Raw genomic sequence first — 144,179 nt, forward strand, 5'->3', positions numbered from 1 at the left:
GGTCCCCAATGGTACACAAAACAGGTCATAATACTGTTGCAGAAACAACGAAAAAAGAATGCCAAATTTAAACGAATGCAAAACCCCAAAGATCGGTGAACTTTAATTTAGTGTGGACTTCAATGTGACATGTGTATAATAGTTTCCACAACGAAACTTTGTCTCGAAATCTGGCAGAAAATCCAAAGAGACTCTGGTGTTATGCTGCTGCTGCTGAACTCATCACAGAGTCATACGAGCAGTCAGTCATATTATTTGCTAAAGTAGAGAGCAGTGAAACGATTAAAGTAATTTTGTTATCGTTTACAAATGATGTGCTATTTCTTGTTAGTTAGATCAAATAGCCTATGGTTAGATATAAATATTATACGAAAGCCATTTCGGCACAGGATTATCAGTCTTATTATTTAACCCTTTTGCCAACACGATGAATAAATGAACGCAAGAGGCCAAAGAAGTGTGCAGTCTAATCATCAGAGCTTAAGCAAGTCCACTTCTTGCAGCATAGATTTACGAAAGGATTGAATTCAGTTAGCTCACGACCTTTCATTGCGCACATCAGTTCGCCAGTAATCATTGCACTGAGTAGACCAGCTGCCGAAGTATTTATTAAACACAAAAGTGTGAAGACTATCTTTGACGTTAATTTGTTTGATATGAAAATGGGTGTATGTGGCTAATAAGTTGACAGGGGGTGATTTGTTGGGTTTTAGATTTGTTTACGTTCAGGAAAGACGTCAAAATTTGTGATTTAAAATGACTTGTAGGTAGCTACTGATTAATACAAAAGGTCAGCAATAGCAGCTAGCACATGCCATTCGTTCAATGGCGTGGTTTAAAGATTTAGCTGGAAAAGCTGAAGACCTATTGAATCAAATAGATCAAAATGCTGCGGTTGCTTTCCAAAATGAAAAGAAAGAGAAGATGAACTCGCCATCTCCAACGTGGGAGTCATTTCAGTCTGGGTACAAACAACTTCAATTAGTCCATGTCAACGTTACCATTGTGAAATATGTCAATTTGTAATTGAATTTTTTTCAGCAGTTTGAGTTGTGAACTGGCAGAAACAAAGGATTCATATCAGGAAACCGATGCACTTGCAATCGTTGTTGACTCCGGTTCCACGACTTCAGAACAGATTCTTACCACAGAACCATATGAAAATGGATTTGAGGTATATCAGTGTGTAATAAATCTCAGTAACTATTATCTCCATTCCAGTGTCCAAAGTAATCGATAAAAAAATGTAGCTACGCGATAAGTGGGACGTAAAAAGCACAATTTGAACAGTTTGAATGACCAGAGTACTCTTGTTTTTAAGAACTGTGAAATTGTGGCTCCAGTGATATTACCATACAGCAAATGAATCCCCCACCCATAGCCGAATCATATGCTGCGATGGCAAGATACCATACTTGTAATTGAAATGTCATCACTTAAAGTCCCACTCTGGACCCCCAGATTTATGTTTTACAAGATTTCCGTAAACTGGTTAAGGTGAGTTCTGGGATGATTCCTTTGAAAGGGCAAGACTGGTTTCCTTCCGTATCCTTTCCCAATCTGATCTTTAGCTCTATCTCAAAAGACCTTTTTGTTGGTGGGAGTTTAAACACTGGCCTTCCACCCCCCCCCCCATATGAAACTTTCATTTTCCCACAGCATAGCATGGAAACGATTTATTTGCCTGTAGATTAATGGACAAGTCATTACTATTGATTACTGCCTGGACTGTAATCACTGCAGCTGGGCAACAGTGGTTGAAGTATAGAAGTGTGTGGGATAGGTAACAGTTGATTCAGTAACCTATTTTTATGTAGAATATCTCTTGCATTTATCAGTTTCTATTCATGGTGATTTTTATTATTGTACATTATTTCTATACAATCACCTATTGTGCACTGCGTATGCTATATTTTTCATAGGTTACTAGAAAAACATAAGTGAAAGGGGTCAATGTTATCCCATGACTTGGGGTTACATTGACCCTTCAATTTTTTTTGTATGTAAACACATGCACAGTGGTCCAAGGATAAATAGTAGTGCAGTGCAGTATGAGTATGGCCCTGCAAAGGGATCTCAATGATCTCCATTGAAAACTGAATATATTGTAAAATGTTAAGATAGATATTGGTGAGAAACACATTTCTATGAATATGATTATCAATCCTTTATTTGAAACACACTACAAAAACTTCTATTGACTAAATGCATTAAACTTATTAATTACTAAAATCCTCCCTGGAAATTTATACAGAATTCTGTGCTCATCAGCCTGTAGCTCCAGTGGAGGCAGCTTCCCAATTACATCACAGAATGGGACAGTGAATACACTGATGAGCCAAAACATTATGACCACTTGCGTAATAGCGTATTTGTCTGCGTTTGGAATGAAATACATATGTCTATGCACAGTGCGTGTAATTTGCATAATTAATGGGCCGCTAATTTGCATGCATGCTGATGGCCTTTGATAGTGATCCAGATGGGCTCCATAGGATTTACATCAGGTGAATTTGATTGCTGAGACGACGACTTGAGTTCATTATAATGCTCCTCAGGCCACTGTAGCATGGCTCTGGCTCCAAGAGACAGACAGTTATACTGCTGAAAGATGACATCGCCATTGGGGAAGACATCAAGCATGTAGGGATGTGGGTGGTTCACAGCTGTCAGTGTCTCTTCGATTACTATCACAGGTCCCATGCAAGTACAGGAAAATGTCTCCCATAGCATAATACTGCTCCCACCAGCCTGCATTCATGGCACACTACACGTTTTCAGCTGACGTCCACCTCAATGAGGGCATTTGTAGAGACAAGCAGTGACCTAGTATAGCAAAAATGTGATTCACCTGAAGAACCAACACATTTCCATTGATCGATGGTTGAATGACGATGGTCCTGTGGCCGCGCATTCATAATTGACTATGTTGTTGAATCAACATGTGAACACGTAGACGTAGTTTGCTGTGGAGCGAACAATGTACTTGTGCATACACCAGCACCGTGCTCTTTTGGCAGGTGTGCCACAGATCACCATCTGTCCTGCTTTACAAGCCTTCAAACCCACATTCTGTGAAGAGTTGTGGACATCCAACCATTTAGAACCTAGTGGTAGTTTCACTGTCGTCCTAACTCTTTCTGTAGATGCTCATGAGAGTAGCACGTGAACATTCAACCAGCTTCACTGTTTTCGAGGTACTCGTTCAGTCTCTTCATACTAATAATCTGGTCTTTGTGAAAGTCGCTTATCTCAGTGAATTTCCCCCAATTTGCAGCCCGTATCTTCACTAGGGTGCTCCCCCATCTGTGTCTGCTCCACTTACGTACTTTTGTTACTGTATCATGTGCCCGCAACACCACCAGGCAGTGTCCAATGTCACAGTGGCCAGTGGTCATAATGTCTTGGCATCCGATCCCACGCGTCGGCTTTGACCCGTGACGTAAGGGTGTTGTCGTGTGTGACTTCATGACGGCGCAGAGTTTGGTTTGAGTGTGGCTGTCTCCAGTTCTGTTTTATTTTATTTACTCTTCTGATCTGTTCGTCCTATCTCGTGAGATTTTTTTTTTAAATTTAAAAACACTTATTACTTATTTTAATTACCTGTTTCCTCCAATTTCTGTTTTAGTTTATTAAATTTATCTTTCTGATCTGTTCGTTCTATCCCGTGAGATTTTTTTTTTTTTTTAAAGACAAAAAACACTAATCAGCTACTGAAGTATCTTTATCTTCTATGGGTTGCAGGGGTTACGACCCCTGGGGAGGTGGGTGGGTATTCATGCACGGCTGTCTTCACTTACACGTGGTAGCTACACAAGGCGTCTAAATTTGTTTATATTTCTTTTGCCCCCCACCCAAAACACCCCATTTCCTGCGCTTGTCCCGTTAGTGTCATCAAGCTTCTTGTGGAAAGTGTGTGTGTTTGTTTTTGTTTCCGCCATATTTGTGACGTCATGGGTCAAAGCAGACGGGCGGGATCGGACGCTTCCGTATTTCCGTCTTGGCTTATCAGTGTATTTCTTGTGGACTAACTGTAGTTTTCATTGAGGCAGTAGAGTTACGCCCCATAACTTCAAATAACTTTTCCCTTGTTGTGACTTTTAGAATTACACAAATATAGTGAAAAGTTTGCTTCCTCCTTTTACCCCCATCTACTTTCACCATAGCAAAGTCAGTTGGAGAAAGATCTTGAAACTCACACTTAATGAGCAGAAAATCTTTGGCAGCAGGATTGTCTGAAGGATCAAAATCACTTTCATCAGTTCCCAGAGTCTCTGGCTATTTCATTACACCAAGGTCATCTTCTGATGAAGAATCGTCACACTTTTGGAAGAGAGATTTCGTGGCCACTGAGAGTCATTCACTTGCTGCGAATGACTTAGAACAACCAGGCTGAGGATCATTTGTACTTGCAGACAATTTGAATCTTTTATGCAGTGCAGACACATTTTCATTTGATGATCCTTTGAAAAATTTTGGACCAATGTTCAATGCATGGTCAGCTAAAACAGCTTTACCAGGGCTTGTATTAATTTTCTTTCTTTTTGTATTTGAAAGCGCTATTGGTTTTTTTCTTTTCACGTAGAGACTGTAAATAAGAAATCAGAGGTTCAGCTAGAGCTTCATTTTTCTCTTCTGTATCCTATTCATGTTGGAGTTTAGAGGGTACAGTTTCTTTTTTGAGTGGAAATATGCCATGTGCCTTGAACACATTTTGGAGATTCGTCTTAAACATACCTTCTAGGGTATTTATGAGGTCATTAAGAAGGGTTGCATTGCATTTGTTACAGCTGAGAATTGTGGATTGCTATTTTTTAAAATTGGTTAGTATTTTCCTCCAGTGAGTATTCAAAGAATGAAACAACCTGTAAGCAAAGGTTGTGTTAAATGAGTTGTGTTGGCTGGGATACACAGAAATTTTGTCATGTCATTTCCTTCACATAGCTGAAGAACTTCACTTGTGAAATGTGAACTTAGGTTGTCTCCTATCATTATCTTTGTTCAAGGCAGCCTCGTAGCATGAGGAAGCAGCTCTTTTTCAAAGCAATCTGTAAATATTACATTGTCGAAGCAACCATGTTGAGTTCTGTTATAGTGTGTTCTGTCTCTGCAGCACCATTCGTTGCAACAGGGTGCACCCTTTGGTCCTCCCAGAGTCCAAGTATCATATAAATTTTCACTTTTATAAACAACATAAACTGGAAACAAAACACCAGAAGCAGACCCTCACATCATAATAGTTATGGATTTATTTATTTATCCATCCATAGACGATGCAAATTGTATGGGTGTTGTCAGCATATTAATGCATAAAATACAGACACGGAGATACCTAAATGTACACAATTACAAATATAAACAATTACATACATTTTTTGCCTTACTGAGTTACCCATTTGGACACTGTATTTAACTATTCTATTGAACATATTGTATGATGCCTCTTAATTTCAGTAATTAATCATTAGCATAATTGTCAACAAAACTTACTCATCATTTTAGGTAATCCTTTATGGTATAAAAACACTTTTCTGACAAATAGTGCTTTTAGGGTATTCCTGAAAGCATGTATTTCACTATAGTCTTTGTTCCCTTGTGATAGTTTATTGTATAGTTTAATTCCATTGTATAGCACACTGTTTTGGGTTTTTGTTTTGTTTTTTTCTATTTAGATGTAACTGGCTGTTGGATATGTGGTTCCATGTTTGTGTAGAGATCTTTTCATTGGGTACTGATCAATGTTTCTTTTAATGTGGAACACTGTTTGCAAAATGTACTCACATAGAACAATAAAGATTCCCATAGATTTAAAGAACTCAGTGCAGTGATTTCTCTTGCTACTTTTTGTAATTCACACAGCCCTTTTTTGTAGCTTAAAGACTGTTTGTCTGTTCTGCTCATTTGTTCCCCAGAACATTATCCCATTACTCATCACAGAATGAACATACGCAAAATACGTTGTTCTGGTACATGAACTACTACACACAGAATTTATTATTTTAAATGCAAAGCATGTTGAAGCTATTTGTTTCCCTAGGACAGTAACATGTTCAGTCCATTTTAGTTATGTGTCAACAAGCACCCCTAGAAATCTTGTTTGTGATACACGTTCTGTGAGCTCATCTTCCACTTTTTAAAAGTTGAGTTTAGGTTTTCTGCATATGTGGAAACTAACACTGTGTTTTACATTTAAAGTTCATTTGTCTACTCATCTGCATAAATATGAGTATCTTCAGCTTTGTCCTTTTGTATAATTGGTGATGTTTCACTGATTAGAATGTTACTGTCATCAGCAAACAATACTGCTACACCATGTTTGACACTTGGGGGGAAATAGGGTCAACGGAAGCATCCGATTCCACCCGTCGTGTTTGACCCATGACATAAGGCTGTTGTGGTGTGTGATGTCACTGTGGCGCGACATTTAGTTTGTGCGTTTCGCGTGTTTGTAGGTATCATGTTGATGCGGTCGGTGGTGCTCTCTGGTGGTGTGTTTGGGGGTTTCATGTTAGGTGATGTGGGTTTAGTTTGCACTTGCGGTGTGTTTGTAGGTGGCGTTTTCCTGGGGTCTGTGGTGCTCTCTGGTGGTGTTTGTGGGTTGCGTGTTGTGTGTAGTATTGGGTTCATTTGACTGGTAGACGTTGACTGTTTTTGTCATGGTGCTGATTGTGTGTGTGGAATATTTTGCAGTGAGTTGATGGTGTAGCTTTTTTATGCGTAAGTTACTGTAGTGTCATTTTCGGTTAGCCATGTGTGAATTTTTTATATTAATGTTGTTATGTCTCTGTTAGGTATGGATATGACCCAGAAGATTAATAGTTTTCAGTTATGGAGGCTTATGGGTGACATTCCCTTGCTGCTTATAAATTTCCTGCAACTTTTCGGTCTTTTGGCTGAATTCATGTGGTGTTCGTTGTGTGGAGAACCTATGAGGCTTACCAAAGTTGCGGCATCTCGGACCAGGGACTGCTATATATGGAGATGTTGGAAGGATAACGTATAGTGCTCAATACGTCAAGGTTCCTGGTTCGAGAAATCTAGGTTGGGCATGCCTGAGATTGTGTTGATGAGTTATCATCTGTGCACATGAGGTGGGTGTGAGTGAGCGAACAGTGCTTGACTGGTATTCTTTTTGTCGTGAAGTTTGTTCTGAATATATTAATTACAGGGGTAAGTTGGGTGGGCCTGGGATAGTTGTAGAGGTAGCTGATTGTGTGCTTTTACCAGGCCTGAATCCAAACTGTTCTTTACACAAAAGACTGTACTTTGTTAGATACCCCATGAGCCTAATTTTCATTAAGGTCTCCATTGCTTTTGAAAGTGATGACAGTAAAGAGATGGGCCTATAATTTTCTATATATTTGGGGTCGTCATTCTTATGTAGGGGCAGAACCTTTGTATGCTTTAGTGCCTCTGGGAAGCAACCTGTGGTGAATCATTCATTTATGGTGTGCACTAAAGGGTCTTTGCACTGCCTATACAGCATTTCAGCAAGCACACAGGCACTTGATTTGTACCTGCTGAGATTTTATCTCTTAAGTTCTGGACAACATTGCTTATTTCCTATGAAGTGGTGAGTCGCAACATCATTGTGTAGAACATGTTCAGTGTTTGTACATTTATTGTGGTACCATTGTGCTGTAATTGGATGTTCACCTGTTTTGTCTTTTTTATTATTTCTTTGTGTTTGGTGACATTCCAGGCTGCTTTTATTTTGTTTCCTGCCTTTTCTGAAATTTTATCATTTTGAGACCTTTTTGCTGTTAATAAAATTTTTCTGCATATATTTTTGAAATTCGGGGTCATTTTGGTTTTTTTTTTATGCTGCTGAGATATTTGAATGCTACAGAGGATTTTTTTATCCTGCTGGTCACCCATTTACTTTAGTTTTGTGCTTTAGTGACTTGTAGTACTTTTGGAAATACATTTTCGAAACTGAATTTAAATTATGATAGAAACTTTGAAAACTTCCTATCTGTACTAGTCTCCGTGTACATTTTTTCCCATGTTCCATTGTTCACTTGCTTGATAAATTCAACCCTTTTTTGCTTAGAGAAGACCCTTCTATACATGAATATTTTAGTTTTGTATTTAACAGCTATGTTTAATTTTGAGAGCTTACTGGAATGGTGTGAAAGGCACAGGTTACTTATAACAACATCACAATTTTCTTTCTCCAAATCAGTCAGTATTAGGTCAGTGATTTATGCTGAATGCTTAGTTAACCTTGTGGCTGTGTTAATCAATGGAGATATTCTATAGCTGTACATAATGTTCAGAAATGTGTTGCAGAATCCATCTGGGTTTAATGTGTTGATGTTGAAGTCCCCCACAAATGATAATTTTACCCCAAGGCTTAGTAACTCGGATTAACTTTGTTATGAATGTATCTATGTCACCACTGAGAGAATACATAGTATTGTTATTCTTTGGCCGTAAATCACTAAATTGCAGGATGTCCTTCCATCTGAACTGGCAGAAACTGGAAGACTTCAAGGTGCCAATGTTTCCGGGCACTGCCACTAAAATTAATAATAATAATACTTGGATTAGGCATTTTCATTAGATATTTAAGCATATGTCGTGTATGTCTCAGTTTTACTGCCATAGATTCAAGGTATAAAGTATTTCTGTAGTGGGTAAACTATGTGATCGAGATGATGATCACACATTTGTTTCACAAGCTGTAGCCCCCACCACATGTGTCGTGCATTAATGCTAGTAAATTTTTTTTTTTTTAAGAAAAGGGACGTTGTGTAATCAGTATTTTGGTCATATGAAATAGTGATAAAAGTAATGATCTTTTAAAAATAACATATTTTCATGATTGAAACACAACTGAATCTTTCCCATTTTTGCATACACCAATGTTCTGTTATGCAAACAAATTAGCTATCAGTAGTCTGCAGTTCCACTTCTAGCTGTTGCACTTTATTTCTTATGGACTGGATAGTTTGGTGGATAATTGAAAACACAGAGCAGCTTTACCATGGAGACTTCTCATTTCTCTTGTCTTTGGTTAAAAAATTCATTTGGATGATGATGAGCTATAGTTTTCTTGTCATTCATTTCAATATCCACTGTTGTTTCTGATGACTCCTCACATTTTTTGCGTGTTTTGCTGCAACTGCAGATGGTTCTGTCACTTCTACCTTCTTTTGAGGTGTTTTTTGTTGTTCCTGTTGGGTCTGGTGATGGCGTTGTGACTGTGGGTTTGGTTTTGAAGATTTTAAGGTGTTTTTTTAAATCAGGTTTGCCAGATATTCTTTTCCCAAGCCCTTCAAGTGTAGTCCGTGTTGTGTGCGGAATCTATGCCCTATATTACTCACGTCAGTGGATTTAACATTTTTAATATGTTTGCACATTTTACCAAACTGATTATTGGCAATTTGTATCTCTTTATTAACACACGACTGCCTCATAAGATCGCGGTGATGTGGAATATTCACAATTATAACATTTAAATGTGTGAGACTTTTCAGACACTAAGATCGCACGTAGCACTCACTGTTTTGTTTTTGTTTTTGTATACGTCGTTAGAGCCCCCAAAGGTATGACAGTCTTTATCGTGTAGACTTTTTTGCATCAGTAGATGCAATCATATTTTTATTTCATCATGTGGGGCTCCCAGGGTTCCTGCAACCCACGAGTGTATGTTAGTTTTTTTTCTCTTATTTTATTTGCAAGATCACAACCATGGCTGTTTGAAAGCACAAACAGTTAGCTATCGGATTGCACAGCCTGGAAGTAGTTTTGTGTCATTTCACTAAACACTTCAGCCCAAGCGAGGTGGTGCTGTGGCTAACACACTGGATTCACATTCAGGACGACGGCTGTTCAAATTCAAGTCCGGCACCCCGATTTAGGTTTTCCACCATTTCCCTAAATCGCTTCAGGCTTCTTCCCTAATCTGAGCTTTTGCTCCATCTCTAATGACCTCCAGAATGAGATTTTTCGCTCTGTCTCAGAATGTGAGCTGATATGAAACTTCCTGGCAGATTAAAACTGTGTGCCAGACCAAGACTCGAACTCAGGACCTTTGCCTTTTGCGGGCAAGTGCTCTACCATCTGAGCTACCCAAGCCCCGTCCTCACTGCTTCACTTCTGCCAGTACCTCGTCTCCTACCTTCCAAACTTGCCCGCGAAAGGCAAAAGTCTCGAGTTCGTGTCTCGGTCCGGCACACAATTTTAATCTGTCAGGAAGTTTCTAATGACCTTGTTGTTGATAGGACAAACACTAATCTCCTCCTCCGTGAACACTTCAGCCCAACTTTGGGTCGGTAGAGTCTCACTGTCCACTTTCACGCTGGTTTGTTATTTGCCAGTGTCAATAAATTTTCTTCTCCTGCTTCATGCACATTGTCCTTTCCCTCTTCATCTCATTCATGAGAACTGCATAGGTCTGCACTTCTACAGTTGTTGTAGAAAGTACTCGAAATAAGTTTCAAGTGCAAAAATTATGTTACTGTCACAGTTTTTTTGATTTAACACATTTTTCTTGCTGTTGTTGCATGTCACGTTTGCTCACTTTTCCATAACGGTTGCACTATCTTATGTAAATTTCAATGTATTCAGTTCACATTTCTCAAGCTGTAATTTCGTGGTATCTGTTTTGAAAGTACTGACAATAAACTGTAAACTGGTTGTGTGTTCATTCAGTTTGCTAATTTCGTCCTTACAGTTTTCGCACGGGTTCTTTATAACAGCAAAATTAGTGTTCTCTCTCTCTCTCTCTCTCTCTCTCTCTCTCTGTCTATCTGTCTGTCTTTTTCTTTTTTTTTATTTTAAAAAAGATACATTCTTAACTTTTACCCTTGCTGCTTGATGATTTCATATTACTGACAACACAGTCAGGATATGTAACTCCACAGCGAATTCTTCCCAGTTCATCTCATAGATTAGATTCATCATAATTAAATACATTACAGACTGGTATATCTTTGGAAGTTGTTTCCAAATTGAAATATTTCATAAGTTGATCTTTTGTCACTTGTGCCTTGCTGCGACTAAGATTGATTGCAATCCATGATGTGAGGATAATCTTATTTCATTTGATAAATGTATGGGCCAGATCATCACTTGTATAGTTATTCTGGAATCATCTTTCATTGTGTCCAACTAAGTCTAGGAATGTTGTTGTTATAACTGTAATAAGCAATGGAATCCCCCAATTAGCTCTAGTGGCAATAGAATTTGCTGGTATAGATTCCTCTTCTGATGTTAGTACACTTCGATTTCCTACCTTAATTGGTCCATTGTTCCTTAAGTGGTTTCTCACTGCCTTTCTTTTTTTTATCTAGTCTCTTGGCAGCCCGATTTATTGTTTCTTGGCTATTTTTAATTAACAAGATCACTTCTTCGAGTTTTTCCATAACCACATTTAGGTACAGTCTTGCACCTGAAGACCTTTATTAAGTTCAGTGCAGTTCAATTCTTAATTCAGTTATGGCTGTACTTTATCTATTCAGACTGACACTTTATTCTTTAATGTCATTGTCTAATAAAATTGTAGCCTATTGTGTCTATTCATTACAGTTAAAACACCAGTCTCAATCTAAAACTTGTGCAATAAACAGAACACTTGTAACAACAGAGACTGACCAAGACTAACTAAGAATTTAAATTCATTTTTACCCCAATCTTAATTTGTAAATGATGATTATAAATTACACTTTTGTTTTGTGCTATATTTGGGCAAATACATGTGGATTGAAGGAAATTCACTGATAATATTTAGGGGGTCAGTGCTACCCTTTTTTAAATAACTGTGAATTTTTAATTGTTAAAATTGTTTGTACTGTTTACAAGGTCAGTTAGCTTCATTAAAATGTGTGAATCTGAACATATAAGAACCTGATAATGATTGAATTAACCATTTCTTCTGGGCCAAGAAAATTTTACCGAACTGAATTTATAAGCAGAAATGTAGGGCTCACTTAAAAATTTTTTAAACTATAATGTGTTTTGAATTTTATTTTAAAGTGCATGAATTCAAATCAACAAATACCATTGTATTATAGTATAATTTTTATTTTCAAGAAGATATAGAAGTTTATCCAGATATGGAAAGAAAAGGGTAAATTGACCCAAGGGTCAGTGTTACCACCTGGGGGTCAGAATCATCCCAGTGACAATAACTCCATTGTCAATAAAGAAGGGAGATTATGGTTTAACACACAGTCAGCAACTAGGTCATCAGTGATGGAGCTCTCTTGTCAGTTAAAATGTTATCCAGAATATTTGTCTTGTTACTAAATTTACCATCAGCGCATAATACCTAAAGGAGAGTTAGCAGCTATTAATTTGTATAAATTTTTACTAATTCTGTTTGATATTTATTGGTATCACTGAAGTGATGAGCCTGATCCAGCAGTATATGACAACAGTTGCAGGAAAAATTAAGACGTGGGTCCCAAGTAAAAAGTATTGTGAAACCAAATGTAATTCTTGTCCAGGTCATAAGGACATTAAGGCATTAATGATGAAAACCAGGTACTGGTAGTTGGGAGCAGTTAACAGCCTGCCAAGTATGTGAGGTATAGTATCAGAAGTGACCTGGTCACACCAGGAGCAGCAATTGTGCACACAAATTTTGAGTCTTGTTCAGGCTCTTCAGCAGGATGTATGAAGCTGTACAGCAAGTTAACTGGGAACCAAGAGAATTGCTGCAGGCTTCGGGGAGAATTCATGATATATCTAGCTCAGTTGATGCTGTTTTGAGGTGGGAATACACGAAGAATGGCCTCTACCTTATTGGCTGGAGGGAAACAGGTTAGCGAATTTGTTAGCTGAGAGGATAAGTTGGCTCACAATCACACATGACAAAATTTCTCTCATAACTGATGCATTGGGGTTCCTTTTTTTTATGTTAGAGCGTTTCATTCAGACAGATAGAATGGAATATAATAAAATACTACAGGAACAGAGAAGTTCCAATGTCTATTTAATATCAAGCACCAAAATGCTAGAGGCTTAAAAAACCAAGTTAATGATCTTATTACTTAACATTGTGAACTAGAAAGTGGAAATTTAGTTGATTTACTTTACCTGCGTGAGTACCATGTAAGAACAGGAATAGGCATGTTAAATGTTGAAGATTATAAATTACCAGCTTCCTATTGCAGAAGCAATATGGAGGCAGGAGTTGTCATATATGTGAAAAGTTCAAAACTAAAAATGTAGGTAGCTTTTCAACAGAATTCCACATGGAAGCAGGTGTATGTGAAGTCATCATGCCTTACAAGAGGGTAAAGATTATTACACTTCACAGATCTCCACTGGGAATGTTTCAGAAATTCATAGAAAAATTAGATATTCCCATTATATCACCTGTTTGACAAAAGGAGACAAATAATAATTTATTGTGATTTCATTATTAACTTTTTGAAAGAGTCTGAACAAAACATGATGTAAAAATTTTACTTAACACTTAGCCCAACTTCATTTGTAAAGGTTACCACTAAAATTGTGCATGACAGTAGCACAGTATTCTCCTAGATAAACTGAAGTGGTATGGAATTGAGGATAGAGTCAACCAATGGATAATGTCATATCTAACCAAAGAATGCAGAAAGTTGTACTTAGTAATTCAACCAGTATAATAAGGGGAGATTCCTCTGAGAGAAATCATGTACGGTGTTCCCCAAGGCTCAGTCTTGGGTCTGCTGTTGTTCCTCATGTGTAAATGATCTTCCATCTAATATAAAACAAGCAAAACTAGTTCTTTTTGCAGATGACACTAGCATTATAATAAATACAAACATAAATACAGCAACAGAATAAATAGCAGACAATGTTCTTAAAAGTGGTTTTCTGCAAATGGTCTTGCTCTCAATTTTAAAGACACAACATATTCTGTTCTACACATCTAGAGGTACTACACAAGTGATAAGTCTAACAAATGGTGAGAAAATGATGAATAAGGCGGAAACTTCAAATATCTTTGGTGCCCTTACTGATCAACATTTAAAATGGATAAAGTACCTTTTGGAACTCCTGAAACAACATAGTTCAGCCATATTTGCACTTAGAATCATTGCATATCTTGGGGAGAGACAGAGTGATAAGTTATCATATTTTGCATATCTTCTGTCAGTAATGTCATATGGAATAATGTCCTGGGGTAACACATATTTAAGAAAGAAAGTTTTCATTGCCCAAAAATGTTCTGTAAGAATAAGATGTGGTGCTGACCCAATGGCCGTACTGTAAACATCTGTTTAAGGAGTTGGGCATTCTGACTACTGCTTCACATTAAGTTTATTCCCTCATGAAGTTAGTTGTAAATAATCCCCTGCAGTTCAAAAGGAGCAGTGATGTACATAATTACAATACCAGAAGGAAAAGTGGCATTCTTACTCAATGTTAAGGTTGTCTTTACACGTAAAGTGGTGCACAATGGTGCAATTAATATTTTGGGTCAGTTCTTCCTTGACAGCTCCTCCCATTCTGTAGAAAAATTTCTATTATTGTGAGTGTAAAAGGTGGTGGGTAGGATTTACTAAATCATATCTGTAGATTTAATAACAATAATAGTAATTATAATTATTATAAATATTCAGCATTTAGCCATATTTATAAATTAATTTGCAATGTCAATGTAAAATTACTCATGATTATGATTTATCATGTAAATGATCCATGGAACATGAAACTAACACCCTAATAGACATTTTTTGTATGTGAAGACACAGTCAAAGTTAGTGTTCATTCAACCACTTGTAAATGGATTATCAGATCATGAAGGACCAATTAGCCATAACAGGCAATGTGATGAGCCTGAATCATTTGTTAACCAGGAATATCATTAGAATAGTTATTGAGCTCACAACAGACACATTTAGAAGGAATCTGCAAAGCATCATTTTGGGTCAGCTATATGATGCAGAAGGCACGTATTGTTAAATTAAATACAGTCTAAGTTAATTTTTTTTGAGCCTTCAGCAGCTGTTTCTCAGTGAAAACTGTGAACTATGTTACCAATAGTGTATCAAAGAAACCATAGATAACAAACTGCAGTAAAATACATGTAGGAAAGAGAGAACTGTACGAAATGTTTAAGATAAGCATATCTGTACACTCTCTCTCTCTCTCTCTCTCTCCCTCTCTCTCTCTCTCTCCCTCTCTCTCTCTCTCTCTCCCTCTCTCTCTCCCTCTCTCTCTCCCTCTCTCTCTCTCTCTCTCTCTCTCTCTCTGTCTCTCTCTCTCTCTCTCTCTCTCTCTCCCCCATGTAAAAGAGGCATTTTTTTAATTGAGAAGAGTTATAAGAAAATCAAAATGCTTGTGTGTCATGTTAGTGATTAACAGGTTTGGAAATAAAATCAAAACAGTGTGAAGTGTAGTTAGAAAGTGAAGAGGAATCTAGCAGGGAACAAGATAATCTAAAAATTAACAATAATAACTAATGATACATGCCATCAAACATGTAGCAAACCTCTTTAACCTGCCAGTGGTCACTGCTAAAAATGTTACAATAGGTTGTGTGGATGATAATTGTCATCCATTGGGTTTTTCAATGTTATATGTTTACACAGTCTATTTTTATTAAAATGTATTATGCCATAATATGTGTTTAAAAACAAATTACACCTTAAAGTAGCTTTCAATTATGAAACATAAAGTATGCAAACTTAGTAAACCATTGCAGTATATTTTGTAAAGGTAAATTAGACAATATACAAGTTGAATCTGATAACACTAATAAACAGTCACTAAACTCTTAAACAGTTATCTGAGCATACCCAATTTACACACTTTTAGCAGGACCTTCTGGTAATTTTATTTTTTGCTCGGCCACACGTGGCACCTTCACCTTGAATCTACAGCACCTTGAACCTACAGGCCAGTATTCAGGATGACTGGATTTAGATACTTCCGTATTGACTAAAACAACATCTGTCTTCCTAATTTTGACTGGCACCAAAGGATTTTCAACTTGTTTCTGTATTTGCTGTGAAATCAGCTCCCAGCAAAATGATTTTGTAGAATCATCTCATTTGACTGTTGTATAGCCGTTATTCACTGAGTATATGCAGTGTGTTTATCCCAGACAAGTTCAGAAGATCAAAGAAAATAATGGCATGCCATCTCCTGTTCCTTGCCACTGAATAGTTTGCACAAAGCTGGTCCCACTACATCAATGCCAACTTTTGCCTAATTGTAAAAAGTGGCTATTACAGGTTTTCTTTTATCTCAAGAAGACGCACTGACTGAACCCTCATTGTCTATTGAATATATCTACATCTATTTGATTACTCTGCACCACAGTTAAGTGCCTGCCACTGCCTTTCAAACTATTTCTCTACTGTTCCACTCTCAAACAACATGCGAGAAAAACAAACAATTAAATCTTTCTCTGTGATTTCTGATTTCTCTTATTTTATTATGATCATCATTTTTACCTATGTATTTGGATGCCAACAGAATATTTTTGCAGTCAGAGGAGAAAGTTGATGATAGAAATTTCACAAGAAGATCCTGCCACAATGAGAAACACATTTGTTTATATTATTGCCACCCTAATTCATGTATAACTTCTGTGGGACACTCTCCCCTATTTCGTGATAATAGAAAATGAGCTGCCCTTCTTTGAACTTTTTCAATGTCCTCCGTCAGTACCATCAGATGCGGACTCAATACGGCACAGCAATACTCCTGAAGAGGGCAAACAAACATAGTGTAAGCAGTCTCTTTAGTAGACCTGTTGCACTTTCTAAATGTTGTGCCAATAAATCACAGCCTTTGGTTTGCTTTCCTCAAAATGTTGTCTCTGTGATTGTTCCAATTTAGGTTATTCATAATTCGAATCCCTAAGTATTTAGTTGAATTTACAGCCTCTAGATTTGTGTGAATCATCATGTAATTGAAATTTAGCAGATTTCCTTTAGTACCCATGTAGATAACTTCACACTTTTCATTATTTAGAGTCGATTACCACTTTTTGCACCACATAAATATCTTGTGTAAATCATTTTGCAATTGATTTTAATCATCTGATGACTTTACAAGACAGTAAATGCCAGTGTCATCTGCGGACAAACTAAGTGAGCTGCCCAATATTGTCTCCTGTTTCATTTATGTAGCTCAGGAACAGCAGAGGGCCTATAACAATTCCTTGGGGAACACCAGATATTACTCTGTTTTACTGGGTGACGTTCCATCAATTACTATGAACTGTGACCTTTCTGACAGGAACTCATGAATCTGGTCACACAATTGAGGCAATTTGGTTAGAAGACACTTGTGAGGAATGATGTTGAAAACCTGGAAATATAAAAATATGGAAATAATTTGACATCCTCTTATGATAGCACTATTTACTTTCTCGGAATAGAGAGCTGGTTATGTTTCACAAGGACAATATTTTCTGAATCCGTGCTGACTATTTGTCAGTAAATCATGTTCATAATGTTCAAACAGAGTGTACGTTCCAAAATCTTATTGCAAATTGCGTTTGTGATATGGGTCTGTAATTCAGAATTACTCATATCTCCTTCCTTGGGTATTGGTGTGACTTGTGCAGTTTTCCAGTGTTTAGGTATGGATCTTTCGACCAGCAAGTGGTGGTATATGGTTGCTAAGTACAGAGCTTATTTTATCAGCTTACTCTGAAAGGAACCTGACTGATATAAAATCTGGACAGGAGGCCTTGCTTTTATTAAGTGATATAAGCTACTTTGCTACTCTAAGGATATCTATTTGTAACCCAACATAAGTAATTTTTTTTTTTTTTTTTTAAGTGATGCTTCCAGCAGAGGAATGCTGTAAAAACCAATTATCACTAGTAATGTTCCTATTAGAACTATAAATTGGTCTGGCAAGGCGAAGGACATCACTTCCAGCATTGCTGACTAAATAAGGCCCTGGTTCCTGTTTTCCACAATAAACTTCTAAATTCATCATGTTCATTATTCTACAATCTACAAGTGCGAATATCTTTATACCATATTTGATATTGTTATTATAATTACTGTCATTACTGCTGTAAGAACCATCAAGAAATATCATTCCTGATCAAATGCGATAAAAAACCTGTAATGGGATTAGAACACCCAGTCAAATCTATGTTTGCTCAATGCTAAATAGCAGGCTTGTGTTCCACACCCTTTGGAGTTGTCTTACACTGCTCTAGTACTTGTCCTGCTACAACGGCAAAAACCAATAAGGAAAATGATTCCAGTCAGAGTGCTAATTTCAGTTTCATCTGTGAAACAACCATCCTTGTCTTTGGAGAAATTATTCTTCATTTATGTCAGAGCTCACTGCATTCGAACATGGGCAAATTGTTGTTGCTCGTATGGTGGGTGCTCCTGTAAATAAGATAGCTGCAGTGTTTGGTGTTTCAAGGTGCACTGTCTTGAAGATTTATACTGCATACAAGGAAGGTGGAAAAACGTCGTTCACAAAGTCAGAATGCAGATGAAAGTGCCTATTGAGTGATCGTGACAGACTGTCGTTGAAGAGAGAAAAAATAAGAGGATTAAAGCTGCAAAAGTCACAGCAGAAATGAATGTCGCACTCAAAACCCCGTTAATACCAAGACAAGATGAAGGAAGCACCATAAACAGGAAATTGCAGGGCAAGCTGGAATTCCAAAACAACTATCAGTGAGGAATGTGCATGTAACAGGAAAGTATGGTGCCTTAACCATAAAACATGGATTGTGGAGCAATGGAAGAATGTTGTTTGGTCAAATGAATTTTGTTTCACATGGTTTCCAGCTTCTTGCCGAGGTTATGTCCCAAAGTGAAACATGGCGGGGGTTCAGTAATAATTTGGGCACCCATATCGTGGTATTCCATGGTTAATCTACTAGATTACATTACTGCCCAGGGGAATGTGACCATTGTGGCTGATCAGGCCCATCCCATCGTACAACGTTTGTTTCCCAATGGTGATGCGGTGTCCCAAGCTGACAGAGCTCCTATTTTCACAGCTTACACAGTACACGACTGGTTTTGTGAGCATGAGGATGAACTGTTGCATCTCTCGTGGCCACCGCAGCTACCAGATCTCAATATTATTGACTCGTCGTGGAAAGAAGGGTGCGTGATCACTATCCACTGCCATAATCATTTCCTTAATTTGTCACTATTTTGCAGGAAGAATGGTATAAGATACTCTTGAAAACCATACAGGACCAGTATTTATCCTTCTCAGACAACTGAAAGCTGTTTTGAATGCCAGTGATTTTCCTACACGATATTAGGCATGGTAATGTGTTGTGTAGTTCCTGTATACGACCATATTTTTAATGCATCAATTTAACAAGGTGTCTCTCTAGACATAACTAATGTGTGTTGTTAGATCACTCTTTAAGAAATATAGGCATACTGATATTAATTACTACTAATTGGTTTCACTATTAAGCTCCTTCTCAAAAATTTTGAGAAAGTTAATATGTGTAACAACGGTTTTGCATGTCTAAAAGTATATATTTGGAATTGTTCACAATTTGTATTCCATAAAGGCCTCTTTACTGAGTATACCATCTACGACTTCATTGCCCATCTGTGTCAGAATGACAAGATGGTTCGTAACAAGATTTTTTTTATGGGGTATCTAAGGCATTTGACTGTGCAAGTCGCAGCATTCATTTGGAGAAATTTAATGTTTATGGCTTTAAATGTACAATGGTTTTTGTGATTCACTTCACATTTAACTGGTAGGAAGCAAAAGCTAATGCAGCTGTTATGATGAATTAATCAATTATTTTACCATTTCAAACCTGAATCTTTTCTGTATGAAGGAAATTTTTTCTTTATGCTGTAATGCTCTTAGGTGATTTTTTTTATGACTTTAGATGCAAGATTTATACAAAAATATGTATCCATTTTCAGAATGATGGTTTTTACACTTGACTTCTTTTTATTTACCAAAGTAACTAATTTTGAAATATTCACTGTTGTAATAAATTAACTGATCATTCACTGTAACACATAATAATAATAATAATAATAATAATAATAATATTCAGTTATACAGTGGACTACAACCAACCAACCAATCACTTTCGTGTATTCTGGCGCTCACAAGTTGCTGTGTGCTGCTAGATTGACTTGTTGATATGTTTTGATAGTGATGCCCAACAGTTGGCAGCACTTGTGTGTGACGTTAAGATTGAACACTCTTAATTGAGTATATGAAGTTTCCAGTGGGGAAAAATATTTCTGTTGCAGCTAAGACACATTAAAAGATAATGTTGTACAAAGCCTTTTAACTATGCAGACCTTTTCCTAATGGTCCATAAATTAGAAAGTGCTTTGAAATGATTCAGATTGTATTTAACATAGAGAGAGAAAAATAAGGATTAGAGTTTCACGTCCCATCAACGACGAGGTCGTTAGAGATGGAGCATAAACTCTTATTGTGAACATATGGGGAAGGAAATTGGCCATGCACTTTTGAAAGAACCAACCCAGTATTTGCCTTAGGAGATTTAGGGAAATCACAGTGAACCTAAATCTGGATGGCCGGATAGGTATTTGAACTACCATTGTCCCAAATGCAACTCCGGTGTGCTAATGACTGCACCAGCTCGCTCGGTAACAGAGAGAAGGCAACGGGTGTTTGTAGTGTCAAGTACCACCTATTGTTTCTCAGACTGGAACATTATTTCAGGGACACCAACAAGGCTTTGCGCACCTCCCCCCTCCTCCCCCCCCCCCCCACCCCCCCACCCTCCCTGCACACACACACACACACACACACACACACCTCTGAATAAAACTTTGCAGACTGACATATCTGTACTCATTGAGAGTAAGACAACAGAACAAATTCTCCAAAAAGCCACTGGCACCCCAAACAGCTTAGAACATTGGTTTTATCTAAATGGGTTAAAATCAAACATGACAAAGATGTAGTTAACACAGTTTAAAGCTAAACAGTCAAAATCAAATGACTTCTAAAGTATCCTTAAAACTCAAGAATGTAAGGAAGCAGGCTTCTGTCAATTTCCTGGGGATATCTGTTGGAAAATTATCGTAGTCTTCTCTTGTACATTTTGGCAAAGAAGCTAAATATTCTTGGCTTTGACATTATAATGCTGTGCTATGAAAGTTACATGGACACTAGAAAAATGATCAAGCTACTCTTAATCTGTTGTAAAATATGGAATAATCTCTTGGGAGAACACAAGACATGTAAATAGGATATTTAAACATAACAATACAGAATTACGAAGGGCATTCAAAGTAATGCACCACATTTTTTTTTCTGAAAGCAGGTTGGTTTTATTCAGGATTCCAGTACATCATATTATTCCCCACTGTTTTGGCTACAAAATGCTGTTTTTTAACATAATCTCCATTCAGTGTGATGGCCCTCTGCCACCTTACTGGGAGGGCCTATATTGCATGGTACCATTCTACTGGTTGACGTCAGAGCCATTGTCTTGCTGAATCAATAACATAAACATTATCCATATACTGCTTCACATAGAGTGCATTCTTCATTGAGCCAAAACAGATGGGAATCGGAAGGTGCGAGGTCTGTACTGGCATGGGGTTTGAGGAAGAACAGTCCAGTGAAGTTTTGTGAGCTCCTCTCAGGTGCACAGATTTGGGTGACGCCTTGCATTTTCATGGAGAAGGAGAAGTGCATTTGCAATTTTCTGGTGACAAACACACTGAAGCCGTTTATTCAATTTTCGGAGGAGTTTCTGATTGCACCATGAGGGGGGACATCAAACAGTGTAACACCTTCAGAGTCCCAGAAGAGTGTTTCCATGGCTTTACCAGCTAATGAAACTATAATGGTTGAAGTGGGAATATTCCACTATATCACACAACACATTTCACATATTATCAACCAAAATGGCCTGAGAAAAAAAACATTACATTTCTTATTGAATGCCCCTTGTATTTATAGGAAACCATTTCCAACTTATGTATGTAGTACTAGGAACAGAGAAAATTTCATGTTGCTAGCTCATGGATTAAAGCTTTATTCCCAGCAGCATTCCCAGGCTGCCCATGGCTATGAAAATTTATAATAAATTAAAAGGTAAAAACATTTTCATATGCAACCAGGTTAATCGGAAAGAAAATTATATTGTATCCTTATGTATAAATATTGTTATTCAGTCACAGGATTTTTAAATACTGATTATAAAGTAATAAACATGTACTGATGGTTGTAAATTATGAGGGATTTAGGTTTTATGACACTTGTGTGTGTCTGAATGATATTATATATATTACAAGATCACCAGTATGTTAAATCAGTGATTTATGTAACTAAGTGATGAGATATTTAAATTTTGATTCTGATGTACCTTTGAATGGGCACAAATTACGACGAGTGCCCTACAGGGCTCAGTTCTGGACCTCTCTTGTCCTTGCTATATATTAATGACCTACCATTTTATGCTGATAAAGCAAATCTTTGTTGATGAACCAATCAACATAATCAAGCTCAACGGAGCTGCATCAACAAAATGAGAGAGAAATGAAGTATTCAGAAGTATTATTGATTAGTCCTCAGTAAAGGGTCTGTAACTTAGAAAAAACACAGTTCATTCGATTTTGTACATGTGAGATATATCACCGTTAATAACAATAGAGCGTGGGGGAAATGAAATATATAAAACACATTGATCAAAATTCCTAGGTGTGCATATTGGTCAGAATTGGCATTGGAAATAACATTTTATAGATTTTCTTCAAACACTCAAGTTCAGCAACAGTTTCTTTATGTGTAATTGCTGATTTAGTTGATGAAACTATTGGAAAATTAGTTTACGGTGCAGTTTCCATTAACTGGCATCACACAGAATAATTTTATGGGGCAATTGCACACATGAAGTATTCATTACACAGAAAAGTCCTGTAAGGATAACATATCCTAAAATTTCATGTAGGTAACTGTCTGAAAAACTGGCATACTAACAATTTCATGTATGCAACTGTTTGAAAAATTTGGCATCCTAACAAAGCTTCACAATAAATTTGATCCTGTATGAAATTTGTTGTGAAGAATCAGATTCGGTTTGAATATAATAGTAGCATTCATCAATATTTCACTTTGAACAAAAATAGCTTGCACTGTCCAGAACTTAACCTTAGTCTTGTACAGAAAGGAACAAGGTAAGTAGACATGAAAATATTGGATTACCACCTCCCTTGTAAGTTAAAGATGCTAGCAGATAATGAGAGTTTTTTAAAAAAATTGAAATAATTATTTGTCGAATCCTACTCTATAGATGAATTTCTGAGTAAATAGTATGTATAAACAAACAAAAAAACATTTATTTTAATGACCAATGTGCAGTGTGTAGCCATATTTTCACAAAGAAAATGTTTTTAATTTGATGTTCCACATCTTGATGAATTGTTGTGAATGTGCCCTTTGGAACCTGTAAAAAACTAAACTGAAATGAAAAGTTTTGAAGTTGTGAAAGGAAAATAACACAAAACCTAGTCGGACAGATCTAAAATTTATGGGTAATTAACCACAGCCAGGATACTTTTTGTTTGCTGTTCTCATTGTTGTTTTGTTATTTTTTAGGTGCCCAATGTGCCAGAAATTATTACTGTTGCAACAAATGATGCATTAGAATATTCCACATCAGTAAGAAACATTGATAAAGAAATGTTTGATGATGCCATTAGTGTGAAGAAGGTACCAACTGATCTACCCCAAGATGAACAGAATGATCAGTTAACTGAAGCGCTTGTGACAACAATGCACATATGGCAGCAGGCTGAAACCGAAAAGACTGAAAGTGAAAAACATGAAAATAGTTCTGCTAAATCCAAATCATCATTAATGGCAGATCATGCTATTTCTATGAGAGAACTGCAAAATGCAAAGACGGATAACGAACTTTTGCAACGAAGACTGACAGCTGTTGAGACAGGTGAGAATAGCTACTGAATCCTTTTTTCTCTTGCCCATGTATTATCAATTGCCGGGAGAGCTATAGTAATGACTTATTTTTCTTTTTAAAATTCCCATTGAGTGCATATCAGTGTTGTGGCAGGAGTATACATGAAGTTGACAGTTATTGTACAGTTTTGTCATGCCCATAGGCACCACCTACTAGACATATTCAAAATTCACAGTGCAAAACTGTGTGTGATGCTTGTGGCTGTGGAAGAGAGAATTCATGATGGGAAAGAGTTTTCTCATCTGTTCAGATTCCCCATAACTACCCATAAAACAACCCAAATTTTAATTAGAGGAGAGAAAGATTTAGATCATTCCCTTCTCTTTTTAGAAAGGTACAGGAATTAAGTAGCATTCTACTGCATACTGGTGCACTTGAGAATCCAGAGGAATGAAGAAACTGACATAGTGACAAAGGAAACTTTCAAGGGACACCATATGAAAAATGTGTTGTCTGCTTTAGGGGAGGGTTTTAGTGTGGTATTCATGACATTCTGACATGGGTGCAGTAAATGAAAAAATGTGAACTATGGAGACATTATTACCTAATGCGTCCAAACAGGATCAATGCGCTGTTATTATTTTCTTGGCTGCCGAAGGACAAACACTGGTAGATATCCACAGGAGAATGAAAAATGTGTGTAGGGCAGCATTTATGTCAAAAACCAGCATTGTGCATGATGCGCCAAGTTCTGTGCTGGTTGGTATTCAACACAACACACCGTCAATCTGGGAGATCAGCCTCATCTATTACGGACAAGAACAGGCAGCCAGTTGACGATGCAATCAGGGTGGACCAGCACATAACCATTTTTGAGCTAGCAAAGTATCTTGACATCAGTTTTGGTAGTGTGCATAACATTACCTGGCAGGAGCTAGGCTTCACATTATTTGGTAGGAGTTAATCTACCAAAAAGTTAACAGCGAGTGGGTTCCTGCATGTAAAATGAGAACAAAGAGCGAAGTGAATGGCTGTTTACCTGAAGTATCTGGCGTGCTTCAATGTTGAAGGCAACATGTTTCTTGAGCGCATTATTGCAGGCAATGAAAGCTGGTTACACCACTAGGAAGTGGAGCCAGAAACATTGCTGGTGCAATGCTGTCACCTATTGTCCCCTTCTCCTCAGACATGAAAGAGCCAGCCTTATGCTGGAAAGGTGATGCTCACGCTGTTCTTTATCAGGGTGCATTGGTTATTGATTTTGAGGAATTTGGTGTTTCCATCTGTAGGGAAGAGCACTGTGCAATGCTGGAGAAATTATGGCATGCAATTAAGGCAAAATGTCCAGGAAAACTGCAAAAAGGGGCGCTGCTGCCTCATGATAACGCACATCCCCACAGCACAAATGTTGTAATGCTCAGTTGGGAGACACTCAAACACCTGCTTTGTAGTCCTGATCTCTCCCCACACGATTATCATGCCTTCGGTCTCCTAAAGAAGGGTTAGAATTGTCGATGATGTCTATCAGATGAGGATGTGCAACAGGCAGTTACAGACTTCACACAGCGGGACATGATGTATTATCGTCACCCTGGTTCACCGGTGAGATGATCGCCTTAGTGCACATGAAAATTTTACCTGACAGGCGTATCAACTCAGGATTGTATAGCCTTCAAACAGGAACTTCTTGATCGCTTCTTATATATCACATTTAGCTGCATTGTGTGCAATTCTACAGCAGTGACCAGTTGGCACCTCCATATGGATACATTAAAGCAGTATGAATAGTAATAGTTCATTGTGGGTACTATTGACTGATGTAACCAATAGGAGAGTATTAAAGAATTGTTTAAAAAGTTATTCCAATTGTTTTCTTCTTTAGTGTTTGTATTTTAGAGTAGCATGTCATCTCTGTGCAGGAGATTTTCATTTTATATGATTTGTTTACTTTTTCTTTATATACCAGAACTTTTGTAACATTACATTGCAGAATATTGTTTTGAATCACCTTAAGAATGATACAGAGAGATCAATATTGGATTTAAGACAAGTACCGCAACAGGGAGGTCAGGCCATAGAGAATATTGTACTGTGACTGTGGCTTGATACTCTTTCAAGGTATATAATCACAGGTTAGGCAAGGCAACGAGTCCTAACAGGTGTATTTGCTTTTCATAATATGACAACATGCTATACTGCTGGCTGCTTGACTATCACTGAGCACAGCAGGGTAAAATGTGTTCTACTCACACTAGCAGCTTGCGTGTTGTTTGACTGAGCCTTTCCCAAGGGGCGACTGATTTTTACTGTGGCAATGCTCTAAAGCTACATGACTTGTCAATCAACAAACACTTTTAATAATAATATTAATGGTCAGATGACAAGAAATACTACTGATTTGTAATGAAAAAGAATCTAAAGTCTTTGTTTTGGGTACATGGAATTGTTGAATGACTTGTGACAGAGGTTGTAAAAATAATTTTCGGACAACTCTGTTCAGTATATAAAATTAAGAACAGAAAACATTCTACATACCTGTCCAAATTATCATAATGTGCTAGCAACAAAAAGTCATGTCACATGTATTACTGTTTTGTACAAGAACATGCACAAATCACAGATGGCACTTGAACAAAAATCTTTCTCATAGTGCCCTTGGTATTTCATGGTGATTTCCATAAGCAGATCTTTGTGTAAAGCAGGCATTGGCACTTCGGTTATTAGACACTGTCAGAAAGTGTTGACATTTCACTTTGTGCTTTTTGTGCCATATGTCAAATTTTTGTGTTTAGTCTATCTGTATTCATTTTATCAGGCTTATGCCATATAGAGTGACACTAATTTCAAAATTAGTATGTTAGATGATTACTGTCGTATTCAAAAATTCATTAACATTTATGAGCTGCATAATCCACTCTTCAGTGGTGGGACTATAGTAAGAGTGATTTTTACTGTCAAATACGTACAGCATTCAATGGCACACTGGACTCGCATTCGGGAGGACGACGGTTCAATCCCGTCTGCGGCCATCCTGATTTAGGTTTTCCGTGATTTCCCTAAATCGCTTCAGGCGAATGCCGAGATGGTTCCTTTGAAAGGGTATGGCCGATTTCCTTCCCTAACCCGAGCTTGCGCTCCGTCTCTAATGACCTCGTTGTCGACGGGACGTTAAACACTAACCACCACCATTCAATGGCTTGTGAATGCGCACATCATTCTCAGTTGTTTGATTATTCCAGACTAAGATACAGTTGCTGAAATGGTAAACATTTTAGTATATGAGAAGGTGTTAGCTGTAAGAGTTTGATATATGGGCCACACAATTGCCAGTATTTCACAGGCATTAAACATTTCATATGTGATGAGGACCATCAACAATTAGCAAGAATTTTGAAGAGAACCAGAAAAAACTATGGGCTTAATATAAAATTAGAATGTAATGCAGGATCAACTATAGATGCACCTCACAGGAACTTGAGATGTGCCTGACAGACGTATTAGTTATTGATTATCTTTGATAGAATACGGCAGCACAAGACTCAATAGTGCCTGTGTTAAGCCTACATCATAGTAAGTAATGCCTTGCCTGGGCTTGTGAAGTTTATTGGACTGTAACTAATTGGAAATATGACTTCGTCAGAAGAGTTGTTTTTACTAAAAAGATTCAATGGTTAAAGCAATGGAAGGATAGACTTTAAATTTGTCAGACTATCTGTCATGTCCTGACACAGGTGGGAGAGGGAAAAAGGGGTTGCTGGTCAGTCTGCGCTCCCGTGTGGTACAGAGCAGAAGGCAGAAGAACAGTTCACAGTGAAGGCATTTGATTGTTTGCTTCTATCTGAGCCAACACTGGTACAGGCATTTACTAGAAATGCAGGTGGTGAGACTCGGTAGGGAACTCGTTGTGGAGACTCTTGGACAAACAGGGTTTTGAAATAGTTTTTTTATTCCAGACAGCACTAACTAATACACTGGAGGCTAGTTCTAGGGTTAGAAAAAGCATGAATAACACTGTTACAACAGAAGCCAGTGCAAAAGTCCCAGGAGTGGATGCTAACCACATTAGCAAACACTAGCAGCATCTTAAGGCAACAACTTAGTTGCAAAACAAAACATACTGAAAGTGATACTGTTCACTGAGGCACTCAAAGGGAGAGGGGGAGAGAGAGAGAGAGAGAGAGAGAGAGAGAGAGAGAGAGAGAGCAGACTTACGCAGAGCTGGACCAAGGCTGACGTCGACGGACGTGGATTCGGCACCCAGATCGTCTGACTGAGAACTCTGCCAAAATGCAGAATCTAGGGGTTTAGGGGTTTTGAAGAGTCACATGGGGGCACTGTTTTTCCCACTTAAAGCTAGCCAGCCAATCCCGTAGGTCTCTAGCAGGTGCCTGCCAATCATGGTTTAGTTAGGTCCCTTCTACTGCTCCTAAAGTGGGGATGTTAATGCAGTTGCACTAACTATGTCCTTATTTGGTATCAACATTGTTCAGCTGAAAGCTAAACGTAACTGCTCTGTCAAATAAAGCTTGCAACATTATTGTTATACGTCATTTAACCCTGCCCCTCAGGCTCCCCAGAGTAGGGTCTGCTAGGTCAACAGTTTTTGGGATTTTCGCTCTCTTTCTAACCCTTGTGAGTCTACTGACATTGCTGTTCTCATGGCTGGTATTAAGCTGGCTTTATACACTAGTACGTGCCTGGTGGTTACAAAGTTCTATGGTGACAACCTACTACAGCGTCTAGACGACATATGAAGTTATATGTTAATTCCTTGAAGAGTAACTAACGCCCTGGGACAGCATCTGGGGGCATCTGCATTTTTGCAAGGCTCTCCCCTTACTGTTTACTTCATGTAACAATACCTCTCCTAGTTTCGTCTGCCCTCAGCATTGTCTCTGCTTCCACGCCTTGGAACGCCTGTCCTTCTTTCTCACAGCTTCAAGATAACTACCCCAAAGACATGTCAAGTTGTAGACAGGCACAATTAAGACACTCGTATAGAGCTTTCAGCCACAGCCTTCATCAGTAAAACCGCGCACATACACACACGCACGCACGCACGCGCGCGCGCCAGCTCCAGCGTTCCAGCCTGAGATGCTGGAGTTGGCAGTCGTGTGTGCACTTGCTTTTGTGTGTGTGTGTGTGTGTGTGTGTGTGTGTGTGTGTGTGTGTGTGTGTGTGACAAATGGCCAAAAGCTATATGTGAGTGTCTTCTAATTTTACCTGTCTGCAAGTTGACGTGTCATCTTAACAGTAAGTAGCAATCTATCTTTACCTACATTGTTGATACTCCTGCATGGAGTTTCCATTGTTGCATTATTACTTAAGATTAATATTGGAATCATTCCTTCGGAGTGGCCACAGCTGATTTCCTACTCCTTCCTTGCCCAGTCTGAGCTTGTGCTGTCTCTGTTGACCTTGTTGTTTGTGCAGTGTTGAACTTTACTGTTACTTCATTCTTCTTTGAGATGTATTGATCTTATGGTGAAACTCATTTATGACACAGTTCATATAAACTAGATGTAAAGTGACAGTTCTTACGAATATGAATTTGTAACTGCTTCTGCAAAATTTGTAAAATATTATATTGAGAAAGGTTGATTCAACTTAAAACAGCTCATCTCCTATCAGTGTAAGATGGCCAACATTTAGTGGAAATTAACTTCTGATGTAATATGTTCAACATAATTAAAAACTGTATTGAAGAAAATTGTGAGATCTGTTGTAATCACTTCTAGACAAAGGAAGGAGGGGAGGCATGCTTGCCTACCTCAGAGATAATTTCCATTGCTCCTGTTAATTTCCATCTCTAATTATCTCATTGCCAATGGGGTGTTGAACCTTAATCTCTCTACCTTCCACCTTGATCCTGTTAATTGTGCAGGGGCTCAGCATTTGTGAGATTCCTTGGCAGCTGTTGCTTTATTATATTGACCATATATTTTTATAAATTTTCTTGCTGACAATGAACATAACCTTACTTGCTATAAGTCAACCTACAATGCCTCAAGTGCTTGCTGTGTGTGTTAGAAAATAGAAATTTCAGGTTATTTATTGGTATGTACCCATAATCAAATGTACCCATAATCAAAGCAAGCCTATTAGCTTCCTTACAGAAATTTCTGCGGCTCCATTGATTATCAGTGTGTCTACATGTCCAAATAGCAAACGTGGATTTCAGTTCCTTCCATCCATATCATGTTCCATATGCCTGGTGATAATGCAGAGCAAGCTAGTTCAGTTTATCTTTCTCTCATTGAACTCTTGTTTCCTATTAAAAAAAAAAAAAAAAAAAAAAAAAAAAAAAAACAGATGTTTTTACTATTTGCATGTATTGAGACAGTTTTCTTTACGCCCGTCTGTGGGCACCACTTTGCAGGGAAGATGCATGAAACTGGTTATCTGAAGCCAGGACCACCAGACTTTTTCTGTGTTATAGAAGTTGGTCTTTGTCTGAGAGTGGTTACTAGCTTCTCCTGGGCAAACACTCTGTGATGTGCTTTCCTTTTGAAAATGTTTGTCTGCATTGTTGGCATGTATACGATATGCAGATAGGAGGGTGCTCATCATCTTAGCATTCTGCCTCGGGGGTGGTGCTAAATAATGGAACACATAAAGGAGCCCAGTCTTTGTTGACCAAGTTTGAACTTGGAAAACACAGGATTCCTGAACTAGTGCTGGTCAGGTGCACCTGCCATCTATTACCCTAAACCTTGAGCACACTTCAGCAATAACTGGTAGGCATGAAAGTGGAGTTTCATGTCTCCCAGAAAATGGGGATCTTGGTTAAAGAGAGGGTCTCAACCTTAGGTATTCATAAAGTGATTTAGCGTACTTCGGGAATCTTTAAATTAGAATAGTGACTTAAGGGTGCAACATTGACTTCAGAAATGTCTGTGAGGGCATGCTGAAAAGTAGTGCCACTGAATTTTTTATTCTGTTAACAATGTTGGTCAAGGTATTACAAGTCATGTATATTACTAGGTTGACTTTCCCACTTAGCTGATGCAAGTTGCAACCCTTTGCCACTAGAGAGCTTTGAATTGTAGCGGGTAACATGGCAGCATGTAATGTGACTATGTCGATGTGTGAGAAACTGAAAGCACACATTTGAAGAGTTCCTCCACACATGGAGCAACCCTCTCCTTCAGCATGGCAATGTGAGGCCATGCACAAGCACTGTGACACCTGCAGCAATCTGATGCCTTGGGTTCACTGTCATTGATCATCCTCCATAAAGTCCCAACTGGGCCCCATCTGATTGTCATCCATTTCCGAAACACAAAGAACACCTTCGATGGCTTCACTTTGATAGTGATAAAGTTGTGCTGACAGAGGTGAGGTTGTGGTTGTGGTAACAAAGTCAAACATTCCACAGTGATGGTATCAGCAAACTGATAGCTCGTTAGGAGAAATGTGTTTGTCGCCAGGGTGACTATGTTGGGAAATAAATACATAGAAATGAAAATAAGGATGTAGAATGTTCATAAAGTGTTTTTATTTAAAAAGCTTAAGAGTTTTCACAAAAAAATTCAGAGGCATTACTTTCCAGCATGCCCTCGTATATCTCTGCAAGCCACACAACTACAGAAGGCAAAATTGCTCGGTGAATAACCAATACCTACAGAGCTTCACTGAATTTCATTAAGAGTGCAGTATCTTGCAGAGACCAATGGGAATGGATGTTATTGAGTATAAAGGTGAGTAGGAACAAGAAGATTGTGTTTATTGATGTAAGGAACACAATGAAGATAGTAAATGCTGATAGGTAAATAATGTAGAAGTGAAGAAGACAACTCACCAAATAATGTGTAGCTACATCATGCCAACTGAACACTAAAGTGTCAGGACTGTAGTTTGTCATGTAGACTGGAATGAGGGACTGTATCAGGTATGGTGGATAAAGGGAGAAAGAGGTGGAAGTGGAGGAGGAGTTGGGAGAGGGTAGCTGATGGCTTGGAAGGAGGCAGTAGGTGGTTTGCAGAATTGGAATGTGGAAAGGAGAGGCGGCAGCAGGTGCATGGCATAGGAATGCAACATTTGGGCACCAGAGCCGGTGAGTTCGTGCGGCCCATGATGGCCATTATGGGGAAAGGGTGACGGGATAGGGGAGGAAACTTGGGGGCAGAGGGTGCGGGTGCAGTGGTTTAGCGGAGACTGAGGCTGAGAAGATTATGGGAGTTAAGAAAAGCTGGGGGGGGGGGGGGGGAGAAATCCACAGGGCACGGCTTCTGAAGCAATCATTGGACTCTAGCACAACATAGCACTCAGCAGTGTGTTCTGTCACAGGGTGATCAACTCTGCTCTCGGCCACAGTCTGATGATAGCCAAGAGCAGAGTTGAGCACTCAGTGGCAGAACACGCTGCCAAGCTCAACATGCTCAAAGTTGGTGGCTGCTTCAAAACCTGTGTCATCTGGATTCTTACCCCCAGCACTAGAATTTCTGAACTATGCAGAAAGTAGTTCTTGCAACACATCCTTGGCTATCACAATTCTCTCGGCCTCAATCACTGTTGACCCTCTTCACCCGCATCCCCTGCCCCCCCCCCCCCCCCCCCCCCCAGTATCCACTTCTCTGATCTATCCCTCTCTCCTAATCCAGTACTGCATGTCATCGTCATATTGTGCTGCACTAGTTCACCAGCTCCAGTGTCCGTATGTTACTTTCCTATCCCGTACAACTGCCTTTCCATTTTGCTTTCCTATTCCGCACACCTGCTACCTTGCTGTGAGCTGTCAACTACCCTTCCCTAACCCCTCCTCCTGCTTTTGCATGTTGTACTCTATATGAAGAAGATTTCTTGTTGCGTATTTTCTTTCCTCAACATTATACATTTCTATTTTTATGCTTCTGTATTTCAATTTCAAGTGATTTCTACACCTTTCATCCACTTCTCACATCACTAATGTGATCATCTAGTTGTAACTCTCCATCATTACCTGACTGAATTAATGCATTCAGTATAGAGACATTTTTTAACTTACTTGGTGTTTTTTGTTTTATATGTGCTGCATTACTGTGTCCACATTATGATTTTTTTTCTAAGTTTTTCAGAATGATCTATCTCTTATCCTCTTACTTCACTACTTGTCTTGCTGTTCTGTAGTCTTTATTCATTAACTTTGTTTTAAATGAATTGAGTCTCAAATTTCCTTCATCTGGCTATTTGTTCCACAGTCGATATGGTCACAATTTCATTGGAAGATGTGCACACCTTGGTTGTGGAATAATATTGAAGGCTGTGGCTGTGGTTTCTCTCCTTGATGGCTGCTGCCTTTTTAAATTTTTACCGTCAATGTCATTCTGTTTTACTGACTGTCCAGTCACATTAATGTGTAATGGCTGTCAAAAGCGTGCATAACCACCTTTTGCAGTACAGACTGCTGTGAGATGTGCAGGAAGAGTGTCAGTGAAGTTGTAGTGTCCTGTGGTTGGCAGGGAAAAACTAACAGTCAATTTGAACACACTTTATTATAATTAAAGAAAAATACCTTCTTGGCACACACTAAGTGTTAAATGCAAGAACAAATAGAAAAAACCTCACAACTCTTGTGGTGGCAAATCAGATAAGGAAACAAGACAGTGGAAGAAAATACTGACCAAAATCTACTGTACAAAATACAATGTGCTACTACAATGCTACAGTGAGTGAATACAATGCTAGGGCCTGTCGTAAGTATTGGCTGGAGCTGTTCCTAGCAGTTGGTAAACACTGTCGGTCTGATGGTTTAGGCGTGCTTATAAAGCCAGGTCGGCAGAGTGCTACATGAGTCTTACGAGTTCCTATTGGTGGAACACTGTCACATGTTGTCTGGCAAAGTAGTTCCATGTTTATTTGGAAAGTTTGTTATTGTTTCCGTCTGCTGGCGATGTTTCTCCCTGCACTCCTGAAAGGAGGTTGGCAACCCATCTTGTGTGTCAGTTGTGCGGGTCCTCTAACAGTAAGGGGCCACTACAACATTCCTCCCCCTGGGGAAAAAATGCACAGCACCACAAATGTCCATAGGAGTAGGGGTGTCCTGGTTGACATCCATGGGTTCGTGGCTGCCAGGGCCGGGGCGGCGATAACGCATCACAGGCAGCTGGTGGTAGAGACAGCGACTGAGGCGAAGGCGGAAGTGGAGGTTCCATCACAGGGTGGTTGGCGATAGGCACTGGCAGCCTCCCCCCCACCACCCCCCACCCCACCCCACCCCCCACCCCCCCGCCCCGGGCGTCGTGGTCCACCAGACAGAGCTGGTTGAGTTGCTGGCGGGCGGTGGAACTGTTGGCCCACCGGAGAGATGCCATCGCCTGGCTGCAGAGCTCGGTGATGACAGCAGGCACCCAACACGCCCATGGATGAAAGAAGGTCCACGCCTAGACCGTGTGCCCGATGCGAAAGGGGTGCGTCGGCAAGTGGGAGGGTGAGAAGCCTCGGGAACGAGGACAGATAAGGGAGAGCAGAAAGGTCGACCATGAAGTATCTCTGCTGAAATTTCACCGGCATGGGGGTGGCGCGGTATGTAGCCAAAAAAAGCACTGCCTCCTCTAGCGAGTGATGGCTCAGCAGCTTATTGGGCTGGGTCTTGGACGTCCACATGAAACGTTCCACCTGGTCGTTTGATGCAGGGTGAAATGGGGTGATATGGATGAGGGAAATTCCATTGAAAGTACAGAATTGCTTAAACTTTGTTGAAGTAAACTGTGGATCGTTATTTGTAACAATCGTTTTGGGGAGGCCCTCGACAGCAAAGAGGCACTGAAGAATTTTGATAGTCTCAGCAGAAGTGGTGTTCATCATGCGGGAGACATAAGGGTATCCCGACCGACCCAGAGTCGATAAATATGAGCCACTGGGAACCATGAAACGGCCCTGTGAAATCCAAATGGAGATGTTCCTATGGAGCAGCTGCATCCAGCCACGAAAAATACTAGCACGGGGATGCTGCCTGACATGTTTGGCATGTGGTGCTGACTGACATGAGGGGGGTCAATGTCTTTATCCAAACCGTGCCAATAAAGGTATCAGCGGGCCAACTGGTTAGTGAGGACTATGCCCCAATGGCCTCTGTGGAGGAGGTCGAGGACACAGCGGCGCAACGCATGCTGTATGACCACCTGGGTAACGTCGGAATCACTATGAAAAAGGATGATGCCACTGCGGAAAAAGAGCATGTGCTCATGATCCCAAGAATGCTGGACCTTTGCATCATGGAAACTATGACGGCTGGTTGGCCAACCTGCAGCAGTTTGGCAGCAGAGAACTTTGTAGTTTCTGATCCTGAGTGGTGGCCCACCAGACTGCATCAGCATCCAATGGAAGCGCATCCAGAGCTATGTCCATGCCCAGTTCCACATGGAAACAAACCAAGGGGCAGGTGTCAAACTCGTGCTCTGCCACGGTAGGCAGCCGGGGCAGAAAATCGGCGTTTGTGTGCTGTTTAGAGATGCGGTAGACAATATCAAAGTTGAACATCACCAGGAAGAACGCAAAATGCTGGAGGTGGCGTGCTGTATGGGTGGGCACAGCAGCACCCAGGTGAAACAAAGAAACCAAAGGTTTGTGGTCAGTCTGCAGCGTGAAATGATGACCATACACGAAATCGTATAATTTTGTCAGGGCGAAAACCAGTGTCAAAGCTTCCTTTCTAGTTTGACTATATTTGGTTTGAGCATTGCTCAGTTTTTTGGATTCGAAAGCCACGAGCCTTTCAATGCCATCAGCCACTTGGGAGAAGACTGCAGCCAGGCCGTAGTCCAAGGCATCGGCAGCGACGATGAGAGGCAAGGAAGGATTGTAAGCGGCCAGACTAAAAGGGTGGAAGAAAGCTGACTTTAGATGTGTGAAAGCCTGCTCACACGCTGTGTCCCAAACCCAACGCGTACCCTTGCGCAATAACCCAGTCAGGGGCACCAAAATCTTGGCAGCGTGGAATATAAAACACTGATAATAGTTGATTTGACCAAGGACAGATTGCAGTTGCTTCACGTTGATGGGAGGAGGCAGGTTTTGAATCACCTTGACATACTCCTTAGAGGCGTATAGGCCATGAGCATCTATCATGAACCCGAGATAGCTGACCTCCCACGCCAAAAAGTCACACTTTTCTTTCTGGCAATGCAGGTTAGCCTTGGAAAAAACCTGAAACAGCTGATCCAGCTTGTCCGTGAGGTCCACTGCAGCCGTGCCACTGACTATGACATTGTCTAGATAATTGGCCACCCGGGAACAGGGTTTGTGAGGCATTCCAAATGTTGGAAAATGGCGGGGGTGCCGGTAAAGTCCACACGGAGTATTGATGACTAGGATATGCTGCAGTTTCTTGTCCAGTGGCAACAGCAAATAAGCATTGTGCAAACCAATTTTGGCGAAAATGGTAGAGCCCGCAAGATGTGTGAGTACATCATCCACTGATGGAACAGGATAGGCGTCAGTGACGGACTGAGAATTGACTGTGACCTTAAAATAGCCACTGATGCATAAAGCACTGTTCGACTACTCAACTACCATGATAGGCATCGCCTAGTGACTGTGCGCAATGGGAGAAAGGATGCCTTCATTTTGTCAGTGGCGAAGTTCCACTTGGAGCCTGTCTCAGAGAGCAAAGGGGACTGGGTGGGCCTTAAAAAAATGAGGAACAGCAGAGGGAAGAAGCTGAACATGCACGGTGAAACCCTTCGCCAGTGGTGTGGAGGATAAGAAGAGCATTTCATATTTGCTGAGCAACAGGGCAAGGAGGGTATCCGATGAGGGAATCGACACCGCCTGTACCACATCCTTAACTGATAAACCCTTACAACCAAAACTGTCCACACCCAGAAGGTTAGTAGCGCCAGGGGATCCAACCACCGAAACTGAGCAGTGAAGGAACAACTGTTGTAAGAGATTTGTGTGGAAAAAATGCCATCGACTGATATAGAGTGATTACTGAAACTGCGCAAGGTGCGAGTGTATGGGGATAATGCCGGTGAGCCCAAATGTTGGTATGTGGCACCATCCCCAATAGAAATGGATGATGCCGTGTCAATTTGGAAGACAACCGGAATATGTGCAACCTCCAAGGTAAGGAGAAAACGGGCACCTGATTGGGGAATGATGGAGAATACTTGCCCATCAATGGAATGCGAGGCTTCCAGGTCCAGAGATGATGATTCGTGATGAACCTGTGCATCCGCAGGAAGTGTGGCATCTATGTGATGTGTCTGCGAAGCCTGACACACCACGGCAATATGGCCCACTGGGCTGCAAGCCGTACATCTTGCTCGCCGGTGAGGGCAATCCAACCATTGGTGAGTCTGGAAACAGTTCGGATAGGATGAAAGCCAGGTGAAAGACTTCCTCTCACGGAGTGGACCAATGGATCGACGAGGCTTCCACTCAGCGCTAGACAACTGGTGACCTGCGTAAGCAGCTGAATCAAGACGTGGTGGTCATAGCTGGTGAGGCTGTTGAAACACACGAATGATCGGCAGACAGGTGTCGAGGGATGAGTCCTGTAACTTCAAAATATCAGCCCGAAGACCCTTGTTTGGTGTGTGAAACGCCACCATATCACGAATCAACAATGAGGCATAAGGCGACTTGCAGGCAACGTTGGCGCACTAGAATTTACAATCGCCAGAGAGACCCTGGAGCATCGTAATCCATTCCTGATAAATCTTACCTGGTGACTTTCAACAAGAAAATAAAATATGATGGGCAGAGGTGACATGTATTTGGGCATCTGGGTACTCAAAAAGGCAGCCCTTGATGTGAGTAAATGAGATATCTCGAGGGGACTGCTAGGGGTTCAATTGTTGAACTAAACGATGCACTTGTGGACCGACTGTTGCTCAGAAAAGCTCGACTTTGATTTTCATCATGGATCCCATGTGCCAGTAAATGTTGTTCCAAGCATTTGAGATAATTTGACCATGGTTAGACAGACCTATCGAAAGCCGGAAACACCAGTGGAGCCACATGCAAAGTGTTCAATTTACCTGCGATGGAATCAACTCCATGAGCTACCTCTTGCAACTCTGACAAGTGAGAGTGAATTTCTGAATGTGTGAGCGTTGGCTGAATCTGCTGTAGAGTTTCCACCAAGGACTGAAGAAGCTCTTCGGAGGAGACCATTCCGTTTGAAAATGAAAGTTTTTTCCTCGTTGCCAATAACTGTAGTATACTGCAGTCGGCATGAAAGGACTAACAGTCTATTTAAATGTACTTCATTGTAATTAAAGAAAAACACCTTGGCATACACTAAGTGTTAAACACATGAAAAAACAGGAAAAACCCCACAACTCTTGTGGTGGCAAACCAGGCAAGGAAAAAAAAAACAATGGAAGAAAATACTGACCAAAATCTAATCTAAAAAATACAGTGTATTACTACAGTGAGTGAATATGATGCTAGGGCCAGTGTAAGTACTGGCTGGAGATGTTCCTAGTGGTTGGTAAACACTGCCGGTCTGACAGTCTAGGCGTGCTTATAAAGCCAGGTCGGCAGAGTGCTACATGAGCCGTATGAGTTCCTATTGGTGGAACACTGTCACATGTTGTCTCGTGAAGTAGTTCCATGTTTATTTGGAAAGTCTGTTATTGTTTCTGTTCGCTGACGATGTTCCTTTCCGCGCTCCTGAAAGGAGGGCCCTCTAGCAATAACGGGCCGCTACGAAAGAGGTTCTGTAAGGTATTGACAGGGAGACTGGAGCCGTGTCGACTCCAGTGCTGTTGTCATCTGGGCTAGATTTCTTGAATGAGGATCTGTGGTGTGAATAACCTAACAGAGGTGTCCCACAGATTCTCAATTGGGTATACACATCTGGAGTTTAATGGCAAGGGAGTATGCTAAATTCGTCCAAGTGCTCTTTGGGCCACACATGTACATTTCGAGCTGTGTGACACATTGCATTGTCCTGCTGGTAGATACCATCATGCAGAGGTTAAAAAAAAATTGTGTGTAAGGGTGGACATGGTCTCCAAGGATACATGAATTTGTTGCGTTGATCTGTTAGGCCTTCCAGAATGGTGAGATCAACCGAGGGAATGCCACAAAAACGTTCCTCAGACTGTAACATTCCCTCTTCAACCTGGACCCTTCCAACAGTTGTTGCAGGGTGTTTGTTTTCAGTCTGTCCAGTTGCAGAATTGACATGCAAATTCCAGCCTTCATTGCTGATGGATAGGAGCCAGTGTGGGTTCATGAACCAGGCACCTGCTGTGAGGCCCATACGCAGCAACAGTTGTTGAGGAAACTCTGAGGGTAGCCCTTGGTTGATATGGGCTGTCAGTTGCTCAACAGTTGCAAGTCTATTTGCCTGTACACACCTCCGCAGCCATTGTTCACCCCAGTCATCTGCGGCCCATAGTGCACCACAGTGGCCTCAGTTCCAGTTTTGGATAGTGCCGTTTTGCCATGCTTGGTATACTTTAACTGTGGCAGCACATGAACAGTTTAAAACTTAGCCCTTTCAGAAATGCTTCCACCCTTGGCTCGAAAGCCAGTGATCGTGCCCTTCTGGACATCGGATAAATTACTCTGTTTCTGCAATATCATAATGACTGCATTGTTTTCCCTCATTCCCTGACTTGCTTTATATATCTGAGAGTGGTTATTGCACATTGACATCGAACATAGGTGGTGGTCACATTAATGTGACTGGACTGTGTATTTTCATTCATGAACACAATTAGTGCTTTTATTGTCACCCACTTTATAAGAAAAGCATTGTTGATAAATTATTCTGTTGGATCTGTCCCACTTAAAAATTAATTGTATTCTTTCAACAGAAATGTACCTTTGGATAACTCTTTATGTTGTGAAGTGACATTATGAAAACAAATACTTAATATTCTGTCAAAACTAATATTCTGTCAAAACAATTCCTGTGACATTTGAGAGTTAAATTCTTTTTTCAGTTATGAATTGGAGTGCTTTTTCATTATGCGCACTGGAGCTATATTTAACAAAACAGAACTTGAGATATAGTTTATTTATCTGCACAGTTCCTCAGTAGTAAAAGATCATCCTACTGCTGGAGCCAGATGTGAAGTAATTACAATTTTTGTTCATTTCTGGATCGTGGTGGAGAACTTATTTTTAGTTAGTTACATAATGTCATTGTAAACAACTCATAATTGCTTGGGAAAAAATTGAATTTTGTCACATGTGATAGTTCATATATAGATGTTTTTTAAGTACAGTAGTCATTGGTTTCTTTATTGGCTGTTTATATACTGATATTAAAGTTCACTTTTTTAATTTTTGCTCCATTTTTATTGCTGTAGATTTTATATAATAAATGACCTTTACTTTCTGATACTTAAACGGTTTATTCTGTATGAACCTAGATTGTAATGAGTACAAAGACAGAGTTGCGTATCTTCAGCAACAATGGAACACTATGACAAAAATGCAGACTCACTTGAGAGATGTTAATGAAAAGATGAGTTTTCTTGAAGAAATCCTTAAAAATACTCACGACATTGACTGGTAAGAATACTATCCTTCTTAATTTATATAAAAAAAACCATGAGAAATCTCCTGTTGTTATATTAAATACTCTGATATGGATGACTCTTTTTTTTCTCTTCCTAGGCATCACATCCAGGACAGTGACACAAAAAATGGTGTCACCGGAACAAATAAAACTGTTCAATTGCTTGAGGAGTTCATGCAAATTAAAAATGAGGACAAGGGGCCTAAGGAGGATCAGAAACTTGTGAAACAGCTGTAAGAGCACCCTATTTCATTTCATAATTTGGTAACAAAAATGTAAGAGTCCAACATTAATATACTCGTGAATGACTATTTTACAACGCACTGATTCCCCAAAAACATTGTCATATTTAGTGTTGATAGTGTTGTTGTTGTTGTTGCGGTCCTCAGTCCTGAGACTGGTTTGATGCAGCTCTGAGAGCATTATTTGGCTTTTCCTTTATGCAATATAGAAGCAAAGAAAGACAGGTAAACTACGAGTATGTAAGAAAAAGACATGTGGAATGGTAATGATTGTATGAGCATGTGAAGAGAGTGAATAATAACTGCAGAAAACTGTGAGAAAGATAAGAAAGTTAATAATGTAGGAGAATCTTCCCATTATTTAAGAAAATTATCTATATATATGTGTGGTATTGTGAGTAAAATACAAACGGCTTATAGAGTGATAGAAATGTCTGTTTTTAGTCATATTGTCATACAGCAATAACATAAATTTTTATTGTATGTGCACTGTTTCAGATAGAACAAATATTCAGTAATATAACAACTAATACTGTAGCTCATTTTAAAAGTGAAGTGATTTTATCGAATATTCTCTTGACTTTCATTTCTGAATAATGTGAAGGACTATTCCTATTTTGTTTTTAAATATGAATTGGTAATGTTGTTTATATCAAGTGATAGGAGAAAGAAGATGTAAAATCGGGAGGAACGCGTATTTTGGATTTTCTGGCATTGCAGTTTCCCTAAACAGCCTCATGCAGCTTTCAGTGTTATCCATTAGCTCATATATATTTTTTGTGAGCAGTAAGAGTCCTATAACATTCCACTGGGTACATATGAAGCTTGTGTGTTTCACATCTTATGCTTTCTCATCATTAATAACAGCAGGTTTTGCTAAGTATGTTAAGAAGTCTTTTGTTCCATCACAAAACTGGTCCAGAATTCCATAAGCTTGTATGTACCCCAAGACAAACAGAGCAAGTAGAACTGAACACAATCACAGGCTTCCCATCAGATCACATTGTGTTTTGTCTGTTTAGCAATACTAGTTGACATGATTATATATTATCATTTATTTCAATATCAGTCCAGTATTCAGTTATAATAAAAGAAGAAACCACAGTACACTACTCTCATTGAAACAGTTTAGGAAAATGGAATTCAATATTTTGCTCTTCTGTGCTATTTTCTGCTTTGCTGAATGATTCAGTAAATACCATTCGTCCATTTACTGACTTTATGAAAGACCAAAACTTCTTAGGTTTTTGTCATATCGGCAGACAAAATTGTACTCAAGAATTCATTGAACACATCTTGCATTGCTCTTATTACACTCAGTCTGTCTTCATTTGGTGGATATTTAGTAGAGGTGTACCCTAAGAAGAGGAAGAGGTCAGTCTTTTTTTTCCCCCCCTTTGTTTTTTTTTCTTTTTTCCATGGCGATCATGACATGATTATAAGTGTCATTTGAATGTTACAAGAATTTTCCCAGTGGGTCTTGGCTGTGAAACAATAATTTTAAATGTGTACAGCCATCTGATGACATGTCAGTTCAAAACCAGTAAAGCTGCTGTTTGTTCTCAAAAAATTGCATTATTAACAGTGGCTTTTTTGTACTTTATTGTAAGAATTAATGTGTAAAAGCATCTTGGTTTTAAAAGAGCTGTGCATATAACAAAATGTGTGGAATTAGTCTGAAAGAGCCTTGCTGTGACTGTTGCTAAAAGTATTTCCCATAGTACCATAGGCCTAAATAGGTTGATGGCTTTAAATTCATGCACTTTGGACAACAAGTTGACAGTCCTTGATGGGACTATGCATGAAGAGCTAATTAATTTTTGAATGTCTGCTAGGTTATTGTACATACACGTAACATTGTAAACACATTTTGAAAGTCAACTGAAATATAAATGACATTTTCCCCAAATTATAGCTGTATAGCTTTCTTCTCCTCCCCCCCCCCCCTCCCATCATCCTCCCCCCCTCCCCACTCCCCTGCACCCCCATAGGCTTTGCACCACATTCATACACACTTTATCTATACACGTGAAAAGTCTGTGTTAACCAGAATAGCCGTTCGAGTAGTATACTGCAGTATGTATACAATATTTTTAACACTGTCAACAGTATAGCAAATTAAGAATGTACCTTAAGATTTGAACCAAATTTTCATATTTAAAGGCTGAAAGAAGAGAGGTACACAAGGAGAAACTGTGGTAAAAGTGGAGAGGTGGTGTAATAAAAGATCATCACCCAATAACTTTACAATAATTGTCGTAGAGGAACAAAACAAAGTGTTGTGTAGAAGTTTAGATTGGAATTCCGGTGTTGCTTACTGGCACGATTACCACAAAACATCCAATAAAGAATGCATTAATTTTCTGTGTACCCATGCACTTATCAGTATTATTGAATTTAACATGCTGTTTACTAGAGCATTGTGTTTGTAGGTACTTAATAATTGTTTCACTTCACCTAAAGGTAAATCTCTTTACTGATCAGTAGAACAAGAAGATAAATAAATACTATCACATACACTATAATCTTCCTGCTGGTTACTTCTTGCATTGCACATCAGACAACTGCACACACACGCCAGTAATAATTGTTCTGCAACAGGTGGTGGTCTTCTTTCTGCTGGAGAGGGTTGGTCATTCGCGACATTGCCAATGGGTAGGTCAGGAGTGACTTATGAGCTGAGATCCCTACACCACCACCACCACCACCACCACCACCACCACCACCACTGCCATAAGACAAAAAGTACCAACTTGAACTATGAAATGACTACTGGATTGAAACAGAACCACATTTTTCATCCATAACAAGTTTCCATTGTGGCTGGATGCTGGTAGTTGTCTAGTGTTGCAAGGGGACTGCTGCATGTAGGTGGATGGAGGCCAATCAGTTTCCAACTGAGTGTCACTGCTCTGAATGACATTGCAATGCTGGCATATGTAGCCTAAGGTGTGTTCTGCATCCTGTGGTGGACTGTATTCCAGTGGCATTTTGTGTACTTAAGTAAGGTGCTTTGCATCAGTTAGTGGACACTACTGTATCTAACTCTTTAATGTAGAGAGGGAATACACTGTCTTTTTGTTTCATAAGTGTGTAAGGGCTCTTATTGCAGGGCAGCTGCAATGATCTATGCAGTGGGCTTTGTCGTTGTTAGGTCTTTGAAAACAAAGGTAGAGAGTTTTCTGCATCATGTTGTTCCACTTGGTCACATAGCCCCCATTTGCCTCCGAAAGCACCACAAGGAAATTTTTGCTAGAGTGTGAGAGGGGGCCTGGGTATGGTTTGAAAAACTCTACTGATAGATGCAGAGGTTCTCCATACAGCAGCTCTGCAGGAGAGGCCTGCAGGTTGTCATCTAATGTACTGTGCAGTCCCAGCAGCAATACTGGTAGTGTATCAGTCCACAACACCATTATATGACACCTTGTAGCAGCATTCAAGAAATGGTGTAAGCACTCCATAGTGCTCTTTCTGGATGTATGATATGGTGAATTCCTTGTCCTGTGTATCCTGTGCAGCTAGGCTATTGCAAGTAATTTTTCTGCCTCCCACTGCCTACTCTGGTTAGAACTAATTTGCTGGAAGCACTTTAAATGTGAAATCAAACAGCAAATGAACAAGCGCAATTTGTGTTACCAGTATTACCTCTGGCCACCTGGTGTATCTGTTGATCACAAGGGGGACAGTACTGGTAGTTGAGTGCGACCGGATGTGGACCTACTAAGTCCAGGTGGATGTTTGAGAATCATCCCTGTGGAATGTCAGAACTTCAGCACGGAGCTCATTGCCATGGTATTTTGTGCTTCTGGCAGGGAATGCAGGTCCAAATCCACATACGGCAGTCCTGTATACCAATCCACACAAAATGCTGCATTACTAGTGTCCTAGTAGCACGAATTCTTGGGTGACTGAGACCTTGCAGAGGGCAGGCACATACTGGTGTAGGGTTCATCTTGTGTTACAGCAGATCCCATAATTACCCTTCATCATTTTTCTCTGTTGCTGGTCACAGAAATCCACAGTTGCAGAGATACTGTCAACTCTAGACAAAGCATCGGCGGTTGCTTTTTCAAATAACTTACGTGCCAAATGTCTGTTGTAAATTGCAAAATAAAACAAACTTAGTTGATTTGCACAGAGGATAGTTATATCATGGTTGTGAACTAATGGTCTGTATAAATAGTGAAGGCATGCCACTCCACCATGAATTGGAAATACCTGAATGCTGCTTTGGCTGCTAAAAGTTCTGTGTGAAGTGGTGACGAAGAGTGCTGCTGCTCTGTGATGTTCTTGGGAATAAATGCAAAGGCTGCCAGAAACCATTCACATTCTGTTGTAACACAGCAACAACAGTGTAGGACAAGGCATCCAAAAAAATCATCAATGGGACACAAGCAATCGGATGCACAATGAAGGTGGCTTATGTGGGACTTGGCTGGAAGGCTTCAAATGCTGCGCCTCCAGTTCATCAGTCCAAGTGACAGGTGTGAAACTGTGCACTTTGGGGCTGACAAGAATGGTGTGGAGTGACGGATGGGTTGGCAGCTGAGGGTAAAAAATGTTGGTAAACGTGGATTTCAGGTACTGACACACTTCACACAACATTTTCAGGGGCGGGTAAGTTGTAAGTGCAGCAGTGTGCTCAGCTGCCAAATACATACCAGTTGTGGACGCCCTGATTCCCATGAACGTCAATTTGTTAGCACCAATGGCATGTTTAGCCAGATTTTTGCAGATTCCATAGTTATCAAACATTTGTAAAACTGTGTGTAGATATATTTCATGTTCTATGGATAACACTGCCACCAACGTGTCATCATTGTATGCAGAGCAGAAGTCCAATCCCTGCAAAACTTCATTGATAAAACACTGAAAAATCTGTGCCATATTCGGTAGAGCTTATAACGTGTATGGGATTCTAATAGTCCACAGGGCATACTTACTGCAGTTTTTCGGAAGTCCTCTGTTGTCACAGGTGTTTGGTTGTAGGCTTTTACAGATCCAAATTTTAAGAAAATGGTGTGCTGCAGCAGTTGGTATACAAAATCATCTCCCATGTGGTGTACAGGGTACTGGTCAGAAATTGTCAGAATGTTATGCCTCTATTGTCACCAAAGGGTTGGCAGCCTCCTTTGTACCAGATGAACGGGAAAAGCACAGTTGATTTTTGATTGTTGTGCCTGGCACGCTTGGATCATTTAATCAAATTCTTCTCTTGCGATGCGAAGTTTGTTGGATGGCAACCGTCTGGCCATGAGAAAACAGGAAGATCAGGTCTTGATGTGATGCACTGCTGAGTGGATGGGCCATGACAGCACTCCAGGGGGTTGTATAATCGACAGGAACTGGTTTAGCAGACACACCAGCACTGATGTCACGGTGAGGAACTATACCAGTGGTTCACTGTACTGTGTGGGCTGGCATGCTACCGTAACTTATTTGACCCAGTCCATAATGGAAGCATTCCTCACATCAAGGTTGAGGTCAGAGTAGTAAAGGAAATCGAGCCTGATGATAGTGCAGCTTGCATCTTCTGTGATAAATTGCCACTTGAATAAGCCAGTATCCACCAACAACTGCATCTCAGTAGTCCTGTCCATTACCACCAGGGACTGATGACCCTGTTGTTTGGTCCCTTTACTCTCCAAATCAACCATTACCACCAGCATCATGATGGATGCTGACTGACTTGGCCTTTGGGTATTGGAGGCTACTGTTCATGTTTACCACCCAGGGATGGGTTATCTGCACCTACATGCTCTCTTGCCAAAATCACAGTGATAAAAACACTCTTTCTGGCCTGATGAGCTTGAAGAGACCACACTGCATTGTCTTTGTGATGACATGCAATCTGGTTGGTTGTATGTGCTTAGGGCTGCTACCTGCAATTTGTCAACTTGTCAAGACCTGAGGTGATGTCATCCAACCTGTCTCTGGCAGGTGTTGTAGTAAACAAATGCAGAGTAGCAGCCTTCATTACTCTGTGCACAATCTTTGCATTATCAAGAACAGGGTGTGGTGCATCTCAGGCAATTGAGACAGTCACGTGGACCATAGGAGTGAGTCTCGGACCTCCTGTGGGGCCAAGGTGCGGAGATGCTGTATGAACTGTTACAGCTCCATGTTGCCAATTTCCTCCCTGTGCGACAATTTTCCTACGCATTGCATGTTGGAGAGGGAAAGCGATGAATGAGCTTGCCTCTTTAGTAAGTCATGCTTTACGGAGGCAGGTGCATTTGTGATAATGTCACTAACCTCACTGGCACAGTTGCTGTCCAGTAGCCCCATCTCGTGTGCGTATTTGGTGGAGTCATGCATTATCTCGGTGGTGATGAAATGGGTGTCCATGTGCATGAATCACAGTAACAGACAATCCATCCAGAGGGCTGTTGCCTTAAATGCCATGCCGTTCGACTGTGCTGCAGGCAGTGTAATGGCCAGGGAAGAGGCAGAGGTGGTGGTGGCCAGTGGCAGGTGGCTGGCAAGTGACACCACCTGGCTGCATGACTGCAGCAAATCCTTTAGATGCCCCGTAGGTGGTTTCTTTGCTTCTGACTAGGGTTCATAACCACTGTTGGTGTAGTTGTTGCAGCATGGGCATCTCTTCCATGTGCTGTCACTACGTATCAGGCAGTAGCTGTAGCTGCCATAACATCAGTTTTTGCTAATGCTGTGTAACTGTCGCTGTAGCTGTTCCATGATACTTTCTTTTGTCACTACTTTGTAGGTACTTAATAAATGGTACACTTCACTGAAAAAAAGTGCTTTTATTGATCTGTTGAACAACAAGATAAATAACTGAAGTGTAAACTATTATCATCCCTCTGGTTATTTCACATGTTGTGTGTCCAACAACCGCACACACTCCAGTGCTCATGCTACGGCAGGTAGTGGTCTCATGATTGTTTCAAAGCGCTGTTTTACCAGTGTTGGTCATTGACATCAGTGCTAATGGATAAGTGTGAAGTGGCCTGCGAGCCGAGGTCACTACATTTTCCTTGGTGCTTGGTTTACCGCTGTTGTTTCAAAACCCCCCAAAATAGGCATTGGGGCTCCCGATTTTCTGTATGTATTTGTGGTTACCATTAGAAATGAGATCATTTGTGTATCATGATTTTAAAAGCTTACAGGGTATAACAGGTAGAGGGGAGTATTTGCAATGAGTGGATAACACACAGTCTTAAAATAGGAATAGAGATTTAGTTATGATAATTCTAGTGAAAGATGCTCGATATGTTATATTCAACATCGCAACTGCTGACAAAATGTGACTGTCATGTGTTTGCAGCTTGCTGAATGGACCTTGAAAATAGTGTGAACTTTCTTTGCTAAAAGTGGACATATTGCCACAATCGAAGGAAACATATCTCTGCCAATATGTTGTGCTAAATAGTATTAAGCTTTTTGAATCCAAGCAAATCATCTAAAAGGTGTGTCTCCTTGAGATCGTATTGAACCGCAGAAATGCACCGGTTCTGAGGGTAGTCAAAATACAATAAGTGTTGTGGACTCCTGAGTCTTCTGCATTCAGCTTGCTGCCCAGGTCAGCTCCCATGTGATTATTTTTACTCATAGAATGTGGAAACTATGTATGTGCAAACCAAGCTTGTGTCTAAGTGTAAGGCCTGAAAGTTACAGATGGTTTATGAACTACTGTTTGACAGTTTGTAGTGCCGTATGACTCTTTGCTGTTTTTGTAATGCAAAAATTTAGAATACTTGTAAAATCATTTAACCTTGCTTGAATGTATTGTAGGTTTTGTTTTCTCCATGAACGAACTGAAATGGCTGTAAGTGCTGGGGAATTAATGTCTTTTTAAAATCCAGATGAATATTTGTTCTATTGTGTGATAAAACTTAGCAAACTATGGGGCTGTTAAACAAAAATAGTGCCACTAATTTCTCATGTTGAATTTCAGAGGATTGCTGCATCAGTTGTTGGAGCACTTTAGCCGCAAACTGGAAGTCTTATCTGTAGCAGTTAAGAAGAGTGAAACTGAACGGCAGGAGGCCTTGCAATTGGAAGAGATTGCACGCAGGGATGCTGTTGTAGCCCGACAAGACTTTGACCAGTATAAATTACGAGCGCAGCGCATTCTTCAAGACAAGGAACGCGCCCTTGCTCAGCTACGTGGAGAAAGTTAGTAAAACAGCATTTATCTTACTTGTGTTCATAGCAACATTTTTATTATTTACAGAATAGCTCAGTTTTGTGAGCACATTTTTAAAAAAACAACTAGAGGAGGAGAAAATCCACCTGCTTTTAAGTTGAAGGAAATTCTAGCCTGTGACCGTCCCGTACTAATAGTACGCACCACTGGCATTCCCCCCAGGGGGCTCACCACACTTTGGTGAATTTGTGCTTGATTACCACCGGACCCCGGCCTTTGCAGCGTCTCTCCCATTTCCATGCTGCATGTCTATACTCTTGCCATTCTTTTTCCCCTCCCTTGGGGAACATGTCTTGGACAGTTTTGGTAATGTGGTCTGAAGTTTCGATAGCCCAGCATCGGAACAGCTCCTCATCTTTTTCTTTCTTTCTTCATTCTCTATCTCCTCCACTTCAGCATTTGAGCTCTCTCTTTGTTGCTTTATCCTCTCTGCGCGCTCCTGAAGGCCAGCTCATGCGTTTGATGCTTAACAGGTGACTGGGTAACTTGTAATTCCCAGCCCCGGGTTGACAGGTAGGGTTTGCATGTACCCTCTGGTACAGGCCAGGCTCAAGGAGGGGTGATTGTGTGAGCTGCTACCTTCCCAATTGTCGATTGGCACCTCTGTCAGAAGTTTAGGGGCTGTGACCTGAGGTCAGCCCTCCCTTCTAGCCCCCCGCCCCCAGTTGGAAGGAGTGCACCATTGGAGACTGACAAACATGGGTGATTTTTCCACAATGAGCTGATCCCCATATCAATCTATATCTACTAAACACAAATGGAATGAGGCTAAAGATTCAAAAAAACTCCTAGCTTCATCCCAATTCTTCGTGGTATCATGTACCGGAGGATGTCAGTCCTTTGCTACAGTTAATCCACTTATTATTCAGAAAGGTGTTGATGCAGTTTCAGGCTCTATGAAATCCTGCTCTTGCCTATGTAATGGGACTTTGCTTCTGGAGACCAATTGTGATTTTCAAGCCCAACAACTGCTCATAGCCTCACTCCTCCATGGCTATCCTGTTCATGTTGAGATCCATCGTATGCTGAATTCTTCTCGTGGTGTTGTTTATACTCAGGTGCTTGATGGTCTGGCCAAGGGAGAAATTAAAACATATCTCCCTGATCAGAGCATCACTGCAGTCCATCGGGTAATGGAAAAGGTTGGTACAAACTTAGTGCCTAGACACTCTCTTTTTCTCGCATTTGATTGAGTAGTGCTTCCATCAAAGATTAAGACAGGCTATGAAGTCATCGTCATCTGACTGTACATCCCAAACTCGATGTGTTGCTACCAGTGTCAACATTATAACCAGACACATGTGTCATGTCAAAACATGGCCAAATGTGTTTCTTGTGGTAGAGATGCTCACAAGAACAATTGCCCACCTCCTCCTTCCTGCTGTATGAGTTGTAATGGCAACCATGCCACCGTGTCCTGTGAATGTCCCACTTGTCTCGATGAGCAAGCCATCCATGAGGTCTGGGTGAAAGAAAAAGTTCCCCACCCTATTGCTTGCAAGTTGTTGGTTAGTCGAAAGCCCTGCATTTTACCATCTGGCACTTAACAGTACTGTTCTTGCTATGCCTCGCTCCATGAAGGACACTGCCATGCGGACTTGCAACGTCGAATTCAATACTGCAGTTGTGGAACAGCCAAATATCACCGTAGCATCTGCAGCACCTTCTCCTACAGCTGTGCAACAAGCCACCATATCTTCACTCCTGGCATTGAAATCACCTGCTACACAACTAGCAGGCCAGAAAGAACAAAAAGAATACCCCCGTGAAGACTTTCTACATCCCTCCAGCCAACAAATATCTGAGTCTTTGTCTGCCATCTGTAAAGGCTCTAGGAAATCAAACAAAGGTAAACGGTCTTCCCCTTTCCCAACTCAGAGATTCTCTTCAATGGTGTCGGTGCGTGATACCTCACCCAGCCGACCTCCATTTCGCTGGTGTGCACCACCTACTGTTTTTCTGCCATGGATGATCCAGAGAGGATGCTGATGCCTCTGTAGATCACTTGGAACAGGATCCTCCAGCCCCTGCACCCCGTAGCAGTGAGTCTTCTAAGGCTGGTGTTAAGACTTGTCTCCAATAGAACGTTTGAAGCATTAGATCCAACAAGGGAGAATTATGGCTGCTCTCGGAATTGCAGCATCTGCTTGTTTTCTGCCGCCAAGAAACAAAATTGCATACCTGCAGCTGCTTTGACCTCTTGCATTTCCTTCTGGTTTGCTTCAACCCCTCCCCCCCCCCTCCCCCCCCTCCCCCCTTCCCCCCTCACCCCCCCCCTCACCCACGCCCCCCTCCCCCAAGGATGGTATTCCATCTCATGTGGAAGTCATTTGCTCATCTGGGATGATGGTCCTAGGCAAACCATCTCCTTGAACCCCTGGCTGGCTGCAAGCTGTTGCTGTTCACATTTTCCTCCCTCGTTTCACCTTTTCGCTTTGTAATGTCTATTTCCCTCCATCACTCGCTGTCAGCTGGACAGACTTACTCCAGTTTATTGGTCAGCTCCCTCAGACTGTTTTGCTGCCTGTTGACACCCACCATCCCCTCTGGAGCTCTTCAAAAACCTGTTTGAGAGGTTCCCTCGTGGCTGACCTCAAAAAACATAACCTCATCTGTCGTAACACTTGAGCACCCATGTTCCTTTCAGACTCCACGCACACCTGTTCCCGTTTGGACATCTAATTCTACACTCCCTAGCTTGCCCATCATCTTGAGTGGTTCGTTCTCTCTGACAAGTACTTGAGCGACCATTTTCCATGTACTATCCGTTTGCTGACTCCTACCCCATCTGAGTATCAACCCAATTGGCATGTTTCTAAGGCCTACTGGAGGCTTTGCTCCTCCTTGACACCCTTCGACAAACGACATTTCCCCAGTTGTGATGACAAGGTAGAGTATCTTATGAACATTATCCTTACCACCACAGAACGTGGCATACCTCGCAGTTCATCTTTACCGCACTGTGTACTGGTACCCTGGTGGACTGAGGCATGCCACGATGCGATATGCATGCGGGGACGTGCCTCCACATTTTTAACCATCATTCTACAATGGTGAACTGTATTTGTTATAAACAGTTATGTGCACAGTGTTGTCACATTCTTTGGGATAGCAGAAAAGCTAACTGGATTTCATTTACTAGTTCTTTTAATAGTTTCATTCTCTTTTCCGTCATGTGGGGAAACCTCAGTCGGCTCTTAGGGACCAAGGTTCATATCCCAATTTCCAGTCTGACCATAACAGGTGATGTCATTGTGGGCCCTGTTGCTATCTCCATCATCTTGGGCTGTTATTTTACAAAGATGTTGAGCTCCACCCACTATCACCCCACATTCTTCCTTCAGAAATGAGTGGAGGAGGCTCAGGTGATATTCTTCTCCTCTCAGAATCATGAATGCTATATACCACCCTTACTATGAGGCAGCTAGACCATGCTCTGACTTCATGCCGATCTTCCGCCCTAGGGTGGGACGATGTTCATTTGGATGTTGGAGCAACTTCCTCTTGGGGGCAAGCATTTTCTCCTTCATATAAACAGTTGTATTTGGACAGATGTCACATGTCCCAGATCCCGGCATGAAGCTGCTGCCATACCCGTACATAAGCCCAGTAAGGACAAACACCTTTCTTCTAGCTACCACCTCATTTCTCTCACCGGGTGTGTTTGCAAGGTGATGGAATGTACGATTCATGGCCAGCAGGTATTGTGGCTCCACTCTCACAATGTGGATTTTGAGCAAGCGGTTCTGCACTTGACCATCTCATCACTTTGTCAACCCATGTCATGAACGGTTTTCTGTGCAAGTACCAGACTGTGGGCCATGTTTTTTGATTTGGAGAAAGCCTACGACACCTGCTGGAGGACTGGTGTCCTCCGCACCCTGTACATGTGGGGCTTCTGAGGCCGCCTGCCCCATTTCCTTCAGGAATTTTCAAAAGACAGGGTTTTCAAGGTACATATGGGTTGGCCTTGTTGAACCCGCTTTATCCAGGGGAACAGGGTGGTTCAAGGCTCCATCCTGAGTGTCGTCCTCTTTGCTATAGCCATTAACCATATTGTGGACTGTCTCCCACCAGGCACCTCTGGCTCCATAAATGACTCTGTGAGCTATTGCAGTTCTCCACAGACTTGTCTCCTTGAGCGCCGTCTTCGATGTGTTTACTTATGCAGGGTGTATACTACACGGAACAACCAGGAGATCCGGGAAAAACCCGGGAATTTTTTTATCCGGGAGAAAACTGGGAAAAACTCGAGAATTTTTTGTTGTTTTAGTTTTCAGTTAAATTTTTGTAATTTTGACTCGTAAGAACAGATACTGCAACAAAGGATATTACTGTATCCCGCTACTGCAGAATAAAAACATGAACAAGAGAAAAAACGAAAATAAAACTTACATTGCAATGGAAATGCACCATATAAAATAACACAGTGCTCGTACAAGCGTCTGCCAACAGCAAAATGTGTCAAAGGCTTTCGGAAGACTATGCAATACTTCATAACAACAAATTGCCTCCGATGAGCATGAGATCACGACTGTTTACATTAGACTCATTTGATCAGTTACGAGCAGCCTCATGCGCACGCGCAGTTGTCACATATGAGTAGTTCCTTCTCCCTCTGCTGGCTACAGAAATGTGGCTGTTGGCTGTGTAAGCAGCAACCAGCCACATGGTACCCGAAAAAATTTAACTGGCGCGCCCAAGCTGCCATATTCATCCGTGCGCATCAGGCCTGGATCTATTGGGGGTTGGTGGCAAACCGGGGTATCTGAACCGGGCGGCAATTTCGGGGGGAGGGGCAAATTCATATTCTTGAGGAAAAAAAACCTTGTTTCACAACGCACCTAGCATCCAGCGCATGTTGGTCTATCGATTTTTCATATGATTTTGAAATGCACCCCTGGTGGGGGGTGTATCTCCACATGACTCGTGTTCACATTTACTGATTTTTCTTTTCCTCTTCGTTTACTGTTCTCACCTCAAATCAAACAAGGCGGATTTCTGTGGCTGAGAGCTATCAAGTGAATTAAAATACATTCATATAATTACGGAAGCCTAAAATGTGTTATTAGTTTCAGATTTAATTTTAGTTCCACCTTTCTGACAGTTGAGCAGTAATCGCCTTGCAGAACAATAAAGTTATTTTTGTCGGTTTGCTAAAGAAATTTGGCTTTTATTAAGCTTTCTTGCTGAGGCAGTCAATTTACTTGAAACAAAGTGTTTAATTCCACACTATTGGCTAGTTTCAACTGTTTTTGCTGCATTTCAAATGCACGTTTTCATCTTCTAGCACGTATGGCTTTATGCCATAACGAAAAATTCACGTCCCGAAAACCACACCGAAAAGCTTAATATCAGGTCGAGGCCTACATCATTGGGAATCTGGACATACAAATGTGCACTTTACGGCAAACTATGCACTTTAGTATGGTTCACGAAATTCAGACGCTCTTGGAGTATCCTCTGATGTCTTGTTTCTTTTATGACATAATGTAAGATCTTTTAATGTTTTACACGTACGAACATACGTAGCTGCGCAAGCGCAGTGACGCCTCTTATCTGGCGCTCTCTGGCAACTGCTGAAATGAATCTATTTCTAACAGGACGCGGGAAAATATTGCGAATTGTTGTTCGAAAAGGGTTAGTTTCAAAGTTAATATCCTTTCACGCAAGATGAACTATGTGCAAGAATGTACAATTAATTTGTTAAATCGCAGAGCGTTTTCTCTCTTTTAAAAATCAACTCTTTGATGACAAGCCATTTAGAAGAATTTCAAGGCCAGGAGACATTTACGTCAGTATTTAAAATTTTACTGGCGTATTTGTGTGATGTATCTTAAAGTGTAACATCTGCTAAACAGATCAACATTATATGTGAAAGCTTAGCTTTTCTTGTAGCATATTAATCTTAGAGACAAATATTATATGCGAAAGCTTTGCCTTTCTTGTAGCAACGCTATGTATACTGATTTAAACCATTGACTTTTCGTGTTGGTGGAATTCGAATTTATGCTTTTATAATATGAAAATATGCAGTGTACATGTTGCTGCACATCAAAGATCTTTCCAAAACATGTTTTTTCCCCATGAGTTTCGTTTTCTAAAGTGCCAGGAAATTCTACGCTGCTGTATAAAACCATATCCATTCAAAGGATAATCTTTACAGTTCCAAGGGCAAGTATACTGTCACTTAACACGGAAAAAGTGTATTTTCATCCAGGAGAAAATGTATTTTTAACTGGGAGATCCGGGAAAAATCCGGGAATTTTTTTCCTTGTCCACGTATACACCCTGTCATGGAGCATCGGCAGTAACTTTCACTTTTCCACTGACAAAACTGTTTGTATGAATTTCTGCCAGCACAATGGCTTCTTCCACTGTCTTTACATCTTCGGCCTATTGCTTTTCCATTTGCCAAACGAAGAAATTCATGGGGCTCATGCTCGATAGGAAACTTTCTTGGTCTTCCCACGTGTCTTACCTGGTTGCAAACTCTACTCAGTCCCTCAGTGTGCTACATGTCCTAAGCAGTACTCCCTGGGGAGCTGATCGGACCACCCTCCTCCGTTTGTACAGATCCTTTGTCCATTCAAAACTAGATTTTGTGTGTTTCATTTGCTCCTCTGCACATCCTTCCATCTTTTGCCATCTTAACATAATCAACCATCATGGAATGTGTGTGGCCACTGTTGACTTTTACATTTGCCCGGTTGAGAGAGACTATGCAGAAGCTGCCGAACTACCACAGTCATACCAGTGTGATGTCTTCTTCAGCAGATACATGTGCCGTTTGTCTGCCATGCCTGGTCATCCATCCTATGCCATCTTTTTCGATTACTCCCTTGACCGTCAGTATGAAGCACACCCTTCGTCTCTGTTACCTCCCGGAGTTTGCTTTCAGCTACTGCTCTAGCAGCTTAACTTCCTGCTACATGCCACATTCCCAGTGGGTGTGAACCCTTCACAGCCTTGGCTTTGTGTGGCAGCCCATGATCATCTTGAGCTCCATTCACTTCCAGATTTGATCTATAACTGTAAGTTTCTCGACCCTCACCCACAACTTAGCAATAGCACCTTTGTGTACACTGATGGCTTTAAGACTCACTATGGTGTCAGGTGTGTCCTCATCGGCACAGACCATTTTGGTATCAACTTCCAGAACACTGCTAGAATTTTTACAGCAGAGGTCATTGCTCACTGTCATGTTACCCAGTACATCTGGGGATACAGGCTTTTTAATTATGCCATATGCTCTGATTATCTCAGTGCCCTTCTGAGTCTCTGTGCTGTACACAGTCCACCCCTTAGTGCAATGGATCCAAGAAGCTTTCACTTGCTTGCTATTGAGGGAGCCACTGTCATGTTCAGGTGGGCTCATGGTCATGTCGGTCTGATGGGAAATGAGGCTGCTGACATTGCTGCCAAGGGTGCAGTCCTCCTACCTCGGCCTACTAGCTTTTCCAATCCTTTGGATGATCATGTTGCTGTGTGTTGGGAGATGGTGTCACTTTGACATTACCACTGGTCTTCTCGGGATGGGCACAAGCTCCAGGGAATTAAACCTCTCCCAACAGCTGGCCGACCTCCTCTTGCCCCTTTTGTCGCAAGGAGATCATTTTATGGTAGTTGCCTTTTGGTCACTGTCTTTTTAACCATTACCATTTGTTAAGCAGTGATCCGCCACCACTTTGTGCTTGCTGTCATCAACCTTTGACAGTTTGCCATTTCCTGGCCTAATACCCCTTTTTATAACCTTTTACATTCCAGTGTATGTTTGCCATCTGCATTATCGGCCGTTTCAACGAAAGACACATGGGCTGTTAGCAGTATGGTGTAGGACTTTTAATCTTTGGTTCGGGACCTCCACTGTCTCTACTACATACTTGGTGAACCTTTCTCTAAGGGCAGGTTGTCGTTTTTAGCTCTCTTTCCTTCTGTTGATTGGGCTTAATGTGTAATCACTTTTAACTTTCACATATTTGTGTTCTAGGGTTATGATGGGGGCACTTAGGACCTCAGTAGTTTTTGGAAGGGAAAAAAAGCCCTGGTATTCACCAGAACAGTTGGTAAAATTTTGTTATTTATTTTATAAACCATGGATTCATTGTAAAGACACCTCGTAATGTATTGGCCTGACTAAGACTACTTACGTGAAAATGATTGTATAGGTGTATTTCTAAACTCTTGTGTCTAAACGTCCCAGAATACAGTTAAGAGTTGCAGTTTGGTCCCTTAAACCTCATTGGTCCAGTCCAGTCCAGTATCTCCTTGACTGATGAGTTTCGGTTCGTGTGTGAACTACAGATATATATATACATACAGTGTAACATGGCTGTGATCTTAGAGAGACTACCAAAATAGCTCTGCCATATGAACCTGAAAGTGGACTCTGGAAGCCATCACAGGTGTTCTTTGTCCACTGACAAATGGTATCTACTTTGTAATTAAGTTTTACAATAGGCAGAAAGGGTGCACACTGTAGCCACATTTATGTTACTCGGGAACAGTTGGTGGAATCACACCAGAGTGTTGGAGTGGTTCTTTTCAGCAGCTCAATAAGGGCAGTGCGAGGAAATGACAGAGAGGAGATTGGAGTCTCTGTTTCATAAAGATTCATGTCCACTTTGATTGCAACACAGTGCCAAATCCACATGTGCACCGTGGAAATGGTATACTTTCCCGTGAGCTGCCAAAAAATTCAAGTTACTCAGTGTTTGCTAAAGAGACAGAATTTTCTGTTGCACTCAGAAATCTTAAGTCTTAGGTTTATTAGAATTCCGTAACGAATTAAAAAAAATCTATACTCGGAGATACGAGGAGGGGGCAAGTGCCCCATCTTGGTTGGTTGGTTGATTTGGGGGAAGAGACCAAACAGTGAGGTCATCGGTCCCATTGGATTAGGAAAGGATGGGGAAGGAAGTCGACCATGCCCTTTCAAAGGAACCATCCCCGCATTTGCCTGTAGCGATTTAGGGAAAACACGAAAACCTAAATCAGGATGGGTAGACACGGGTTTGAACAGTCGTCCTCCCAAATACGAGTCCAGGATGCTAATCACTGCACCATCTCACTCGGTGCCCCTTCTTGCGTGTCCCCTTTGGAAATGCCTGTGGCTCTACAGTTGCAGTGGTGCACAGAATTAATGTGCTGTATCCTGTGGGGGAAAAGTATATGCCTATGCATTTGTGGAGTGTACACGTAAATAGGTGCAGGTGAGGTCACATCCACCACCCTTCCACCCATCCCCTGACTCTGAAGTCTGTATCTATGTTTTGGGAAGTCATACTGCTATTCTACACTGAGGCCAAAAAGGCAAGTAAATCCCTAATTCTCTTTTATCTGTGTCATTGTTTACAGTAGCTTCGGAGAAGTCTGCCTAAAAGAATGACGTATCAATGCAGACACGAATTGTGAAGACAAACTTAAATACTGCTTGTTTAAATGCACTTATAAAACAGCATCTCTCAGTGAGCCATTGCAAATGCTAGAGAGTTCTACTGGGCAGAAAACTCTCAGCAGTTGGTGTAGCAAAGGTAAGAGAAATACAGTGTGCTCCAACACAGATTCAATCACAGTTTCAGGAAGGTGAAGCTAAAGGAAACCAATAGCAGAAAATTTAGGAAGCAAAGTGTTTTCAAGCACATCAGAAACCGCTGAGCTAGGTGGTACAGTGGTAAGTCACTTGACTCACATTGAGGATGGCAGTTCAAATTGCTATTCAGCCATTCAGGTTTATGTTATCCATGATTTCCCTAATAAAAAACTTAAGGCAAGTACAGGATGGTTTCTTTGAAAGGGCATGGTTGATTTTCTACCCTGTCTTTTGCCAGTCCCAGATTGTGCTCCATCTTTAATGACCTTGTTGACAATGGGAGATTAAACACTAATCTTCCTTCCTTCACAACAGGAATCTCTATGATCATGTGTCCCACATCAGAGTTTAAGTGTGTTGAATGACCAACCAAGTGCTTTCAGTTTACATTGTGTTTCACTTTGGTTTTCCATCTATGAGGAGAGAAACAGCTAAGGGAAAAACCACACTAATGACAGTGCTCTTATTGTGGTGGATCATATGTTGTAACAACATACATGCAAATATGAATAAACTGAAACTTAGAGTTTGGAGAAATCTCATATTGTTCTGTTTTTGGGCAAGTAATTCTTAATCTAATGGTACCCAGTTTCCAAAAGAGGGCAGTTTTCACTGAAAGAATGAATGTACTAGACAGGAATGAAAGGTTATATGTTGTATTTCTGATGAGCTACTAGAATCACTTCTCCACTGGAAAACCACTAGTACTATCTCTCTTGTTGTTGTTGTTGTTGTTGTCATCGTTGTGTTTTATGTCAGTGACTGATGTAAAATAGAGCATTGTAGAACAATCAGGCTTTTCTTCAAATGTGGGAAAACTGCAGTGGACATATTTGAATTGATGAAGAGGGTGGCATGTACTGCAACTAGTTTGTCACCGAATAATCAAATCTATGGGCCTCCAGGTAACAAAGCTAACGAAAGTAAGAGTTACAAAAGCAAAGAGGAAAGCAATGGTCATTGTGTTCTTCAGTGGTCATATTGTCTTTCAAGGACAGTTAATGCCTGCAGAACAAATGTTTACTGGTGACTTCTACAAAAGATACGATAGTTCGCTTACTTGAAAGTCCAATATGACGAATCAGTCTGAACCATCTCCAGGAGTGGTTTCTGCAGCTTGACAGTGCTTTTTGACATGCCATGATTATTATCAGCCAGTTTCTGGACAAAAATCAAGCAAATCTTCCTCCTCATCTTGTACTCACCAAATTTGGCACTGGTGACTATTTCTGTTTCCAAAAACTGGATGGTCCTTTGAAGGGAACATCATACAATTGCATTACTGCATTGGAAAGGCCATCTGAAGGGCATATAAAAAGAATACTGTTAAGATTTTTTCCAAAGACTTCTTGAAGGAAATGTGTATTGACAGAAGTGATGATTAAAAAAAGATAACATTCAAAACTGAAAATGTTTGCATCCAAAAACATTGATTCAGAATCCAGATCAATATTTTTATTTGATTATGAGAGATTGTAATGATTTATTAAGTGGGTTGCAAGTAAGAAATTCTGTTGCTGTTCATGTATTAGAATATCAGGAAACAACATAACCAGCTTTTAATCAGCTTTAGAACGTGGTGACATTCAGACGAAACAAGAATGAAAATTAATCCAGAACGACATGTCTAACAAACAAAATAAATCATATTAAACTGACTGTAATTGTTATTGCAAGAATGAATTACAGTGGAAAGACCCGTTGTGGAAACAGTACCAACAGACGTCAGTAGATCACAGGACAAGCGAAAGTTTTAGAATGGGTCTGAATTGTGATTGCAATCTTTTATTTGTGTTGTAGTTGCAGTTGTTACACATGACCTGTGCACTCTAGATGATATTGCAGTCTGTTTTTCCCAGTAGCTCAAGCACGGCACTACAGGAGGAGAACAGTGACACCAGCTTGGCTGAGAACAAGGATGAGTGCAGAGAGGAGAGTAGTGAGTGGGCTGGAAACTACATCGTGTTGCCAATATTGGTAATCGATACCATTTAGTTTGGAATTTTATGAACACCTACCACATTTAAACTGCAGTTTGCCTGAATCCCCTTCTAGACAGAACTAAACTGACTTTAAAAATACTCAATAACAGTATTCATTTTTTCAGATGATACAAGTCTAGACATGGGCCAGTGGGGTACTTTCATGTTTCATGGCGCAATGTTTGTCTCCATGGCATATGACTAGAACAAAAGGTGCTGTTTCAGCTGCTGGTTCTACACAGTCAGTGAGAGAGCAGCGGGCAGACAGTATGTTTGTAAACAAGAAATATTATAATATCCTAATGTCAGTATAGTAGTGAAATCTGATATATATTTGGGGAAAAAAAGCTGGGTTCTCAGGCCCCATTGTAACCACAACCTGAGAAATCACAACACATTCAGAAGAACCAGCTAAATATTTTTGACAGCAACAAAGATATAAATTTCACAGCTGTGCTGTTCGGATGATGGTGGTGGTGATTAAAAATAGTGCTCTCGCAGACGACAGGGTTAGCAAGCAAAAAGGATAGAAAAGAAAATTCTTTGCATATTAATGTAAACCATTTCTTTTTGTTTACTTTATTTCTGCTTGTATTATCAAAATGTAGATGGTCAGTAAATGACATAAGTTTAGAAAGGGTAACTTTTTAAGCAGATGCTTGAAGTGGGTCATCTTATATCCAGGATTGTTGTATACTCAGATAAATATGGTATTTTGATTTTGTATTTGATTTCCCTTGGGACAGATTACACTGTGGCAACAAAGTTCATGGGATAGCAATATGCACGTATACAGATGGCAGTAGTATTGCGTGCGCAGTGTATAAAAGAACAGTGCATTGATGGGGCTGTCGTTTCTACTCAGGTGTCTCATGTGAAAAGGTTTCCGACAATGTTATGGCTGCACAAAGGGAATGAAGACTTTGAATGTGGAATGGTAGTTGGAGCTAGATGCTTGAGACATTCCATTTCAGAAATCATAAGGGAATCCAATATTCCAAGATCTATATTGTCAAGAGTATACCAAGAATACGAGACTTCAGGCATTACCTGTCAGCATGGACAATTCAGTGGCCAACAGCCTTCACTTAACAATCGAGAGCAGCAATGTTTGCATAGAATTGTCAGTGCTAACAGACAAGCAACACTGCATGATATAACCCCAGAAATCAGTGGTACATACGATGAACGTATCCATTAGGACAGTGCGGCAAAATTTGGCATTAATGGGCTATGACAGCAGACAGCTGACATGAGTGCCTTTGCTAACAGCATGACATCGTCTGCAGTACCTCTCCTGGTCTCGTGACCATATCGGTTGGACACTAGACAACTGGGAAACCATGGCCTGGTCAGATGAGTCCCGATTTCACTTGATAAGAGCTGATGGTAGGGTCTGAGTGTGACACAGATCCCACAAAGCCATGGTCTCAAGTTGTTAACAAGGCACTATGCAGCCTGGTGGTTGTTCCATAATGGTATGGGCTGCATTTACTTGGAGTAGACTGGGTCCTCTGGTCCACTTGAACTGATTATTGACGGGAAATGTTTCGGCTACCTGGAGACCAAGTGCAGCCATTCAAGGACTTCATGTTCCCCAACAATAATGGAATTTTTATGGGTGGTGATGCACCATGTCACTGTGCCACAATTGTTCGCGATTGGTTTGAAGAACATTCTGGAAAGTTCAAGGAAATGATCTGGCCGCAAGAGGTACCTGTAACTGTGGTTCCATCAATAATAAAGAGTAAAACTGCTGAATTCTGCTTTGCCTGGGTATTGTAAAATATTCCTTGAAGAATATCAAATTCAGTAGATCATATTATAGCATTTAAGACATGTTGTGGAAGTAGTCCATTTAGCTTTATCATAAAATTTGGCTGGATGGAAGCATTCTATACCCTCGATGAACACTTCTACATGAACACAGAAGGGTCTGTGTTTTCTCAGTAGGTACCCACCACTGCTGCTCTCTCTGGTTGTGGGGAAATGTGCAGGATTGCAAAAGTACTTAATATCTTACTTGAGTGGTAGACTCCAGGAAATAAGTTTGTTGCTATATACAGTAAGTAAGTTAAATGAGGTACCAAGGCACTGTTGACATACTGCCCATGGATTTTGCTGAAGTGAGGTGCCTTACCTGCAGAAGGTTATCTGTGAGAGGCAGCCAGACAAACCTGTGGTTCTTGAAGAGAGGCAGCATCTGTCACAGTAGCAACAGTCTGGATGGCTGACTGATCTGGCCTAATTTTAGCCAAAATGGCCTTTGCTATGTTTGTACTGTGAATGGCTGAAAGCATATGAAAACTACAGTTGTTATTTTTCCCAAGGATGTGCGGCATTACTGTATTACTAAATGATGACAACTTCCTTGTGGGTAAAATATTCCAAAGGTAAAGTGTCCCCCATTCAGATTCTGGCCAGTGATTGCTCCGGAATTACAAAATTTGCATTCTGTGGGCAGTGTGTTGCATGTTAGATCCCTTAATTGGGTAGGGAGGTCATGAGTGAATACTGTTAGTTGCAGATCTATATCTACTGATCATTGTAGATTGTTTTCCTGTTTTTATGTTCTCTTCCAGCATTCCAGCTGCTGCTCATCAAATGGAGGAGTTCAAATATTGTTTCTTTAAAATATCTGATCATGCTACAGAATTCTTTCCCTCCCAAATACTCATTTTTCCTTTTAAAATAGTGTGCATTTACCAAGCAGAGAAGAGAATCCAATATGGCACAAAAAGGGCCCTCATGGCACATGTAAATTTTAGGAAATAATGCTTCAGGAAAAGCAGCTAAGGATTCCTGTATTGGACATACTGTGACACAGTTTGTCGTTCCATTGAAAATGCTGTCACCTTGCCATTAATGCATATGATTGTATCCCAATGGGAGAAAGAATGTTTACTATATACCCCTACACCCCTGCTACCAATATCTCAATTTGGAAAAAAAAGACATACTGTCTTGGACATTAAGTGATTATGTTCTTTCATGTTATCTATTTTATGAGACAATCACTTGAGCATTTCACAATTTTGTAACTAGTTTCACCCAACCAGTGGTCATCTACAGACTAAAACCACAGGCTGCAAATGGTTTACACTGTGTCAACAATACAATGCACAGAAACTGTTTGTGGTATGTGCCGTTAGTCTGCAGATGACCACTGGTTAGTCAGACCTGGTTGCAGCATTGTGAAATGCTCTTGTGATTGTGTCGTAAAAAATACAGAAAAATAAAAGGCCTATCTGATGTGTGTTTTCAATATGGCGAGCTCGACCTTCTATTTGATAATCAATGAGGCACGTTTTTATAACACATTGGATTACCATGTGTTCTATATGTGTAATTTCAGTACACTTACAGCTAGAGTTAGTAAAAATTTTGTTTGGGATTGATCTTTAAGTGAAAGTTAATGAGACTGGGGGAAAAATAAGGTTTATCTTAACGAAGCTTTTATATAATTAGTGTTGATATTTTAATTACTTTAACCGTATTCACCTTGGATTGCTTTCGTAAGAGCACTAATAATTAGACTATTGGGTATTTAAAATCAGTCCCATCATTTTCAGCATTGCACAGAGGAAAATATTTTGCAGTTTTTTGCTCACATCATGTAATGTGGAGGAAAAAAATACAAAAACTAGCTGCCTCAGTCTGTGTCTGTGGCAAGGGAGGCTGAGGATGAGCTGCATGTTTTATACAGATGCTGCCAGGTAAATGATTTACCTTGCATGTTGACAACGAGACAGTACTCGGAGAAATCTAATTGGAGATGATAACGCAGAGAGTTGACTGAATAATGCAGCTAATGTCATAAGAGCTCTAATTAAGATAGTTTTGCCATTTTTATTTTGTGTCTTTTTGGGCATATTAGCATCAATCAACAGACTTTCTGTGCTGTTGCAAAACTGAGTTGAAGAATTCTGAGAGAGAATGACCCTTGCCACTTCACAAAAATTCAGTTGTCGGATATATTCACTCCCTCAGGAAGATATAAAGTCTACACTTTTAATATTTGCTTTCCTCTTATAGTGGCTCTGTTATTTGTCTAAGTCCTGTCACTTGCCCTGTTTTTATTCTTTGTCATAAATAATTCTATCTTTCTTATAACTCAACATTAGTATCAAGGTGCTACTACTATGTATGTTATTTCATGTGGCAGTTTAGTACCACCGGATTACCACTACTCATAAATTATGCTTACTCCATCACCATTTTAATTTCTGCAATCTACTAGATGACTACACGAGTGATGTGTCTGTTAAGATTAAAACTATGTGCCCGAGGTCGAGTCTCGGTCGGGCACACAGTTTTAATCTGCCAGGAAGTTTCATATCAGCGCACACTCCACTGCAGAGTGAAAATCTCATTCTGGAATGCGTCTGTTGGCTATATTTCCAGTGTTGTTTAACTTGGACTGAGAGCTGATTTTCTGGTAATAGATTCCAACCCATAATGTGTGTTACTGAAATGATTTAGTTACTGATTGTGTTCAGTTTTGTTCAACTTATTCTTTTATTGTATCTCATCTGTGTGAGACCTAGCTGGATTTTCACCTGGCATAGGCTGTTCCAAGTCTGCCCCATGGAGCATGAGCACAAGGGAGTGCCCACCATCTCGCTCGCCGGCAGGCGTTGCTGGTATAGGGTACGTGCCAGTTAACCCCATTGCATGCGTTCTGTGCACATGGCCTCTCCTGCTTTGGGTGTGAGACAAGGGCAGTACAGTCATGTACACTTAAGTTCAGCCCTCTGACTGCCCATACATCAGCTATTTGCCCATCCCTGCCTACAGACACCCATGTGCTGGCAGGCAGGCATGGGAACTGTAATAGATTAACCTAGCATGTTCTCAAAAGTACAACTGTGAGTAAGCATATGCTAAGTACAGCTTCAATCTCTTTTCTCGCTGTTGTGGGGGAACTGATTTCCAATACAATACTTACATTTAGTCCCTTGGCAGAACTCCATGATGAATAAAATATAAATTTTGCTGGTAATGTGTCTAATGACAACACGTGTTTATCAATTATGTAACTTTTAAAGAACTGTCAGCATTACTTTTATCGGCATCTGGTCAATTATTAGTTTCAGATATCAATTCAGGAGTCACTCCGACAGATGACACACACTATCTGGAACTGCAGGCTCTCCGACACGAACACGAAGTAGTGTGTGAAGAAGTTTTGCAATTGGAAGCACGCTTGCAAGGTATGAGAGAAGAATTATGTGAGGCAGAGCGGCGCTTGGCTACTGCTCGTGACACAGAACGTAGGCTCCAGGAAGCTCTAGAAAGTGAACGACGAGCTCGTCAAGCAGCTGAGGATGATTGTCGAGCACACATAGAGGTATGTTGGATTCGTAAATGTTACTTGGCTGACTGTTCAGAGTTTCCTTATTGACTCACAATTGAATTGTGAATATTAAATTCATATTGATGAATATTAGGTGAAGACAGTGAATATTAGGTGAAGACAGTAAAGCAGTAAGAGTTTCTCTTATGTCTCATCACTTTCAATAGGAATTAGAAAATTTGACTGTTAAAATATTCCCTTCTGTGCCTTGTAATTTATTTAGTTCATATTGCTTTGTGCCACTGTCATTTTCAGACCAACTCACTTGTTTAGCGAGTCTTAAATGACACTAAGAATATTTTAAATTGTGAAGCAATTTTAAAAATGTGGTATACATAACAATTTGCATGCAAATCTGACCATATTTATGTCAGGAAATATTTAAACTTAGGTAATCAAGTAAAAACATGTCCTTTTATCGTAATGTATTTTTAATTGTATCAAGTTGTTTGCATTACCAATTATTTTGTCAGATTAAGAGATATTGATTTGACTGTTTGAAAACTCCGTTTTTAGGAACTTCGAGCAGTAAGAGAGGATTTGTTTGTGCAGCAGAGCACATTAACTACTAAAGTCCGTGATCGTGAAATTGAACTCAATAAACTACGTAAACAACTGTCTCAAAGACCAGTTTTGCCTTCATCTAATGATATTGAATCTCGGTTGCATAGTCTTACTCATGCACTTGTTCAAAAACAGAGTGCAGTGGAAACTCTTACAGCAGAAAGAAATGCTGCACAGTTGCAGCTAGAGAAATTAGAGGTAAATATTTTATGTAAAAAAAATGTAGTACTGTAAACTGTGTTTTGGTGAAATTTTATTTGTTTGATTTGCAACATTGGGTAGTTCAGTAACAGTACTTATTGACTGACTTGTGAAGCTGTCATTTATGGTGGTTTCTTTCTTTCCTTTTCAGCACAAACATCAAGAGTTACTCACTCACATCCATCGTTCTCCGGCTGGCTTTGTCAATCTGAATGATACAGATGATGGTAAGATGAACTTACTTTTATTTTATTACATGATCTTTTCAATATTCAGTACTATTTTTTTCCACATTGAAGCTGTGTCATAGATTATAAACTGAAACTAAATGTTTGTTTCTGAGTGGACAAGGAATTTTAATAGAATATAGATGTCTAATGTTGTGTCTAGGCAAGACAGCCTAGACACAATGAGAGGAAGCCGAAAGGCACGCGCTTAAACTCACGCAGGCTGGCGTGAGGTCTGAAACAGGATACGTAATGAATGCTATAAAGAAAAGTACATAGCTTCTGGAATACTCAACTTTAATCCATAATTGGTGAACATTGGTCTTGTTGATACAGTATTATCATCTCAATATAACTTGGTGATGGCGCCTTGCTAGGTCGTAGCAATTGACTTAGCTGAAGGCTATGCTAACTATCGTCTCGGCAAATGAGAGCGTATTTGTCAGTGATCCATGGCTAGCAACGTCGGCTGTACAACTGGGCGAGTGCCAGGACGTCTCTCTAGACCTGCCGTGTGGTGGCACTCGATCTGCTATCACTGACAGTGGCGACACGCAGGTCCGACGTATACTACCGGACTGCGGCCAATTTAAAAGCTACCACCTAGCAAGTGTGGTGTCTGGCGGTGACACCACATTTAACACTTTGGCTGCCTTACTGTTAACAACCATTTCTTGGCAGTCTTACACAGATCTATTGCAGCTATCATATTATACAATAAGAACATTTCAGAGATGTAATTCATTGGCTGTTGTTTCAATTTAGCTTCTTGCTACTGCGTCCCTCTTGGCCAACCATCTGACATAGAGGGTGAGATGCAGGAAACAAAACAAAGAATCAAAATTTTGGAACAATATTCCATCCATGAAGTGAACTAGGTGTTGATGCTAGGTGTTTCTAGCAGCAAGTTTGGACAAAAAGCTTACTTCATTCCACTATATTTCAGTCTATAACAATTGAATGAGAGTAATCATAAAGTTTTAATAATAGCTTCAAAAATCAAGCTGTGACCATGAAATTTGCTGATGGTGTTAGCCCTTCTGTGTGCATTTTCACCCTTCTGTGTGACACATTTTTCCCAATGGTGGATGACTTGGTGACTACCTCGGCTGTAGAAGTCTGCGTTTTGGATGTTTAGAAAACATTCAACCCCAAAAATCACCTCTTCATTTTTATGGGTATGGCAATCGTGCAGTGGTTTTTCATCTGAGGAAAGAGGAAGAAGTCACTGGCTGCTATGTCAAGAAAATATGGGTGATCCAAATTTGACAGCCTGTAGAAGTAGTAATTGTGCCTTTGTGAGTGAACTGGGGCATTGTGTGAAGCAAAATCATCCCCTTCATACATTGCTTCATCTTGACAAGCCTCAGGAGATTTTGGTAGTGTGTTCCTGTTAGCTCCACTCCATGACAGTCTCAAAAACCACTCCTCACTACCTTGTCCATTGATGGTTGAGTCTTCACCTATTTTAGTGGTGGAGAAACTGTGTGGGGCCACTGCTTGCTTTGCTCCCTTATCTTGGGGTCATAGTGATACACTCAATACTCATCTGCCATGATTAAGTAGCTAAAGAAGTCATCAGGCTTGGCCTAACACAGCTGCAGCATTTCCTGGAAGCTTAGTTTTAGTGGACTCTTTGAATAAGTGAGAACAGTCACAGAAACTAGCAGGTGTTACCTTTGCCATCTTCAGAATGTTGTGCAAGATGTTGAAAACTAATCAGTGACTCATATTCACTTTTTTCCTGTATCGTCTATGTCGTGATTCCTTGTTCTTCACAGACAGTGAGTCTGCCACATTTTTCGTGCCACTGGAAATATCTGCTCCACTTAACTACTTAGTTATATGACAGTGCATTGTTGCCATACACTTTCATCCACTCTGCATGGATTGTTGCAGTGTTGTTTCCTTTGAAATGCAGAAAATGAATTGCCATCCAGTACTCAACTTTGCTCAGTGGGCTATAGTCAGGCAAATGCTGGGATGGTTCCTTTGAAAGGGCACGGCTGACTTCCTTCCCTAATCTGATAAGACCAGTGACCTTGCTGCTTGGTCCCCTCCCCCAAATCAACCAACCAATCAATGGGCTATATGATACAATACTGTGTCACAGGGCTTTCAGTGTGTTCCAGAATTGCATAGTTCTCTGGAAATTAGTGAAAAGGATTTTGGAAAAATCCGAGTTGTTCTGAGCAAATTTACTGATAGAAGTACATGAACCATACAGAGTTCTTCTATTGTCTCACAAGGGAAGCCAGAATGTCAGTACACAGAGACTTGGGGCCTGGATAACCTTGTATAGCGACAGATTGTGATGTGAAGATGCAATGATTCATGTAGATTTTTAGTTAAAAGTTAAAGAGCTTGCCAACAAAGTGGGCATCGTTATGCCTTGCAATCGAAACATTAAACAGTACATGCACTGCATTATTGAAATATTTGTTTGAATGGATAGAAAGAGAATTGCTTTGTCATTCATCAGGAGAGGTTTCAAAATGCAGGTAGTGATAAAGACTTCAGGAAAAGTGTTGTGACAAAAGATGAGATATGGCTCTACCAAAATAATCGTGCACTTTGTTGGATCACCACACCAGAGAAAGTGTACGAGAGCCACAATTTTTAGTTACATTGAAACCTCTCTACTTCATACTAATTGGGGTGAGTCCTAGTCCAAATCACTGGAACATCGAAGTATATAAATTTTTTGAGATTATTATCTGAAGTTATAATTTGGAATACAGTGTATGTATTGGTTAAATGAAAACTGAATTAACTGTAAGATCATGTTAAGTACTGTACAGTATACACTCCTGGAAATGGAAAAAAGAACACATTGACACCGGTGTGTCAGACCCACCATACTTGCTCCGGACACTGCGAGAGGGCTGTACAAGCAATGATCACACGCACGGCACAGCGGACACACCAGGAACCGCGGTGTTGGCTGTCGAATGGCGCTAGCTGCGCAGCATTTGTGCACCGCCGCTGTCAGTGTCAGCCAGTTTGCCGTGGCATACGGAGCTCCATCGCAGTCTTTAACACTGGTAGCATGCCGCGACAGCGTGGACGTGAACCGTATGTGCAGTTGACGGACTTTGAGCGAGGGCGTATAGTGGGCATGCGGGAGGCCGGGTGGACGTACCGCCGAATTGCTCAACACGTGAGCGTGAGGCTCACGTGGGCACGTGGGCACGTGGGGCACGTGGGGCGTGAGGTCTCCACAGTACATCGATGTTGTCGCCAGTGGTCGGCGGAAGGTGCACGTGCCCGTCGACCTGGGACCGGACCGCAGCGACGCACGGATGCACGCCAAGACCGTAGGATCCTACGCAGTGCCGTAGGGGACCGCACCGCCACTTCCCAGCAAATTAGGGACACTGTTGCTCCTGGGGTATCGGCGAGGACCATTCGCAACCGTCTCCATGAAGCTGGGCTACGGTCCCGCACACCGTTAGGCCGTCTTCCGCTCAAGCCCCAACGTCGTGCAGCCCGCCTCCAGTGGTGTCGCGACAGGCGTGAATGGAGGGACGAATGGAGACGTGTCGTCTTCAGCGATGAGAGTCGCTTCTGCCTTGGTGCCAATGATGGTCGTATGCGTGTTTGGCGCCGTGCAGGTGAGCGCCACAATCAGGACTGCATACGACCGAGGCACACAGGGCCAACACCCGGCATCATGGTGTGGGGAGCGATCTCCTACACTGGCCGTACACCACTGGTGATCGTCGAGGGGACACTGAATAGTGCACGGTACATCCAAACCGTCATCGAACCCATCGTTCTACCATTCCTAGACCGGCAAGGGAACTTGCTGTTCCAACAGGACAATGCATGTCCGCATGTATCCCGTGCCACCCAACGTGCTCTAGAAGGTGTAAGTCAACTACCCTGGCCAGCAAGATCTCCGGATCTGTCCCTCAATGAGCATGTTTGGGACTGGATGAAGCGTCGTCTCACGCGGTCTGCACGTCCAGCACGAACGCTGGTCCAACTGAGGCGCCAGGTGGAAATGGCATGGCAAGCCGTTCCACAGGACTACATCCAGCATCTCTACGATCGTCTCCATGGGAGAATAGCAGCCTGCATTGCTGCGAAAGGTGGATATACACTGTACTAGTGCCGACATTGTGCATGCTCTGTTGCCTGTGTCTATGTGCCTGTGGTTCTGTCAGTGTGATCATGTGATGTATCTGACCCCAGGAATGTGTCAATAAAGTTTCCCCTTCCTGGGACAATGAATTCACGGTGTTCTTATTTCAATTTCCAGGAGTGTATATAAATATAAAATCAACTAATGTGATGATATCACAATAATGAAGAATAGGATTAAACAAATTAAAGCTAAAATATATATTCAAAGGATACATTAAACAAGCTTGTTATGTACACTACTGCATGTATATATTACTGTATACTTTCAAAAATGAAAGTCTGCGCTCTGCTGGAAATTGATACACTACATTCACTGTAAAGTTGCCCCCCCCCCCCCCCCCCCTCCCAAGGGGCTCGCCACTCTTTGGTGGGTTCGTGCTTGGCTACAACGGTGCCCCAGCCTTTGCAGCATTTTTTCCCTTCCGTGCTGCATGTCTATCCTCTTGCTATTCTTTTTCGTTGGAGAACATGTCTGGGGTATTATTGGGAATGTTATGCATTCTGTCGCTGATGTAAGAATGGTCTCACGTTTTTTTTTTTGCTCCCTTTTCCTTTCTTTGTTTCCCTTTTCCTCTCGTTCCTCCACTTCAGCATTTGAGGATCCTCTTTTTTTTCTTCTTCCTCCCTGTGCACTCCTGAAGGCCTGCCCACGTGTCTGATGCGTAACAGGTGACTGGGTAACCACTTAATTCCCAGCTCTGGCTCGACAGGTAGTGTTTGTGCATATCCCAGTACAGGCCAGGCCCAGGGAGGGGTCATTGTCTGAGCTGTAACCTTCCCCAAAATTGCCGATTGATCCCTCTGTCAGGTGTTCGGGAAGCGGGCCCGAGGTGTGAACAATCAACTAAGGCGGGTGCACCCCCTTGTGAAGGGGGCCCCCAGGTGGAAGGTGTGCGCCATCAGAGACGCTGGCAGTCATGGGGGATTTCCTTGCGATGAGTGAATCATCTTCCCACTCAACATCGACAAAACGTAAATGTAACGAGGCTAATGATTCAAAGACCCTTCCTGCTGCACCACAGTTCCTTGTGGTCTCACATACTAAAGATGGTCAGTCCTTCGCCACAGTGAATCTGTTTATTATTCAGGAAGGTGTACACGCAATTGCTGGCCCTGTGAAATCCTGCTCTCGTGTATGGAATGGCACTTTGCTTTTGGAGGCCATTTCTGATTTTCAAGCACAGCAACTGCTTGCTGTCTCGCTGCTCCTCTGTCGCCCTGTTCGTGTCGAGGCCCATAGAACTTTGAATTCTTCCCGTAGTGTAATTTACACCAGGCTGCTCGACTGTCTAACCAAGGCTGAAATCCATTCTTACCTCTCTGATCAGGGTGTCATTGCTGTCCATCGTGTAATGAAAAAGATAGATTCCTTCTTAGTGTCCACCCGCACTCTCTTTCTCACGTTTGATTGAGTGGTGCTTCTGTCCAAGCTGAAAGCAGGCTATGAAATTATCACCGTCTGGCCGCACGTTCCGAACCCGAAGCGCTGCTGCCAGTGTCATCGTTTCAACCACACTAGAATGTATTGTCGACACCCAGCCAAATGTGTCATTTGTGGTAGGGATGCACACAAGGACGTGTGTCCTTCTCCTTCTCCCTGTTGCATCAACTGCAATGGTGGCTATGCCGCCGCCTCTCAGAATTATCCAGTGTATATTGATGAGCAGGCTGTTCAAGAGATCTGGGTAAAGGGGAAGGTACCATATCCAGTCGCTTGCAAGTTACTGGCTAGTTGCAAACCCTGTGTTCTCCCATCTGGTGCCTATGGTTCTGTTCTTGTTACCCCTTGCTCCATGAAGGACATGGCCACACAGACATGCGACATCCAATTCAGCTCCGAGATTGTGAAATCGCCCTGTGTCAAGATAGCATCGCAGCTGTGCAACGAGCCTTCGAGCTCTCGCTTCAAGGGGCGAAGCCACCAGCTACACAACCAGGAGGCCGTAAAGGACAGGAGTACTCCAGTGAAGACATCCTCCATCCCTCCAGCCATACAACACTTGAGTCTTCATCTAACTGTAAAGGCTTGAAGAAGTCTACCAAAGGCAAACGGTCTTCTCCTTCGCCACCTCAAAAGTCTTCTTCGATGGTGTCGCCATGTGATACCTTAGCCCGGCCAGCCTCCATGTCGCCAGTGCACACCAACAACTGTTTTTCAGCATTCGACTCTGCAGAATGATCACACAAGCAAGCTGATGCTTCTGTGGACCCCATGGAGCAAGATCCTCATGCTTCTGTGTCCTGTAGTAGCGCATCTTCCCCAGCTGTCACTCGACAGATGCCGAGGTGACACCCTTACGTCTCTTCCTCATCGTGGCTCGGGCTGACATGATGCACCTGATTGTTCAGCTTCCCCCGCCGTTTTTATTGTTTGGCGACTTCAATGCCCATCATCCCCTTTGGGGCTCTCCTGCATCCTGTCAAAGAGGCTCACTCTTGGCGGATGTCTTCAACCATCTCCATCTTGTCTGCCTCAATACCGGCGCCCCGACTTTCCTCTCGGACTCTACTCATACCTTCTCCCACTTGGACCTCTCGATCTGTTCTGCCACTCTTGCCCGTCGGTTCGAGTGGTATGTCCTTTCTGACACCTATTCGAGCGACCACTTCCCCTGTGTCGTTCGTCTCCTGCACCACACCCCATCCCCACGTCCTTCGAGCTGGAACATACCGAAAGCTGACTGGGGACTTTACTCCTCCCTGGCGAACTTTCCGGACCACGATTTTCCCAGTTGTGACAGTCAGGTCGAATACCTCACGGCTGTTATCATCAATGCTGCCGAACGTTCCATTCCTCGTACTACCTCTTCTTCACGTCGCGTTTCCGTCCCCTGGTGGAACGAGGCTTGTAGGGACGCTATCCGTGCTCGACGACGTGCTTTACGCACCTTTCGCCGCCATCCTACGTTGGCGAATTGTATTGAATACAAAAGACTCCGAGCGCAATGCCGTAGAGTCATCAAAGAATGCAAAAAAGCTTGTTGGGCCTCTTTCACCAGCTCCTTTAACAGTTTTACTCCCTCTTCCGTCGTTTGGGGTGGCCTGCGCCGGCTGTCGGGCATTAAGGCCCACTCCTCGGTACCTGGCCTGACCTCAGGTAATGAGGTCCTTGTTGATCCTGTGGCTGTCTCCAACGCCTTTGGCCGCTTTTTCGCGGAGGTTTCAAGCTCCGCCCATTTCCACCCTGCCTTCCTTCCCAGGAAAGAGGCAGAAGAGGCTCGGTGACCTTCCTTCCACTCGCTGAATCTGGAAACTTATAATGCCCCCTTTACTATGCGGGAACTCGAACGTGCGCTTGCACTATCCCGGTCCTCTGCTCCGGGGCCAGATGCCATTCACGTTCAGATGCTGGCACACCTTTCTCCGGTGGGCAAAAGCTTCCTTCTTCGTACCTACAATCGCGTCTGGACCGAAGGTCAGGTCCCCATGTGTTGGCGTGATGCCGTCGTTGTTCCTATACCCAAACCCGGGAAGGATAGACACCTTCCTTCTAGTTACCGCCCCATTTCTCTTACAAGCTGTGTCTGTAAGGTGATGGAGCGCATGGTTAATGCTCGGTTAGTCTGGATTCTGGAATCTCGACGGCTACTTACTAATGTCCAATGCGGCTTTCGTCACCGCCGCTCCGCTGTTGACCACCTTGTGACCTTGTCGACATTCATCATGAACAACTTTTTGCGAAGGCGCCAAACGGTAGCCATGTTCTTCGACTTGGAGAAGGCTTATGATACCTGTTGGAGAGGAGGTATCCTCCGCACTATGCACGGGTGGGGCCTACGCGGTCGCCTGCCCCTTTTTATTGATTCCTTTTTAACGGATCGAAAGTTTAGGGTACGTGTGGGTTCCGTATTGTCCGACGTCTTCCTCCAGAAGAACGGAGTGCCTCAGGGCTCCGTCTTGAGCGTAGCCCTTTTTGCCATCGCGATCAATCCAATTATGGATTGCATTCCACCTAATGTCTCAGGCTCTCTCTTTGTCGATGACTTCGCGATCTACTGCAGTGCCCAGAGAACATGCCTCCTGGAGCGCTGCCTTCAGCGTTGTCTAGACAGCCTCTACTCATGGAGCGTGGCAAATGGCTTCCGGTTCTCTGAAGAGAAGACGGTTTGTATCAACTTTTGGCGATATAAAGCGTTCCTTCCGCCATCGTTACATCTCAGTCCCGTTGTTCTCCCATTCGTGGAAACAACTAAGTTTCTAGGGCTCACGTTGGACAGGAAACTGTGTTGGTCTCCACATGTCTCTTATTTGGCGGCTCGTTCTACACGTTCCCTTAATGTCCTCAGAGTTCTTAGCAGTTCGTCTTGGGGAGCGGATCGCACTGTCCTGCTTCGCTTGTATCGGTCCATAGTCCGATCGAAGCTGGATTATGGGAGCTTCGTCTACTCGTCCGCTCGGCCATCTCTCTTACGCCGGCTCAACTCCATCCACCATCGGGGGATACGTCTTGCGACTGGAGCCTTCTACACTAGTTCTGTCGAGAGTCTTTATGCTGAAGCTGCCGAGTTACCATTGACCTACCGGCGCGACGTACTGCTGTGTCGGTATGCCTGCCGGTTGTTGTCTATGCCCGACCACCCCGCTTACCAGTCCTTCTTCGCTGATTCTCTCGACTGTCAGTACGGGTTGTATGTCTCTGCCCTGCTGCCCCCCGGAGTCCGCCTCCGTCGCCTGCTTCGACAATTGGATTTTGCCCTCCCTACCACCTTCAGAGAGGGTGAGAGCCCGACACCACCTTGGCTCCAGGCTCCGGTTCGTATTTATCTTGACCTCAGCTCACTCCCGAAGGAGGGTACTCCGGCTGCAGTGTATTGCTCACGGTTTGTCGAACTTCGTGCTCGACTTGCTGGTCACACCTTTATTTACACCGATGGCTCCAAAACTGACAATGGTGTCGGCTGTGCCTTTGTCGTCGGGGCCGCCACCTTTAAATACCGGCTCCTCGACCAATGTTCGAGCTTTACGGCCGAGCTTTTTGCTCTCCATCAGGCCGTTCAGTATGCCCGCCGCCACCGCCATTCATCGTACGTACTCTGCTCTGACTCACTCAGTGCTGTTCAGAGCCTTGGAGCTCCCTATCCGGTCCATCCCTTGATTCAGCGGATACAGCAGTCCCTCCATTCTTTCGCTGCTAATGGTTCTCCTGTCAGCTTTCTGTGGGTTCCCGGACATGTAGGAGTGCCTAAGAATGAGGCTGCGGATGCTGCAGCCAAGGCTGCAGTCCTCCTGCCTCGGCCAGCCTCCCATTGTGTCCCGTCATCTGACGTTCGTGGGGATGTGTGTAAGAGGCTTGTGTCGTTGTGGTGGGATGCTTGGTCATCCCTCCAAGGAAACAAGCTCCGGGCAGTCAAACCGCTCCCAACTGCTTGGACGACCTCCTCCCGACCATCTCGGCGAGAGGAGGTCCTTCTGACCAGGTTGCGGATTGGGCATTGCCGGTTTAGCCACCGCTACCTGCTCTCCGGTGACCCAGCCCCGCAGTGCCCTTGTGGTCAGGCATTAACAGTGTGCCATGTTTTATTGTCGTGTCCCCGTTTTATTCAATTTTGTGTTGTCCTGTCCCTGCCATCTACTTTATCAGATGTTTTAGCTGATGACGCTCGAGCAGCTGCTCATATTCTGCGTTTTATAACTTTAACTGGCTTGTCCAAAGACATTTAACCTTTTTCTTTATTTTATCTGCATCCTTGTCAGGTCCTTCTGGTGTCCCCCCCTTCCCCTTGAGTTTTACTAGAATCCATGTGCTCTAACAACAGTGACTGGGCGCTAATGACCTCAGCAGTTGAGCGCCCTTAAACCCCACAAAAAAAAAAAAAAAAAAAAAAAAAAAAAAAATCATCGTGGCTCTCCTCCAATGGAATGTTCATGGCTTTCGGTCCCACAAAGGGGATTTACGGTGCTTTTAGTGTTGCAGCAACCCCTTGTACTCTGCCTTCAGGAAACGAAATTGCGCCCTCACGACCACTTTGAGCTTTCACATTTATTACCGATTCATTTTGACATTCCCCATGAGGTCGGCAGTCCATTTCATGGGGGCGTCATGCTGCTTATACGGGATGACATTCATAGTCAACCCATCTCCGTAACTACCAGTCTTCAAGCTGTTGCAGTTCGCCTTTTCCTTCCCCACCTGACTTTTTCCCTCTGTACTATGTATGTCCCTCCATCATTTGATGTCACCAGGGCAGACTTCCTTCAGCTTATTGGGCAGGTCCCTCCCCCATTTTTGCTTCTCAGTGACTTTAGTGCACATCATCCCCTTTGGGGTTCTTCCAGGACCTGTCAGAGGTGTCCTCTTGGCTGACCTTCTTAACCAACTTTACCTCTTCTGCCCTAACACTGGAGCACCCACTTTCCTTTCCGACTCCTTGCACATTTATTCCCATTTGGACCTCTCCTTGTGCACTGCCTAGCTTGCCCCCCATCTTGAGTGGTCCGTTCTTTCTGACACTTACTCGAGCGACCATTTCCCATGTGCTATCTGCCTAAATGGCAGCTTCCTAAGGCTGACTGGCAGCTTTATTCCTCCGTGGCGGCCTTCGAAGAACAAGATTTCCCCAGTTGTGATAACCAGGTCGAATATTTCACAAACATTATCCTTACTGTTGCAGAATGTTCCATCCCCCACAGTTCTTCTTTACCATGTCATGTCCGAGTCCCTTGGTGGACTGAGTCACAGCTGCGACACAATTTGCGCATGGAGACGTGCTCTCAAAGAGCTAGCTGGATTTCATTCACTAGTTCTTTTAACAGTTCCACACCTTCCTCTGTTATGTTGGCCAACCTCTGACAGCTCCCTGGCACCAAGATCCAATTTCCGGCCTGACAGTAGCTGATCATGTCATTGTGGACCCTGTAGCTATCTCCAACACATTGGGCTGCCATTTTGCAGAAGTTTCAAGCTTTTCCCAGTATCGCCTTGCCTTTCTTCATCGGAACCGTGCGGAGGAGACTCGGGTGATACCGTTTTTGAATCGTGTGTGCTACAATGCCCACCTTTACTATGAAGGAGCTAGATAATACTCTCAGTTCATCCCGATCCTCTGCCCAGGGCCAGAGGCCATCCTCTCTCTTGCGGGCAAGAACTTTCTGCTTAACATGTACACCTGCATCTGGGCAGAGGGCACATATCCTGGATGCTGGCATGAAGCCACTGCCATACCCATACCTAAGCCCAGTAAGGACAAAAACCTTTCTTCTAGCTACTGCCCCATCTCTCTTACCAGCAGTGTTTGCAAGGTGATGTAACATATAATTCATGCCGGGCTGGTGTGGTGGCTCGAGTCCCGCCATTTACTAACAGATGCACAGTGTAGATTTTGAGCGGGGCGTTGTGCAGTTGACCATCTTGTTACTTTCTCCACCCATGTCGTGAATGGTTTTCTGCGGAAATCCCAGACTGTGGCCATGTTCTTTGATTTGGAGAAGCCCTACAACACCAGCTGGAAAACTGGTATCCTCTGTACTCTTTACACATGGGGCTTCCATTGGTGCCTGCCCTGTTTTCTTTGGGCATTTTTACAAAACCGAGTTTTCAAGGTGCATGTGGGTTCTGCCTTGTCAGACACCTTTACCCAGGAAAATGGTGTGCCTCAGGGTTCCGTCCTGAGCGCCATCCTCTTTGCTATTGCCATTAACCCTATAATGGCCTGTCACCCACCATGGATCTCTGGCTTCCTTTTTGTCAATGATTTTACCATATAATGCAGTCCTTCATCGACCTGTCTCAATGAGTGGCATCTTCACCACTGTCTTGATTGTCTTCACTCCTGGAGCATTGGCAGTGGCTTTCGCTTTTCCACTGACAAAACCGTCTGTATGAATTTCTGGCGGTGCAAATGGTTTCTCCCACCATCTCTACATCTTGGGCCTGTTGCCCTTCTGTTCATTGAAACTACGAAATTCCTAGGGCTCATGCTTGATAGGAAACACTCTTGGTCCTCCCATGTATCTTACCTGGCAGCCCACTGTACGCGGTCCCTCAATGTTGTACATGTCCTCAATGGTACTTTCTGGGGTGCTGATCGAACCACACTCCTCCGTTTGTACTGGTCCGTTGCCCATTGGATACTCGACTATGGGTGCTTTGTTTATGCACCTGCATGCCCTTCCCTCTTACACCGTCTCAACACTGTCCACTATCATGGCATTCTTTCAGCCAAGGGCGCCTTTTACACCTGCCCGGTTGGGAGCCTGTATGCTGAAACCGCCAAACTACCACGTCGTACTCCCATGACTTTCTCCTCAGGAGGGATGCATGCCACTTGTCTGCCGTGCATGGCCACCCCTCCTATGCCTCCTAGCAGGGATGCATGCCACTTGTCTGCCGTGCATGGCCATCCCTCCTATGCCTCCTCGTTTGATGACTCCTTTGATTTTTCAGTATGGTGCTCTTCCCTCTTGTCTGTTACCCCCTGGAGTCCACTTTCGTCACTTGCTACGGCTGCTAAACTTCACACTACCTGCAACTTTCCTGGTGATTGTGAACCCTTCACCACCTTGGCTTCGTGAAGCAGCCCATGTTAACCTTGGCCTTCATTCGCTTCCTAAGGATACTACTCCAGTCTCGTCTGTCACCTTCAGTTTCACGAGCTTTGCATGGAACTTTGCGATAGTACCTTTGTATACGCAGATGGCTCTCGGACTGACCATGGGGTCGGGTGTGCCTTCATCATTGGCACCCATGTCCTTCGATATCAGCTTCCGGCACACTCCTTAGTATTTGCAGCCAAGCTCATTGCCTTGTATCAGGCCACAGAGTACATCGGCAACACAGCTTTTTCAATTGTGTTCTCTGCTCAGACTCACTCTGTGCCCTTCAAAGTCTGTGTGTGTTGTTCACTATCCATCCCTTAGTGCAGCAGTTCCAGGAAAACTGTCACTTGCTCACTCTTGGTGGATCTTGTGTCATGTTTCTGTGAGTTGGTTCCTGGTCATGTCAATCTGCCAGGAAGCGAGGCTGCTGATGCTGCTGCCAAGGCTGCCGTCCTCGTACCTCAGCCTGCAAGTACCTATATCCCTCCGATGATCTCTGCCGTTTGTCAGGAGGTGGTGTCCCTTTGGTATTGCCAATGGTCCTCCTGTCACGGGAATAAGCTTCGACTTATTAAGCCTCTCCCAGCGCCTTGGACGACCTCCTCTTGGCCCTCCTGCCGGGAGGAGATTATTTTAACTTGGCTGAACATTGGGCACTGCCTTTTTAACTGTTGTCATTTGCTAAGTGGTGCTACCCCACCACTTTGTACGCATTGCACCCAAATATTAACTGTCTGCCACTTCGTGATGGAATGCCCTGTTTTAGCCATTTATGTTCCAGCTTGGGGCTTGCCGTCTGATTTATCAGCCGTGTTAGTGAATGACATGCAGGCTGTCAATGCATTTTACTTTTTATCCGCCGAAGCAATATGGCGAAGGCCATTTAATTTTTAGTTTTGGACCACCGTTTCTATATGGTACCTTTTTTAGCCCTTTTTCCATGTGCCTGTTTTTAGCTGTCTTCTATTCTGTCAGTTGGGACTGACGTATAGTCATTTAACTCCTCTCTGTGTTCGTGTTCTATAGTTTTGACTTGGGTGCATATGACCCCAGTTGTTTTTTGCACCCTAAAGCAAAACGAAATAAACAAACTGTAAAGTGACATGTACTTTACCTGTTAATTGCTTCTGTCATCTAGATCTACAAAATGATCCACGGCAGCCAAGGACACCCTTGTACCTGATGTTGATGCAATGGCAATATTTTCATCCCAAAATATATGTTGATAACTGCTTAAAGAAGGAACTTATTTTCGGTCAACACCCTTGTGTGCACTATTCTTTTAGTACTTGTTGTGACATCTCTTTTAGTGTAAAATAGTACTCTCAGTTATCTGGTTTAATGTCAGTGAAGTTGATTAGTGTGTCCCAAGTTTCCCCTTACATTTTACAGTTTATTCATTTGTCTGTTACTTGTACATTCACACTTATCACTGACTCCCTCTTCAGTGGAAACCCCGTGTGCTTGGCCCAGTCAGGATTTGATTGCCAAAATCTTCATCTTTATCCAGCTTGTCACAAACTTCCTCCGTGATTGTAGCTCCGAATGCATCCTACAAATCTGAATTTACTTTTCATTCAAAACCAAACTCTGTTCTTTGTTACATAAAAGATTATTCCAGTCATTTTGAAAAGTGATAGTTTTAACTTCATTCAAGTTGCTGACATTTTATCTTCTAAACTTAACAATTTTCTGTTTTCTCCTAACACTTGCCTTAGTTACTGTTTTGTACTGTACAACACTTTAATATACTTCTAAGTGGTCATGGAAATGGAATTTAACATTACTCATCGTGTGGTTTTCAGCAAGTGAACTTGGAAGGCTTTGACTTGGTTCCGTGCTCATGAACAAAATGATAAATTTGTTACTCAGTATTGACCACAAGTGAAGGAAGTGCTAAACGAGGGGATGCTTTCAAAATTTTACAATAACTGAGTATGGTGCAAATGTCTTTCAGTACCATAAGGCAGTGTTTCTATCTTCATGACAAAAGACCAGTTTGAATTACTGCAAATTCAAAATTAATGAAGTCCAAATTTGTGAGTTTACTTTATTACAAGAATACTGAAAAATGTGTAAGTACAAATAATGTTATTGCACTCAAAATATTTGCTTTAAAAATTTATTCATTTTTTGCATGAATCCAAACCAATTCTGGCAATATTTTTCCCATTGATATTTTTACCTGATAGAACATGGTCCTCTAAGGATCCAACAGATTCTTAATGTGATGAAAATTACTCTCTAAAAATTTTTTGTTTGGCATAAGGAGGAAAAATAGTTGTTAGGCAATAAATCACAAAAATACAGAAAATGAGACATTAATTCAGTTTTTTATATCCATCACACAATCAATAGTTTGATGTGTTGTTTGTCAGCTGGCATTGTCATGCTGAATAATGTCACAACATTTTTGTTTGTTTTCCTGATTTTGTCGATGACTTGTGGTAAACAAAATGTCGTACACCATTCAACATCAGCTGTTCTTCAATCGTGATTACTTGTCCAGTGTAACCAAAGAAACAAGCTATCATTTTATTTGCAAACAAATGACATTTGTCAGTTTTGGTTCATCTTGGAACTCCCAAACAGTGAACTTCTGCTTAGTTTCTGGCTTGTACGAATATGTCCAAGTTTAATCTCTGTTATGAAGTTATATACGGATTTTGTTCTTTGGGAATAAAATTTTTTGAGCATTTCTTTCCACCAGATGATATGAGTTTGTTTTTGAGGTTTGGTGAAATTGTGCAGAGTCCAGATTTTTTTCGCAGCTAAAAGTTTGTGCAAAATAAAGTTACTACAGTTTTAAATATTTCAGTATGATTAAAAATGCTTCTATCTTGTATTTTCTGAAAGTGAATGAGTACCAAAAGTTGTAAGAAGTGAATAGATACAGCGTTTAGAGTTAGGCCTTTATGAAAACTGTAAAAAAAAGTCTTCCAACAAAAACATTCATATAAAATTTCCATTTTTTCACTACACTGTTTCTTTAAAGGTTTACAGCAAAAAAGCTGCTCAACCAGTTTCTAAGCTGCACTTTCTTAATCATAACAAATGGCATATTTTAAAACAATAATAATGCCACATCTCATTGTGCCCTTTAGTGATCATCTGTGAAAATATGAAAGGCCACCCTCATGTGAGTTATGGTAGTTATGTTCGTTGAACAGAAAGGCTATATATATATATATATATATATATATATATATATATATATATATATATATATATATATATATATATATATATATACACCACAGGTTCATACACTGAGGCCATGTTGTAAACAAAAACTAACAGCAATGGGATTTGACACTCCTGTGAGAAGTTGTGTACAGGGAGAGCCCCAAATATTGGGAAAGCCAGTTGTATGCAAGGTGCCGTGATAATGCATGTCCCTAGATAGCAAGTATATCGGTGGGGTGGCCATGCGCTGCAACTGGCTCATCTGACATAACATTGGACAACTTTTGTGCCTCACCCACTCTATTTTCCTAACTAGCTTTCAGAGACTTCTTCCTGTTTCATAAACTTAAAACCATGCTACAGGAACACAATTTCCTAATTGTATACAAGATCCAAAAATACTTAATGAGATAACTTCAAATCATCCTATTAATCTTGAGCAGGGTTAAGCAGTAATCAGCATCTGTAGTACTTAGTTTTTACATAATATTAATTTAGTTTTTATTACAAATTTATGTCTGAAAGTGCAAACAGTAAGAGTTTCTTTTCATCTGTGTTTAGTAGCAATTTTATTTTATTTACTTGTTTGTGTGTTCAATATTAGTAGTCCACAATAATTCACCCATCTGTAGACGTATTTATCGTGCCTCATTTCTTCTAGCTGTCAAGTCATGTAGCTCTGTAGGTCTTTTCAATTATTTCACATGCTTAATTAATTCTGTATAATGGTGCATGATGCTGAGGGACTCTGTCTGTTGTGTGTGGGTCCTAGAGGAATTAGTCACAGTCTACTAAGTTAGGAACTGTGGTGGCCGAAGTCAGCAGTCTTTGGTTACTGCAGTGAGCTGTGGCCATGAGGGGCGGGGGGCCTCTGGGGTAAAGGATGTGGCATCTGTTGTTCAATCAGTGTTGCCTGGAATCGCTGATATTCTGATGATTTTGCACCTTACGATTCACTTGGTGTAGTCAGTTCATCCTCACTTGAGCCTGAATGACAAATAGTGATGAGGTTGTGGTCTCCAGGTGGAGCATGAAAAATGCAAGACCAGTTCATGGCACTGCATTGTTGCAGGCTTCTGTACATTTGGTTAGCTTCATGTGCAAGGGGTGGAGGTAGGGTCAAGGGAAGGTTGAAGAGATTAATTGGATAAGTTTGCAGGAGAGGAAAGCAGAAGGTTTGATACTTTTTAAGGTAATGGTGGATAGTCAGTTATTGTGATTTTTAGTGAGTATGGTGGATGAGTTTTATCAATGGAACAATTTGGGGGCCAGGTTAAGGAGAGAGAATATAAATTAGAAATTAAATGCAGATGGACTATAACAGCACTGTTATAGGTTCTATTTTCCCTGACTTGAAACATGGCAGTTATTTCACTGTACATGGGACTAATAATATTATGTTGTTAGTTTATGCTTAAAATTATTTTTGAGAAATGTTCTTATAGATGATAATGTCTACCAATTTGATTATGTCATCTGGTGTCAGAAAACTCTTTAAGATATTGAGCACTTGTGAGAGCATTCATCACACTGTTTGTGCTATTATTGATCCCTGCAACAATGACTCATTATTACTTAAGTGTCTTTGGGTAAATTTGTGTTATACTTCTCCATTTCACCCTTCTCTTGAAACTGTAATGTGATACTGTCTGTGATAGTCTTTGTCTTCAGTGCCATCCCACTAGTGCACATTTGCTGAACCATGACTCACTACTGCTCTAGTAGCAGTTAGTTTGCTTGTACCAAATATGTAATGTTTCTGTGTCATAACTTCATTTTCAGACTTGTCATCCGATATCTGTGATATTTCTTTGGCTACTATATGGCTGAAGTTTGTTGTAAGCCTGCATAGTCTCCAATTAGTGTTGAGGGGTGACAGAAACTTCAGATCATATCTTGACACTTTCTTCAGGGGAAGCTATCAGTATACTGCTGTGTTTAAGGAGATTGTCTTCCAGTTTTCGTATCATTTTCCGTATAGCCATCAAACATGAAACTAAAATACCATAATACTTTTTTTTCCGTGGGAGTAATCCACAGATTCAGCAGTAGAACCTGAAAATGTTATAAACTGTTTTATGTCCTCAAACTCGGTGTCTTGTATTAAAATTTTAAAATTGAGAACTCTGTGTAACTGCATAGATCAGTTAAATATGTTTCAAAGCTCCAACCAGGTAGCCATGTGTTTTAAAGTGTTGCTTCCAGGACAGGGGGCTCACCAGCCCTGGATCGAATCCGCCCAGTGGATTAACAATAAGGGCCAGCATGCTGGGTGTGAGCCAACCAGGATGTGGTTTTTAGGTGGTTTTCAACATTCTACTAGGTGAATACTGGGCTGGTACCGAAGTCCTGTCTCAGTTACACAATTCACAGACATTTAGAAAACTTTCGTTGTCTTTCACATGAATAACACTACACCCCCGACAGGTGGGGTACACACATTCCATCCTGGAGGGAGGGGGGAGGGGAGGGGGAGGGAGGAGACACCCTGATGCAACCAGAAGGGCATCCAGTCACCCTTTAAATTAACCATCCAAAATCTGTTAATAACCAAGCTGACACTGCGCCAATGCGGGAGAGAGGCACAACAAAAATAAGAAATAAATTTGTTCCATTACACCATACAAACTTCTCCTTCTTGTGACTCCAGGTCCTCTCGAATTTTGCCCTTAAACGTGTTCAATATATAGGGTGTAGAAAAACTTCCACTACCAGTGACTGCAAAAGATTACGTATTTGTCACATGACCGGTTTTGGGCTTATGCCCATCCTCAGGTGTTCATACATTCACATACATGTCTATATTGCTGGAGATTACTGTCTAAATAGAAAGCAAATTATTTGCTTCTGCCTAAACAGATATAAGTGGGACAATTGTAAATCGCAAGGCCGCATTTGTAGAAAATATATCAGTACTTACATAAAGATGAAGCATCCTTATTATAATCATGCTGTGGTGGGAGTTTTTCCACTCAGTTGCACATTGGTTATCATTTTCACCCATCTACAGCTCGTGGTCTAGTACCTAGCACTACTGCCCCTGGATCATAGGGTCCCGGGTCCGATTCCCAGGTGGGATGGGGTTTTCTCTGCTCGGGGACTGGGTGTTTGTGTTGTCCTTATCATTTCATCATCATTTGTGATAGTGGCTAGATTGTACTGAGTAAAAAATTGAGTCTGAAAAAATTGGGACTTCATATGGGTGCTGATGATGGCGCAGTTGAGCACCCCACAAACCAATCATTGTCATGATCATCATTATTTTCATGTTCCCCCCCTTGTTTTTAGCTGCATATTTCAGTACTGTGTCGTGCACTTGTGATATACACTGTGTTTGCATACAGATATGTAGGCTATGATCAAATAATTTAAACATAGGAGCTGCAAAGATGTTTCTCATACAGAAACAGGTAGGTTACGGTCAGAGAACTTAGCCACAGGAAGTGCAAGGATGTTGTACACATACAAACTTAAAAAGCTGTTACAAATTGCGAAATTTTTTTGATCCACAGTATGAAATTTTTTATTCTTATTTTTGTTGGAGAACTTAGACCTAGGAAGTACAATGATGCTGTACATATGAAATTACTGAAAGCTATTACAAATTACAAAAATGACAGAATTGTTTTAAGCCCCACTGTTCTCAGAGAACTTAGATCTAAGAAGTACAATGATGTTACACTCATGACATTTTCAAAGCTATTACAAATTATGAAAATGACTGTTAAAGCATGTGTTTACAATATGACTTCTAGAAATTACGATATGGCACTTTAACTGTTGTATGATTGCTACATTGGAGTTCCATAGCATGTTACTTTGTTATTAGATATCAGAGGATAATGAGTTTTTGTTTTTGAATATTTCATGAAATATATGGAGATAAGATTTGTTTGCAAGCTCCACATGTTCGCTGAGAATAAGGTGTGGTGAGTTAGAGCTATGGATGTAAATTTCTAGCTCTTCGAGCAAATCCATTTTCTTTCCTTTGTTGACAATGTGTTGTATTTGTAGGTTGTCTGTGATGGCTGTGGCTGAGTGACAATGGTCTTTTAGATGCACTGCAAAGGTGGATTTGTCAAAGTTATTTAGCCGGAAGGCATCCATATGCTTAGGGCATCTTGTAGCGAAACTCCTTCCAGTTTGGCCTATGTAGAGCTGTGGGCAACTGTCATGTAAAAGTTTATAAATACCTGATTTGTGGTGGCATTGGTTATTTGTCTTATTGTTGTGGATGATGTGCTGTTGTAGCTTGTTGTTGGTGCTAAAAGAAATTTGAATAGCAGTTTTCCGAAAGAGGTTAGCGATTTGGTATGAAATTTCACCCATAAATGGTATGCGAGCGAATATGTTTTTTCCTTCTAACAAATCTGATTTAGGAGGAGTGCATTGTGTCTTTTTTTATTTTGTTGTTAAGTTTATCAATTACATCTGGGTTGTCTCCATTTCTACGTGCAATTTCTTTGATAATATTAATTTCTTTTTGTTTGTCATGTCGGCTGAGTGGGATTTTATGTGTACGGTTAAGTGTAGATCTGGAGAATGCCATTTTGTGTTGTACTGGATGACATGGGGAGTTGTTAATGACAACATCACTAGTGGTGGGTTTTCTGTAAATCTGGAAGGCATGTTTGCTGTTTACATTAGATATTCTAAGGTCTAGAAAATTGATTCCCTTATCTACTTGATGTTCTACAGTGAAGTAGTTGTTGTGCATGCTGCTGAGACGATTAACAAGTTTCTCTGTCTCCTTAGTTGTACCTTTGTACAAGATAATAGTATCATCCACATACCTTTAGCAGTATATTACTTTATTTTCAAGTGAGCAATCTGATCCGAAAAATTTATTTTCTAAGTGGTTAATGTAAGTATTCCTGCCAAACTACTGCCCATTGCAAGAACATCTTCTTGTTTATGAATTTTGTTATTAAAAATAAAATAATTGTGTGACAGGATTAGTTTTAGCAGTTCAGTGAGTTCATATATTTCAGTCTTGGATAACTTTTTGTGTTTTAATTGGTTGTTTTTAATTATCTGAATAGTGTCATGTATAGGAATGTTGGTGTAAAGGTCTACTATGTCCATTGAAGCAAATTTGGCACTTCCAGGTATTGTTAAGTCTTTGATATGTTCAATAAGTTCATAGCTATTCTTAATTGAAAAATTGTTTTCATAGGTATAAAAGTTACTGGGAATGTCTTTGTTTCTTGCTGATAAAGTGTGGTGGACTGTTTCTTGGGTTGGCTATGGGGCGTATAGGACTATTGTATTTATGATTCTTTGGCTGCAAACATAATTTTGGTGTCGATGGATTCATGACAAGGCATTTTAGAACATCAGAGTCAGATACAGGAAGTCAGAAGATTTCAGTAGTTCCTTAAGCTGGGTGTGGGGTCACTGTGTATTTCATGTATGATGTTATTATGGAAAAATTCTAGAGATTGTTAATATATTCAAATTCACACATAACAACAGCTGAGTTCCTCTTGTCAATTTGACTACCAGAGCTTTGTTTTCAGATAGTTTTCTATTAACATCCCTGAGCAGTTTGGAATCATAGTTACATGATTTTTTGTTTTGTAAGTTTTTGTGTATAATATTCTTAACTTGCAGCCCAATACTAATGTTTTCATTACTGTTTATTTTAGCTGAGCCACATGCCATTTTGGAGCAGTCAATTAATTCTTTGATATTATTGTCAGTGAGTATTGGTGGGATATTATGTTTGAGACCCTTCTCAAGTAATTCGGTTTCGTTTTTGTCAAGTTTGATAATGGTTGAATTAATCACCCTGCCATCAAATCTTTGTTCTGATGTGGTAGGAGATTCTAGTCTTTGTAGTTTGTTAGGATTGACAGCTAGTAATTTCTGATTATGCCTAGTTGACACAACTAGTTGTTCTTTGCACACTTGCTCATTAATGTTATCTAAAATACACACAAATTGCTTTGGAGTCAAGGAGTTGCTTAGAGCCTAGTGGAGTTTGAGCATTTGTTTAAGGGCATCTTTATGTCTGTGTAATGATTTGATTTCAGTTTTTAACCAATCAGTTTCACACTTTGACTTTGATGTTTTGGCTGACTTAGTGAGGCTCCTAACATTAAAATTAGTTTTGTTCGGTATTACTGTAGACAAAAGGCAGGTTTTGTTGAATTTGGTTGCTTGAATGGTCATCATCTTGATTTAACATGTTCTTAATGCATGACAGTTCGTAATACCTCACTAAGTAACATTAAGCAAATTTTATCCGTAGTAGAGAACTCTGTGACTGTTCCTTTATAGGGTGCAGAAAAATTTCCAGCACCAGTTACAATAAAAGATTATTTATTGTAAACACAAGCTTTAACTGTCAATTTCATAAATTTCATGTGTGCTTCTTAAATCTCAGTTCTCTGACAACAGTGTGACTCAAAACAGTTCCGTCATTTTCGTAATCTTTGACATGTTATGATTTTAGATTGTCTGTTCAGTTGATAATTAAGCCAGTAGACCAGGACACTCAGAAAACTCCTGCTGGATACTTGACCATATGTCAACAGGTGTGTGTGTGGGGGGGGGGGCGTAGGATTCTGATGTTTTGGTGACACGAGTGGCTGGCATTGTAAAAGCTTCACCCTCCATTGTTGGTAGTGAACTGGAGTGGAGCTCGCGACTACAGGTTATACATGTACTTGTCACACCAACGTCGAATAGCTTTTACGTGCTCATTATGCCTGTATTTCTCCCTGTGCTGTCTGCTGTGGTTGTTTTCTGCAACATGGGAACCCAGGATCCATTCACCTCGAGGCTTTGTTGTTTCTTGCTGAAGCTATTGCCATATTGGTAGATTTCTAAGGCCTCCCTGAACCTCTCTTCCGCAGCAAGAACTTCCATGTCAATAAATTTTTTTTAGTAGTCGGTCTCCCATGATTTATAAATGTGACAAGTTACACTTTCCACTGTGGTTCAGAGTCCACAGTAAACTACAGGTCACTTTGCGACTGGCTAGGTAAGTCAGTTCAGAGGTCACCGGAGTATCATTTGCAATAGGATCTCATCCAGTAAAGCACTGCTCTGTCTCCCATGGTGGGCGCTCTGTCACGACCGATTTCTCCTACTGCCTCAGCCTGCAAAAATCATCAAACAAACATCAACCAAACCTAAAACAGGCTATTTGTCAACAAGTGACCATGGAAGCTTTAACAACTTTTCTGACAAATAATCATCAGTTAATTACGTTTATTCCATAATCTGTAATGTTTAAATTGTTTAGCATTTTAATAAACAAAGTAACAGATGGGTCTGCAACAGTTTTCAGAGGGATCATGGAATGGATGAATACTCATTGTGAAATGCATCTTGTGAAAATACTTGATGACTCATCGAGTTTATGACTGAAAGTGGTTCAAAAAGTTAGACATTGAATTAGCATTCTCCATAATTCAAGCAGGCTTAGGTAAGCAACTCGAACATGTAGCCACCATTAATTTTTTTATTCAATCTTTCTATAACATGTGTATAATTTGCCCCCAAGTAGGGTCGGTGATGATGGTGAATAGTTTTCATCTAAGCTTGTTACCTGCAAACACAAGATAACTGTGTAATTGGATCCTCATCCCATAGCTCTAGCAGTCCTGTTACAGCTGAGAAGATAATGCGTATTAGTTTCTGTTGGCTGCATTCGTATCTTTTCATAGTTACAGACAGGGCTTCTGAATGTTGGTAGCAGGGGTTAGTTGAATTTGGCCACATCGTTAGTATAACAGCTAAAACCATCTGCTGTGGTTATATTTATTATACTGTAAAGTAAACAAAGCTGTGCACAACCTGAATGTTAGGTTGAACAGAGCAGTGCTTTACTGGATGAGATCCTATTGCAAATGATGCTCTGGCGACCTCTGAACTGACTTACCTAGCCAGTCGCAAAGTGACCTATAGTTTACTGTGGACTCTGAACCACAGTGGAAAGTGTAACGTGTCACATTTATAAATCATTAGTAGAGGTGAAAGAAGTGATAAGTGGCAGAAAATATCCAACGACCTACTGGGGATCGAATTCCAGGATTTTCACTTTATAGTCGGCACTTAGCCACTGTGTCACCAAGGCGTACTGCTGCACAAAGCTTTGATACATGAATAATTAAACAGTAAAGGGAGATGAAAATATAATTGTCATGGAGGATTTGAACACCATTGTAGGCGAAGGAATGGAAAAGAGTTGCGGGAGTAGCGGTAGTAGAAATGAGAGAGGAGAAAGACTAATTGAGTTTTACAATAAATTTCAGCATGGAGAGATGGGAAGATTACATCTTTATCAGACAGAGATTCTGAAATTAGATATTGGATTGTAAAGTATTTGCAGGAACAGATACAGTCTTACATTACAACTTAGTAATGATGAAATGTAGACTGAGGTTTAGAAGTATTGTCCAGAAGAATCAGTGTGGAAAGAAGGGAGATAAGCACTACCAAGAAATGAGGAAACATGTTTGAAGTTCTGTATGGTACAGATACTGTAATAGTGAATAGCACAGTAGGCAGTTCAGTTGAAGGGAATGCAATATCTAAAAAGGGCAATCACAGAAGTTGGGCAGGCAAACATAGATACAATGAAGGTAAGTGTGAAGAGATCTTGGGTAACAGAAGAAATAATGTAATTGATCGATAAAAGAAGGAAGCACAAAAAATGTCTAGGGAAAACAGGAACACATCAGTATAAGTAACTTCAGAGAATGAAATAAATAGGAAATAAATGCAGACAAGACCAAATGGCTCCAGGAAAAATTGTGAAAAAAAAATTAAAAGAAATGGTCCTTGAAAAGACTGAGTTAGCATATAGAAAAGTTAAAATAATATTATGTGAAATTAAAAGCAAAGGCATCAACATTAACAGTGCAAGAGAAATTCTGCTGTCAAAAGCAAAGGGAAGAGTAGTTAGGTGGAAAGAGTATATTGAATGATGGACCCTGCAGGGGTCAGGAACTGTCTGATGACGTGATAGGAGAAGAAATAGTAGTAAAATAGAAGATTCAGGGGATCCAGTGTTGGAATCAGATTTTGACAGAGCTTTGGAAGACTTGAGATCAAATAAGGCAGAAGGTGTAAATAACATTCCTTCAGAATTTCTAAAATTGTTGGAGGGAGTGGCAATCAAATGTCTTTTAAAGTTGGTTTATAAAATCTGTGATATTGGAGATACCCCATCAGACTTTTAGAAGAATAATATTCACAATCTCAAAGACAGCAAGAGCAGGTAATTGTGGATACTATCACATAATCAGTTTATCAGCTCATGCATCCAAGTTTCTGACAAGAATACTGTGCAGAAGAATGGAAAAGAAAATTGAGGAACTGTTTGATCGTGATAAGTTTGGTTTTAGGAAAGGTAAAGAAAGGTACAAGAGAGACAGATATGACAGTGAGCTGGATAATGGAAGCAAGGTTTAAAAAATATCAACACATACTCATATTATTTGTCAGTGTAGAAAAAGCATGTAACATTGTAAAATTGTGCAAGATGATCAATATTCTCAGAAAAATTAAGTGTTAACTATAGGGAGAGATGAGTAATGTAAAATGTGTACAAAAACCAAAAGGTAACAATAGGCGTGGAAGACAAAGAACAAAGTGCTCAGATTAAAAAGGGTGTAAGACAGGGATGCAGTCCTTTGCCCCTACTGTTTAATCTGAGCATCAAAAAAGCAATGATGGAAATGAAAAAACATTCATGAGTGTAATTAAAATTGAAGGTGAAACTATAGCAGTGTCATCTTATTATTGATAATTTTTCACCCTGAATGTAAATGTCAGTGATAAGATTTGCTGATGACATTCTTAATATCAGTGAAAGTGAAGAATTGTAGGATCTGTTGATTGGTATGGACAGTCGAATGAACACTCACTATGTATTGACATTGAAAGACAGAAGTAATCAGAAGTAGCAGGAATAAGATTAGCAGTAAACTTAAAATCAAAATTGGGGACCATGAGGTAGACAGAGTAGTAGTCTGCTATCAGCAAAATAATATATGACACAGAAAGCATGGAAGACACAATACGTAGACTACCATAGGCAAAGAGGGCATTTCTAGGCAAAAGGCGTCATCTAGTACCAAACATTGAACTGAATTTGAGAAGAAAGTTCATAGAAATTATGTTTAGAGCTATAACTACCTTGTATATAATGTTCATACATAACAAAGAATTCAACTTTGTGTGCGTACATTGTTGTAACTATACAATAGTTTTGACAATGTTTAAATTATATTAAATTTGCTGATAAATATTACTTATCCTGCTAAGTCATGTCAGTGTCTGGGTTGGCTTCTTTGCTCATATATAAACTTTTGGAATATTTGGTCCAGGTGTTTTTTGAAATAACGAGTTGCTGGAATATTATGTGACCTTTAAACACAGTCTTCGTGTGTTACTATGTTTTTGACATTCTTTTTACAACAGCACATCTTAAATATGCATTGTGCAACGTTCTTGAGCTAAACAAAGAGCTTCGTTGATCAGAGAATAACATGTGCCAAACTCAATAGCTCCTGAACCCACTCTCCTCTGAACCTTTCTAAAGCAACTCTACACAGTTCATGCCAAAATTCTCTATAAATATTACAAACCCAGTTTCCAGTACCTTCTAGAGCAGGCTGTAGGCCAAATAAGTACTAACTGAAATTCTTTTTCATATTTAATTTATCAAATGTTTCCTTGAAATCATTATTTATGCGAAGATTTATATGCCTCACTTAATGGTTTATAACAAAAGTTGCAGATTTTGACAGTACGAAAAATAGCAGCTTCCTGTTGTCGTATAAGATTTATTTTATAATCCGTAATAAAATTAGAAGAATTATAAATGGAGGTAGAAATTTTGTATGCATAAAATCTGAAGCATCACATTATTATTTTCACTGTAAACTAGTTTTCTGATCATTTAAGTTGACAATTGTGATTATTAATTTTTGTGGTTCAAGATCGATATTACGAAATGAATCTATAAGAATAATAAAAATATATTACATAAATGTAGACAACATTGTCTGTGGAGCGTAGTGATCTGGTACTAAATTTGATTAGAACAACAGTCAAGATCACAATAACATTTGCTTATTATGATCAGTTTCGGCTTCTGTTACATCCGTCCTCATATTTTTTGGCCTGGTATGGCAGGTGCTGATGGCTCCTCAATTTTTTCACGATACCACAATCTTACACAGTATACAATAATGGTATCACATGAAAAAACTGAGGTGCTGTCAGCACCAGTCATAGAGAGCCAAAAAATGTGAGGATGGCTTTAACATAAGCCAAATCCAGTCATAATAAGCAAATGTTATCGCGGTCTCGACTGTTGATTTAATCAAAAATATATTTCCAGAATAATAGTCCTTTGGCAGTCAGATGTGTTAAAAAATATCTTTAGATGTGTAATATTTAATGTAAGTATAAAATTTAACTCAAATCTAACCAAAATTTATACAGAATTGAACATTTCAATTGAAGTGCGAAAGCTACAAGGAATATATCTCACATGAAAATTAGTTGTTTTATAAAAACTTTTATCAAAAGTTGAGGGTTATGGAAGCCTTGATTTTGAAAGACCTTTTTCATAATTTTGTGTATATCTAGTAATTGGACAGTTATTATAGGAGAAAGTTTACAATGGCTTGCTGTGTCGTAAGTCTGTCTTAGCTCACTGGAGCACTGAAGTGGCTCCATAGAATCCTCAAAACCATAAAATTATTTGAATAGTCATACAACAAAGAAAATTTTCATGCGCATATAATGAGATCTTCATAAAATGTCTACATAGTGATATTTAATTATTTCAATTTCTTTTACTCAATCATACACTGGCAAATGGCACAAATATAGTTTCGTAGCACATGGAAATAACATTTTTAGTAGAATGCAAAAAAATAGCTGATTGTAAGACATAATTTGATCCTCAACTACACACTAGATACAAGGACTGCATGAAGAGAAATACAAGAAAAATTAATGTCCTGGAAAACATTTCCCTGACAATTACAGTAAAATACAATTGGATTGTACTAACGTGATTCTGGACCACTTTCCAAAACTGGATGAAGTGTTCTGGAACTGATGTTTAGCAAAAGACATTTTGAATAACTTTCTTATGATTTTACAGATAAGATTTCGTAACTACAAATACAGTCACCCAGCTAGGGATTGTACTACTTGCTTAGCACTGAAATCTATCAGTTGTATGTAACCATAGAGGTAAAAACTTTAAAATAGTAATCCACAGGACAACATACCATTGGATAAAGTAGTAAACATCAAAGAATTAAGATCATTAAGCTTTTTAAATTTCAAATAAATTTTTAGGTTTTGCTGTGGTGCCACAGTTGTAAAATATTGATGTAAAGCAGTAAGAACACATTTCATAAAAAAAATATTATACACAGTAATAATCCTCTAAAATCTCAAGGAATATTCTCATCAGGCAGTTGCCTTGGTCCAAATAATCTCACATTTTAGTAAAACAAGTCACATGTGGTTGGTATTTTCACCATAATAATTCACCAATTTATTTTACACTGTACAATCCCCCAAGCTGTACTTTCACAAAGTCAGATGGCATTGAAGATTTTCATATAGTTGGCAACAACATATTTAGCACTTCATATAAGCCATTTCATACCAAGGCTAACTCTTTCTCACACCAATGCTGTGTAATCATACAATTGTTAATTAAAATTCAGATATTACCAACAAATCACATCCAGCTCAAACTTCATAAACATCAAGAATATAACTATATACCAATGTTCATAATCATCATCATCTAAGTTGTGTGGTGTGTGTGTGTGTGTGTGTGTGTGTGTGTGTGTGTGTGTGTGTGTGTGTGTGTGTGTGGTCTATTCTTGCTAAAGGCCTTACTGGCCATCTTAGAATATTATACGGCATACCATCATAAACAAAAGCACAGTGCATTACCAAACAGAATACCAGTAAGTCCCTAACATTTCATTTCCATAACGTCTGCACAACTGCAGAATCATTACACATATTGTGGAATAAACCTCATCACAGTATCATAAACCTGAAACATCGAAGAATCCCTGTACTTCACAATACTATGAATCATCTCTCAAAAATTCAGTTCAACATGAACTTCGTTAGCTTTACAGAACATTTCACAAAACTTCTTCATAATATCATAAATATACCTGAAATAGAAAAATTGCTCTGAATTATAATTTCTACATTCCATTCATAATTGTACAACATTAGTTTTAAACCAAGAAATATATATTTTGCATCATAACTGATTTTTATGTACTTTGTATAACCATTAGCTTTGCATTTTTCTGAAAAACACCACTCTCTATTATATCTTTTTCTCACAAAAACACCACAGTAATGCCTGAAATGACAGAGTTAACAAAATCCTTCATTTTCATTTTTCTTTAGACAGTTTTCATTCACTAAAGCCCTAGATATTTTTGTATTACTAACACTGGATAGATATAGTAACATTATCTCAGTATGACATTTCTTTATGTAAAAATTTAAACTTTCTTTTCAAAATATATGCTAAGCTTCCCAACATGACAGTAATTTCAAATATATTTATTTTCAGTTAATTCCAAACAACAGAATACAAAGTAGTAGATTATGGCTTAAGTAATCCATGACAAAAAAAATTTCCCATATCTTATTTGGGCTCACATAAACAAATAAGATACATAAACAATGAAAAAATCCAGAAATACTAAGAATGTTTTACATATTGGAGGTTTCCTAACATAAACTGCAAATAAATCGTATTTTTCTGCTTTCCAGTTTCCCCAAATATATTTTTAATTCATCATATTTAATAATTGTGTATTATTAGACTGTTACAGAAAGCATCTGGTTTTTTGTACTGAGAAAGTAGAAGACAAATGCATAGTGTAATGTGATTATAAAAAGATGAACAGATGAGTGAGAGAAAAACATTTCATCATGGAAATCCAAATTTTTGAAGTAATATTCACAAACAAAAATAAATTATATAGTCTATGGTGGCATCGAGTAAAATGATACAAACATTATGTACAAATTTCCTTAGCATACAGACAGAATGGAGGTACAAAGTACACTTAAGATTATTTTATAAAAAAAATATTTTTCATCAGTAACAAAGTAAATGTATTGTTTTTAGTAAGGAATCTTTTTCCAACTACAACTCACATTTTTGTTTTTTAATTAGATTTTCCACATCCTCTAATTACCATCTCAGTGCATATTAGAATTTTTTTCCTATAATATTGGGTTTCTACTTTGATTCTATGTCATTCTATCTTAACATGGATGGTAATCATAATTTTTTATTTCAGTTACTAGTTTAGTTAAATCATTATTATTTCACATTGCTCTGTACTTTCATATTTGCAAATCTCAGCCTTTTTTTCCCCCCACTCTTGTCTGAGACTCTTTCTTGACAACTTTCTTCAGATACAAATACTTAGGCATAACTACTTACATGATTTCCTGAATGTAAATTACTACCATTCATGCCACTAAGTTCCTAATCCATTGCTTTATCATCATCATCATCATCATAATATTAATCTAAAGACCTAATGCATTTCCATTAATCATCACTTCTCACAAAATATTCTCTTCACTTCACAGCTCACCACTAAACATCATCAACAGCAATAACCCTACTGTATAGAAATAACATGATAGTAGCATAATATTCATTTCCTCCTTACCATGTTACCAATACTAAATCCAGCATAATTATCAATATCACACACCTCAGGATAAAGTCTTCACTTTTTACATAACAGTTGTTTTTTACAGTGACTGAAATACTTCACATTATATGTGAATTGACTGAAAATAGCTGGTACTTACGATAAAAATTTATAGTCATGTCTCTGCTTATCATATTACTTTCATTTAACTTACATTATCTCTCATGTATTAATTTTACTTTTACCATAGTATACAAGTAGAAATAAAAAATTATTTTATATAGTCCACTTGGCAGTGGCAGGAATAGTACTACTCAAAGAGAAGCAAACAGTTCTGGTGACTATGCACCTCCACCAGAAGAAAAGAAGTCCAATACTGTCAATATTTTAACAAAATTTTCAGAATAATGTCCTAAACATATTTATGATAATTACCATACACCTCCATGTAAAGTTGCAGTCTACAGCTTATTATTGAAGAAATATCCATGTATAAAAAGCACACTTAACATCAAAGCAACATTTGATTACCTGCAAAAAAAAAAAAAAAAAAGAAAGACGTAATGAACATTCATTTAGAGGAAACAAGGCAGTCAAAGAAATGGAGATAAAACAACCCATTCTGTCCTAATTTGAACTAACAAGGAATGAAGGAAATTTTGGGCAATTCAAAAAGCAAGAGAAATTGGGCGCACAAGTTTTAAATGCTGTGCAGCTTTCATAGTATGCCTCAATGAAGAATACAGAATTCTCTGTAGACACAGCTGTACTTTCATGACAGCCAGAGAACAAGAAGAAGACCAAAATATTCGCCAGTTTAGGGCCCAGTTTGTCAAAGAATTAAACCAGAAAACTGCAGGTTTCCAGATACAGTAATATTGCATTTGGAAAACTGATCCAAGTGGATTTGATGAATGTAACTCCATCTTCTGTCTGGAGTATCCAATTAAACAATGCCAACTGCCGTTATTTAGGTTTTATTTTTAGGCTACCAGTTTCGACGATCCACTACGTCATCTTCAGCCCTGCTTCAATTCAGGAACCTTCGTGTTACAAAATAAAGCAGCACTTTTAAATGGTCTCGTAACGATTATTACAGGCATGTGTGCTCTTTGGACAACTGTCAGCAGCTTTGACAGTTGTCCAAGGAGCACGCATTCCCATAATAATCATTCCGAGACCAATTAAAAGTGCTGTTGTATTTTGTAACAGGAAGGTTACTTGATTGAACCAGGGCTGAAGATGACGTAGTGTATCGTCGAAACTGGTAGCCTAAAAATACGACCTAAAAAATGGCGATTGGTATTGTTTTATTCCAAATGGATTTAGTTATGAACTGACTTCTGAAAATGGAGAAAAATCAACAATTGCCTTAGTCTGTTCTTCATTCAGTACAAGTCATGGCTATAAAATAGATGTTGGACAAATGATTCATTTGCAGGTGGAGACATGGAATAGATGACCATTCCACCAAAAACAACAAAATATGTACAGCCTCTGGATTTACATGTCTTATATATAAAACACACTGAGGCACAAAAGAAATTGGTATAGGTATGCTTATTCTGATATGGAGGTATATAGTTCAGGCAGAATACTGTGCTGTGGTCGGCAATACCTATGTAAGATTACAAGTGTCTGGCGCAGTTGTTAGATCGGTTACTGTAGCTACAATGGCAGGTTATCAAGATTTAAGTGAGTTTGAGCTTGGTATTATAGTCGGCGCATGAGCAATGGGGCACAGCATCTTCAAGATAGCGATGAAGTGGAGATTTTCCCGTACCACCATTTCACAAGAGTACTTTGAATATGAAGAATCCACTAAGACATCAAATCTCCGACTGCAGCCGGAAAAAATCACGCAAGAACAGGACCGACGACGACTGAAGAGAATCATTCAGCGTTGCAGAAGTAAAACCCTTCTGCAAATTGCTGCAGATTTCAATTCTGGACCATCAATGAAACATCATTGATATGGGCTTTCGGAGCCGAAGGCCCATTCGTGTACCCTTGATTACTGCATGACACAAAGCTTTATGCCTTGCCTGGGCCCATCAACACTGACGTTGGACTGTTGATGACTGGAAACATGTTGCGTGCTTGAACAAGTGTCGTTCCAAATTTTATTGAGTGGATGGACGTGTACGGGTATGGACACAACCTCTTGACTCCATGGACCCTGCATGTCAGCAGGGGATTGTTCAAGCTGTTGGAGGCTCTGTAATGGTGTGGGGCATGTGCAGTTGAAGTGATATGGGACCCCTGATACATCTAGATACGACTCTGACAGGTGACACATATGTAAACATCCTGTCTGATCACCTGAATTCATTCATGTCCATTGTGCATTCCAATGGACTTGGTCAATTCCAGCAGGACAATGCACCACCCCACATGTCTAGAATTGCTACAGAGTGGCTCCAAGAACACTCTTCTGAGTTTAAACACTTCTGCTGGTCACCAAACTCCCCAGACATGACCATTATTGAGCAATCCGGGACGCCTTGCAACATGCTGTTCAGAAGAGATCTCCACCCCCTTATACTCTTACGGATTTATGGGCAGCCCTGTAGGATTCACAGTGTCAATTATCTCCAGCACTACTTCAGACATTAGTAGAGTCCATGGCATGTCGTATTGCGGCACTTGCGCGTGCTTGCAGGGGCCCTACACAATAGTAGGTGAGTGTACCAGTTTCTTTGGCTCTTCGGTGTTTATGGAAGAAGGATAAAATACTCTATAAGGACTTTCTGCAGTGACTCTGACACTAAATTAGGAAACAGAATATTCATTATGAAATGCATTCTATTATTGATAACCAGCTGCCTGCTCAGTGTATCAGCCTATGCTTCAGAATTCCTGGTAAACAGCTGGCTACAATACTCCTGCACATGTTGCTGAACTCGAGAATGTGATTAAAGTAGCATTTGATTTTGCAGGCCAATTATATGATTCTGAGAATTGTCCAGATTGCTTTCACCAAATGTGCCTATCCTGATTTTGCATTTTGTTTCATGAATTTTCTCAAAGAACCTTATGTACATTTTTACAGTCAGACAATAGGCAATCTAAGAGTAACACAATTGAATGCTTTCATCATTCTAATCACCATTGTACGTAAAGCTTCTAAATACTATTCGAACACCAAATTCCTGTTTAAGCTTAGAGACTTCCCTTGTTAGTATCATTATTTCACAAATTTTTCTGCGAAATGAAAACACTGTTAATATTCTAGCTAATATTGTCTTTATTCCAGCTGACACCCCCACATACAATGCAACTCCCTTCCACTTAATGCTCCTATATAATGAAGAATTTAACTTTGCGTGCATACGTGGTTGTAATTATATAATAGTTCTGACAATGTTTAAATTAGTATGTAAGAGAAAGTATATTGTATTTATAGATAAATATTACTTACCTTGCTAAGTTGAGGTCTCATTGTCTAGGCAGCCTTATTTGCACCTATATAAACTTTCGGAATGTTTGGTCCAGGTTTTTTTTAAAATAACAAGTTGCTGGAACATTGTGTGGCTTTTAAACACAATCTTCATTTGCTGCTATGTTCTTGATGTGCTTTTTACAACAGCACTTCTTAAATATACATTGTGCTAAATTCTTGAGCTAAACAAAGAGTGAGTTGATCAGAGAGTAACATGTGCCAAACTCAATAGATGCTAAACCCACTTTCCTCTGAACCTTTTTAAAACAACTCTGCAGAGTTCATGACAAAATCATCTATAAGTATTACAAACAAAGTTTCCAGTACCTTCCTGAACAGGATGTAGTCCAAACAAGTATTAACGTGACTGTCTTAACTGAAGTTGCTTCTCACATTTAATTTATATAATTTTTTCTGGAAATAATTATTTACATGAAGATTCATGGGCCTAATGGTTAATAAAAGAAAGTTGTAAATTTTGACAATATGAAAGATAGCAGCTTCCTGTCATTGTATAAGTTTTATTTGATAATCAATAATAAAACTTAGAAAAATTACAAAAGGAGACAGAAATTTTACTTGCATAAAACCTGAAGCATAATAGTATTATTTTTACTGTAAACTGGTTCTTTGATCATTTAAGTTGACAATTGTGATTACTGCTTTTCATGGTTCAAGATAGATATTACAAAATCGATCGGTATGAATAATAAAAATATATTACCAGAAAATTAGTCTTCTGCCAATCAGATAGGTTCAAAAATATCTTCAGATGTGAGAGATATAATTTAAATATGAAAATTAACCAGAGTGTGGCCAAAATGTATATGGAATCAAACGTTTCAATTGATGTACGAAAGTTCCAAAGAGGCAAGATTCATTACAGAGCACAGCATTGTATGGAAGGTAATCATGATCTGTGGGAAAACCAGAAAAGAAGAGAATCAAAGTGGTTGATATTTAGTGCTTTAGAAGGTTACAGAAAATTAAGTGAACTGATAAGATCAGAAACGTGGTAGTTCTCTGCAGGATAATAACATATGGATAATACTAACAAGGAGAAGGGGCAGGACGATAGTACATGTGTTAAGACATCAGGAAAGAAAAGAGCATTTGAATAATTAAATAACTGCTGTGCCGTGCAGTTGGATGGTGGTGTGTTTATTTATTTAGTCAAATGGGTTTATACAGCTGTGGCTGCACCACTCTCCAAGTGATCATGGTGGGGAGGGAGGACCAGTCCTACAGAAAGGCTGTCAAGCTATAGGAAGAAACTCTGCCTATGCACATCACAGTACTAATCAATAAATAAAAAAAGAAAATGTGGTGGTAGGCTACTTTATTCATTAGTCACATGATGAAAAATAACACGTGTGCATTCGCAGAGAGAAGTAATCACATTATTCACAAATAAAATTTTTTGAGTTATCTATTTATTTATATAATTATCTAGATAGAAATTTATTCAAATACTGCCCATCTCTGCCTTATACTCTGCATTAAATGATTATTCCATCATATCTTATGTTCCATTTACTGTAAAATGACACCATTTTATGTACTTTTATTTTGTAACTAATCAAGATTCAGAAATAAAACAACTAAATAGCATCATAAACTTAAATTGCCATTTTTGTATGTGTTAACTCTGCTTCTATTTGGTGCATTAAGAAGGTGAATGTGTGTTTACAGCCAAGGCTCAAGTCCCCAGCCTTTTTGTAGAATCACCGTTTGACACGGGAGTGACACGCAGAGTAAAAAGGGCTTATACAACACTTGATGCTGTCAGTATTAGGACTGGTGTCTTTTTAAGGAGGTACCCATTGGCCCGAGTATTAGTATTTTCTTACATGGTAAGCAAATAACATCCAAATGTATGGAAAAGAATCTTTCAGTGTAGGTAGATGCTTGATCTTGTATTGTACTTACCATTTCTTTTCTTAATTTTTACAGATTCTTCTTCACATTTGGGTGATGGTTGTATTGTTCACATACACTCCTTCTGCTCAAGGAGGACAGTGAAACTAGAGAATCCACAGAAATTATCATAAAAATTGGTCCAACAGTACATATCCTGTTGTGATTAATCTCTAGTTCATATTTATTTATCTAGAAATGGAACACTTAGGAACTAGAGTGAAACCATCAGTAATTGCATTGTATTCCAGTTTGTTATTATCTGTGTATAGGTATTTCTATATTAGCCTAAGCTAATTATGTTAATATGAATGTAAATTTCTTAAAAATCGAGGAATAATATCAACAAGATGTGATGAGCAAAGTTTTTGATTACATCGAGATTAAGGTCATGGTGAAATACCATTTGCTGAGTGTTGAGCTATGAATACAGTCTATTACTGGTTGTAAATTTTATTTATATGCTAGGAGAGAACTGTGTATGCAGGGAGTACTTTTATACTGCTGATGTATCCATTTATTTTGCTTTATGTACTCTTTCCTGTGTTGCTAACTCTGTCATCAGTTTCAAATGTTATTTTTTTGGTGTTGCTAATCCTGTCATCAATTTCAAATGTGACTAAACTATGTCACTACAACTTTTGAATATGGAAATAAAGGTGTTCAAGGTCTCTTAACATTGAGTGTCTGCTACTTCTGTTACTGTGATTAAATCACAAATTTATAACCTTTAACAACAGTCTAATTTGGTATTGAATAGCAAGTAATGTGTCAGAATTGATACAGTGCTCAGAATCAATGTATACTGATACTGGATTTCCCATGTGATTTTATGCAGTAAAGAATAGCAATGTTAGTGTTGCTGTATGTTACTGTGATAAGTTTCTCAATACAAAAAGTTTACTAATACATAGTCCAGGTAATAGTCTCTCTATGTAGCACTGCTCACACAGGTATAGATGTTTGTCAGTTGACATTAAACTGGGCTTTATGCTAGAAACAGCATAGCTGTGTGTGTCACAAGTTGGGCGCAGAATGACAGTTGGAACTAGATACATGGGACATTCTATTTTGGAAATAATTAGGGAATTCATTACTCTGATATTCAGTGTCAAGAGTGTACCAAAAATACCAAATTTCAGGCATTACCTCTCACCCCGGACAATGCAGTGGCTGGTGGCTTTCACTTAAAAAACTGAGAGCAGCAGCGTTTGCGTAGACTTGTCAGTTTTTACAAACAAACAACACTGCATGAAATCAATGTGGGATGAATGACAACCGTATCCATTAGGCCAATGCAGTGAAATTTGGTGTTAATGGGCTATGGCAGCAGATGACCAGTGTAAGTGCCATTGCTATCAGCATGACATTGCCTGCAGCACCACTCCTGAGCTTTTGACCATATTGGTTGGACCCTAGACAACTGGAAAACCATGGTCTGTCCAGATGAGTCCCCGTGTCATCTGGTAAGAGCTGATGGTAGGTTTCGAGTGTGGCACGGACCCCACGAAGCCATGGACTCAAGTTGTTAATGAGGCACTCTGCAGCCTGATGGTGGCTCGGTAATGGTGTAGGCTGCTGACATGGAATGGACTGGGTCCTCTGGTCCAGCTAAACCTATCATTGACTGGAAGTCGTTATGTTCGGGTGCTTGGAGACCATTTGCAGCCAGTCATGTTCCCGAACAATGTTGGAATTTTTGTGGATGACAGTGCACCATGTCACTGGGCCACAATCTTTTGTGATTGGTTTGAAGTATTACGCACCTCCTTGAACTATAGCAAGGGCATTGTGTCATGCAGGGGTCTTGTAGATATTCCCAGAGAGGAAATGGGAGAGTATCACTGAGATGCTGAAAGAAATGCACTGGTCAAATCAGACTCATTTATTCTTACTTTCAGTAGCACAAAACTCCCAGAGCATGTCGAGGCACTTTACCTTCGCTAAAGTGTGCGACCTCATGTCCATAATCCAATGTGGTTTGGGCACACCACTTTAGGATGTAAGGGTGAAGCCACTGGTGGCAAACGGGGTAGGGCCATCCACAAAGGCGTCATTTGTTCATCTCCTTTGAAGTATGTGAACTGCTCTGGGGCTCATTCTGTCTGGAGTAGGAACTGTAGCATATGTCTTGAAGAATGGAAGATACCAGAGCTTAAAACTACCAAGTACATCTACATATGGGTCATTCCAAGTGAAGTGCCCTATGGCTCCCAGCCCAACCATCTTCAATTTTGATGAATTTTGTACAGTATGAACCAGAGGGCCCGACATGTACTTATGCAAAGTTTTAGGCTCACCTGTAACTTGGTTGAGGTGCTAGAGCCACTTTTGTGAAGACCACTTTCTCCGAGATCGAAAAGTCGCGAAGAAATCTTCAAGTTTGGAGTTCCACTGTTTCTATTGTAAAAGAACTAGGCTCTTGTTCCTGGGTGTAGTGGTACAACTTTTTGTGCTCTACACACAAATGATGGAAGTAGAGTTCAGAAGCAATGCATTTGGCATAATCTCAGTTCAAAGTGGGCAACAAATCATGTTGTGAGTAATTTGTCGCATACTTTAGCGAGGCATAAGTAGTGGAGAAAGTGCACTATGGGCCTGGTCTTTTGCCAAACTACTGTCTGTGTAGGTGTTTAGTGTATCACAAATTTGGGCCTGGCTTGTGTGTTTAATTACTGTGCTACCATTCTGTAAATTAGCTAAAAAACATGAATGTATCAAAATATACCCGTGTTCAAAGCCATGTGTCACAAAATGGGCACCTACCCACATTACATTCATTAATACCATTCAACAGAGCACATTTCATTCTGTTAGAAAAACTTATTTCCATTTTGGTGTCTCTTTGGGTAATGTGCAAAAATTGCACCTAAGCTATTGAAATTTTTTGTAATTCGAGAAAAATCCTTGCATTGGTCCATGGTGGCTGTGCCACTACCAATCTCAGTGACTGGTAGCCCCATTGCCAAGGGGCCCGATAGCCATGCACGGTCAGCCATGGGTAGGTTTCTTTACTGCAGGTTCCCAAGACTGAAGGTGGGAGTCTAGCAGGTTACCAAGCCTGAATGTGGGTATCCAACAGGTTCCCAAGCCTTGTCTGGGTCTCTTCGTGGTTCCCAAGCCATAATGCAGAATTTTTCAGTTAAATGCTTTAAATTTGTTGCTGATGTCCAAAACTATTGTTTCCAGCTAAAACTGTATTGCCACCCCATCATGGAAGCAGCTGGAACTGGTATGACTGCAATTATCCTTTGTTCTGGAATCCTGCATATGTCTCTTCTAGTTGGCCAGTGAAATGATTGAGCAGCTCCATGAGGATGCATGGAATTAATCAACGCATCTTTTTCTTCACATGAAAGTTCACAGATATTTCCTGTCCACCATTTTCCATCATAAATGCAAGCCACATACTGGCTAGGCTGTAGTTCAGTAATGGTAACATGTTTAGTAGCAACTTTAGCATATCGGTTAACATTTGCTATAAAGGACAATGTATGATTTGATACTCTATGAATCTGAAGTCGCTTTTCATCAATTACCACAAAATGGTGAGGGTCTCTTGTACCAGACACTGTACATCCATCCTCAAAATGTTTTTCTTGTTCAATTTTTGCATCTTCAATAATTTCTTTTTTAATATAGATAAATTCAATGCCATGCACATTTTTTTGGCATTATTCAAACAGATCAGTTGGTGTTAAGATTTTGTTGTCAATTTGGCACTGAAGGCTAGCTCTTGCTGCTAAATGCTTAACTGTGCCCCTAATTCCATCACATGGTGATTTCCCATGGCTTGTTCCAAAAAAATTCCATTCTGCAGTAATGCCAAAATCTGTTTTATGATAGCAGAGATTTAGGAAGCTCTTAAAATTTTTGTACTCTGTGGCAGAATCATCACTAAAATAATGAATATGCTTAATTTCTTTAAAAATGCACTCCAGGGATTTGATCCAGTTCGTTAAAAACACATGCACTGCAACTGTGTGATGTCGGAGGAAATCACTGATTATGCAGTACCTGACACTTTTTAGGTCTTCATTATCTTTGTAGTAAATGACAAATGGATGTATTGTAGCTTGGCTATTTTCCCTGTGGACTCCTTGAACTGCGCCTTGGACAATAAAGGAGTAATTTTCAGCGAAATCGAGCAATATAATCAGTTCTCCTGGTTCGAGACCTTTAGTGAACTGCAAATGCTTGCTCTGATGCTTTGCAATGTAGTGGTGAATAGAAAGGGCCAAAAGTTTTTTAACTAATAGTTCAATGAATTCTTCCACTGTAACTTTCTTGGTTCCAAGTGTATCTCCGTCAGTGTGAGTCCATTGTTTCAACTGAATTGTATCCTCAGGATCAGTATCTGCAAAAGTGCTTTCCAAGTATTCCTTTAGGGCTTTTGTTCCTGGATGTACTTTACAGTGATGAAGCATGCAATCCTTTGTTTCCAAATTCCAGACAGTTTTGCTCAGAAACATTTTGTAATATTCTTTTATGTAATCTTCTATGTGCCAACATTAGTTTCACATCTTAATGTATTGTGCAGACACAAACTGAATGTGAACCAGCTGTGCCTACAGTCACACACCACTTTGGCCTTAATACACGAAATTTGGAAAATCCAATTTCTGGTCCATTTTTACTGCGGTATGCAACAAACATTTCTTTTAGGTTGCTCAGCAATAAGTATTTTTGTTTTTGAATGTTTTCTCCATCAATCCAAACAGTAATACAGTCATTTTTTCCTGGACAAATCTGACTAAACTCTTCAGCATAAAAATGTTCTAGGACTCTTGCCTTCACAGCCTCAGAAATCTTTTTCCCACATTTACCTTTGGGCTGTGCCAATATTCCCTGCTCAGCTTTTAACTTTCTAGCCTTCCTTACCATTCTTTCTGAAACACAAAACTCTTATATAGTCTTTTTGATAGACCAGCTTTGGGGATCTAAGGTCAAAATTTGAATTTTCTCCTTATGATCTGATGTGTGTAATTTGTCTTTCAATTCTTGGATCAGCTGACTGTAATCTGAACAAGCCAAGCATTGCTTGCTTGTGGATCGTTGCTCCAGTTCACTGGAATCAAGTCCTCCCACTTCTACAATTTTCTTAATAATTGCACCTTCAACTTGATGTATTTTGTGGTTTGCATATCCTTTTGTATGCCTTGTACCAATTCATTGAAATTTTGATGCTGATATTCCAACAACTGTTAAGCTTATATACAAATTGTGAGCAACATTAGTCTCATCATTTTCATCTGACTGATATGTAACTTCTATTTGTGAATATTTCAGTGTATCAAATTCTTTTCTACTGGAAGGACAAATTTTTTTTGGCCTGGTTTAATATCACACACAGTTATCCATTGTAGCAGGTCAGCTGTTTCTGTGTTGACTGAGGGCAAACTCTTGCATGCAGTATGGTTTTTCTTACCAAATGGGTTGCAGCATGATCTTTGCAAAAATTCAAATCTTTGTAGTACTTTACAGTGTTTAGTCATTTTAAGGCACTGTATGTCATTAAATGGCATGGGGAATCAGTATTTCCAAAACTGCTAACATTAACTTGATCTTTTTTCCATTTCAGCAGCAACTAGATGTGGTTCAGGCACAAAAATCAAATTGTCGAGTCCTAAATAAAGAAAATAAATAAAATTAATAAGCACTCAGCTTCACAAAAACTATGTAGCAGTCTTTAGTATAGTTAAATGGTTAAATTTAGCAATGAACCTGTCACAAACAGGTTTCAAATCACGAAATAAACAGCAAAATGAATATTTAAACACTGCAGACATAATCAACAAAATTTCAAATTTAAGGCACAATTTTTGCATCTTACCCAAAGAGACACAAAATGAAAATAAGTTTTTCTAATAGAATGAAATGTGCTCTGTTGAATAGTGTTAATGAATGTAATGTGGTAGGCGTCCATTTTGAGACACATGACTTTGAACACAGGTATATTTTGATACATTCATGTTTTTTAGCAAATTTACAGAATGGTAGCACAGTAATTAAACCCACAAGCCAGGCCCAAATTTGTGGTGTACTAAACACCCAGACAGACAGTAGTTTGGCAGAACACCAGGTCTATAGCGCACTTTCTCCACTACTTATGCCTCGTAAAGTATGGGACAAATTTCTTGTGACATGATTTGTTGCTCACTTTGAACTGAGATTATGCCAAATGCATTGCTTTCTGAACTCTACTTCCATCATTTGTGTGCAGAAGACAAAATGTTGTACCACTATACCCAGAAGCAAGAGTCTAGCTTTTTTACATTAGAAACACTGGAATGCCAAACTTGAAGATTTCTTTGCGACTTTTCGGTCTCGGTAAAAGAGGTCTTCACAAAAGTGGTTCTAGCACCTCAACCAAGTTACAGGTAAGTCTGAAACTTTGCATTAGTTCATGTAGGGCCCTCAGGTACATACTGTACAAATTTCATCAAAATTGAAGATGGTTGAGCTGGGAGCGTCTTCTTAACTGGGGCACTTGACATGGAATGACCCATATACATCTACATCTACACTCTGCAAACCACTGTGAAGTGCATGGCAGAGGGTACATCCCATTGTACTAGTTATTAGGGTTTCTTACTGTTCAGTTCACATATGGAATGCAGGATGAATGATCGTCTAAATGCCTCTGTGTGTGCCGTAATTATGCTAATCTTATCCTCGCGATCTCTATGTGAGCCATACATAAAGTGTTGTAGTATATTTCTAGAGTTATCATTTAAAGCTGGTTCTTGAAATTTTGTTAATAGACTTCCTCGGGATAGTTTTTGTGTATCTTCAAAAGTCTGCCAGTTCAGTTCTTTCATCATTTCAGGGACATTCTCCCATGGGTCACACAAACCTGTGACTATTCCTGCTGCCCTTCGCTGTATGTGTTAAATACCCATTGTTAGTCCTACTTGTTATGGGTCCCACACACTTCAGCAATATTCTAGAACTGGTCACATGAGTGATTCGTAAACCATCTCCTTTCTCGACTGACTGCACTTCCCCAGTATTCTACCAATAAACCGAACTCTAGCACCTGCTTTACCCACAACTGAGCCTATGTAATGATTCCATTTCATATACCTACAAAGTGTTACAGCAGGTATTTGTATGAGTTGGCCGATCCAGCAGCGACTCATTATATTATAGCCATAAGATATGGTTTTTCATATTTAGAAGTGCACAATTTTACATTTTTGAACATTTGAAGCAGGTTGCCAGTCCTTGCACCACATTGAAATCTTATCAAGATCTGACTGAATATTTATGCAGCTTCTTTCAGACAATACTTCATCACAGATAACTGCATCATCTGCAAAAGACTTCCCTGGGCACATCCAAAGTTACTTCTACATCTGTTGATAACTCTCCATCCAAGATAACATGCTGCAGCCTTTCTACCAAACAGTCGTCAATCTAGTCACAGATTCCTCCTACATTCGCTACTTCCTTTGCTTCAGCTCTTAAAAAGCCTGTTCAGAAAGCTGATGCCGCTATACAGAGGTTGCTAATGTCTGCACTAGTACCTGCATTTATCAATGCACTTGGGCTGCTGCAGTTATTTTGAAACCCGTACATCCCCCCAGAACATCAGGAAAGGCCATGGTTGCCGATGTTGTGGAGTTTCCTGCCTCTCCAAAAGTTCAGTTTGGTCCACTGTCCAGTTCTGCCACTACCACTACCACTTCTGTGGTTGTAGCTCTGAAACTGCACCAAGCCAAAAGAAACAAAGCTGAATGTCAACTACTGACAGAGACAAGAAATAAACAGATGATGTTGACATCACTCTCTCTTAAATCTCCCATTATTCATCTTCAGATCCAATGGACATTGATATTGGCCTGGGGCATTCATTTCTCCCCAAGACTGAGCCTCTACCCATTGTGAGCTCCCCTCCACCCCGGAAAGACAGGGTATAAGTGCTACCCCAACGATAAATGGCTCCCACACATCTGTAGAGCATTAATGGTTTCAGGATGCGTAGTGCTAAAGTATCAACTGAACAACGACCAGTGCAGCGTCACAAAATGGTATCAAGAAGGTGCTGATCCACACGCAAATGGAAAGAGTGGGCAGCACCACACCTACAGGAGGACAGAGTTCAGAGCTCCCTGTCAATGCTGACTTAGCCAGCTGCCCATCACTGGTCAGGTCCAGATCGGTCACAGACTTTGAGAGTATCAGTACTTAGTAATAGAAATACGATACTCAGCCTGCTTTCTGCGAGTAGTAACAATGTGTCAATTGCATATAGGAGTCACAATAAGCACATCAAGCCACATCATAATGATGTTAAGTTATGTTTCTTTCCTTTTTTAAAATAAAGTGTTCCGTTAATCAGCAAGTGTTTCATATGATCATTTTGGATTCCTGGCACCAGCCATCACAAGTTCTCTCCTTCCTTGTTTGTGTCAGTGCTGATTCCCACAGTAGCCTACACAACACAGGACACATGTGAAGGAACTGAAACTGCTAGCACAGGAACGCCTCCTGTGCTTGTGTTTGCAGGAAACACATTTTAAAGCATCTGATATCCCTGTGCTACAGGGCTGTAGCCTCCAACACAAGGATGATCTGACTGGAGAAAGGGCCAAAGGCAGCGTTGCTGTGTCTGTCGGTAACACACACCACTCCTCCCTTGTGTGTGTCAGAGGATCACTGTTTGCCCACTGTACTTACCTCCACAAGAGAGGCTCTCACAGATCTTATACAATAACTCCCCTGACCATTTCTCCTACGTGTAGACTTCAATGCCCATCATGTATTGTGAGTCTTGACTTTAACTTGCCTTCGGGACCAGGGTTTGGGAGCCTCGTGACGTCTCACAGGCTGTGCATCTTCAACACAGGCACTCCCACTCGTTACTGTGCTGCTACTGGGTCATCCTCAGCCATCAACTTCTCTTTCTGCTCTCCAGCTCTCATGGATTCTGTTCAGTGAGAAGTCACTGACGATCTTCATTCCATAGACTACTCTGCACTCTGGATTCACCTACTCGATGGAGCTCTTCCTGAACAGACACAGCCACGACGAATTGTCAGCAGAGCTAAATAGATGCTGTTCAGCTAACTGGCTGTGTTTGAATGCTGCAACAGCATCCAAGAGTGGGTGGGCCACATCATGCGAGTGCTCCACCGTGCCGTTCACTTCTCCATCCTGAAGTCCTCTCATCATCCTCGGAGACAACCTATCTATAGGTGGACTGGCGAATGCCATTTAGTACTCTGGGTCAGACGTGTGGCTCTGAGACAGTTTAAGTGCCACCCGATGGTGGAAAACCTTGCATCATTTCACTTAGCAAAGGATGAGACTCGCCATATCACTGAGGAGAGCAAGAAAAGGTCATGGCAAGCGTTCCTGGACTCTGTCAACAGTTCCACTTGTTCTGATACAGTATGGGAAGCCATTAGCAGGATTTCTGGTAAAGGCAGTCAGTTACTTGTAATGGGGTTGTCGAAACAGGGGTGTCACCAAACGAGACCTGAAGACATCGCGCAGACAATGGCAGAGCATTTTGCAATGACTAGTGCCACTGCCAGCCAAGATCTAGGGTTCCAGCATTACCGTGCTACCACATAAATGGGTGAGTGGAACTTCAGCTCCAACTATTTGGAGTTCTACAACTGCCCTCCTTGTGGGAGCAGTATTCAGCATGTCTCCTGCTCTCAATACTGCACCCACTCATGACCACGTGTGATACAGCATGCTGCGTAACTTGAAATTAGCATTAAAGGAAGTCGTCTTACAATGTTTTAATTCTGAGTGGCAGACAGGCCACTTACCCAACCTGTGGAGGGAGACAATTTTGATACATCTCCCCAAACCAGGAAAAGACCGAACGTGTCCCAGTAGCTACTGGAGCATTGCCCTAACAAGCTGTGTAGGAAATACTGATGTACCTTCACCCATGATGCGCGCCATTTCAGAGGTCACGCATCCGTACAGTTAACAGGCCCGCTTACATGGGCCACCTGGGTCGGCCCCCTGGCGTGCTCTGGTGAGTCACCAAAGAAACAGCGTTATTGAAGTGATCGCAAATGGGTGCTCTGCCTATTCTTTACCCTGTGCTACTATTGACCAGTCAGTGTGTTCAGTGTTACGCACAACCTGTACTACAGTGTATCGTATGTGTTGCTCTATACCTATTGTTCCATAAATCATGTTTGTTCTTGCTATAGAAAACTCGGTAATGAGTGAGTGTTGGGATTTCTCCGTGTGTTAGTGTCAGTGCTAAATCACCCGACAAACATCTTGAGGGAAGTAATACTCATTGCTCAGCAGCAAGATTTCACGGAACAACAGCAGGCCCTCATGACTGCTCTCAATCGGGTGGCATCTGCATGTTCGCAGCAGGTTACTCTCCTGTCAGTGCAACCGTCACCCTCTCCAGCATATGACGAACTGGATGAAGATTGGGACTCGTAAGAGATACAGTTACCTCAACATTTCCAGGTTTTTCACGTGGGTGTGTAGCATAGCACTTTTTTTTTCTTTCCTGGCTTTCACCGCACATTTATCAGGTGTTGTGCCAACTTGTACCTTTGCAAGAACCTGCCAGTTTATCATTTGATGAAATGTGCAAGCTTCTCCCAACCTATTTCTGTGACAGAACGCATGTCACTGCAACACATGTAGAATTTTACCATTGTCAGAAATATCCAAACCAATCTTACAAAGCCTCAGCTGAGAATTGCATGGGTTGAGCTGTCATTGGAAATTTCACTAGTATCTGTCTCAAATGCTACACCGATCACATGGTGCATGATGTCATTATTCGTCTGGCCCTGGATAGGCAGGTCCACGAAAAAACATTTCAGTGTGAGAATGCGACACTTACAGATGTGCTCAATACAGCACGGTTCTTCAAAGTGCCACGGTCCACAGGCGATCAGATTGCTGCATGGGGGGGAGGTATGGTAAGTTACTCAGTCAACTGCTGTTGGGCCCACTACAAGTGTTCAGAATGACAGGGAAGCCATTGCAGTTGCATAAACTTCGACTTAGTGTCATGTGGGGCAATGTAGGGTTATGGCAATAGCAGCAACGGGCCATGTCACGATGGTAGCCGCATGCCCCCCTATTGTCTCGTCAGTACTGCTTCACCTGACATGAGCATGCTGCGTGCCCTAAGTGGCAGACTGTTCATGACTAGTGTCAAAAGAAAGGCCACACTGCATTGGTGTTACTCCTCTTCAAACGTGGTGGATACAGTAGTACCAATGGACATAAACTGTTTGTCTATAATGACTGTCTCCCAGAACAAATTGTTTATTGACTTGCATTTTTAATAAACCGCTAAAAATGCAAGTGGACAGAGAAGCGGCAGTGACTTTACAAAATGCACAAATGTATGTAGACCTGGAGAATGTACGTAGACTTCGGCTCCCCTCCCCTCAGGTTTGGCAGAAGTCGGTGGGCTACAATAAACAGAAGATTCCAACCCTAGGTCAGTTCTTCACTCGTGTCTCTTACAAATCTGTTGTTCACCCTCTCACCTTCCTCGTCGCAGATCATTCCTATACTGCAGACCTTTTTGGGTTAGATGCATTTAGTGCTTTCAGTTTCTCTATTAGCGATGAAGTAAGTTCAGTGTCAGATTGAGTCCCGTAGCAGCAACTGGAGTCCCTCTGCTCTGAGTCTTCATCTCTGTTTTCCCCTGTGCTCCTGGTTTTCAGGTCCACATTACCATGAAAGAGTGCACCTGCCCTCATTCTTCTCGGGTGCGGCAGGTGCCTATCCATTTGCGCGACTCTGTCTAGGCTGAATTAGCCTGTTTGACGTCGCTCAATGTTATTTGGCCTATTTCTTCCAATGAATGGACTACACCATTGGTCATCGTTAAGAAGCTGATGGGTAAGCTTTCCCGCTGTGGCGACTTCAGTGTCACGATTAATGCACAGCCTGTCATAGATAAGTATCCTTTGCCTCACCCTGATGATTTGTTCGCAAAATTATCGGGCAACCGCTACTTTCCCGAGATTGATTTGTTGGAAGCATACCTCCAGCTTCCTTTGGATGAGACCACTAGGCACCTACTCCCTGTCAATACACCTTTTGGCTTATACCAGTATCAACACTTGTCTTCTGGCGTCACTAGCGCACCCGCAATTTTTCAGCATTTTTTAAAACTGCTGATAGCCTCTGTGCCCAGCTTCAACAATTACCTCAACGATATCGTTGTTTTGGGTTCTTCCACCAAAGACCACCTTAGAAATCTCCAGTCATGTTTTCTATTTTACAGCCTGTGGGTCTCGAGTGCAGTCTTGCCAAATCACAATTTGGGTGAACTGTGCACTGTGTGGTGTCAGTGGCGTACAGATCACTGTGCGCCACATTTTACTTGACTGTTTTTAACTTTCAGACCAGAGGCCAGCGGCAGATCTTCTAATAGATATGCCCTCATTTTAAGTGACATGTAAACAAATGTGGTTAGAGTTTTAAAGTTTTGTGATTTTTTTTTCCACCTTGTTTCGTAAGATTTTGAGGAGACGCTCTTAATGTGTCAACAGGTTGACTGGCTTACACATGTTTTTTGTAAGTGGTCAGCTAGTCACATTTCCATGTGCTGTCATTTTACTTCCTTTGTCATTTTCTTTATGTTTTAGTCCCTGATATTGCGCCTTTCACCATTTCTCCACTGTCTTAGTGCATGTGAGATGGAGTGGTTGTGTGAGTCAATGTGCGTGAGGTAGGAGAGAGTGTCATTTTGATTTGCAGTTGAGTTGCTGATGACTAAATATTAAACTTTTAAAAGAGAGACAGAGTTAGACAAATAATGCTATATCAGAAGTACAATAGATAAAGAAAGGAGATGAAAGAAAGACATAGTAGCAAGAACTGCCCAAGTTGGAAAGAGATTTATGTAACAAAGAAACAACTGTTAACAGTAAAAAATATAAACTATAAGACCAGAAAGAAGATTAATGAAAAGCAATTTTTGAAGCAGAACTCTCCATGGCTGTGAAATGTGAAGAATGGTAACACAGAACTGAAAAAATTAGAAGCTTTTGTAATGTAGGTTTGTAGACAACTGTTAAAAAATAATGGACTGCCTGAGTATGGAATGAGGATGTCCCGCAGTGAGCTTATGAGAAAAAAAAGTCTAATACCAAACATAACAAATTTAAGAGAAATAATGGTTGGACACATATTATGACTTGAGTTCTTGTTGAAAACAATGATTGAAGGGATGAAGAACAGAAAACATCATAGGGACAGGGTTTAGAAATGAGTGTTTAATCCAAATTATTGATTCAGAATGCAGCAATAATGCTGGCATGAAGAGGATACCAGGCAAGGGAGAGTAATGGAAACTGCATCACACCAACTTACAGTGCTGGTGACTGGAACAACAACAATGAAATTCCATGAGATGGAGAAGCTTCTGCCTGCAAATCAGCACAGTTTTAGAAAGCATCACTCATGTGAAACTTAACTTGTCCTTTTTTCACATGATATCCTGTGAACTATGGATAGAGGGCAGCAGGCGGATTCTATATTCTTAGATTTCTGAAAAGCATTTGACACCATGCCCCAGGGTAGAGTGTTAATGAAAGTATGAGCATATGTAGTAGATTCTCAGATATGTGAGTGGCTCAAAGACTCCCTAAGTAACAGAGCCCAGTGTGTTGTCCTTGACAGCTAGTGTGCAGCAGAGACAAGTTTATTGTTCATTGTGCCCCAGGGAAGTGTGATAAGACTGCTCCTATTCCCTGTGTATATAAATGATCTGATGGACAGGGTGAACAGCAATCTGCAGCTGTTTGCTGGGGATACTGTGGTGTACAGGAAGACGTCATTGTTGAGTAACTGTAGGAGGGTACAACAAGATTTGGACAAAATTTCTAGGTGGTGTGATGAATAACAGCTTGCTCTAAATGTAGAAAAATGTAAGTTGATGCAGATGAGTAGGAAAAACAATCCCACAATGTTTGACTACAGCATTAACAGTGTGCTACTTGACACAGTCAGGTCCATTAAATATGTAGGTGGAACGTAGCAAAGTGATATGAAATGGAACGAACATATCATGATTGTAGTAGGGAAGGTGAATGATTGACTTCAGTTTATTGGGAGAGTTTTAGGAAAGTGCAATTCATCAGTAAAGGAGACTGAACATAGAACACTAGTGCAATCGATTCTTGGTACTGCTTGAGTGTCTGGGATTCCCACCAGGTAGGACCGAAAGAAGACAACAAACAAATTCGGAGGCAGGGTGCTACATTTGTTAACAGTAGGTTTGATCAACACTAAGTATTATGGAGATGCTTCAAGAACTCAAATAGGGAATCCCTGGAGGGAAGGTGATGCTCTTTTCAAGGATGGCTATTGAGAAAATTTTGAGAACCAACATTCGAAGCTGATTGCAGAATGATCCTACTGCTACCAATGTACCCTTCACATAAGGACCATGAACATAAGGTAAGAGAAATTACAACTTATATGGAGGCATACAGACAGTCTTTCTCTCATTCTGTTTGTGAGTGGAACAGGAAGGAAAGTGATTGGTAGTGGTGCAGCATACCCTCTGCGTGCAGAGTATGGTGGCTTGCAGAGTATGTGTGTAGATGTAAGATACTAATTTTACTGTATTTTAGTCATATAAAAATGATCCCTGACCTGCTACAGAGCCATGATGGAAATTTATCATAGCCATGGGTAAGAATTTTCATATCCACGCCCATTACCTCTAAAGGTTTTCTTCTGCCCAAATGCATGTTGTGCTACTATCTGCATTGCATGCATGTCACACCACACAATACTACTTCCTGGTGACAAGTGGTAACTCAAAAGACTCTGCAAGAAATGTTGCAAGGACTAAGCCTTCTGAAGGCTCCAATGGGAAGTCTAAACTCTCATGTTGAACTTGATCTGTTGTATCTGAGGTATAAGGGCCATGTTGCTAAGGCTTCTGAAGTGTCTTTCTTATGCAACTTGTGAGTACAGCAGTTTGATAACCACTGAGGAAAGTATGATGTTTTCTGTCAGCAGCAAATTTACAGTTAATCAGCATGATATATTTTCTAATCCTCTCATAGAGAAAGGGAAAAACTCTAGTTTTAGTCTCTCTCTCTCTCTCTCTCTCTCTCTCTCTCTCTCTCTCTCTCTCTCTCTCTCTGTCTCTCGTCGGAACGTGATGAAAATTGGTGGATGTGATGGACATGTACAGACAAACAAATGATTACAATTTCAGAAGAATTGGAAGATTTATTCAAGAGAAAGAGCTTCACAAACTGAACAAGACAATAATATGTTCATCCGCCTGTGGCCCTTATGTAAGCACTTATTCAGCTTGGCATTGATTGACAGAGTTGTTGGAAGTCCTTCTGAGGGATACCATGTCAAATTCTGTCCAATTGGCCCATTAGATCATCAAAATCCCAAGCTGGTTGGAGGGTTCTGCCCATAATGCTCCAAACTTTCTCAGTTGAAGAGAGATCTGGTGACCTTTATGGCCAATGTATGGTTTGGCAAGCACAGAGAAATGGAGCAGAAATTCTTGCTGGGTAAGCATTATCTTACTGAAATGTAAAGCCCAGGAATGCTTGCCATGAAGGGCAAGAAAACAGGGTATAGAATATCATCAACATACTGCTGTGCTGTAAAGGTGCCATGGATAATGACCAAAGGGGTCCTGCTATGAAATGAAATGGCATCCCAGACCATAACTCTTGTGTGTCAGATTGTATGGTGGTTGACAGTCAGGTTGGTATCCCACCACTGTCTGAGGTATTGCCAGATATGTCTTCACTGGTCATCGGGGCTCAGTTCAAAGTGGGAATCATTACTTAAGCCATTTCTACTCCAGCCAATGAGATTCCAGGCTGAATGTGCCTGTCACCACTGCAAATGGACTAGTTGGTGTCCTGAGGTCAATGATATTCAGTGCAAGTGGTGCTGTGAGCTGAACCCTCTTTCTGTGTGCTACCTGTTAATAGTCCTCGTGGTCACTGCTGGGGCAGTCCAGCTAGAGTAGAGTGGCCAGATAGCGGTTGTGTGTGTGAGGTGCACCTGCTTGTGCAAATATCTGTGTGTGTGTGTGTGTGTGTGTGTGTGTGTGTGTGTGTGTTTTCTCCTTTCTTTCCTGAAGAAAGCTTTGGCCAAAAGTTTAGTGTGTAACAGTCTTCGTATTCTGCCTGTCTGCAACTCAATCTGACATCTTTATGGTGAGCAGCAATCTGTCCTATTCATAATTGTTGGTATTCCAACCTGGACTTTCTATTGTTTGAAACCAATAAGATATGTATTTAGTATGCAAGTATGGTTGAAATAATGAAACTTTACATAATTTTTTCTTATTTTTCCCCCTCTGGTTTCCCTATATATCAGCTGGACATGTCCAGCAGACCTACTTATTTTAGTCGCCATTCATTATATTTTGACAGTACCTTTCTGATGAGGTTATTTTAATAATTCAAACAATTTTTGTGTTCGAAGGTGAATGAATGTGGCTATGTGAGAGAGAGTTGTATAATTTGAGTGTGATTTTTAACTAAGGTTTGGTTTTATCAATGGTTACATTTTAGGTATTTTAACGACACATGTGTCAGAATGTTTTAGCAAGGTTGATGGTAACTGTGATGAGTACCCCAAACTGATAATTTTCATCAAAAAAACTGTGTAGCTGATTGCAGTTGATGAGCTTCTGGAGCTACTTAGTATGTTCAATATGCCCAGTTTTGCCAAACTGCACTTTTTTTTTCAGCAAAAGACTGTCCATTTTTATGTCTCCTGACTTGCTTTGCAAAGAATATTCTGGGAATAGTGCATCAGCAGCTTACCAAATTCTGTTGATGATGTCATCCACCAATTCTTATGTAGTCTCTGTTATCAATAACAGAAAACTGGTAGCCTCACTCTACAAGCACCATGTTGATCATCTGTTTCTGTTGCACTGTTTTAGGTAATCCTCTGACTGGCAGTTAAGTACTGTGCAGAAAATGGCCATCTGAGTGCAAGTCATCAGTTATGCAACATGTACAGTGACTGACTACTATCAGTTGAAGGCAGAGTCCCACCAAAAATGATAAACAGAAGACAATAATTTTGTATCAACAGTGGGAGAATAATAGTGAAATATTCAGACACATTCAAGATGATGAACATCTTAGCCTCAGTTACAAAACAAAGATGATTATACACTTCAATAAGGAAAGATTTTGCAGAGGGTTCCAGTTTGATGCAGCTCTCCGAATTACTGTATCCTGTCCAAGCCTCTTCATCTCCAAATGACTCTGGCAACCCACATCCATTTCAGCCTGGTTACTGTACTTTTCTCTTGGTCTCCCTCTGCAATTGCCCCCCCCCCCTCCTGCACCCTTCCCCCCACCCACCCCCATTCTCTCTCTCTCTCTCTCTCTCTCTCTCTCTCTCTCTCTCTCTCTCTCTCTCTCTCTCTCTCTCTCTCTCTCTCCCCCCCCCCCCTCTCTCTCTCCCCCCCCCCTCTCTCTCCCCCCTCCCAAAGTACTAAATTGATGATTCCTTGATTTCTCAGAATGTTTCCTATTGCCAGATCCATTCTTTTAGTCATTTTATACCACAAATTTCTTTTCTCTCCAATACTATTCAGTACCACCTCATTAATTATTCTGTCTACTCATCAAATCTTCAGAATTATTCTGTAGCACCACATTTCAAAGCTTCTATTCTCTTTCTGTCTGAAATGCTTACTGTACATGTATCCCTTCCATACAAGGCTACACTCCTGACAAGTACCTTCAGAAAAGATTTCTTAATACTTAAATTTAAAAGAATGAATTAAGGACAGGTCCACCTTTTTGCAAGGACGCAAATTATTGTTTTGTTTTATCACTCAAACATGTTTCACCTCAGTTGTGGCATCCTTAGTGGTTTTTTTATTATTTTCCTCAAAGACATACATACACCCGTTTTTGGGTTAAGAAATATGATACATCAGATTTTGTTGTCAGTAAAATTGTATGTGCAGTTTACCGTTTATTTCACATTCTGTGTGTCCAGTGGCTGCCAACCAGAATCAGCCACAGGTCTAAATTACTATACCATGTCATCTACAAACACGACTGATGATATAAAATCATCTGCATTGATTTTTTTAAATCCAATCTTTAAAAACTTATGCTACACAAACCATGTTACATAAAAACTAATTGTCACAGCTAACAACTACCAAAGTACTACAGTGGTAAGGCCAAAAATGGGCATATGCCATAAATTTTACCGTAACATAAATTTTAAAGGTGGTACACTATGCAAAATTCAATGCACATGATTTTCTAACATTCCTCATGTTTTCAGATGACATAGTGTACTGATTTAGAACTGTGGCTGTTTTTGCTTGGCAGCCACAGGACACACACAATGTAAAATAAAATATGAAATGTACATACCATTTAAATGACAACAAAATCTACCGAGCGAGGTGGCGCAGTGGCTAGCACACTGGACTCGCATTCGGGAGGACAACGGTTCAATCCCGCGTCCGGCCATCCTGATTTAGGTTTTCCGCGATTTACCTAAATCACTCCAGGCAAATGCCGGGATAGTTCCTTTGAAAGGGCACGGCCGACTTCCTTCTCCGTCCTTCCCAAATCCGATGAGACCGATGACCTCGCTGTTTGGTCTCTTCCCCCAAACTAACCAACCAACCAACCAACAACAAAATCTGATATATCATATCCCTTAACCTAAAAGAGATGTATATGTATGTCAGGAAAATAATAAAAAAAAAATACCAGTAAGGATGCCACAACTGTGGTGAAACATGTTTGGATGAGAAAACAAAAAAGTAATTTGTGTACTAGCAAAGAGGTGTACCCATCTTTAATTCATTATTATATTTCTGCAAGCATGGGATCTGAGCTTAAAGCTCCAATGTGATACTTAAATTTATATTTGATCTTAATAAAAATTTTTTTGCAGTTGCCATGCTTTTTTTTACATTCCTTCCAGTTCGGCCATCGTAAGCTATTTTATGGCCCAAATAGCAAAACTCATGCACTACCTTTAGTATCTCATTTACTAATATTAATTTGACTACATTCCATTACCCTTGATTTGATGGGAGGACGACAGTTCAATCCCGCGTCTGGCCATCCTGATTTAGGTTTTCCGTGATTTCCGTAAATCACTCCGGCAAATGCCGGGATGGTTCCTCTGAAAGGGCACAGCCGACTTCCTTCCCTAATCCGATGAGACCGATGACCTCGCTGTCTGGTCTCCTTTCCCAAAAACAACCCCAACAATCCCCTTGATTTGATTTTCTTAATGTTCTTCTTAGATTCTCCTTTCAAAATACCATCCATTCCATTCAACTGCATTTTCAAGTCCTTTGCTGTCTCTGACAGAATTACAAATTCACTGGCAAACTCCAAAGTTTTTATTTCTTCTCCCTGAACCTTAATTCCCTTTCCAAAGCTCTCCTTGCTTTCCTTCAGAGCTTGCTCAATGTGCAGAGTGAATAGCACTGGAGATAGATGACAAACCTTTCTCACTTCCTTCTGAGCCACTGCTTCCCTTTCATGCCCTTTGTCTTTTATAACTACCATCTGATTTCTGAAAAGTTGTAAATAATCTTTCCCTCCCTGTGTTTTAGCCCTACTGCCTTAAGAATTTCAATGAGTGTATTCCAATCAATATTGTCAAAAGCTTTCTCTAAGTCTGCAAAAGCTGTAAACATAGATTTTGCCTTTCCCTAGCCTATCTTCTAAGGGAAATCATAGAGTCAGTATTGCCTCCCATGTTCCAATGTTTCTCCAGAACCAAAACTGATCTTCCCTGAAGTCAGCTTCTACCAGTTTTTCCGTTCTTCTGTAAATAATTTGTGTTAGTATTTTGCAGTCATGACTTATGAAACTGATAGTACGCTAATGTTTACACCTGTCAGCACTTTCTTTCATTGGAATCAGCATTATTAAATTCTTCTTTAAGTCTGAGAGTATTTCCTCCATCTCATATATCTTAGACACCTGGTGGAATAGTTTAGTCTTGGCCAATTCTCTCAAGGACATCAGCAGTTCTGAGCGAATGTTGTCTGCTCCAAGGGTCTTCTTTCGACTTAGGTCTTTCAGTGCTCTGTCAAATTCTTCTCTGCTCCCTCACCTCTTTCTATAATATTTTCTTCAAGTTCATTTCCCATGATTAGCCAAACTATATATTCCTTCCACTTTTCAGCTTTCCCTTCTTTGCTTAGTATTGGTTTTCCATCTCAGCTCTTGACATTCATACAGCTGTTTGTCTTTTCTCAAAAGACTTCTTTAATTTTCCTGTAGGTGGTATCTATCTTTTCGCCCTAGGTAGACATGCTTCTATAGACCTACATTTGCCCTGTAACCATTCCTGCTTAGCCATTTTGCACTTCCTGTCAATCTCGTTTCTAAAAATTTGTGTTCCCTTTCACTTGCTTCATTTTTATATGTTATCTTTTCATCAGTTAAATTCCACATCACCTATGATATTCATAGATTTCTACTGGGTCTTGTCTTTTTACTTATTTGAGCCTTTGCTACCTTCACTATTTCATCTCTCAAAGCTACCCATTCATTTGTGTTCCCTTTCACTTGCTTCATTTTTATATGTTCTCTTGTCATCAGTTAAATTCAACATCACCTATGATATTCATAGATTTCTACTAGGTCTTGTCTTTTTACTTATTTGAGCCTTTGCTACCTTCACTATTTCATCTCTCAAAGCTACCCATTCGCCCTCTCCTGTATTCCTTTCTTCTGTTTCTGTCAGTCATTGCCTAAGGCTCCCTTTGAAATTTTCAAAAAGCTCTGGTTCTTCCTATCTGGGTCCCAGTTCCTTAATTTCCTACCTGTTTTGCAGATTCTTCAGTTTTAATTTACAGTTCATAACCGTTAAATTGTGACCAGATGTAACGCAGCAAGTTATTACAAGATAACATTCGCTGCAGTAAGGCACGCAGCCGTCAAGTACGGTGGCTGCAGGATGGGTATGTTTATTTTTCGCTCTGCTCACAGCAAAGCTGACGCTGCCTGCCGTGAGAACTGCATAGCGTAACATTCAGTCGATACGAAGATTCATATCATACCCTCTACGAATCTAAATAATTCATATGAGTTGTTATCTCATTTTGTTCAAATTTGGTACACAGCCTTTCGTTATTAATGGAATGATACTGTCAAAATTTCGGGTTTTTCTTTGTTATAGTTTATATATAGTACCTAAAAGTCCTAAGACCTACGCTTGTTTTTAAAATTAAGTTGGGAACAATAACAGATTGACTTTCATTATGATTTGAAGACATTACAAAGTTGTCTGCGCATAAAAACCAATTAATTAGGATTTTCTTTTTAAAACTATAGTCACTTTGCATTACGTAATACAAAAATTGGTCAAAATTATTATTTGATTATATTTTGTTGTGTGAGTGCGTGAGAACGATTGAGAGGGTGTAATGTTGGACACACGTTAAAATTTAATATTTCATTTTTAGTAAAACCTTGTACAAACGAACCGTGGGAAAGTTATGTTGCAGCCCCGATTCAGGTGACGTTCTTTTGTATAAACGCAGCCAAATTGGAAGTTAGAGGCGGAAAAGTTTATTTATTAATTTGAATATTTCGCACTTTGCTTATTTTGATTAAACATAATACAAGAAATTGAAGTTTTGCTGGCATTAATTACTATCAAATTAATGATTTGATAAGACAAGATTTGCCACGAGAATGATCAGGAAGGAACGTTCTGATTGGCCGTTTAGATCAACAGCCAGATTTAAGCTGTTCCCGTGCGAATAGAGGAGTGTGCAGAAAGGGGAGTCTCAAGAAAGTCGCTTGCTAGCCGGCCTACGGACAACATGATGTTAGATCGCTCCTTAAAAATACACTTTAAGATGGGGAAATAGTGAGCTAATTTCGGTTCCAACATATCGTGACTGGAGCGACTGGAGTTATGAACACTTTAATGGAAGTTTGGTGTTTCGAAGTTAAATAGTTTGAGAGATACGAGCATGTGAATTTTCTGGTCGTAGTAACAACTCCGCGTGGCGTGTTTCGTGCTCTGGAATGTTTTGACGAGCACTTCTTATGAAGAAGACCACCACTGAAACGACCGAATGTTTAGCTCGCAAACAGTTGTGGGTCTGTGACTGGTAGAACGTGAAAATTAGTTAGGTTGGACTTGCTAAAACTCTGGCTGCTTTTCGAGTGAATACAGACAGTGAACTTCCAGTTATAACGTTTCACCATATTAAATATGTACTTGATAGCCATTTCATGTGTTTCAGTATAAATAAAAAATAGAGTTAATGTAATTTTAAACGCTTTTATGCAAGTAGACTGAATATTTTTTAATCATGAACTTTCAGGAACTGACTTTCGACTAGAGTTAACGCAGCCTCTTTGTGGTAGGTATTAGGTAGTGGTTTCATCAACGCTGCTTTACACTGCCTAGCACGTATCTGCTACCACAGAATGAAGGGACATCGGCAAGAATCCTATCGAGGTAGGTGGATTGAACGATAGCATTAACAACAACACAGACGACCGACCCTGCCCTGCCGTACAGAGTTAACACATCTGCCCCTAGAAAGTCTGTATACAAAATTCTACTGGGTGGCTCTCAATCCATTCCCCCAGCCCATATTATCCTACTATGTTTCCTTCTCTTCCTTTTCCTATCACTGAATTCGATTTATCCATCACAATTAAGTTTTCCTCTCTGTCTGAACAATTTCTTTTATCACGTCACACATTCTTTCAATCTCTTCATCATCTGAAAACCTAAATGGCGTATAAACTTATAGTGGGCATTGGCTTTGTGTCTGTCTTGGCTATGGTAATCCATTCACTATGTTGCTCGCACTCCTCTTTCCTTATTCATTATTATACCAACTCCTGCGACACCTCTATCTTATTTTGTATTGATAAACCTGTACTCTCCTTATCAGAAGTCCTGTTCGTCCTGCCTCTGAACTTCACTAATCCCCATTATATCTAACTTAAATCTATCCATTTCCTTTGCAAATTTTTTACCCAATTAAGGAAGCTAATATTCAACTGTCATATGAATATGGAATTTAGGGATTCAGGAGGAATGTTACTGACATCATCCAGGATTGTAGGTAGATAGTGAAGGACAGATGTGTTGCTCAAATGTATGCCAAGCCATTATAGAGGTGACAGGTCTTTGTGCTAAATTTTGCACACGGTATATCCCAAATCATCTACAAACTCTGATATTGTGGTGATAATGGCCAGTAGTTTAGGTAATCTATAGCACGGCTATCAACAGAGTAAAATGGCAGATGTTTCAGGATGTATCTCCCATTGCCATTTTAATGATCTCTGCACTAGCCAACATTATTGTGGTTCCTTGATGATCCAATGATGTTACAGTTGATACAACAATGTGCTGCATCAGAGGAGTGATACATGTATTACATCAAATCAGGCTTATTTCAGGAAACTTTCTTCCTCTGAGAGAATGCCTGCTGAGCACATACATCTGGTGTGTATCATTACTGTTTTATTCTATTACTGACATTTCATTCAGTACCCTTGGAATGTCTATTAGTTACATAAACTACTATGAATTTACGTGTGAACGTTGTTGATCACTTGTATCCCTTAATTGACAATTTCTTCTCCACTAGAAATGGCATTTTCCAGTAAGATAATTTTCCATGTCACTAAGTCAGAGTGCTACAGTGGTTCGGGTGTATAATGAAACATTCCATTTCATGTCTTGTCATCAAACTATGCCAGATGCCCCCAACACCGCTACCTATCACAAATACGATGTCACTGACTGCCAGCTCGGAGGTCTTATTATCTACAGAAATCACAGTACTAGGGCACGAAGATTTGGTGTTGTCTGTATGACATTGCATACTGAGAACAACCAGTCCTTCATAACGGAAGCATAGCTGATTTGCATGCTGAAAGTAGAACTGCAGAGTGTGTGCTCCTACAACAACTGCCTGGAAACATGTTGGACAAAGAACTGAGGTAAAGTGATATTACTCTGTAACAGTTACTATCACTTGCAGGCATATCACCACAGTGTTCATCCTTTTTGAGCCAGTAATGGCTCAATTCAGGATAGTCAGATAGCTTAACATTCTCCTCTTGGAACCACACTGAAATAGAGCTTCCCAATGTTAGAAGTGTCAGATCCTCCATACAAATCCTAAATACAGTGACGCTTCACTGGGCTAAGGATGTTGTTTATTGCTGAGGTTCTACTACTCTCATGTTGCTTCGTTTTTGTAGAGTTTTAAGGGCCACAGACTATTAACTAAAAGGGCTAGTCTGTTATTTTTCATATAAATCTATATTGCTAATGGAGTCAAGGCACTTTGAAATTTCTGTGCTGGTGGTCCACCCATTTTACCTCCAACGTCAGCAGTATATCTATTACTTTATCCATCTATGAGAAAAAGTTATAAATTACACTACTGGCCATTGCTCCACCAAGAAGAAATGCAGATGATAAATGGGTATTCATTGGACAAATATATTATACTAGAACTGACATGTGATTACATTTTCACGCAATTTGGGTGCACAGATCCTGAGAAATCAGTACCCAGAACAACCACCTCTGGCCGTAATAACGGCATTGATACGCCTGGGCATTGAGTCAAACAGAGCTTGGATGGTGTGTACAGGTACAGCTGTCCATGCTCCTCGATCACGATACTACAGTTCATCAGGAGTAGTGACTGGCGTATTGTGACGAGCCAGTTGCTCGGCCACCATTGACCAGACGTTTTCAATTGGTGAGAGATCTGGAGAATGTGCTGGCCGGGGCAGCAGTCGAACATTTTCTGTATCCAGAAAGATCCGTGCAGGATCTGCAACATGCGGTCGTGCATTATCCTGCTGAAATGTAGGGTTTTTGCAGGGATAGAGTGAAGGGTAGAGCCAGGGGTCGTAACACATCTGAAATGTAACATTCACTGTTCAAATTGCCATCAATGCGAACAAGAGGTGAGCGAGACATGTAACCAATGGCACACTATACCATCACGCCGGGTGATACGCCAGTATGGCGATGACGAATACACGCTTCCAATGTGCATTCACCGCGATGTCGCCAAACACGGATGCGACCATCATGATGCTGCAAACAGAATCTGGATTCATTCGAAAAAATGACGTTTTGCCATTCGTGCACCCAGGTTCGTCGTTGAGTACACCATCGCAGGCGCTCCTGTCTGTGATGCAGCGTCAAGGGTAACCGCAGCCATGGTCTCCGAGCTGATGGTCCATGCTGCTGCAAACGTCGTCGAACTGTTCGTGCTGATGGTTGTTGTCTTGCAAACATCCCCATCTGTTGACTCAGGGATTGAGACGTGGTTACACGATCCGTTACAGCCATGTGGATAAGATGCCTATCATCTCGATTGCTAGTGAGGCCGTTGGGATCCAGCACGGCATTCCGTATTACCCTCCTGAACCCACCGATTCCATATCCTGCTAACAGTCATTGGATCTCTCGACCAACGCGAGCAGCAATGTCGCGATACGATAAACCGCAATCGCGATAGGCTACAATCCGACCTTTATCAAAGTCGGAAACGTGATGGTACGCATTTCTCCTACTTACACGAGGCATCACAACAACGTTTCAGCAGGAAACGCTGGTCAGCTGCTGTTTGTGTATGAGAAATCGGTTGGAAACTTTCCTCATGTCAGAACGTTGTAGGTGTCGCCACCGGCGCCAACCTTGTGTGAATGCTCCGAAAAGCTAATCATTTGCATATCGCAGCATCTTCTCCTTGTCGGTTAAATTTCGCGTCTGTAGCACGTCATCTTCGTGGTGTAGCAATTTTAATGGCCAATAGTGTGTTCAGATGAAGCTGGTGCTTTTATTCTTGAAAATGTTACTTTTATTGAGGTGAAGAGGTTTAAAATTAGGAACATGTGCCACCACTAGTTTGAAGATGATGTGTTGTCTTGGAGATACACCTTTATATGTCTTCTGACAAATACAGGACCCATAAATGACGTTATCATGGATTTTATGACTACTAAATCTAGAAAACTATATTTTATGTAAAAAATTGTCATGTAGAAGATGGTGCAATTAGATAAACGACGAACACTAACTTCACTTAACGAAGGTTTATTCAGCACTTGCACATACAAGAGCCTTCTGCCAGAACACATACAGTATATACAAAGCTACAGAACATTCCAGTACAATGATTCTTGACATTTGTAGATACTTCTAGAATGTACTCGAACCGAATATAGAAATTAAAATTGTACACTACAGGTGAGTTTTGAACTCACGACCATCGATGCAATAGTTTAGTATCATGACCGCTACACCACAAAGCTACTCAGCTTCTTCTCCGACATTGCTCCGTCCTTACGAGAACACCGTCTTGGTGTTACGTCCACCTAGTCCGGGAATGAGTCATTGGTCCTTCATACTCTGACTCCTGATGACTCGTTCTCGCCCTGGCGGTGATCTTCTTAGAACTTCTTTTGCCGCTACGCTCTTCGTCACGTTTCTGCTTGTTGCCTGTCACTGGAGCTTCGAATTTACCCTGGGTTGAGGGATCCTTATAGGGCTTCATTCGAAGGATATGGACCGTATCTCTGATCTTTCATCATCTTGAAATCTTCAACTTAATAAGTAACATCAGACAACTGTTTTACAACCTTACAAGGTCCAAAGTAGCGCCTGAGGAGCTTCTCAGAGAGATCAACCATCCGAACATGAGTGAAGATCCAGACGAAGCCACCAGGCTGGTAGACAACAGGGTGGTGGCTCACGTCATACCTCCGGCGATCGTATTCTTGAGCCTGCAGCGTGCGGGACTCAACTGCTATGGTCCCCTAGAACTTAGAACAACTTAAACCTAACTAACCTAAGGACAACACACACATCCATGCCCGATGCAGGATGCGAACCTGCGACCATAGCGGTCGCGCACTCCCAGACCGTAGCGTCTATAACCGCTTGGCCACTCGGGCCGGCTGCCAAGCTTCCTCAGCTCTGGTTAACACCTGGCAGATGTAGTCATCGTCCATGTCATCAAGATGTAACGGAAAGACAGTGTCCATCGTTGTAGTCGTCTCACGCCCATGCACCAGGAAAAATGGTGTAAATCCTGAGGTGTCTTGTTTGGCGGTGTTGTAGGCAAACATCACCAAAGGTAGCACCTCATCCCAGTTGCTCTGCTCAACATTGACGAACATTGATGGCATGTGACCCAAAGTCTCATTAAGGTGTTCAGTAAGTCCATAAGTTTGCAGATGGTAGGCAGTCGTCATGTGATGAGTAATGTTGTACTGACGGTTTATCTCTGTCACAAGATTTGATTGAAAAACTTTCCCTCGATCTGTAATTAACGACCTTGGGGCACCGTGTTTTAATAGAAAGTCTTCCATGATGAATTTGGCTCCGTGTTTTAATACAATATCTTCCACGATAAATCCGGCTACCTCGGATGCTTTGGCTGCTTTTACGGCTTTTGTAATGGCATAGCGGGTCAGATAATCGTTGGAAACAATAATCCATCTATTGCGACTAGCAGATTTTGGAAATTGTCCGAGGACGTCAGTCCCAACACGCTGGAAAGGCGTTTCGGCTGGTGGAATTGGTGTGAGTCGGCCAGGTGTTTTCTGAGAAATTGCCTTTCTCCTCTGGCACTCTGGACAGTGTGACACATAGTGACGGACACTCTTAAATGAACCTGGCCATAAAAATTTCTTGCTGATTCTATCGTATGTCTTAATAAATCCTAGATGTCCCACCTCAGGCATGTCATGGAATTTCTGTAGAACATCTAAGTGCATGCGTTTAGGAATCACTGGTAGCCGCCTCTTTCCAAACGGATCAAAGTTTTTCTTGCAAAGTAATCCATTAACTACCTTAAATTGTCCTTTCACATCCTCTGACCGATTTAAGGGAAGCATAATTTGAGATATCTTGGCGGCCTTCGTCTGCTCAGCAGAGAGATCCTGGAGTGTAGCGAGACAGTCACTATCTTCATCAAAGTCTTGATGGTCTTGCACAGGGTTTCTTGAGAAACAGTCGGTATCTCGGTGTTTTGTCCCACTTTTGTACACTGTGGTAATGTCATACTCTTGAAGACGTAGTGCCCACCTGGCGAGTCGTCCTGTTGGATCCTTAAGTCCTGTCAACCAACAAAGTGAATGATGGTCTGTAACAATTGTGAATGGCCTTCCATAGAGATACTGTCGAAATTTGCGAATGGCCCAGATCACAGCAAGACATTCTCTTTCTGTAGTTGAGTAGTTTCTCTTGGCTTTTGTAAGTGTCCTCTTTTTCCATCCGAAATTTGCACCAGAACAACACCGATCCCATACCCGCTGGCATCTGTGTGTAGTTCTGTAGGTGCTCTCTCATCATACAGACGAATTACGTGGTCAGTCGTCAGAGCTTTTCGCAGCACATCGAAAGAATCTTGTTGAGCACCACCCCAGATAAATTTAGCATCAGATTTTAACATCTCTTGGAGTGGCCTGGCTTTGATACTACACGACGATAATAATAACAAAATCCAAGGAAGCTTCTCACATCTCTAATACTTTTAAGAATAGGACATTCTGTTATAGATCTCACCTTTCTGGGTCTGGCCACACACCTTCGTTTGACGCAAGGTGTTCAAATATTTTTATTTCATTTGCTCCAAAGAGACACTTTCTTGGATTAAGTTTCAGTCTGACTTGTTGCAGACACTTAGGAGCGGCCGTCAGTCTTTTTATATGTTCATTGAATGACTCTGAGAACACTATATTGTCATCTAAATGACAAAGACACGTCGTCCACTTCAGGTGACATAAAAGATTATCCATCATCGGTTCAAAAGTAGCTGGTGCTTTACCCAAACCATTACCTTCAACTCATACAGGCTCTCAGGATCAGTCTCATTTACTTCGATCTGCCAGTATCCCAAGTACATGTCCATGGCTGAGAAAAACTTAGCCCCTTTCAGACAATCTAGTGTATCATCAATTCGTGGAAGGGTGGTAAATGTCATTTTTAGTTATCTTATTAAGATTCTTGTAATCAACACAAAAACACCAACTGCCATCCTTCTTCCTGACGAGGACCACTGGTGACGACCGTGGGCTCTGCGAAGGCTGAATGATGTCATTCTTCATCATTTTCTCTACCTCGTCGCGAATTATTTGACGTTCTGTTGGTGACACATGGTATACTCTCTGGCTTATTTGTTGATGGTCTCCAGTGCTAATCTGGTGCTTCACCATCGATTTGTCTAGTTTGTTCTTAACCTCTGGATTGAAGCATTCAGAGAACTCTTGAAGAATGGCAAGTAGCTTCTTCTGTTGTTCCTTAGTGAGAGCTGGTGATAGTCGAGCTAGAAGATCTTGTCTCGTAGTGGTAGCGCTAATTTCGCCCACAGACTCGGCGTGGGAGGTTTCTATGATGCTCAGCTGTTCTACAATTAACGGCTCAGTGTTCGCTACTCACATGTGTCTTGGAAGGATATGCGGTTCTTGGCGACAGTTAACTATCCACTATTCACTGAATCCGTTCTTAAACGAGACGACAGAGGCTAGGGTGACCAAGGTATTCTCCAGTGGTATGCTTCTGTTACATTCCACTACAAGATCCATGGGTTGATGCATGGCATGACACATGACAGCTACCTTTCTAGCACTGACCGCAACAATGATCACTTCATCAAGCACACATAGTCCCCACACACTCGGATGCGCATCTTCCTGTCCACAGTATCTCATCTCGTCTAGCATAATCTTCGCGCGACCACAGTCTATAATTACCTGAGAAGCTTTCAAAAAGTCCCATCCGAGATTGACGTCATGACTACACCCTTCAAAGACGATGAATTCTAAGGGCTGTGTATGACCACTTATACCCACACGAATGGTACATCTTCCTGTAGGGTTTTCATATTTCCCATTAGCCACCTTCAGCAGAGATGTTTTGCTGTCGACGAATACGGTTTTCTGCAACTGGCGACGGTACTTCTCTGAAATGACTGAATATGATGCTCCAGCGTCCACAAGAGCTTGGGCTGGCCGGCCATCCATGAGAATACCTATGTAGTTTCCTATCATTTTTGTAGTGATCGACGGCGGAGGATTTTTCTCTTCAGCGGCCTCACCTCCATGGAAGGTCGCACCCTGTAGTTTTCCAGGTTGCAGCGGCTAAGTGATCGGCTGGAGCTTCTAAACGGTGATGGAGACCTTGATCAGTGTGTTGGGGACCGTCCTCTCCAGCAGCTAGCTTGCGGCGATGGTGACCTATATCGTCCAGCACCCACCTCTTCTTTTTCATCTTTGTTATCCAGGAGTTGGTGTCGTCTAAGATCGGTCTGCTGTGTTCTGGCGTGGGCGTCATCAAATATCCGCCGCCTTTCTCGAAAATAGCACACCACATGTCCCAGTCGTCGGTAGTGGAAACATACTGGTTGGTTATCCTGGGCCCTTTAATTTATCTTCAGCCTTGCGCTTCTGTCATTGTGTGTCGCCGAAATACTTGCACAGTTCCACCTGGAATACTTCCCAGTTTGTGAACTTCTCCTCGTTGTTCTCATACCATTGCTTGGCAGTGCCCTCCAAGTAGAAAAATGCGTTAGCCAAACACACGGTGTCATCCCATTTGTTAAATTTGGATATACGCTCTTATACCTTCAGCCACTTGTTCGGATCTTGGCCATCGTCATCAGAGAACCCGGAAGGATAACTCATGTGGTGGCGCACAGTTGCTGTCATCGTAACGTCCTCTTCTTCTTCTGTCTTCGGTAGATTGCGATCTGTTGAATATGGCTCAAACTCGGGTTTCTCGCCATGTGAACGGCGGCTCTGTCGTGGCCTGATGGGAGCCACTGTGTCGTCGATAATGAGTGCTATCACAAGTTCCAATACCCGGCGCCTCCACCAGAATAATGTCACGTAGAAGAAGGTGTAATTATATGAATGTCGAACACTAACTTCACTTAACGATGGTTTATTCCGCACTTGCACATACAAGAGCATGGAGCGAACTGCCTCCAGCCAGAACACATACAGTATATATACAGCTACAGAACATTACACTACAATGATTCTTTACATTTGTGGATACTTCTAGAATGTACTTGAACCAAATATAGAAATTAAAATTGTACAGTCCAGGTTAGTTTTGAACTACCAACCCTCCATGCAACAGCCTCCTTTTGTTATAATATTGTTGTTATTTTTGAATCTGAATAACTGATTATACGTTTTAGTGTTGTATGTGTGGTATTAAATGATGGTAAAACACGTATTATGTAAATTCTGAAACGAAATTAATGTCTCAACACATTTTTAACCTATCTTCAATCAGTGGGGGCACCAAGCCTCCATGTTGCCCACGACAGCCGATTCTGATGCTAGTGGCAGTTTCCTTGGAAACGTAATGCTTATATAACTTCTGAGATGGAGTGCTCTACACATCGGGTGCCATCAAATGACCATCCTGTATTCAGCAGTCACCTCAAATACTAGTCCTCCATAATGTACCCAACCACGGTTTGTGGGAAAAATTATTTCCATGAATGTTCTCTGAGCATCTCTGTTAAAATTTTGAATTTACTGTACTGATCTATTATGAAACAATAAGGCGTGATAAGAAAGTTTCCACCTGGAGGCGTTGCTGCAGCGTATATGCAACATATTGCAACTCTGATGCTGGTATATAGGCACTGACATGTAGGTAAGGACTTAGTGTAACATTTGTGGTTTTCTGATGTGTGGGTGGTAAATGTGGCAGTGTGAATTATGGCAACATTATTACCAAATGTGTCCAAACAGGACCAACATATTGTTGTTATTGTCTTGATTGCTGAAGAGCAAATGCTAGTAGACACTGACTGGAGAATGAAGAATGTTTATGGGTAGCACATCTGTCGAAAACCATCATTGTGGAATGGTGTGCCAAGTTCCGTACTGCTACTTCATGATAATGTATGTCCCCATATCACAAATCTCGCAATGCGGTAGTTACACCAACTCAAGTGAGAGACACTCAAGAATTCTCCTTACAGTCCTGATCCCTCTCCATTTGATTATCATTCATTTAGTCGCTTAAAAAAGGCCTTTAGAGGACAACAATTCCTTTATATAAGGATGTGCAGCAGACAGTTATGGACTTCTTCAAGCATCAGGACACAGTTTTATCAAATGGGTGTCCTCAACGTTGAGTGTCATTAGGATGATTGTCTCAATGTTCATGGCAATTTTGCTTGATTGGCATACTGACTCTTGAGCTGTAATTCCTTCAATCAGAAACTTTTTGTTCACCCCATATACCGACATATCTCTGAATTCATTTGAGATATGCTGCTGTGTATACTTGGTAAGGCCTCTAAACACTGGAATACTCTACAAAAGGCGACAGCATTGTCTTGTACGTGATTTGCTTAACAGTTACACTGTATTTTTGGTCAAATGCTCGAACGGCATGAAAACCAGACTCCCTTGTTAGGATCGATTAACAATTTCATGATAGCGTAAGTTTATGTTTGTTCTTAAAAAACTTGTGCATTTCAGTTTTCATTCATTTTATGTCATCTCCTACCTAAAACTTACATTCAGTGAATATCTGTGCCATGTTTACATTCTCGTGTTTTACATCCATCTGCCAACTTGAAGTTAGCTGCACAGCTCATCAGAAGGTAAGTTTTCACTAATGCTTGCTTTATTGCAGTTTAAGTATGTGTTAGTGCTTTTTAGTTTATGGTAAAAGTGTAGTCATGAGTGACAAATATCAGAGTTGTTGTAGGTCAGTTGGTATGGCACAAATTTATCAGGACTGTCGGTTGGTATTTCACTGGGGTGATTGTACAGGAAACCAGCAGAGTATCAGATGAGGCTCTCCCATGGAGTTATGGATTGTGTAGTCAAGACAAGACAATTGTTGAGCCAGGTGGAATTAGAAATGTTATATTCTGAATTAGATAGGATGAAGGGGAAAGAGACAGTAGCAGCTGAGAAATGCTCACAAGCAATAAGCAAAAGAAGAAAACATCAGAAATTATTCATATTCTCCTTAGCATTCCGTTTGACTTATTACCTGGAACAGGAGAAGTCTCTCAATCAGTTTTTGACCAAAGTAGAGTGTAGCAGACTTGAAGGAACAACTTTAAGGTTAAGTTGGTTCAGAAGTCAAGTAGAAAGAAGGGAATTGAATTGAAATGATCATATGGCATTGATGGTAAGGACTTGGAAAAGTTCGGCCACCAAGGCACGATTCTCCTCAGGTGACACCACAATACGTGACTTCTGTGTCGATGATGAGGAAATGATGATGGGACAACGCAACACCCAGTCCCTGAGCGGAGAAAATCACTAACTCAGCAAGGAATCTTAGCCAGACCCACTGCATGGCTGTCAGATGCACTGAATGCTCAGCTAATGGGTCAGACAGAAAGAATTGCTAGGTAACAAAAGCTAGGTGCAGAATACCAGGTCACAAGCATCGTGAAACCCGGTGCCTATCTTAGCCACGTGACAAAGAACATGGAGGCTTTGTGCAGAGATACTGATGAAGAGAATCAGGTGCTTATAGTAGTAGCTGCAGGAAAAAGCCTGGATAGCAACTTAAAGTATAGTATTAAATGTGAGTGCAGTATCAGCACACACTTGTGTGGGACTTTGTGGAGGTTTTACAATGACATGACCAGTCATGGATTAATACAGCTGTCAACCATATAAACAAAGAGTTCAGTGGGTAGCTTTTGACTAAAAAAGTCTCATATTTCTGTTGTACCTGGTGCTGGAATTGGGAGATCGGTATACACAAATCATGACCTGCAGGGGAAAGAACAGATTAGCTGACAATTTTGAAGCAAATGTAAGGGGGGGGCCACAAGCACACAAGACAAAATCTCTGTGATTACTATACTTAGAGGGGCACACTTTCTGTGTTAGGGTCAGGTTACAGAGAGTCTTAAAAGAAATTAAAGCAGGATGGGGCTATAACATATGTAATGTTTTCCAGAAGAGTAAAATTAAATTGTTTCATCAGAACATCAGGGGGCTGAATATCAAGATAGATGAGGCTCTTGTAAGTCTAGAAGATGTGGAAAATTCTAAAGTGATAGATGTTCTGTGCCTCTGTGAACACCATGTAACCACAGTTATGTAGAAGTTGAATATCAGGGCTCACAGACTAGCATCATTTACATGTAGGGTTAACATGGAAAAGGGAGTTGCCACATATGTAAGAGTTGGACACAAAATCAAAAATACTGAAACAAACTGTTTTTGTGTAGATCAGAACCCCTGGTAATTCCAGTAGGCTACAGATAGCCCTAGGAACTTTCAGCTTTTTGTGGGAGATACAGATGAATTATTGATCTATCTGTCAGTTAAGAATAAACAGTTAGCAGTTTGCTGAGATTTCAATGTAGATTTCTTTAAAGATATAGATAGGAAAAAAAACGTTGTCATTATGTAGGTATTAAAATCTAAATTCAGTAGTCAGTTTTTCAACTCCTATGGAACAAGAGATAGGACCCTGATAACAATTTTATTGAAGGTGCTCAAGCTAAAACAATTAATGTTTACTCAGTTGTTAATGGGCTCTCTGATCATGATGCACAGTTAATGGAAATAAACAATATCACACATTACAAACCAAAGGCAAGAGCATACAGAGCAGTGTGGCTTATTAATGACAACATTGTTCTACGGGTAACTTAAGAGAGGTGGTATAGGATGAGGTATGAATAGAAAGAGAGGCTACTATCAAGTTATGTGAATTTGTGTCAATATTTGAAAGTAGCGTTCCTAAAATGTTGTCCAGAAATTCCATAAGAAAAGTAAGGCCAAGGATAACTAAGGGAACTAAAATCCCAGATAAGAGGAAGAAAGAAATTTATATAAGCCCAGAATAAATCATGATCTGATGTTACTTGTAAACTACAAAAATACAGTAGCATTTTAAGGAAAGTCATTAAAATGTCCAGAAGTATGCACACCATGACAGCAATAAATAATGAGGATAACAAGATTAAAATTACATGGGATATTGTTAACTGGGAGACAGGATAGCCAGGGAGTATACAAGATACAATTAGACTAAGTGACAATGTTGTGGCAGATAATTCACAAGTTATGAGCGCTTTTAACCATGATTTTCTAAATGTAGCAGCAAAAATATGGCTGAGTGTTTCAAGAAACTTCTAATAGCCAAGATCACATTCAGTAATATTTATTCCTGATGACAGGTTTCAACAATAAAACTATCATCTTCTGGTCTCCAAAAAGTCTTGTTGATATAAAGTCCTCTTCCAGTATGACTGCATCACATATGCCATGTTGACATTTCTGTAGCATATTCCACATAGTTGTATTGAAAATAAAAACAGATTTGTCTCAAATGAAAATAATTAAAAAGCACCTTGTGTAGAAATGCATGCAGTTCAGCTGTGTACTTCGAGGAATGTGGATCCATTATGTATTTAATTCGTCATGATAATGTAAACAAGTGTGCAAATGTGTCTGTTATGCAATTGGACATCTAATAAGCATTGGTGGAGTGTTGTGTGTGTTGACATCCACAGTTACACAAGGTGCTTTGTAACTGTATTGTTTTTATTTTTAACAAACCTGTTTGGAATGTGCTACATACTATCCACTATAATGTCAGTATGGCATGTGTGATACAGTCCTAATGGAACAGAATGTATAACAACAAGACATTTTTGGAGATCAGAAGACTGAAACCAGTCAACAGGAATAAATAGTACAGTATTGATCTTGGAATTAAATGTTTCTTCAAAGCAAATACATATAGCTCCCTCCCACGTCTAATTATGAGAAATTTCGGTTAAATGGTTCCGATACAGAAGTAACAGAATATATTAAACATGTCATTCCACAGAACTTCAAGCAACTAGACGTATGACAGACAGCTTTCACTCAAATTAGTAGAATGATAAAAATTCTAAAAAACAAAAACTCATATGGTGTTGATGGAATTTCAGACACAATTCTGAAAAGGTGCTATAGCTTAATAAGAAACGTCCTTTGTGATATATGTGATGCATCTACATCTAAATCTACGTGATTACTCTGATATTCACAATAAAGTGGCTGACAGGTTTCAATGAACCACCTTCAAGCTGTCCACTCTCGAACCGTTCCACTCTCGAACGGCGCACGGGAAAAACGAACATTAAGTTTTTCTGTGCGAGCCCTGATTTCTTCTCTATTTTATCGTGGTGATCATTTCTCCCTGTGTAGGTGGGTGGCAACAAAATGTTTTCGCAATCCGAGGAGAACACTGATGATCGAAATTTTATGAGAAGATCCCGTCGCAACGAAAAACGCCTTAGTTTTAATGATTGCCACACCAATTCACGTATCTTGATTGTGGCACTGTCTCCCCTATTTCGCGATAGTAAAAACGAGCTGCCCTTTTTTGAACTTTTTCGATGTTATCCGTCAGTCCCACCTGATGCGCATCCCACACTGCGCAGCGATACTCCAGAATAGGGCGGACAAGCGTGGAGTAAGCAGTCTCTTTAGTAGACCTGTTGCACCTCCTAAGTGTTCTGCCAATTAATCGCAGTCTTTGGTTTGCTCTATCCACAACATTACCTATGTGATCGTTACAATTTAGGTTATTTGTAATTGTAATCCCTAAATATTTAGTTGAATTTACAGCCTTCGAATTTGTGTGACTTATCGCGTAATCGAAATTTAGCGGATTTATTTCAGTACTCGCGAATAACTTACCACTCTTCTTTATCCAGAGTCAATTGCCACTTTTCGCACCATACAGAAATCTTATCTAAATCATTTTGCAATTCGTTTTGCTCGTCTGATGACTTCACAAGACGGTAAATGACAGCAACATCTGCAAACAATCTAAGATGGCTACACAGATTGTCTCCTATGTCGTTAATATAGATCAGGAACAGTAGATGGCCTGTAACACTTCCTTGTGGAACGCCGGATATTACTTCTGTTTTACTCGCTGACTTTACGTCTATTACTACGAACTGTGACCTTTCTGACAGGAAATCACGAATCCAGTCGGACAACTGAGGCGATATTCCATAGAAACGCAATTTGGTTAGAAGACGCTTGTTAGGAAAGGTGTCGAAAACCTTCTGGAAATCTAAAAATGTGAACTCAATTTGACATCACCTGTCGACAGCACTCATTACTTCATCAGTATAAAGAGCTAGTTGTGTTTCGCAAGAACGATATTTTCTGAATCCGTGCTGACGGTGTGTCAATAAATCGTTTTCTTCTAGGTAATTGATAATGTTCGAACATAGTATATGTTTCAAAACCCTTCTGCAAATCGACGTTAGTGATATGAGCCTGTAATACAACGAATTACTCCTATTTCCCTTTTTGGGTATTGGTGTGACTTGAGCATTTTTCCAATGTTTAGGTACTGATCTTTCCGTGAGCGAGCGGTTGTATATAATTGCTAAATATGGAGCTATTGTATCAGCATACTCAGAAAGGAACCTGGGTGGTGTACAATCTGGACTGGAGGCGTTGCCTTTGTTAAATGAGTTAAGCTGCTTTGCTACACTGAGGACATCTACTTCTATATTTCTCATCTTGGCAGTTGTTCTTGATTGGAATTCAATAATATTTACTTCGTCTTCTTTGGTGAAGGAGTTTCGGAAAACCATGTTTTAACTCTGCTTCAGTGGCACTGTCATCAGTGACCTCACTGTTGTTATCTCGCAGTGAAGGTATTGATTGCGCCTTTCTCCTGGCGTGTATTACGTGTGACGAGAATCTCTTTGCGTTTCCTGCGAGATTCCGAGACAGAGTTTCGTTGTGAAAATTATTAAAAACATCTCGCATTGAACTACGAGCTATATTGCGAACTTCTGCAAAACGTTACCAATCTTGGGGATTTTGCGTTCTTTTAAACTTGGCATACTTTTTTCGTTGCTTCTGCAATAGCGATCTGACCCGTTTTGTGTACCATGGGGGATCAGTACCATCACTTATTAATTTATGTGGTATATATCTCTCAATTGCCTTCGATAGTATCTCTTTGAAATCATCCCACATCCTTTCTTCGCTTACATGATCAGATCGGAAGGAGTGAAGACTGTCTCTTAAAAAGGCGTTAAGAGCATTTATATTAGGTTTTTTAAATAGATGTACTTCGTGATTTTTATGGTTGTGGGTGTTATGGTATTCATACTAGCAGCATCTGCCTTGTGGTCGCTAATCCCTGTATTCGTCATGATACTCCCTGTTTGTCCAGGATTATTTGTTGCTAAGGGGTCAAGTATGCTTTCGCAACACTTCGAGTGGGCTCTTGAACTACATTCGTGCTCGTAAATTAAGAATAATTGCAGAATGTGGTGCCACACAACGTGGCACTACACAAATCTGGCGCTAATAGCATAGGCACATAGGGAACACGGTATTAGTGATAAGTTGAGAAAACTGTCCCGAAACACATGTGCTACAAAACGCCACTGTTTCCTGCTCACGTACCCCAACATCAATATGGGATATGATCACCATGCATACGTACACAGGCCACACAACAGGTTGGCATACTCTGCATCAGGTGGTCGAGCAGCTGCTGGGGTATAGCCTCCCATTCTTGCACCAATTCCTGTCAGAGCTCCTGAAGTGTCTTAGGGGTTTGAAGACGTGCAGCAATACGACGACCGAGAGCATCCCAGATGTGCTCGATGGGCAGGCAGGTCACTCCATTCGCCTGATATCTTCTGTTTCGCCGGGCGCGGTGGTCTCGCGGTTCTAGGCGCTCAGTCCGGAACCGCGCGCCTGCTACGGTCGCAGGTTCGAATCCTGCCTCGGGCATGGATGTGTGTGATGTCCTTAGGTTAGTTAGGTTTAAGTAGTTCTAAGTTCTAGGGGACTGATGACCACAGATGTTAAGTCCCATAGTGCTCAGAGCCATTTGAACCATTTTTCTTCTGTTTCAAGGTACTCCTCCACAATGGCAGCTCGGTGGAGCCGTGCATTACCATTCATCAGGAGGAAGGTGGGACCCACTGCACCCCTGAAAAGGTGGACATACTGGTGCAAAATGACGTCCTGATACACCTGACCTGTTACATTTCCTCTGTGAAAGACATGCAGGTGTGTACGTGCACCAATCATAATCCCACCCCACACCATCAAACCACGACCTCCATACAGGCCCCTTTCATGACCACTGGTATCTGGTTCCTGGTTCGCGCCAGATGAAAACCCGGCGAGAATCACTGTTCAGACTATACCTGGACTCATCCGTGAACATAACCTGGGACCACTGTTCCAATTACCATGCACTGTGTTCTTGACACCAGTCTTTATGGGCTCTCCTGTGACCAAGGGTCAGTGGAATGAACCTTGCAGGCCTCTGGGCGAATAAATCAAGTGTGTTCAGTCGTCTGTAGACTGTGTGTCTGGAGACAACTGTTCCAGTGGCTGCAGTAAGGTCCCAAGCGAGGCTACCTGCAGCACTCCGTGGCCGTCTGTGGGCACTGATGGTGAGGTATAGGTCTTCTTGTCGTGTTTTACACTGTGGACGTCCCGTACTGTAGCGCCTGGACAAGTTTCCTGTCTGCTGGAATCGTTGCCATAATCTTGAGATTACACTTTGTGGCACACGGAGGGCCTGTGCTACGACCTGCTGTGTTTGACCAGCCTCGAGTCACCCTAGTATTCTACTCCTCATAACGTCATCAATACGTGTTCTTTGAGCCATTTTCAACACACAGTTACCATTAGCACGTCTGAAAACTTCTGCACACTTACTCCCTGCACCGTACTCTGACATTCTCCAACACACCTCTGCATATATGGACTGCTGCCAGCGCCACCGTGCGTATACTGCATGGTCATACCCGGAGGTGATTTAAACCCACAAACCGCCCACCAGAGCGTTGTTTCACCATGTATCAGCATTATCCTTAATTTATCAGGATGAGTGTAATTGTTCAAAATAAATTTCTGTGAAAGCATTCAGTACAATTTCGGATGACGTTTTATGCCTGCCGCTGGGTTTAAACATACAATACTTCCAACATATCAAGGGTAGATTGAAGTCACCACCGACTATAATTGTATGAGTGGGGTACCTATTTGAAATGAGACTCAAGTTTTCTTTGAACTGCTCCGCAACTGTATCTTCTGGGTCAGGGGGGATCGATAAAACAATTCAATTAATAATTTAGTCCGATTGTCAAGTATAGCCTCTACTCATACTATTTCGATGGAATTACCTATTCCAATTTCACTACAAGATAAACTACTTCTTACTTCTGACAGTAATAAATACTCACCACCAACTGTATTTAATCCATTCTTTCTGAACACTGTTAGGTCATTTGAAAAAATTTCAGACGTAATTATTTCCAGTTTTAGCCAGCTTTCTGTACCTATAACTGTTTGAGCTTCAGTGCTTTCTATTAGGGCTTGGAGCTCTAGTTCTTTCCCAACATAGCTACGACAATTTACAACAACAATACCGATCGTTTCTACAACTACCTTACTATGTTTTACCTGTTCCCTTTTAGACGGACGCCCTTTCTGTGGTTTCCTGAGACCGCATAACCTAAAAAACCGCCCAGTCCCTTCCACCACAGTCTAATATATATATTAGACTGTGCTTCCACACAACCCCTGCTACCCATATAGCTGCTTCCTGTGTGTAGTGGACTCCTAATGACACATGGAATATTTCCAGACAGATTATAAAATATGCAATTGTCAAACTCCTTTATGAGAATGGTCACAAAAAACTTAAATAATTACCATCCAGGTTCCTAACTGATATTTTTTCCCCAAAATATTTGAAAAAGTAATTTACCCAAGAGTAGTTTTACATTTAAGTTTGAATACAGCATTAGTAGCGTGCAGCTTAACACAGTCACTTAGATTAAGTATCTAGCCATAATGTTGCAAAGCGATATGGGATTGAATGAGCATGTCAGGTTGGTATTGGGGAAGGTGAACACTCAACTTCATTTAATGAGCGAATTTTGGGGAAGTGTAGCTCATCTGTAAAGTAGACCGAATATATGACACATTCTTGAGTACTTTTCAAGTGTTTGCGATTGCCACCAGGTTGGATTAAAGGAAATCATCGAAACAATTCAGTTGTATGCTGCTATTTTTGTTAATGGTAGGTGCAACCGGCATGCAATTATTACAGAAGTGCTTTAGTAATTCAAATGGGAATCCCTGGATGGAAGACAATGCTCTTTCCACAAGACACTTTTGTGTTAATTTAGAGAACCTGCATTCGAGGTCGACTGCAGAATGATCCTACTGCTGCCAATGTACATTTTGCATTAGAACCATGAAGATAAGATGGGAGAAATTAGGACTCATATGGAGGCTTTTAGACAGTCAATTTTCCCTTGCTCTATTTGTGAATGGAACAGGAAAGGAAATGACTATTAGTGGTACCAGGTACCCTCCCCCATGCATCGTATGTTGGTTTGCGGAGTATACGTATAGATGTAGATGTAAGCAGCCACAGTTACTTACCATATCACAATTTGGATTCCAGAAGGGTTGTTGGACTGAGAATGCTATTTGTACAGTCACCCACCAAACTTCCAAGCCTAATTAATAAAATATTACAGTTGCTATTTTTTGTGATCTTTCCAGGTGTCTGATTACGTAGTTCACTCTTAGAAAAACTTAAGCTGATAATTTTTGCAGATGA

At 40.7% G+C, this 144,179-nt stretch overlaps 1 protein-coding gene across 2 annotated transcripts; it reads left to right on the top strand.

The window, feature by feature from the left end:
* The first annotated feature begins 648 nt into the window (after positions 1 to 648).
* LOC124555703 (golgin-84-like) lies at positions 649 to 103,234 on the top strand. Of its 2 annotated transcripts, none has more exons than XM_047129707.1 (11): positions 649 to 965; positions 1,042 to 1,174; positions 23,509 to 23,860; positions 40,147 to 40,288; positions 40,394 to 40,528; positions 48,456 to 48,676; positions 65,372 to 65,631; positions 66,154 to 66,399; positions 66,554 to 66,629; positions 102,333 to 102,493; positions 102,594 to 103,234. In XM_047129707.1, the coding sequence occupies exons 1-11, from the start codon at positions 826 to 828 to the stop codon at positions 102,660 to 102,662; spliced, it is 1,935 nt and encodes a 644-aa protein (XP_046985663.1). In that variant the 5' UTR covers positions 649 to 825; the 3' UTR covers positions 102,663 to 103,234. The 2 variants fall into 2 exon arrangements, with proteins under 2 accessions (XP_046985663.1, XP_046985664.1); XM_047129708.1 differs by having other exon boundaries at positions 1,045 to 1,174.
* The last annotated feature ends 40,945 nt before the right edge of the window (positions 103,235 to 144,179 follow it).

Source organism: Schistocerca americana, chromosome X, assembly GCF_021461395.2.
Source record: "Schistocerca americana isolate TAMUIC-IGC-003095 chromosome X, iqSchAmer2.1, whole genome shotgun sequence".
NCBI lineage: Eukaryota > Metazoa > Arthropoda > Insecta > Orthoptera > Acrididae > Schistocerca > Schistocerca americana.

Coding starts and splice junctions, on each gene's coding strand:
- LOC124555703 (XM_047129707.1), top strand. CDS start 826: ATGGCGTGGTTTAAAGATTTAGCTGGAAAAGCTGAAGACCTATTGAAT. Junction 966..1,041: donor TGGGAGTCATTTCAGTCTGG/GTACAAACAACT, acceptor AATTTTTTTCAG/CAGTTTGAGTTGTGAACTGG. Junction 48,677..65,371: donor TGCTCAGCTACGTGGAGAAA/GTTAGTAAAACA, acceptor GTCAATTATTAG/TTTCAGATATCAATTCAGGA.